This window comes from Ochotona princeps, chromosome 6 (assembly GCF_030435755.1).
Source record: "Ochotona princeps isolate mOchPri1 chromosome 6, mOchPri1.hap1, whole genome shotgun sequence".
Classification (NCBI taxonomy): domain Eukaryota; kingdom Metazoa; phylum Chordata; class Mammalia; order Lagomorpha; family Ochotonidae; genus Ochotona; species Ochotona princeps.
The window spans coordinates 47,121,571-47,241,396 of NC_080837.1; the positions used below are offsets into that span (position 1 = coordinate 47,121,571).

Here is a 119,826-nt window from a genome sequence, read left to right on the forward strand (position 1 = left end):
CATAGGCTAATGTTTGCCAATGAAATAATCTGGCAGCTTGAGTTTGCTTCAAAGTAATACAAGAGAAGACAGGTAGGAGGGATAGGTTACCATTGGGAGAAGATGGTGTGTGTGTTTAAGATTTATTTATTTTTATTGGAAAGGCAGATTTATAGAGAGAAGGAGGGGCAGAGAGAAAGATCTTTCATCCACTGATTCACTCCCCAAGTGGCTGCAATGGCTAGATCTGAGCCAACCAGAAGGCAGGAACCTCCTGAGTCTCCCACACAAGTTCAGGGTCCCAAAGCTTTGGACAATCCTCCATTGCTTTCCATGGTCATCAGTAGAAAGTGGAGTATCCAGGACACAAATTGGCATCCATGCGGGATCCCAGCGTTTGAAAGCAGAGGATTAGGCTATTGGGGTATTGTGCCCGCCCCTAATGTATTTTTCGTTGTTCAAGTTGGATGATCAGTAATAGTAGAATACTATATTTTTGTATTTGTTGAAATTATTACATAGTAATAAGTAAAATGACAGTTACGAAGGAAGACATTAGCCTATAGATGTGTGAGAGGGACCTGAAAAAAAAAAGGCATTGGGAGGAAGGGAGGGATCCCTGCCATTGAATAAAGCAAGATAGGCAGCATACCTTGGAGTCATTCAGTACTGAGGATCAATAGTCCTGCCTGAATTTGATAACCTTGGGAGTGGGTCTCTGTGCTTCCTTGAGGACACCTGAGAAGAATCTTCCCAGCTCTGCCCCAGGGGGGATATGAAGTCCAGGAATACTTTGCTGATAAAGCCCCAGGAGGCATTCTACAAATTCCACACCTGGGGAACCCTCACTCCTGCCATAGCCCAGAAGAGGGAGGAGGAGGAGGAGGAAGGAGCGGTGGGCCTCTTTAGCCATAAAATTCCAGTGTTGGTGCAGGCTGGGCCCTACAAGCCCCCACCCCACCCCCCACGCCCTGCCCTTGCCAGCTGGTATACTCTCTTCATTAGACATCACTGTCATGCTTACTGTCCATCTCTGTCTCACTTCTGAAATTCTTTTGTTAAGGGAAGATGAGGCCCTCTCACCCAGTAGTCTGTAGTAACAAAAATGTGCATGTTTTCTCACCATTGTTTCTATAATGTCTAGAAGAGTGTGTGGCATATAGAAGGTGCCCCAGGAATGCTTATTTATTCAATACTTATTAACATATTGAAACAGATAGAAAGGAAAGGCATGTTTTCTTTTTCCTTTTGTAAAAACGTTTGATTTAGGGGCTGACATGGTGATATAATCAATCAGTTATGTTCTCTACTCAATGCTGGCATCCTATATAGGTGCCAATTGGAGTTCTGACTGCTTCACTTTTGATTCACTTCCCTGTTAATGTGCATGGGAAGGTATGGCCCGAATGCTTGGATCCCTGTCCCCCATATAGGAGACCTAGATGAAGCTCCTGGCTCCTGTCCTAGCCCCATTGTTGCTGCCATTTGAGAAGTAAACCAGTGGATGGTGGATCTCTCTCAAATCCTTCTCTCTCTGCAACTCTGCTTTTCAAATAAATACAAGGTGTAGAAACAGAGAATGGTAAAGACAAAAAGAGAAAAATATCTTCCATCTGTTGGTTCACTCCTCAAATGGCTGCAATGGCTAAAGCTAAGCTGATCTGAAGCCAGGAGCCAAGAGCTTCCTCTGGGTCTCTCACAGGGGTGCAGGGTCCCAAGGCTTTGGGTCATCCTCCACTGCTTTCCTAGGCCATAAGTAGAAAGCTGCATCGGAAGTGGAACAGTTGGGGCTACAAACCAGCCCCATTATGGAATGCCAGCGCCACAGGCAGTTGCTTAACCTACTACACCACGATGCCAGGCCCCAGCTCTACTATTTTGCTTTTAAAATCTTTAAAGAGGGAAGCAGTTTTTTGACACAGTGTGTTAAACTGTCGCTTGGGTTATTTGGGTCCTACAGATGAATGCCTGGAATCCAGTCCTTCTTCTCTTTTTTATCCAGCTTCCTACTAATGCGCCTGGAAGGCGCAGGTGGTTACTTGAATAGTTTGGGTTTCTGTCATTCACATGGGAGACCCTAGTGGAGTTTTGGGCTTCTGGTTTCTGCCTTAACCAGTCCTGGTTGTTGTAGGCAAGCAGTGTAGGAGTGAATCAGCAGCTGGAATCTCTTTAATTCTGCTTTAAAGCAAAGCTGAGAGTAAGGAAACATTTCAAAAACACATTTGGAAAGACTTTCAAATGAACTAAATAACTTGGTTAAATAATAGTAGTAATTATGTTGATATTGTGGCACAGTGGTTTAAGCTGTTATTTGGTGTAGCAGCATTCCCATATTGGAGAGCCAGTTCAAGTCCCAGCTTCTCTGCTTCTCATTGTCTCTGCATCCTATCCAGCATTCCTGCTAATTCATCTTGGGAAGCAGCAGGCCAAAGTACTTGGGTTCCTGGTGCCCATGTGGAGGACCTGGATGCAGTTCTGGATCTTGCCTCTGACTTGACCTAAACCTAGCTGCTGCCAGCGTTTGAGGAGTGAGCCAACAGGTGGAGGCTCTCTCTGACTCTCCCCCTTTCTCTCTCTCTTTTTTTTTTTCCCCTTTCTCTTATCACTCTGCCTTTCCAACAAAAACATATTTTGGAAAAGAGAATATTTGCAATTGGAAAATAATAACAGCTATGGAAATTACAAAATGACTAGAACTTAAAAATTGACCATGAAATATTGCACATAAAATTCGGTGAGGTGCAGCCATAGCAGTTCTTTTGAGGTAGCAATGAGCTCATGGCTGCATTCGTTTAGGAAACATGAAAGATTTTAAATGAGTGCAGTAGACCATCAGAGAAACTGGAATTACAAGTGCCTCACTTAATTTGGAAGCAATAAATTCACCCAATTTTCCCTAAGCCTTGATTCTTCCCAACCATATAATCATTATTTTAAAAAAAAAAGATAAATAAATAAATTTAAAAAGCTTTGCTTTGAACACATCTTCACCACGTCACCTTAAGCCACCCTAAGCCTCCAATCTCGTTCAGTCCTATCATTTGAGAGCCCATTGTCTTGTGCCTGTCTTCCTGCGCTGCAATTTCATTTCCAGTCAGCCATCCAATTTGCTACTAATTCTCTATCCTACACAAGAGGCTCATGCATTGGGTGCCTCATTCCAGCCCTGCCTGGACGCCTGTGCCTTGCAGTCTGGACCCCTCCCTGGCAGCACCACGGCCTTCTCTGCTCTCTACAGCAGAGGAGGTTCTGGTGGGAGACACTAATGTTTACATAGCAACCATCATGTGCCAGACACTTAGGGGAGCAAGACACTAGTCTTAATCTAACACTTAAGGTTTTTAATCTCATTTAACCTCCTAAACCACCCTTCTAAGCAGTCATTGGTCCTTTTACAAATGAATAAATGGCATCTGGAAAGGTTACTTGATGTGTCAGGGACACACAATGGCAAAACCATAATTTGATATAACTGGATTCTAAATTTTAACTGACTTTACAGAATTTATTCTTTTATTTATTTATTTTATTTTTATTGGAAAATCAGATATACAGAGAGAAGAAACAGAGAGGAAGATGTTCTGTCTGCTGATTCACTCCCCAAGTGGCTGAAATGGACGGAGCTGAGCCAATCTGAAGCCAGGAGCCTCTTCCGGGTCTCCTACGCTGGTGCAAGGTCTCAGGCTTTGGGCCGTCCTCGACTGCCCTCCCAGGCCACAAGCAGGGAGCTGGATGGGAAGTGGGTTGCTGGGATTAGAACTGGTGCCCACATGGGCGCCCATATGGGATCCGGAGCGTTCAAGGTGAGGACTTTAGCTGCTAGGCTATCGTGCTGGGTCCTGTTGTGCCCATTTTGATAGTGAACTAGTAGATGGAAGCTACTTTTGTTTCATTTTGTTTTGTTTCATGGAAGATCTCTCTTTCTTTAACACTTTCAAATAATGAGCTTTTTTTTTTTTAATGAAGAAATTGTATTGGTGAGATTCATTGCAGCCTGATTGTTTAGAGCGTCAACAATCAGTTGCCAGGTGTCAGTAAAGGCAACATAAATTGGGTTGGTTAAGTTCCCTGAATTACCCCTCAAGGTCTTCACTTCTCCGTGAAGGAAGGCAAGAGTAGGTGGTGTGGAGCTCAATGACAACCGTAGATCTCTCCGACATGGTTCTTGTGTGCAGGCAAGGAAAACATACCATCCTCCAAAGTTACTTTCAGGTTCAGTGAGCTGTAGCCAGCTCTAAATAGTGCTAATTTTCCCAAGGCCTTGAATAGCGTTCCTAGTTCTTCCCGGCACCAACACAGTGAACCAGGCCCACACTTGCGTGCGCAAGCGCACGTCTAGGCCCCGCCCACGCGCGTCGCCGCTGGCCACACCCAGTCTCGTCTCTTCCTGGTTCCAGGTTCCTTTACTTTCCCGCCATTTCCAGGAGTTCCTGAGTAAAGGTGAGTGATTTCCGTAGATCTGAGGTATTCTCAGATCTCCGCGACCCAGCGGGTGGGAGAAGTAGCTAGAATCAGAATGTTTGCGAATTAGACGTAGCTGTTCTCTCACCACCCCTAAAAACCAGGGACGTTTTATCCTGGGGTCGGGGGTGGGGGTCAGCTTACTCTCTAACTGGTTTTCTTACATGGAGTTCACCTGTCCAATCATTGGATTAGATTATCAATGTTGCTCTCAACAAACCAGGACTTAGACAGGGCAGCGACTCAGTGGCCCTTTAAGGAACAAACCGAAAGCTGAAGCTCAGGGCGCTGGCGTGCCTTTGCGTTGGAATTTGTGTAGTAAGTTTTCATCGTAGATCTTGCTTAACTTAGGTCACTATTAGAGTGTAGTGTAAATTAGTCCCCATTTTATTTAGCAAATCTCTTCATTAACCACTTAAAAATTGTTTTAAGGGATGGGCCCGGCGGCGTGGCCTAGCGGCTAAAGTCCTCGCCTTGAACACCCCTGGATCCCATATGGGCGCCGGTTCTAATCCCGGCAGCTCCACTTCCCATCCAGCTCCCTGCTTGTGGCCTGAGAAAGCAGTTGAGGACGGCCCAATGCATTGGGACACTGCACCTGCGTGGGAAACCCAGAAGAGCTCCTGGCTCCTGGCTTCAGATTGGCTCAGCTCCAGCCGTTGTGGCTGCTTGGGGAGTGAACCATCGGATGGAAGATCTTCCTCTCTGTCTTTCCTTCTCTGTGTATATCTGGCTGTAATAAAATGAATAAATCTTTTTTTTTTTTTTAAGACTTATTTTATTTTCATTACAAAGTCAGAGAGATAGAGAGGAAGTGGAGCTGCTGGGATTAGAACCAGCGGCCATATGGGATCAAGGCAAGGACCTTAGCAACTAGGCCACACCGCCGAGCCCAAAAATGAATAAATCTTTTAAAAAAAATTGTTTTAAGGGAAAAGACTTTGGAGGAAGGAAAAAGGCCTGTTTTATTATTCCAATTTAATTTTAAAGGAACCAAAGAAATGAATATTATATATTTATCTATTTTATTATTATTATTATTATTATTTTAAAGATTTATTCATTTTATTACAGCCAGATAGACAGAGAGGAGGAGAGACAGAGAGGAAGATCTTCCATCCGATGATTCACTCCCCAACTGAGCCGCAACAGCTGGTGCGCGCCGATCCGAAGCTGAGAACCTGGAACCTCTTCCGGGTCTCCCACGCGGGTGCAGTGTCCCAATGCACTGGGCCGTCCTCGACTGCTTTCCCAGGCCACAAGCAGGGAGCTGGATGGGAAGTGGAGCTGCCGGGATTAGAACCGGCACCCATATGGGATCCCGGGGCTTTCAAGGCGAGGACTTTAGCCGCTAGGCCATGCCGCCGGACCCTTATTATTATTTTTTAAAGATTTATTTATTTTATTACAAAGTCAGATATACAGAGAGGAGAGACACAGAGGAAGATCTTCTGTCCGATGATTCACTCTCCAACTGAGCCGCAATGGGCTGGTGCGCGCTGATCCGAAGCAGGGAACCAGGAACCTCTTCTGGGTCTCCCACGCGGGTGCAGTGTCCCAATGCATTGGACTGTCCTCGACTGCTTTCCCAGGCCACAAGCAGGGAGCTGGATGGGAAGTGGAGCTTCCGGGATTAGAACCGGCGCCCATATGGGATCCCGGGGCTTTCAAGGCGAGGACTTTAGCCGGTAGGCCACGCCGCTGGGCCCTATTTATATATTTTAAAGATTTATTTATTTTCATTGGAAAGGCGGATATACAGAGAGGAGGAGAGACAGAGAGGAAGATCTTCTGTCCAATAGTTCACTCCCCAATTGAGCACAATGGCTGGAGCTGAGCCAATCTGAAGCCAGGAGCCAGGAGCTCTTCCAGGTCTCCGACGTGGGTGCAGGGTCCCAAGGCTTTGGGTCATCCTTGACTGCTCTCCCAGGCCACAAGCACGGAGCTGGATGGGAAGCAGGGCCGCAGGGATTAGAACCTGCACTCATATGGGATACTGGTGTGTGCAAGGTGAGGACTTTAACCACTATGCTATCGCGCTAGGCCCTATGTATTTTTTTAATTGAAAATTTTTTAATGGTTTCTAGGTAATTTTTTTTTTTCATGGTAGGTTTCCACAGGCACATGGGTTCCCCCTTCCACATCCTCAATCCTCTTCACGTTTTTTCTCCATATTACTACAGTAGTATAGTACTTCAGCGATAGTGGCAAGTGCAACATTCTATTTAAGTGTATCATGGCATTGTAGGTATAGACAATAGTGGAATGTCTAGTATCCTATTATCAAGATATATTTCACAGTATCATTGGGAGTCCTTTTATTGGGCAGGAGAGATGCATGTTGCAATGCATCTTCATTTTCTGGTATACTAGTCTCCATTACACAGTTTATCTATGAGAATATATGTATATAAATGTTTATCTATATATTTACATGCTCAGTGAAATAAACCAATCCCAAAAGGACAAATATTATATATTCTCTTTGACATAAGGCAACCTTCGTGTAAAATACAAGTTAGATGTATAGGTAATTTTAGTATTCAGCCATATTAAAAACTACAAGATCAGTGGGTCTGTAGCAACTGTGAAATAAATAGACACTTTATATTTGAAGGGTAAATTTTACTCTGGGGAGAGTTATAGCTTAATATGTTGCATTGGCTGAATGCATTGAAACACGAATTGTAGGTGGATATTTAGGGATAAGAGTATGTACAGATTAACTGAGGCTGTTGGTATAAGCAGGACAACTTTTTTTTTAAGATTTATTTTTATTGGAAAGGGAGATATACAGAGAGGAGGAGAGTCAGAGAGAGAGATCTTCCTTATGATGGTTCACTCCCCAAGTGCCTGCAATGGCTGGAGCTGAGGCAATCTGAAGTCAGGAGCCTCTTTCTGGTCTCCCACGTGGGTGTAGGGTCCCAGTGCTTTGGCCCTTCCTCGACTGCTTTCCCAGGCCACAAGCAGGGAGCTGGATGGGAAGTGGAGCTTCAGGGATTAGAACTGGTGCCCATATGGGATCCTGGCACGTTCAAGGCGAGGACTTTAACCTCTATACCATCGTGCCGAGCCCAACTTTTTTTCTTTTTATTTGTATAGGAAAGTCACATTTTACAGAGAAGGAGAGAAAGATCTTATACTCACTGGTTCACTCCCCAAGTGGTCACAATGGCCAGGACTGAGCCAGTCTGAAGCCAGGAGCTTCTTCCAGGTCTCCCATGTGGGCACAGGATCCCAAGGCTTTGGACCATTGTCAACTACTCTCCCAGGCCACAAGCAGGAAACTGGAAGGGAAGTGGAGCAGCCAGGACATGAACCAGCGCCCATATGGGATCCTGGTGCATGTAAGGAGAGGACTTCAGCTGCTAGGCTATTGTGCCTGGCCCTGAAAATAATTCTTTAAAAAATTATTATTATTTTTAGATTTTTTTTAAAGATTTATTTATTTTTATTACAAAGTTAGATATACAGAGAGGAGAGACAGAGAGGAAGATTTTCCGTCCGATGATTCACTCCCCAAGTGACCGCAACGGCCAGTGCACGCTGATCCGAAGCCGGGAACCAGGAACCTCTTCTGGGTCTCCCACGCGGGTGCAGTGTCCCAATGCATTGGGCTGTCCTCGACTGCTTTCCCAGGCCACAAGCAGGGAGCTGGATGGGAAGTGGAGCTTCCGGGATTAGAACCAGCGCCCATATGGGATCCCGGGGCTTTCAAGGCGAGGACTTTAGCTGGTAGGCAACGCCGCCGGGCCCATTATTTTTAAATTTTTAAAAAATATTTGTTATTTTTATTGAAAAGTCAGATATACAGAGAGGAGGAGAGACAGAAAGGAAGATCTTCTGTCTGATGATTCACACCCCAAGCGACTGCAATGGCCGATGCTGTGCCGATCCAAAGCCAGAAACCAGGAGTTCTTTTGGGTCTCCCATGCGGGTGCAGGGTCCCAATGCATTGGGCCGTCCTCAACTGCCTTCCCAGGCCACAAGCAGGGAGCTGGATGGAAAGTGGAGCTGCTGGGATTCGAACCGATGCCCACATGGGATCCCCGTGGGTTTAAGGCGAGGACTTTAGATTCTAGGCCACCATGCCACGCCCTGAAAATACATCTTTAAAACAAAATTTTTTGATAGCTTCAAATCACAGGTCTTTCACATTTAATTGCTTTGTTAGGCCAAGGTGCAGGAAAAACAAGCCAGGTTTTAGTCTTGATGGGAACAATTTTAGTGACTATACATGAAGTGGTGGCGGAACAGCCCAAAAGAATTCTGGTTCACTGCGCAAATGAGTTCCACACTGTAGGCATCCAATATAATCATCCCAGAACTATTATCCTATTCCAAGATTGGTGAACCATGAACAAATTCAATGCTAATGCTTGTCACTTCTCTTTCACCATGTTTGTAAGCCCTAGTTTTAATAAGTATAAAATATCTTGAATCCTAATTTTATTTTGTAGATTTCTCTTCCAGGTTTCTGACTTACTATGAAGTAGATTAACATTTTAAGGTATTTTTCGTCTTCCTATTTATACAAGGCAATAATTTATCACGTTAGTTGAAATTATTGACAATTGGTTTTAAAGTTTACAAATGTATTCAGAGTAAAAGCCTGCCCTTTGTTCTTAAATATGCGTGTATTTATTTTATTTTATTTTGTTTTTAATTTTGTGAGACAATTCCATAGGCTGAATATTATATTATTAAAAATAGTGTTGAGTTAAACATGATTTCGTTAAACATGAACTATAGCTATGTATTTTTTTTTTAAAGATTTATTTATTTTTATTACAAAGTCAGATATACAGAGAGGAGGAGAGACAGAGAGGAAGATCTTCCGTCCGATGATTCATTCCCCAAGTGAGCCGCAACGGTTGGTGCCGCGCCGATCCGAAGCCGGGAACCAGGAACCTCTTCCAGGTCTCCCACGCAGGTGCAGGGTCCCAAGGCATTGGGCCGTCCTCAACTGCTTTCCCAGGCCACAAGCAGGGAGCTGGATGGGAAGTGGAGCTGCCGGGATTAGAACCGGCGCCCATATGGGATCCCGGGGCTTTCAAGGCGAGGACTTTAGCCGCTAGGCCACACCGCCGGGCCCATTCACTTAGTTTTGCCTTTAAACAAATTAAATGAAATTTGATCAAATATATAGGTTATATATACCTTGTAAAATTTGTAACATAAAAGCTATTTCATGTGGGAACAAGAACTTGACAGAGAAATTAAGAGACTTGGCTTTTGATCCCAGAATTATTACTAAGTAAAACTGGAACTTCAGACAGGTAATTTAATTTTAGTGAACGTTAAGTACATATTTTGGAAAATGGTAGCACTGGACAAAATATTGATGTTCTGCGTCCGTTCCACAGCTATGATTCTGAGTTTATAGAGCAGTAGGGAAAGTGTATTTGACTGCTACCACCAATCTGTTTCCCTTAGATATAGTGTGTCCTAAGTGGCTAATAAATGGTTTTCTATGTCTGGTCCACTGCCTCCTTTAGGCTCTGCTCTTGTCATCTTAAAGGTAATTTTTAGAAAGAAAGGGTTGGGCCCATTGTGGTAGCCTAATGGCTAAAACCTTGCCTTACTTGCGCCAGGATCTCATTTGGGTGCTGGTTTGTATCCTGGCTGCTCCATTTCTCTTCCAACTCTCTGCTTGTGGCCTGGGAAGGCAGTAGAGGATGGCTCAAAGCCCTGGGACCCTGAACCCGCATGGGTGCAGCTGTTGCTCTCACTTGGGCAATAAACCAGCAGATGGAAGATCTTTCTCTCTGTACCTCTTTCTCTCTGTATATCTGCCTTTCCAATAAAAATAAAATAAAATAAAATAAAATAAAATAAAATAAAATAAAATAAAATAAAATAAATCATTAAAAGAAAGAAATGGGTTGACAACGTGGCATACATAGCAAGTTAAGCTGCCACTTGGCAATGCTAGCATCCTATATGGGCACCTGCTCAAGGCCCAGCTACTCTACTTTTATTATTTATTTATTTTTGAAGATTTATTTAGTCTTATTGCAAGGCTAGATATACAGAGAGGAGATGAGACAGAGAGGAAAATCTTCCATCCGATGGTTCGCTCCTCAAGTGGCCGCAACGGCCACAGCTAAGCCATTCTGAAACCAGGAGCCCAGAGCCTCTTCCAGGTCTCTCCCATACTGGTGCAGGGTCCCAACGTCTTGGACAGTCCTTGACTGCTTTCCCAGGCCACAAGCAGGGAGCTGGATGGGAAGTGGAGCAACCTGGACACTAACCAGCACCGTATAGAATCCTGGTGCTTGGAGATGCAGGATTAGCCAATTGAACCTTTGTACTGGGCCCAAATATTTCTATGTTTTATATAAAATGTCAACATAGTCTACAGTTTTTTTTTAAACTATAGGTATGTAGATCTCCTTACAATGATACATCCTAATACATTATCAGAACCTAGGCAAACATTGTTAAATAAATTTAGGAACAACCATGCTTCAATCATGCCCCAGGTTATTCTTACTCTTTCTTTTTCTCTGCTCTAGAATGGATTGGTTTCATTGCAACCAGTGTTTCCGGAAAGATGGGGCACATTTCTTTGTCACCAGCTGTGGTCATATTTTCTGTAAAAAGTGTATGACTCTGGGTGAGTGGCTTAATTGTTCTAATATTCATGCAAAAATGTTTTGAGCTTAGATGTAATGATTACCCACTTCTCCGTATGACTTAGGATAAAAATAACCTGATAGGCCAGTGGTGGTTGGTATACTTCGGGAACTTGATTTTGGAAATTGAAGGAGTCCATGACTAAACAATGGTGTGAAATTATTTAGCAAATATTGAATAAAACTGTTACTTGAATACCAAAAGGTATTTGTCAGTTTTGTAGTCTGTAGCCAGGAAAAGCACAAGGAATTAAGACTGATCAGGGAGGGCCTGGTTTGATGCTCAATGGCTGAATCCTCAGCTTGCAAGCTCTGGGAATCTCATATGAATGCCAGTTTGTGTCTCAGCTGCTTCACTTTCCATCCGGCAACCTGCCTGTGGCCTGGAAAAGCAGTAGAGGATGGCTCGAAGCCTTGGACTCTGCATCCACATGGGAAACCAGGAAGACGCTCCTGGCTCCTGGCTTTCGGTCTGCTCAGTAATGGCCATTGTGGCTACTTGTGGAGTGAACTAGCAGATAGAAGATCTTTCTGTCTTTCTTCTCTGTAGATCTAATCTGGCTTTCCAATAAAATATCAAGAGCCATTTCTTAAGTGATATAACCTCTAAAGTCAATTTGATTAGAGATGATAATGCCTTTGCAGTTAAAAAGGCATCTTCACTTGTACTAATCTTACATGCCTTTCACTACAATCCCAGTTGGTAACTGTTAGTAGGACCATTTAAAAATGAAGAGATTGGACCTGGCACTGTGGTCTAGTGGTTAAAGTCCTCACCTTGCAGGTGCTGGGATCCCATATGGGCACCAGTTTCTGATCCTGGCGGCCCCACTTCCCATCCAGCTCCCTGCCCCACTTCGCATCCAGCTTCCCACTTCCCATCCAGCTCCCTGGGAGGGCAGTCGAGGATGGCCCAAGGCCTTGGAACCCTGCACCCACGTGGGAGACCTGGAGGAAGTTCCTGGCTCCTGGCTTTGGATTGGCGCAGTACTGGCTGTTGCGGTCACTTGTGGAGTGAACCATCGTACGGAAGATCTTCCTCTCTGTCTCTCTTCCTTTCTATATATCTGACTTTGCAATAAAAAATAAATTAAAAAAAATGAAGATATTGGATTTGACCAACTTTTTTTTCAATGAAAATTCTTTTTTTTTCTTTATTTTTGACAATCTTTACATAGTTGATAGGGCACAAAGGGTCAAGGGCTACAGGAAAGTGGGTAAGACCATTGTTTCCACATTATTGCTTTTTTTTTTCTGTATCTGGGGTCAAGGGGGAGGTAGAGGGAGAAGCCCCCCCCCCACCCTCCCACCCATCCCAACTCCCTGATGTGGGGCATGTTCTGAGGGTTCTGAGCAGTTATTAATTGATGCCAATCTCGCCATTCCAAGCATGAGGAAACTGCTGCAGAATCCACTGGTTGACATAGTCCACCTTAGAGTTTCCGTTTGCCCAGAGTTTCCCTGCCAACATATGGTTGGGGTCATTGATTGATTTGTTCTGTCCTTTTGTCCTCTGTTGTGGTACCAGATGTCCTCTGTAGGTTCTGATGGACTGCTATATCCTCCATGTGCACCTGGATTTGCTGTCCACTGCCCTGTCTGAGCCTCTGAGGTGGCTCAGCTTTGACACTTGCACTCTATGGCAGACCGTGGAACCTGCACTTCTCTTCATGGTTGGGGCCCTGAGTCCGGCAGTTCGATTGGGGAGATCCCCGAACAAACTTTGTCTGAGGTGATTCCAGACCAGATTCTTGTGTGTACTTGCTAGTACAGGGCTCAGCACAGTCTGTCCCCCAATCAGCTTGTGGGTTGGTTCTGTTTCCAGCCCTGTCTTCCATTGGAACCAGTGGGTGTTGCAGTCCAGCCTGATTCTGCCCAGCACAGACTCGGCCCTCCCATAAACCAGTGGGAGCTGCAGCCTAGTTGGAGCCACCCACAATAACCCCCACCAGGCCCACCCCCTGTCCTGGTTCCCGTGCTTGCCAGTATGTACAGCAGACTTGTTCAGTCTGTCCCACATCCCATTCAGCTCTTCTACATGTCAATGGGCGTTGAAGCCTAGTTCAACACAACTGGTCCCACTACTCAGCCCATGTACATGCTGGTGGATGCCATTCTGGATTTGACCAACTATTTACAGCTAATAAATCTTGAGTTCAAGTTTGATTTTTTTTTCTTATGTAAATATATTTAATGGATGTGTAAATATCCAGAAGAGGAACATAGATTGCATTAATCAGGAAAGACTTCAAGAAAGAAGTGTTGTTTGAAAAGGGTTTTAAATAATCAGCTGAAGATTATTAAGGGGATGAGCAGGTGAGATTGTGCCAGTTGAAGAGAACAGTGTGTACCAAAATATATGTTACATCATCAAAACCACAGTGCAGGCTTGTTTTTCAAGCTATACATAATGGGAATCGTTGTGAAGAATAAGATAAGAAATGGTTAGTATTGAGGCTGGAGAGGCAGGTAGTGCCAGATGGTACAAGTCTGTATGTGCCAGGCTAGTGAGCCTGAACCTGAATTTTATATGATAGTGTCTTTGTTTTGTTTTCCTTAAATAAAGGAATGGTCTGTATTTGCTAGTTCTTTTGGGAATAATATGGAAGGCAGAGTGGCAAAATCTTTAGTCTCCAAGGAAGGTACCCTCAGGTTAGATAGTTTCTGGAGCAGCTCTTTCTTTTGTATGGGTCTCATGACCATTTACGTTGTCTGTTAATGTCACAAAACCATTTACTATGGTGACAGCAGTTCCTGTTGGAGTGGTTTGTGTCTGTGAAGCATTGCCATTTGATGTTTTCTCCTGACATGGCATTTATCTTAGTCAATAACCAGCACCACCACTACAATTTCATTTTGCAAGGAAAATGAGGAACTTCAGTGTTTGGCTTCTTTCAATTTGAATTAATTGGAGAATGGGAATAGGAGAGCTTTGAAGCAAGCTCCAGGACTGTTAGCTATGAGAACATGCCAGGAAAGTCTGGAAGTTGCTTATGGTCCCCAGCTTGGGCCTGTTGTCAGGAAGACAAGATAAAAAAGAGTTGTAACTTAAATTTAAGATCATTGACACTCTTGGGAATGCACTTCGGTTCTCCTGCAGGAGGTTATAGTCCCTTCTGTCCCGCAGAAGCAAAATGGGAATTTAATAGAGAAGGCGATAAGCACAGTGTGAAAGCCTTACTCCTGCTTTCCCATCCTGGTGTGGAAATACTGTTGTAGAGGACAGAGCTAAAGTCCCTTTATAGCATAAAGACAATCTAAACTCAGTGAGAGCCCTTTGCCTCTTCCCCTGATAGTCTACTTCATTGTTATCATGAACTACAGGAAAATGTCATACCTGTGAGAGAACCAAACTTTTTTTTCTTTTTCTCCTAGAAAAATGTGCTGTTTGTGGAACTGCCTGCAAGCATCTGGCTCTGTCGGATAATGTAAGTTTTTTTCTTCCTGATATAATTGATCATGTCCTATTTGTGACCAGTAGAGAGTACATATGATGGCCCACGACATGGTAGCCTAGTGGCTAAAGTCCTTGCCTTGCACATGCCGGGATCCCATATGGGGGCTGGTTCAAATCCCAGCGGTCCCACTTTGGAGATCTTCCTCTCTGTGTATCTGACTTTCCAATAAAAATAAATAAGTCTTTTTTTTTTTTTAAAGATTTATTTATTTTTATTGGAAAGTCAGATATACAGAGAGGAGGAGAGACAGAGAGGAAGATCTTCCATCCGATGATTCACTCCCCAAGTGAGCGCAAGGGTCGATGCTATGCCGATCCGAAGCCAGGATCCAGGAACTTCTTCCAGGTCTCCCACACAGGTGCAGGGTCCCAAGGCCTTGGGCCATCCTCAACTGCTTTCCCAGGCCACAAGCAGGGAGCTGGATGGGAAGTGGAGCTGCCGGGATTAGAACCGGCGCCCATATGGGATCCCAGCACATTCAAGGCGAGGACTTTAGCCGCTAGGCCACGCCGCAGGGCCCAAAATAAATAAGTCTTAAAAAAAAGAAAGTACACACAAGGTACAGATTTTTTTTAATTACTTATTTTTATTGGAAAGACACATTTACAGAGAGAAGGAGAGACAGAAAACTTCTGTGCACTGGTTTACTCCCCAAATGACCTCAATGGCCAGAGTTGAGCCAATCCAAAGCCAGGAGCCTCTTCTGGGTCTCCCACATGGGTGCAGGGTCCCAAGGCTTTGGACCGTCCTCAACTGCTTTCCCAGGCCACAAGCAGGGAGCTGGATGGGAAGCGGAGCAACCAGGACATGAGCTAGCACCCAAATGAGATGTGGGTGATTGCAGGTAGAGGATTGGCTAGTTGAGCCATAGTACCACCCTAGATTATTAATTTCTAAAAAAAATTGCAGATAGAAGTTGTGAAAAGATAGCGCCATCATTTTATTTCCTTCTACAATCAAGGATTAATTTCATTCCATTATAGATTTGCTCACTGTATGTCTTATTTTCCTTAGCTAAAACCTCAGGAGAAAATGTTCTTCCGGAGCCCTGTAGAGACAGCTTTGCAGTATTTTAATCATATCTCTCAGGTATGAGAAGAAAAAAATGAAGAAAACATGGCTTTCCAGGTTTATTCCAGTTACATCTTATTCCTTTGGACTAAGTTTTCTTTAGACTGCATTTGTACACAAAGAAATCAAACTGCTCTTTTTGCTTTCTTTCCTGATGATACACACATTGTCCTGTTCATTTTCACTGACTCAGAATATGTGATAACACTGTAGACATGACCATGTAGCTAATATTTTGCCTTGTAATTCCCAGTTTTAGTAACTAATCTTGTTTTTTTTTTTGTTAAGATTATCTGTTTGAAAGACAGCCTAGAGAGGGAGGGAGAGACAGAGAGAAAGGAGAAAGATCTTCCATCTGCTAGGTCACTCTTCACATGGCCCCAATGGCTGGAGCTGGGTCAGAGTGAAACTCTAAGCCTGGGACTCCATTCAGGTCTCCCACGTGGGTAACAAGGGCACAAGGAGTTGGGCCATTTTCTACTTCTTTTCCAGGTGCATTAATAGGGAGCTGATTTGGAAGTGGAGCAGCCAGAACTCAAATGAGTACTTACATAAGATGTCAGCACTGCAGGCTGCCCTGTAATGGTCGCACATAATTTATTTGTTAATTTTTATTGGAAAGACGGTTTTACAGAGAGAGAAGGAGAAACAGATAAAGAGAGCTGTTCCATCTGTTGGTTCACCCCCCAAATGTTCACAACGGTCTGAACTGGGTCAGTCCAAAGCCAAAAACCTGAAGCTTCCTCCAGGTCTCACACAGGGATGTAGAGGCCCAAGGACCTGGCCACCTTCTACTACTTTTCCAGGCAAATTAGTAGAGGCTGGATTTGAAGCAGAGCAACCAAGACTCCAACTGGCGTGCATCTGGGATGCTGGCATCGTGAGCAGAGTCTTAACATATGGCACTAACCCCAGTAGTAGTTTCTGACTATAAAGGATATTCTATGATAGTCTGTCAACTTTCTCTTTATGTAGGTTACAGCTTTTAAAAATTTTTTAGGTGCCAACACAGTGATGTAGCAGGCTAATTCTCTACCTGTGGCACTAGCATTCCATATGGGTGCTGGTTTGAATTTTGGCTTGTTGTTCGGCTTCCTATCCAGCTCTCTGCATGTGGCCTGAGAAACAGTGAGAATGGCTCAAATCCTTGGGGCCCTGTACCCACATGGGATACTTGGAGGAAGCTTCTGATTCCTGGTTTTAGAGTGGCTTGGCTCTGGCTGGTATGGCTGGGCAGTGAACCTGTGGATACAAGATTTCTCTATCTGTCCTTCTCTCTCTATAACTCAACTTTCCAAATAAAAACAAAATAAATCTTTAAACAGTTCTTTGAATATATAGGCTTGACCCTCCCCCCACCACAAGAAAGGGATTTGGTGGTTTAACTCACAACCTATTCCATGTGGACCTGACTTTGTTAAGGTTTTTCTTGTTTCTCATTATTATTTATCAGTAACCTTTGTAGTAGTATTTAAGACTTCATTTAGAGTGTACAACTGGGTGCCTAAATTATAGAAAATGCTTGTCTTTTCCTGATGCATCATGTGTTGGAATAACATTGATTTGGTCAGGAACAGAAGGAATATAGAAGGGAGAAAGAAGGGTGGATAACCACTTGATTTCCCAAGTTGTAGACACTTTTGTTGTTTTTTTTTGTTTATTTGTTTTTCTTTTCACTCTGTACTTCTGATGTTATTTTATCATCTAATGGGGCTTTTATCTTGACATGTTGCTTGAGACTCTTTCACTTTCCTTTTTCCTTTTTTTTTTTTCATAAAGTATATTATATTTTTTGAAAGGCAGAGAGAGGAGCTGATCCATGGGTTCACTCTCCAATTGCTTGCGGCAGCCAGAACTGGACCAGGCTGAAGCCAGGAGCCAGGAACTTTGTCATGTCTCCCATGTGGGATGCAGGGATCCAAGCACTTGAGACATCATCTGCTGCTTCCCAGGGTGTTCCTGAGTAGAAAGCTGGATCAGAAGTGGAGCCAGGACTCAAGCCCAGGTGTCCTAATCAGTAGCCCAGCTCGCTCATCACAAAGCCTGCTGCAGTACGCTTACCTCTCATTCTTGCAAGAACTAAATGTGAAGATGGCTTCTAGTCATTTTCTGCCTAGAGAAAGCCAAGTTTACTTATATTCGGTCCGGTGTCTTAACCCCTTAGTCTCAACTCTGGAGATAAATCAAGGGGAGTTAAAGTTTTGACTGCATCCTGTCTTTAACTGCCTGAACAAATCATCATATTTGAGATACCATCTTTAATATCATGAGGAGATAAAATCTGCTGGGACACACGGAGAAATCTAAACAACCTCACATGAACAAGAGAAAGATCAGACCTGTGGTTAATACCTAAACCCAGGGTTAATGATCACTGGAGAAATTATATGTAGTCTGAATCCTAACCTGCCTAATCATGGGACCAATTACACATGGTCAAATAATCAAGATAAAATAAATGGAAAGGGTCAGTTAATCATCACTTTAGTAAAGGGCCAGTTTGATGAAGTCAGCAAAGCCTGAAAATGTGTTTTCCCAATCTGTGAAGTTGAATAACTGATCCAAATAATATCTCGATTGCGTCACTCAGGCTTCTGCTGGCAACTTTCTCAAACTCTTACTGAGCCTCATGTCTCAAACAGTGACCCAATCATTGTCTAGTCTTTGGCCTGCTTTGTTTTTCATAGCGCTTATCTGTAGCATTTGTATATATGTTCTCTGACTCTCACATTGGCATATAAACTTCACTAAGACAGAAGTTTGGATGACTTTGAGTGTTGTTCTCTTTGACTAGTTATTAAGAATTTTTTTTTTTTTTGATTTATCTTATTTTTATTACAAAGTCAGATACACTGAGAGGAGGATAGATAGAGAGGAAGTGGAGCTGCCGGGATTAGAACCAGCGGCCATATGGGATCAAGGCGAGGACCTTAGCCACTAGGCCACGCTGCCGAGCCCAAGATTTATTCATTTTTTAATTTTTTTTTTATTTTTATTACAAAGTCAGATATACTGAGAGGAGGAGAGATAGAGAGGAAGTAGAGCTGCCGGGATTAGAACCAGCAGCCATATGGGATCAAGGCAAGGACCTTAGCCACTAGGCCACACTGCCAAGCCCTTAAGAATTTTTTTTTCGTTTATTTTCACCTTATTTGAAAGGCAGAGAGACAAAGAAATCTTCTGTCCACTGGTTCACTTCTCAAATGCCCACAGTATCAGGCCTAGTGTCAGGCTGAAGCTAAGAAGTGAAACTCCTTCTGGGTCTTCTACATGGGTTGCAGGACCCAACTAGTTGAGCCATTATATGCTGCCTCCCAGAATGCACATGGACAGAAAACTGGGTGGGAACTAGAGCAGCTGGGGATTCAAACCAGGTACTCTGAGGGGCCTGGTATTGTGGTGCTGCAAGTTAAACCACTGCTTGAGATGTCAGCATCCTGAATCAGAATGCCAGTGTGAGTCCTGCCTCTCTGTTTCAACTTGCTGCTAATGTTCCTTGAGGGCAGCAGATGGTGGCCTAAGTGCTTGAGCTTCTGCCATTCTCATGGCGGATCAGTGTGGTGTTTCTGCCTCCTGGTTTTGGCCTGATGCAAACTGGCTTTTGTGACTGTTTGGAAAATGAACCAGTGGATACAAGATATCTCTTTATTCTTCCTTACTCTCTTACCGATTCCCCCACTCTTTGTCATTAGTCTTTCAAATAAATAAGTAAATTCAACAACAACAGCAAACACTCTTATTTGGGATGAAGGTGTTCAAAGTAGCTCCTTCACTGCCCTGCGACACACCCACCTGTAGGTAGTTCTTAATATGGACACTTGAAACATTGTTGTGAAATGGAAAGTCATGCTCAGCATCCTTTTGTGTTTTAACCATCCTTCGACCCTAGTCTCTGTAATTAGCTGCAAGGGCATTTTTCCTTCTATGTTCTGTGTCAATAGTTGATTAAACTGCTCACTCTGAATTATGATTCACTCGCTTCTAAATAGTTTTTGTAGGGAGTTGGGGAGCTCCCACTTGGACCTACTATCTTCTATTCCTAGGTTATGTCAACTGCACGCATACCACTGCTAAGTGTCTTCCAAATGTATGCAAGTAATGATTACTTCTTTGGTAAAAGCCTTCCCTGATTTCTTTTTTTTAAAATTTTTTATTTATATTGTTGACAATCTTTACATAGTTAGTTATGGTAAAAAGGTTCAGGGGCTATAGGGAAGTGGGTAAGACTATTATGTCCATATTGTTTTCTTCTTGTATCTGAGGTAAAGGGGGATATTGAGGGAGAAGCCCTACCCAGTTTCCCACCCTCCCCAAGTCTCGGATGTGGGCATGCTCTGAGATCCTTGCTCAAGTGGTTTTAATAGTTCACCAGTTATGAATCGCTGCCATTTTTGCCACTCCCAGCTCAGTGAGGTAGTTGAAGAATCCACTGATTGTTACAGTCTTCATTTGCCCAGCTGCCAACATACAGCTGAGGTGGTTGATTGACTTGTTCTTTCTTCTGTCTTTTCTTGGCTAGGGTTCTGAGTCCAGCATTTCGATTGGGGAGATCCCCACAGAAACTTTGAGGTATTCCCAGACCAGATTCTTGTATGTTCTAGCAAGCACAGGGCCTGGCACAGTCCATCTCCACGATCGGCTGGTGGTTGCAATTGCTGGGTTGGTTCTGGTTTCAGTCCTGACTTGTACTGGAACCAATGGGTGTTGCAGTCCAGCCTGGTTCTGCCCAGCATGTACTTGACCCTCACATCAAGCAGTGGGAGCTGCAGCCTAGTCGGAGCGACCCACAATAATCCCCAACAGGCCCGCCCCCTACCCTGGTTTGCCAGTATGTGTAGCAGACCAGTCCAGTCTGTCCTACATCCCATTGGCTCTCATACTTGTCAATGGGTATTAAAGCTTAGTTCCATCTAATCAGCTCAACTATCCAGCCCTCATGGATGTTGTTGAGTGCCTCTCTGTCTAGCCACCCCAGCCCCCATCGTAGTTTTCATGCCCTTCCGTGGGAGTAGTAACCCAAGAGGGGGGAACCCACTATTACCCTCCCAGGTCTCTCTCAATCCCGGTTTATGCACTCTTCGGATGGTTCTGTGGTTTGACTTGACAGAATTAGCCCCCAGTGCCAGCTTCTGCTATCTGATGTTGTGGCTAAGCCCAAACAACCCTCACCCACTCTGATTTATGCTTTCACCAGTAGGAATAATCAGCCCAGCCTGGCTTTTCCCTGGTCTAGTCCACATGAGGTGCACAGGTGTTGTAGCCCTGCTTAGTCTGGTCTGTCCCCATCCCAGCCCATGCTCTCCAGTGGGAGTAGCTGTCCGGCGAGGGGACCAACCCCTTAATCCCCCTGCCAGCTCTGCCCTCTCCCTTCCTGGTTCTCATGAGTGCTGGTTGGGTGCTGCGGTCACGTCCAGTACAGGCAATCTCACCCTGGCATTCCATATTGTGCACTGGGTTTTGTCGCGACCAAACCTGGCCCGACCCACACTCTGTTCTGGTGTCCGGATTTGCCAGTGGATGGATGACATGTACTGATTCAGCCTGGTCTGCCCCCGACCCATGCCAAATGTATGCCAGTGGGAAACTTTCCATGGCCTGTTCTGGGCTGTTTCCTATCATGCTTCTTGCACTTACTTGCAGGGATTGTGTCCTGCCAGAGGAGTTGCCCAGGCTCCTCCATCAGAACCCCTCCCAATGCCAGATTTTGCGCATACCAGGGGTTCCATGAGCCAGCCCTACTCAGTTCACCTCCTGTCCTAGCAGGAATAGTGGCTTTTCTTGGCTGGCTTTCAACCCATTCTGGTTCTTGTTGTTGGATGTTTCAGCCCAGCCTAGCTCGTCCATACCCACATACAGCTCACACATGGCTCAGTAGGGGGTTGAGACCTAGCCTAGTCAGTCCCACATCCATCCTGGTTCTCCAGAACACCAGACGGTGTTGGAGTCTGGGCTGGCCTGGTGCATCCAATCCCAGTCCACACTAGTGCCACGGGAGACTACAACTGTTTCCTAGTTAGGACGCAGCCCCCATTCCAGCACATGCGCCCCTTGGTGGGAACCTCAACCCAGTTAGGGTGTCCCTTTAGCTCCCCAACCAGGCCTGTTCCCAGCCATAGATCACGCACATGCCAGTGGCTGCTCTGACTCAGCTTGGCTCAGTCCCTCACTTGTCCTGGCCTCTGCCTTAGACACTGTGGCTTAGCATACTTGACTCACGTAGACCATTAGGTGCAAGAGCTTAGCTCAGCATGACCTGTGCTCCATCCTGGCTTCTAGTTTCACTTGTAGGCTAAGGTTTGCTCAGTCCTGCCCAGTACATCCCGTTCCATTGCCAATTTACACATTAGCCAACTGTTGGAGCTACTTTGCCCAGCTTGTCCGACCCCCAGGTCTGGACCACATGTTCACCAGCAGGAGCTGTGACTCCCCAGGAGAGTTTCCCAAGTTCCTCCACTTGATCCACTCCCAGACTCAGTTCTCATATATGCCAATGGGTTTTAGGCCAGCGCCTGGCGCAGTCTGGCCTTCCATTTGGCCTTATGTGAGCTGGTGAATGTTGCAGCCCGGCCCACCCCACACCCTATTCAGGATGCACTTTCGGGTGCTGCTGCCTTTACCTGTGATTGATGGCAGGCTCCTTGGTCACACCTAGCTTAATCCAAAACCACCCAAACTCTTGCGCTTATCAGTGGGGCTAGACTTTCCACAGGGTGTGGCCCACACTTCCCACACAGAATCTACCACCAGATATGGTTCTCGAGTGCTACTTAATGTTATGTCCCTGCCTAATGTGACCAGTCTCCTGATCCATCATCATGTCAGGTAAAAGGATATCCTGCTGGACAAGCCCTGAGCCTTAGCTTTTGCATGAACTGGTATTCACCGCTCAGCATTGTTATGTGATTACAAGTTCATCAAAGGAAGAGTTACTGCCATTGGGAATGTTTAGGATTGACTCAGATCCCAGAAGTACAGTGGGATCAACCTGGAGCTACCTAAGCAGCGATTCAGACAACCAATACTCCACAGCTCCCCGGCCGGGCGGCCAGCAGGCAGAGCCTGGTGCCAAATGGTGCACTGGCCGCCCAGGGACAGCTCACCATGTGCACATGGTGGCTGGAGTCGGGATCCGAGCAGGACACCCCTTCCTGGGGCCCACCATCAGCCTCCCGGCTGCTGGAAGTTTAAATCCCCAGGCCCAAGGTCGCGCCCCTCCCCAATCCCATTCACCGCCCAATGAGGGCGGTGGGTGGGCCCCAGACCTACCCAGTCCTGGAGACTTCCCCCCTCGGTGTACTCACCCCGAAAGGAAGCAGCCCCCGATTCCAGGCAGGCCCAGGGACAGTTCACCACGTGCACATGGTGGCTGGAGTCGGGATCCGAGCAGGACACGCCTTCCTGGGGCCCACCCTTCCCTGATTTCTGTAGGCAGAGTTTTGCTCTGCCTTTTGTACTTCTATCCCATGTTGCTTTTAGCCCTGCACAACATGAAACTCTGGAAAAGTGACTTGTTTTACTTGTTCACAAGGCTGTCTCTCTCACCAAGCCAGGAGTCTTCAAAGGCAGAGATCGTCTTTATACCATCCAAGGTCTAATTAGGTATCTGGCACAGATCAGACGTGTAAGAAATGTTTGTTAAGTGAATGATTGCGTGTTAAGGATGGTTAAGAGGGAGTTTTCAGGATAACATCAGAGAGAGAGGCTTGCTTATATGGGTGCTAATAGGCTATGTGAAGAGTTCAGATTTCTTCAAAGGGCAGAGGAACACCACTAAAGAGTTTCACATAAGAAATAGCATTATCTGGTGTATAATCTGGCTGCTGTGTGGAGAATGTACCATGCAAGCATTAAGAGTAGGTGTAGGGCCCGGCAGCATGGCCTAGCGGCTAAAAGTCCTCGCCTTGAACGCCCCGGGATCCCATATGGGCGCCAGTTCTAATCCCGGAAGCTCCACTTCCCATCCAGCTCCCTGCTTGTGGCCTGGGAAAGCAGTTGAGGACGGCCCAAAGCCTTGGGACACTGCACCCGCGTGGGAGACCTGGAAGAGGTTCCAGGTTCCCGGCTTCGGATCGGCACGCACCGGCCCGTTGCGGCTCACTTGGGGAGTGAATCATCGGATGGAAGATCTTCCTCTCTGTCTCTCCTCTTCTGTGTATATCTGGCTGTAATAAAATGAATAAATCTTAAAAAAAAAAAAAAAGCTGCAAGAACCCCAGGGATTGCCTGGAGATTGTATAAAAAAAAAAAAAGAGTAGGTGTAGAGGGCCCGGTGTGGTGGCCTAGCGGCTAAAGTTCTTGCCTTGAACACACCAGGATCCCAAATGGGCACTGGTTCTAACCCCAGCAGCCCCGCTTCCCATCCAGCTCCCTGCTTGTGGCCTGGAAAGCAGTCAAGGACGGCTCAAAGCTTTGGGACCCTGCATGTGCGTGGGAGACCTGGAGGAAGTTCCTGGCCCCTGGCTTCGGATCGGCACAGTACTGGCTGTTGCGGTCACTTGGGAAGTGAATCATCGGACGGAAGATTTTCCTCTCTATCTCTCCTCCTCTCTGTATATATGACTTTGCAATAAAAAAAAATAAATATTAAAAAAGAAAAGAGTAGGTGTAGAGAGCATAGTTTTCAGGCCATGGGATAGCTTGGGTTGCAGTGGTGATGGTAGAAATGGAGAGGGGCGATTAAATCTGAGAGATATATTTTTAGGAAGAACTAGTAGAACTTGCTTTTAATTTGGATTAGGAGATGAGAAAAGGAGAGAAGTCAAGGAAGAGGCTGGGCCTTTTTTTCTTGAACAGCTGAGTGGGATGATTGTATCCTACATTAAGCAAGAATGAGCAGATTGTTTTGAGGGAAAATATAATTTTGGACACGGTGGGTTTTAGATCATGGTTAGAAATCCAGATGGAGAAGTCAGGAAGGCAGCTAGATTTACATTTGGGAGTCCAGGGCATAGGGCATGATTTGAAGTATGAAATTTATCAAGGTAAATGATAGTATCTAGCAGTTAGAAGGAGGAAGAGAAATTGGTAAAGAACAGCAAGCAATCAGGGAGAGAAAAACAGAGAGGGAGAGTGGGAAAGAGAGAGAGAGATTACAGCAACCTAGACAGAGCAATGTTTCAAGAAAGAAACAGTAATCAGCAAGGTCAAATCCTATTGAGAGTGAAGCAAACTGAAGACAAAGCTGTAATCGTTGGATTTGGCAATGTGAACATTGTTGGGGACCTGGCCTTGGCAATGTGAGCATTGCTCTTGACCCTTAGAAGAGCACAGTGAGTTGTCTTGAGAAAGAAACCTACACTGGAGAGCAATGATGGGTACCTGTGTACACTTAGTCTCCGTCTTCTCTCCCAAGCTTTTCTGTAACCCTCTGCAGTCTGGCTTCAGTCTGCCTAGATAAAAGTGCTCCTGCGAAGGACATCAGCACCATTCTTGTTATCAAATCCAGTGGATAACTTTTTGTTGTTCTTAACATATCTGGTTTCTCAGGACTGTCCCTCTTTCTTTTCCTTGGAACCTTCTTTCTTTTGGCCACCACAGCCAACTTCTATTTCTTTCTTGGACTCCACTTCCTTTGTCCATTTCTTAAGCAGTTATGTTTCTCAGAACTCTATCCTGGATTTTTTTGTATACCTTTATTGGTAATCTCATCTACTACTATGGTTTTAGATATTGTTGATATGAATGACTTCCAACTCTGATATTTCCATGTAACATCAGAGGAGCCTTCCATGACTACCTTATCTAAGTTAAATGCCCCCTCTATTCTCTGTCATGGGAGAGAGGGAGAGAACTGCCCCATCTGCTAATTCACTGCCCAGATGCCTACAATAGCTGGGGCAGGGCTAGGGCTGACAAGCCAGAGCCAGGAGCTTGGAACACAAGCCACTTAGCCTATGTGGATGCATAAATCCAACTACCTGAGCCCCCCTAGGATGCACATTGGCAGGAGGCTGGGATCATAAATAGAGTTGGGAGCTGAGTGGGGACACTCTGATATGAGAGGCAGGTGTCCCACAGCACATCTAAGCCACTGGGCCAAACACAGGCTCCAACAAATACTTTCTTTTTCTTTCTTTTTTTTTTTAACATATATTTTTATTGCATTTCCTTTTTTTAAAAAAAAACTAATTACATTGCATTATGTGATACATTTTTTTATGCACTGGGATTCCCCCCGCCCCTCCCAAAACCCTCCCCCCACAGTGGATTGCTCTACCTTGTTGCATTTCCATAGTTCAAATTCAGTTGACATTCTTTCATTGGAGGTATTTACCAAGCATAAAGTCCAGCATCTTATTGTCCTGGTAAGTTCAATGGTTTCTTGGTGAGACCATCTCTGGTCTGAAGGTAGAGCCGGCAGAGTATCATCCCAATCAATTAAAAGTCCCAACATAATATTTCCAACCATTTACAACATTATGGCATTAATTGACATGGTATTGATTAATAGGAAAATGCAGGTTTTCAACCACAACCTGTGACTTCTACATTGACATTTCAATTTTGGTTTACATTCAACCGTGTTCTATACACCTTAAAATGGCTTAGATTGCAAAAGAAATGAACAGGCATTTCTCAGAAGAACAGGTTCAAATGGCTAACAAACATATGAAAAGATGCTCAGGCTGTCTAACCATCAGAGAGATACAAATGAAGACCACCTTGAGGTACCACCTAACTCCAGTGAGACTGGCCTACATTCAGAACTCGAAAAACAACACCTGCTGGCGTGGATGTGGGGAAAAAGGCACCCTCCTTCACTGCTGGTGGGAGTGTAAGCTAGTACAACCACTGTGGAAATCAGTATGGAGAGTGCTTGCAAAATTGCAAATAAACCTGCCATATGACCCAGCAATCCCACTCTTAGGAATATACCCAAAAGGAGTGAAATTTGCATATGAGAAGGGGATATGTAATCCTATATTTACAGGAGCACAATCTACAATAGCGAAGTCATGGAAACAAAACAGATGTACGTCCAAGGAAGAGTGGTTAAAGAAACTGGTACATCTACTCTATGGAATATTATTCAGTTATTAGGAAGAATGATATTATTCTATTTAAAACCAGGTGGTCCCAACTAGAAGCCATCATGCTCAGTGAAACAAGTCAATCACAAAAGAACAAATACCATACATTCTCTCTCATATAAGGAAGCCAACATGGAAAGTGTAACTCCAACAGTCCAACCTATACTGTTCTTTTTCTTTTTTTAAAGTTTTATTTATTTATTTATTTTTTGATTGTTTGCTCTTATGGCTGTATTTCATGTCTTGATGTTTTTATGTCAGTTTGCTTGCTTCCAAATAATCTGTTTTTTTTTTTTAAAGATTTATTCATTTTATTACAGCCAGATATACACAGAGGAGGAGAGACAGAGAGGAAGATCTTCCGTCCGATGATTCACTCCCCAAGTGAGCCGCAACGGGCCGATGCGCGCCGAACAGAAGCCGGGAACCAGGAACCTCTTCCGGGTCTCCCACGCGGGTGCAGGGTCCCAATGCATTGGGCCGTCCTCTCCTGCTTTGCCAGGCCACAAGCAGGGAGCTGGATGGGAAATGGAGCTGCCGGGATTAGAACCGGCACCCATATGGGATCCCGGGGCTTTCAAGGCGAGGACTTTAGCCGCTAGGCCACGCCGCCGGGCCAAATAATCTCTTTTCTTTAGTAGAATTCATCAAGTGCTCATGAAGTATATGATGGCATCATCTTTCCCAAGAGACTCCTGTGTTTCCTTTTAGTTAAGCATGTGTTGCTTACTCAGTGGCACATTATTTTATCAGGGTGTTGCAATGTGTTGTTGATGCTGTTGTTGTTGTTGTTGTGCTCGATGTGGCTGTTATGAAATGATGTCAATCCAAAAAACAGTAATATTATTTCAACCCCAAACAGCCTGAATTCATGCAATAAGATATTGTGAAGTAACCAATGATATGAGGCAGATTGCTTATGATCTACATCAAAGAATTGTAAAACCTAATGTACTTGTAAGGCCCCATGATACTTGGAAGTGGGGAGGGAGAGCAGAGAAATCTTACATCACCCTAGAAGGTGTGAGGAAGATGGGAAATATAACCTATCAGGATCATAACTGGTAACTCATAGACAACAGACTCGAATTAGCATTAGACAATAGCAAAACTACAAAGGCATATGGGGGAATCAGGAGTAATCCTAACAACCTCTTAACAGGAGGTCATACGCATAGAGCAGAGGGGGACCCCAGAGTGGAGCAGGTGGACAGGAGGAGGCTTTTATCCCAATCCTGAAGACTCCCAGAGCCTCATCAAGGAACACCGAGGATTACATCCCTACTGCCAAGGAGACCACGGGGAAATGGAGTGCCTTCGGAGGCCAAGAACTCTGAGGTCAACCACCCCCATTTGAATCTACCACATGGGATGGAAGAAGCCCAAATCCTGCCTTGCAGGATCCAAGGTCATCGGAACAACAACCAGGATCCCTGAGCGGTCCGCAGAGACAGAAGAACAGTAAACTTCCTTCGGGACTAGGGAGAGGAGCTTTCTCTGGTCCTTGCCTGCTTCCAAATTTGGGTCCCCACCCTCTCTCGTAATAACCATCAGGAGCGCTCCAGAAACCCCTCAAAACAAACAAACAAACAAACAAAACTAGAATAGATAGACAGAGAACAACAAGGAAAGCTTAGAACCAGACAGGAAACGGTCAGTGGGGATGCACTTATACCTCACTGGGTGGGACACAAAGATTAGTTACTCCTAACTGGGGTATGAAAGATTTCTCTGCACACCCCTCCTAAACATGCTCACCTAAACTGTTGACATATCCTGTTAGAATTATAGAGTTAGACCAGGTTCAGCAAAATCATGCTTCAACAAATACTTTCTGAAAGAATGAATAAATAACCTTCCCTACTGAAGCTTCCCTTCAACATAGAAGAAATTTTATAAAGTGACCCTCTCCAGAAATCTCCAGACCAAAATTATCTGCCAGTTTTTAATTTCACTTCTTTGAACTAAGTCATATGTAAGATGAAGTAGTAATACTTATCCTACTTCTTGTAAAGATCCACTGAGATGTTGTTCATAAAATAATTCTGAAAAGTATTTTTTAAAATATTTATTTATTTATATTGGAAAGTCAGATTTGCAGAGTGAAAGAGAGAAAGATTTTCCATCTGCTAGTTCCCTCCCCAAGTGACGCCAGGAGCCAGGAGCCAGAAGAATCTGGGTCTCCAATGCGGGTGCAGGGCCCCAAGTCTTTGGGCCATCCTGTACTACTTTTTCAGGGCATTAGCTGGAAGCTGGATAGGAAGTAGAACAGTCGGGACATGAACCGGTGCCCATATGGGATGCCTGACACAGGTAATGAGAGGACTTAACCACTAGGCTACCACATCAAGCCCTGAAAGATTATTTTCTTTTAAGATTTATTTTTATTGGAAAGGCAGATCATATTTGTAGAAAGAAGGAGATACAAAGAGAAAGATCTTCTATCCACTGGTTTACTCCCCCAGAGGCCACAATGGCAGGAGCTGAGCTGATTCAAAGCCAGGAGCTTCTTCAGGTCTCCCATAAGATTGCAGGGTCCCAAGGCTTTGGGCCTTCTCTGCTGCTTTCTCAGGCCATAATTCCAGATACAAACCCGTGCCCTCATAGAATCCTGGCTCTTGCACGGTGAGGATTTAGCCGTTGAGCCATCATGCCAGGCCCTGAAAGCTGTGTTCTATTGAAGAATAATGTGGAAAGCTCAAAGGTTAAGAAAGATCACAAACCCACCTGAAAATCCTATTTTTTTTAAGATTTATTTATTTTTATTGGAAAGTCAGATATACACAGAGGAGGAGAGACAGAGAGGAAGATCTCCCGTCCAATGGTTCACTCCCCAGGCAGCTGCAATGGCTGGAGCTGAGCCGATCCGAAGCCAGTAGCCAGGAGCTCTTCCGGGTTTCCCACGTAGGTACAGGGTCCATAGCTTTGGACCATCCTTGACTGCTTTCCCAGGCCACAAGCACGGAGCTGGATGGGAAGTGGAGCTGCTGGGATTAGATCCGGCAACCATATGGGATCCTGGTGTGTTCAAGGTGAGGACTTTAACCGCTATGCTATCGCACTGGGCCCACCTGAAAATCCTTAAAGATCATGCAAGTAAAGATCTAGTTTTTCAATTATTTTTGGAGGAAAATATAAAATCATCTTTAAAAAAAAGCAGATTTGTTAAAATATATTTAAATTTTAAGGTTAACTTATGCACCAGTGTTATGCTATAGTAGTTAGAGCCTCTGCCTGCAATGTTGGCATCCCATATAGGGACTATTGTGTTTCCTGGCTGTTCTGCTCCGATCCAGCCCCCTGTTAATGACGTAGGAAAAACAGCAAAAGGTGGCCTTCATGTTCAAGCCCTTGCCATCCATGACATAACTAGAAATTACTAGAAAAATAACTAGAAAAAGCCCCTGGCTCCTGGCTTTGGCCTGACCCACTCCTAGCTGTTGCAGCCATTTGGGGAGTGAACCAATGGATCAAGGAGTCTTTCTCTGTCTCTGCTGTCTCTGTAACTCTTTCAAATGAGTAAATAAATCTTTTTTTAATTGACTTATTTTTTTATTTGAAAGGCAAAATGACAGAAAAACAGATGCCCATCTTCCATTTGCTAGGTCACTCCCCATATGCTTGAAACAACCAGGGATGGACTAAGTTGAAGCCAGGAACAAAGAACATCAGGTTTTCTTTCACATGGGTTTCAGGGACTCGGGTACAACAGCCATCTGCTACCTTCTGCTGTGCACATTAGCAGGAAGCTGGACCAGGAGCTGAGATGGAATTTAACCCCAGGCAATCCAATGTGTGTGGGTATCTGAAGCATCTTAGCTCACTGTGCCACATTGCTTGTTCCTTGAACTATACATACTATAAAACTCACCTTCTTAAATAAGTATGCAATTCAGTAATTTAAAAAATATATTAACAGAGGGTCTGGCACAATGGCTCAGTGGCTAACTAAATCCTTACCTTGCAAGTGCTGGGATCTCATATGGACCATGGTTTGTGGCCAGGCTGCTCCACTTTGCATTTATGACCTGAGAAGGCAGTAGAGGATGGCCCAAAATCATGGGAACCTGCTCTCACGTGGGAGACCCAAAAGAAGCTCCTGGCTCCTGGCTTTGGACTGCTGTGGCCACTTGGGGAGTGAACCAGCAGATGCAAGATCTTTCTCTCTCTCATCATTGGAAATTTGCCTTTCCAATAAAAATAAATAAATCTGTTTTAAAAATCAACAGAATTGTGTTTTCAAGCTTACCTGTGTTGTAGCATATATTAGCTATATAGGAAGAGGAGCAGCCGGGACACAAACCGGTGCCTATATGGAATCCACGTGCTTACAAGGTGAGAATTTAGCCATTGAGCCATCACATCAGGCCCTATCCTTGGATTTTAGTATAGAGTTGCTAAATGCTTGGAATGTCCTGAGATGGGACTTACTACTAGATGAGTAAGTCTTTGGGGGTGCTGTGCTCAAAAGGGATTATTGGGGCCCAGCGGTGTGGCCTAGCGGTTAAAGTCCTCGCCTTGAACGTGACCAGGATCCCATATGGGTGCCAGTTCTAATCCTGGCAGCTCCACTTTCCATCCAGCTCCCTGATTGTGGCCTGGGAAAGCAGTTGAGCACGGCTCAAAGCTTTGGGACCCTACACCCGTGTGGGAGACCTGGAAGAGGTTCCTGGTTCCCGGCTTGCACAGTACCGGCCGTTGTGGTTGCTTGGGGAGTGAATCATCGGATGGAGGATCTTCTCTGTCTCTCCTCCTCTGTGTATATCTGCCTTTCCAATAAAAATAAATAAATCTTTTAAAAAAAAGGATTATTGTAATTCTCATGTGTCTTCAGTTAATTTCCCTGAGGTTAGATTGTTAGAAAAAGAGCAAGCCTAACTCTTGTTGTTCTGGTTTTGCTATGTGATCTCTCACATGCGTTCTCATGGAGATGCCATGTGATTCAGCCAAGGAGAACTTCACCAGAGGCTAATCAACAGCCCTATCTAACTTTGGATTGTCATCCTTCAAAACTGAAGTATCCAAGCCTCTTTCTTTTTTTTTTAAGATTTATTTTGTTTTATAATTGGAAAGACAGATATACAGAAAGGAGAGAAAGAGAAAAAGATCCTCCGTCTGCTGGTTCACTCCGCAAGCGGCCATAACGGCTGCAGCTGAGTGAATCCAAAGCAAGGAGCTAGGATCCAGAAGCTTCTTCCTGGTCTCCCACATGGATACAGGATCCCAAGGCTTTGGGCCATCCTCAACTGCTTCCCAGGCCACAAGGAGGGAGCTGGATGGGAAGTGGAGCAGCTGGGACATGAACCAGCACCCATATGAGATCCCAGTGGATGCAAGGTGAGGATTTAGCCACTAGGCTATCATGCTGGGCCCTAACCAAGCCTCTTTTAAACCTCAGCTTCAAATATTTTGTTCTAGCAACAGAAAATGGACAGAAGGCTTATCCTAATAACTTTCTGAGTTCTCTCTGTGCTCCCATTACTTTGCTTCTCCTGGTATCCTTCAGTGGTTTCTCCCTTGCTGTCTCCAGCTGCTGTGCTGGATCTAAATCAGGACTGATCTTACGGTGCTGTCTTCAGTAAGTATGTTCTGTGTGTTAAATAAAATTTATAGGGCCTGGTGCCGTGGCCTAGCGGCTAAATTTCTCACCTTGCACGCACCGGGATCCATATGGGTGCTGGTTCTAATCCTGGCAGCCCCGGTTCCCATCCAGCTCCCTGCTTGTGGCCTGGGAAAGCAGTCAAGGATGGTTCAAAGCTTTGGGACCTTGCACCCATGCAAGAAGATCTGGGGTCCTGGCTTCAGATTGGTGCAGCACCCGCTGTTGCGGTCACTTGGGGAGTGACCCCAGTGATTACTTGCGGTCACTTGGGGAGTGATCATTGGATGGAAGATATTTCTTTCTGTCTCTCCTCCTCTCTGTATATATCTAAGTTTGCAATAAAAATAAATAAATCTTTTAAAAAATGTGTAGAAGCCCATTGATTTGGCCCAATATCCTAGACCAGGGCCCGACTGATCAAACGTAAATAGAGTTTTTCATACTGAAATGCTGTGCCACAAAGCTGAAACTAAGCTGTCCCTCTGATGTTTCAAGACGGCAAGAGAAAGAGATACTAGCCAAATTACACAGGACACTTGTAGCTGACCTGACAAGGAGGTCTCCTCTGCTTTCATCTTTACAAAGAGAACAACACTGACATGACCAATCCTCCTTTTGTTCTCTCGTTCTTCTTTCTTGGGCCTTTTTCTGCCTATAAACCGACCTCTTCGGTTCGTATCATAAGAACACTCACTCTGTTTTTTAGACTGAGAGATTGTCTGATTCTGGAATCATAAATATGATACCCCATAAAGAATGCTTTTGGAGACCCCCAGTGGCTGCTGAAACTGGCTGGCATCAAACCTACACATTATACTGTTTTCTCCTACACATGCATACATGCCTTGGATAAAGAGAATAACAATAAACAGGCAGCAAAATTAGCACAGCTTTCTTTTAACTTTGTCATAATTTCATGAGGGTTTTTTTTTCCATAGATATTAGAAACTTAGCATTTCATTTTATTTTCTTCCCTTAATGAGGGCTTGTATTTTTTTTTTTCCACTTAAAGGAAGTGCTTTGGACTTTCTAGCATCATGGTATAGTAAACTTAAGTAAGCCTCTTCCCACAGTGCTGGCATCCCATGTGGTTACTGGTTTGTGTCCCAGCTGCTCCACTTCCCATCCGGCTCTGCTTATGGCCTGGGAAAACAGCAGAGAATGGGACCCTGCAACTATGCAAGAGACCTGGAAGAGGCTCCTCTCTCCCAGCTTTGAATCAGTCCAGCTCTGGTTATTACTGGGAGTTAACCAGGAAATGGAAGATCAGTCTCTTGCTGTTTCTCCTTCTCTATGTAACCCTGCCTTTCAAATAAAAATTTATAAATAAATCAGCTTTGGGCCTGGCGCAGTGGCCTAACGGCTAAAGTCCTCACCTTGAACGCACCAGGATCCCATATGGGCGCCGGTTCTAATCCCGGCAGCTCCAATTCCCATCCAGTTCCCTGCTTGTGGCCTGGGAAAGCAGTTGAGGACGGCCCAGAGCACTGGGACCCTGTGCCCGTGTGGGAGACCTGGAAGAGGTTCCTGGCTCCTGGCTTCGGATCAGCATAGCACCGGCCGTTGCGGTCACATGGGGAGTGAATCATCGGACAGAAGATCTTCCTCTCTGTCTTTCCTCTTCTCTGTATATCTGACTTTGTAATAAAAGTGAAATAAATCTTTTTTTTAAAGATTTATTCATTTTATTACAAAGTCAGATAGACAGGAGGCCATGCCGCCGGGCCCCAAGTGAAATAAATCTTTAATCTTTAATCTTTAAAAAATAAATAAATAAATAAATAAATAAATCAGCTTTGCACAGTGGCAGTATCATAGCAAATGAGGTTTATCCGAGGCACAATTATTGCTAATTGAAAACTGTTTCCAATGCCCTGCTGTGACGACTCGAAACATAGTCAGCATTGGCAAGAAGAAATAAGTAAATAAATAATTAATTAAAAATAAATCCTGGGCCTGGCGTGGAAGCCTAGCAGGTAAAGTCCTTGCCTTGCACATGCCAGGATTCCATATGGGCACCGGTTCTGATCCCGGCGGCCCTGCTTTCCTTCTAGCTCCCTGCTTGTGGCCTGGGAAAGCAGTCAAGGATGGCCCAAAGCCTTGGGACCCTGCACCCGTTTGGGAGACCCAGAAGAGCTTCTGGCTTCAGATTGGCTTAGCTCCAGCCGTTGCAGCCACTTGGAGAGGTGAATCAGTGGATGGAGGATCTTCCTCTCTGTCTCTTCTCCTCTCTGTATATCTGACTTTCCAATAAAAATAAATCTTTAAAAAGAATAAATCCTAAAAAAAAAAAAGTAAAAATAAAAGCACTTTATGGCTTCTCATTGGCATATCTGAATCACCAGGATCTCTACACTAATACTTTGAGGCCATTATTAAATAACGATTACTGAAATAGAGCACTAGAGTTTGGGGCTGTGGTGCAGGGGGTTAAGCAGCCACATGCATACCTGCATTCCTATGCGAGAGTGATGTTCCTACAGTGTGCCTGGGAAGGCAATGAGTGCCAGCCCAAATACTTGGGTTCTTGCTACTCATGTGGGAGACCCAGATGCAGTTCCGGCAGCCTGGCTTCAACCTGCCCAGTCCTTGTTGGTGTAGGCAGCAAAGGGATGATCCTTTCCTTTCGCTGTTCTCTGCCTTTCAAATACAAATTAATTAGTTAAGAAAAAAAAAAGCAACAATATAATACTGTAAGAGTCCATCTGAAAATATTTTCATAGTACTTTGAGTAATGGTAACTGAAACTTTTGGAGGAATGAAACTATGGATAAGATGCTTGGGGGTGGGACGTGGGTGGTGGAGAACTGCCATGCAAAGTTAATTAAGAACTTTTCATCTTGTCTGTTGACACATGTTTTCAAAGCAAGTGGGGCTCCAAGGCTTAGATCCCCAGTACTCTTACCTGGCACTAGTCTGGGAATAAAGGAAAAGAAACTAGACCTAGTGGTTTTATATGGTGTTTAGTAAAATCCACAATACTTAACACTGACTATCATCAAGATAATATTGTTATCAAGAAGCAGCTTTTATTATCTGCTCTGTTATTGTATTAATAAAATAATTACTCCCTCTTAAAAAATGCAAGTGAGCAAAACTTCTTTCTTTGGGGGGAAAAAAGCCAACCTTTTCCTGATGATGAGAGATTTGGATGATTTCTAGCTATTTTTTCAAGTACTGAAGTGTATTACTAAGTTTTAGACTCTTCAATGAAAATATTTGAAATAGGTTAAACAAATTAGTAGCTCACATTAGCCAAAAACTGCTTGCTCTCCACTAATGTGCCTTGCTGTTGGGTGTTTTCTGGATTGATTATTCTTTTTGGAATGTCAGATCTAAGATTCGGGTGTCAGTGTTTTGGGGTATGTGGGCAAAGCAGGCCTTCTTAGACCTAATAAGCAAAGCCCCTTCCCTGCCAGTCTGGTCTCCACAGGGGGCTCTGATACCTGTGAACATGGTCTTTCAGAGTGACAAGTCTAGGAGAAAACCTGGGTTTTCCTTTAAGACTTACTTATTTTAGTGGCAGGATAACAGAGAAAGAGAGATAGAGATAAGAGATCTTCCATCTGCTGGTTCACTCCTTAAAAAGCTACAATAGCCAGAGCTGAGCCAGGTTGAAGCCAGAAACCAGGAACTCTATCCAGGTCTCTCATGTGGGTAGCAGAAATGGAAGTACTTGAACTATTGTCTACTGCTTCCCAGGCACATTAGCAAGGAGCTGGATCTGAAGTATAGTAGCTAGGAATTAAACAGGTACCCCAAAATGGAATGTAGACATCCCACGTGGCAACTTACTCTGTTCTGTGCACCTGGTGCCCTTCCTAGAATTTGGGTTTTCTTGATGATAGCTTAACACATTGTTCATAAGGATAAGATCTAGATGTTCAGCTTACTGGGTTTTAGCTGTTAATCTGTTTGTAATCTGCCCTCTGAGTGGAGGGCAGTTCCCCAACTCTGCCTTCCACTCAGGATTCTGAGTGACTTTTTTCTGTTTCTTGATTGTTTAAATTTTCTGCAATAGACGTGTTTTACTTTTATTAAAAATAGTAGCTTTGGGGTCAGCGTGGTGGCATAGCAGGCTACAAGAAACTTTTATCTATATAGGATTAGTTTTAAGTAAAAATGAAAGCATCTAAACGGTATATAAACTGCTTTTTAAGGAATATATATGCTGTTAAGTACAGTTCAATCATAAAGGGCAAAAAGTAATTCGTAAATTAGATGAGAATCAAAAGTTTATGAAAAGACTACTAAGATTGAGGGAAGGACCCCAGTCAAAAGGTTTGCAGTGAGCAGGGAGGGAGCAGATGAGACACAAATACTGCTGTGTACTCAGAAGTAGAGCCTGACAAAGCTAAAATACTTTCTAAATATTAACTTTAATCGTACTCAGCAATTTCATGATAGGCACATTAGTAGAGCAACTGATAAAATTATGTGTCCATGCCCAGAAGTAAAATCCAGGAAAAGGTCATTTCTGTCTGTAACTCTTTGTGCTTGATTGTAGCAGCACAGGTTACCTGCAAATGGCCAGCTATCTTAGAGAAAGTAAGTGGGTCACCCGATGTTCTGCACTAGCTAAGAACGTGGAAGCCAAGCGCAAACTAATTGTAGACAAAGTGGAATGCATTCTGAGCTTGAGAAGTAGTGTTTTGGGGGTCACTCTTCTTGCTCAAGATGAAAGATGACATTTTTAAAGGGCTGCTCTACTGTATCAGGATAGTCTCGTTCGTGTCCTAGAAAGCCATGTGGTGGGTGTTTGGCCTAACGATTCAGATGCCTGCATTCCATATCACAGTACCAAGGTACGGAGTCTGGCTGGAGCTCCTGACTCCCACTTCCTGCTAACGGCTTAAGAAACTGGTCTTAGCCAACCATGTAGGAGACCTGGGTTGGGTTTCTTTCCAGTCCTGGTTGTTGCAGCCATTTGGAGAATAAACCGGCAGATGGGAAATCTTTTTATTTGCCTCACAAATAAGTAAGATATTAGAAAGCCAGTGTCCTGGAGGTGAAAAGCTTCCTGGTGCTGAGCTCTTTAGTTCTGGGAAGCATGATTTAGACCCAGTGTTCCAGGGCAAAATGAATAGTGATAAATCACAACATGGTGGATGGCATCACGGTGGGAGTGCCTGAGAGGGGAATGGCTACCTGGCAAAGCCAGAGCAACTCAAGGCAGCCTGCTGTGTTCCACAGGTGTCCCTTTGTTCTCAGCAGTATCAAAGGCCCGTTTCTCCTTCGTAGGTATGGAGGTTCCAGAAGAAACAAACAGATCTCCTCATCGCCTTTCAAAAGCATAGAGTCACCAAGTTGGAAGCAGCCATGCAAGAGGCACAGCAAACAATGGCCAAGCAGCAAAAGTAGGTGACAAAACACGTCCCCAGGAAGACTGTGGCTTTTTTTCCCTGTTAGAGAAGCTGTAGTTCTTATTGCCTTGTGGTTACAAAGTTTGAAAGTTTCTCCATGTGTGTTTATGTTGGTCTTGGGCGAATCAGGCACAGAATGTTCAGTTCCCTCTGTCTTCACTGTAGTTTTCTTTTTCCTCCCCCAAGAGGCCCTGCTCACTTTCTAGCTTTCTTCTTTTATTTTTCTGAACCCAAAGCTGCTGCTTCAAGGGAAATGAGAAAGAACTGATTTGCACTGATAAAAATAAAAGACGTAATTTAAAATGTTAGCTCTGGGAGGATGTTTTGGAAATTTTAAGCTGAAAAATGATATTCTATCTAGATGGAAATGTTTAGACATTAGCAGACCAGGGGTGTGCGTGTGGAAAGGAAAGGGGTGCGTGTGCAAAGGTTTCGCTGAAGTCACACCAAGTCTTGACTTCATGCTTCTTTTATCCACTCAATTGTTCTATCAAAACCCTCCCATTGTCTTCCCCAGTCTCATTTTTGTTAGAAATACCTTGCATAGCTATGTCCCTCAGCAAGTGCTACCTACATGTAGACAGTATTAATCATCGGACTTTTTGTTTGTTTTTTTCCTGATCTCCTGAAGCTGATTTGTTGACATCTTTTGCTTAGAGAGCTGTCCGTGTTAAAAAAGGAGAATGAAGAACTGAAGAAATACCTAGCCGTTCTAAAGGTAAATAAAACTTATTTCCTCTCCTACTGGTCCCATTTACAAAAAAAAAAAAAAAGTTCATAGAAAAATGAAATTAAAAGAGAATGTACATTTTCTATGAAATTTTTGAAGGTCCTGCAGACCTGACTGTAGAATTGTGTTTCCTGACCTTTTTCACTTCATGGCACACAGAGAAACTGACATTATGCAACCACATGGTAGTGAATGCACAAGGCTACAGAAGACCTTGGGAAGTTGAAGGAAAGCAATCTAAAATTTTGCTTTAAAAAAACTCCAAAACACCTCAGGACTTCCTCTCCCTCACATTCTATTTCCTAGTCATTTCTTTCCTACTGATCCCACTCCCAGAACTATTCTCACACATTGTGATTGTGTCATTTTTCTTTCTCTCCCCAGGGACATGTGTTAATCTTTGACAAGATTCCTTTTGTGTTCTTATAAAGAAGAACTGAATTTTTATTCCCTGAAAGCTAAAAATTTCCTAAGGAAAAAAAATTTTTTTTTCTGTTGGGAATCTTAGCAACCACAGCTAGGGGGTGTCGCACCTTACCAACCTAACAAGTGAGACCAATCCATCGGTTAGGAGCCTTGACCTGCAGCTTCCTTTACTCCCATTTTTTTTACCTACAGGAATCTCCAAGTCGGTACCAAGGAAACAGGTCAGTTTTACAGCTCCCATGCTAGCTTCTCAACTCCTTGAAATTAAAAAGGAAGGAAGGAAGAAAGAAAAGTTTTATTTATTTGTTTGAAAGGCAAAGTTGGAGAGAGAGGCCTTTCCTCTGGTAGTTCACTTTCCAGATGGCCACAATGGTTGGAGCAGAGCCAAGCCAAAGCCAGGAGTCCAGAACTGCATCTGCGTTCCCTATGTGGGTGCAGCAATACAAGCATCGTCTGCTACTTTCCCAAGTGTATTAGCAAGAACCTGGATCACAAGTGGAGCAGCCAGGGATTACTGCCCGTATGGAGTACTAGCATCACAGGTGGTAGCTTAACGCATGTACCACAATGCCAGCCCTTCTTCTTTTTCACCTGAAAAAATTATTTTCATTTTCTTAGAAAGGCAGAAACACAGAAAGAAATTGAGAGTTAGAGACAGAAAAACAGAGAGAGATCTTCCATCTGCTGGTTTACACCCCAAATAACTGCAACAAATGGGGCTGGGCCAGGCTAAAGCCTGCAGCCAAGAATTGTTTGGGTCTCCCACATGGGTGGGAGGGATGCCTACTGCCTCCTTAGCTACATATTGGCAAGTCGCTGGAATCAGAAGTTAGGCCAGCACTGGATGTGGGGTGTGGGCATCCCAGATGGGATCTCAAGCAATGTGCAAAATGTCCACCCCTCAGTGTTCTCGCTCTCTTCTTCTTCCTTTTCTTTTTAAAGATGTATTTATCTATTTAAAAGTCAGTGTGACAGAGAAGAGAGAACACTTTCATCATCCCATGAACTTCCCAGAAGCCTGCAACAACCAGGGCTGGCTTAGAGAGAAATCCAGAGCCAGGAGCCAGGGACTCCATCTGGGTCTCTGGATGAAGACTTGGGCCTTCAGCCAGTGTTTCCAGATGTGTTAGTGGGAAGCTGGATTGGAGGCACCACATATCCAGGACTTGAATACGGCACTCTGATGGGTAATGTAGGCATCCTAATTGGCAGCTTAACTTGCTGCACCACACCACTCACCCCACCTTGGGGGCTTTGAGTGGGGACCACCAGTTGATGCATTTATACTTCTCTGAGAAAGACTTCTTCATGGAAAAGTACTGAAGTCTAATCTGGATCTTACTGCTCACTCTTGAATGTCATTTTATGAAATCCTACTTGTCCTTCACAATTCATCTCACATCAGTTCCTCTGGAAAGCATGTAAAATGCCTACTGTATAGCAGGTACTGTGTTAGATGCATATGTACAGCACCAGTCCTTTCTAATCAGTGATAGCAGTTGTGACCTGCCAGCTTAACAATTTTTATTATCGGTCCTGCATTGATAGATTGAAAAAAAAAAAAGATATGGTACCCAGCGCGATAGTGTAATGGTTAAAGTCCTCTCCTTGAGCACAGTGGGATCCTATATGAGCACTGGTTCTAATCCTGCGACCCCATCAGCTCCCTGCTTGTGGCCTGGGAAAACAGTCGAGGATGGCCCAAAGCCTTGGGACCCTGCACCTGTGTGGGAGACCTGGAAGAAGCTCCAGGCTCCTGGCTTCAGACTGGCTCAGCTCCAGCCATTGTGGTCATTTGGGGAGTGAACCATCAGACTGAAGATCTTCCTTTCACTCTCTCCTCCTTTCTGTTTATCTGCCTTTGCAATAAATAAATAAATAAACAAATCTTTAAAAAAAATATGGGATAGCATGTGTTATGCGCAGACGGATTAAGCAACTATTGGGGATTTCTGTATCCCACATTAAATACCTGGGCTGTAGTCCTGCTTACATCTCCAGTGCGGCTTTCGGTTAATGTGCCTGGGAGACAGCAGCTGATGGCTCAAACACTTGGGTCCCTGCTACCTACTGGAAGGCCCAGATGGAGTTCTGGACTCCTGGCTTTGGTCTGGCCCAGCTCTAACTATTATGGGCATTTGGGGAGTAAGCCAGCAGATGTAAGATGTCTTTCTCTGTTACTCTGCCTTTCAAATAAATAAAAACAGATGACTAAAAAAAAGAAGTCCTTGTCTCTGCACTCACAGAAGTTACAGCATAGTGTTCTTTCATATTTCTGTCCTTCTGGTTCATTCAAGATAACATTTAAACATGGCCTTGCGTTTACATCCCCACTAGCATGTGTCTCTCTCAAAGTGAAGAACCTTAAGAAAGCGTGTATCTATTTGAAAGGCAGAGTGACAGAGAGAGGGAGAAGCACCAAGAGAAATAGATTTTCTATCTGCTGTTTTACTTCCCAAATGGCTGCAGTTGCTGGGGTTAGTCTGGGTCAAAGTCAGAAACCATGAACTCCCTCTGGGTCCCCCACATGGGTGGCCAGGATCCAAGTTCTTGTGCCATGTTTTTGCTGCTTACCCAGGCACATCAACAGGAAACTGGATTGTTAGCAGAATAGCCAGTACTTGAGTCAGTGTTTTGTTATGGGATGCCAGCATCACAAGTGGTGGCTTAATCTTATGCTGCCCACCCCCTCAACACTGATCCTGGGAAGGACTTTATTCTAATTTTTATTGTAAACATTATTATTTGTAATCTCAGGATATAGGACAAATAGACACTGAACAAACACTTGTAGGTAGATAGATGAGTGACAGAGGGATTTGTGAAAGGATGGACAGGTGTAAAACTGAGAGTACTTGGTGAGGCACCAAGGGAATAAAAACATACTTCAAAACTTCTGTTATGGGGTTGGGCATAGTAGTGCAACAGGTTTTTGTGATAGGTTAAGCTATCACTTAAAAAAAAAATTTATTTATTTTTATTCCAAAGGCAGATATGCAGAGAGGAGAAGAGACAGAGCGGAAGATCTTCTGTCCAATGATGCACTCCCCAAGTGACTGCAACAGCCAGTGCTGCTCCAATCCGAAGTCAGGAGCCAGGAACTTCCTCCAGGTCTCCCACATGGGTGCAAGGTCCCAAGGCCTTGGGCCATCCTTGACTGCTTTCCCAGGCCACAACACGGAGCTGAATGGGAAGTGGAGCAGCTGGGATTAGAACCGGTGCCCATATGGGATCCCAGCGTGTTCAAGGCGAGTTTTAGCCTCTAGGCCACAGTGCTGGGCCCAAACTATCACTTTGGGATGCCCAGATCAGGGTAACAGTTCAAGTCCTGGCTACTCTGCTTTTGATCTCTCTTCCTGTTAGCGCACATGGGAGGCAACATGATGGCTCCAGTGCTGGGTTCCTTTCTTCCACCTGGGAGACTTGGATACAGTTCCTGATTCCTTGCCTGGCTCTGGCTGTTTGTGGGAAGTTGGGGAGGGAACCGCCAGATAGAACAGCTCCTGTTTCTCTGTCACTCTGCCTTTCAAATAGAACAAATACATCTTTTGAAAAGAAAATCTTCTATTATAGACAATAGATAAATGGAGAAGGCTTCATTTGGAAAGTTGGTGGGGGGGGGCAAAGAAGTCTCTTGTCAACTTTGTTTCCATGTGTTGAAGTGATTCCTGAAATATAGGAGGGTGAAAACATTTGTGTTTGGGGGAGAAGCCTTTATTGCTGTAACTAATGATGTGAAGTGGGAATTCACTTTTGCTCAGCAAGATTTTAATACCCGTCTCATTCTCTTTTCTTGCAGGTTGAGCACACCCCGTCCAGTGGCCATCACTTCCCCATCACAGTCAGGTAGGGAGCCGTGTTTTTGTCCAAATCGCTGTGTGAGATGAGTAAATGTCCTTTCCCCAAATGGAAGATAGTCTCTTTTTGGAGACCATAATGCCCTTCTTCTACTGTTATACCTGCCACGGAAACATGCAACCAGATAACCACCCCTACAGTGGCAAGGCAAGGCAAGGCAGAGTGTGCCGCTGGTGGCAAAGTTGCAATTCACACTTCATTCTCTTTCAGTTACTCCTCGGCCCAGTTCCCAGCAGAGTAGCCAAGTGGTCAGGTGAGTAGGCAGCCTACAGAGAAAACTGACGACTCTTGGCAGAGGCTTCACTGTGAAGGAACATGAAGCAGTGAAGCAGGCCTGTCTCAGAGTCTTAACAGCGGTTTGTTTTTGTCTCGCCTTGTGTAGTCGACCTTCCTCCGTGGAGTCCATTGCTTACAGAGTGGCTGCCTTTGGTAGCATGGGACAAGTAAGTAGTACTCACCTTTTCTGTCCAGAGTGAGGGCTTTGTGCTAAATGAAAGCAAACTCCAAGTCAAAGAATCTGAAATTTTTATTGGTTTTGTCCTAAATCATTTGATGCCATGCCACAGCCTAATTTCCTGGGGCTATGGAAATCTAAAGTACTGGCACAGACTCTAGGTGAGGGACTTGGAACAAAAGGTTGAATTAACTGTGGTGGGACTAGTCCAATATGGGTCCTTCTCCCACTCAGGGAGAAGAACATATGCTTCCATGGGTGGGTGGAGACAGGCAGCAGGGCTGAGGGAGGCTGGAGGACCAGCTGTCTTCACTGATGTTTACTATTTGTCCATTAGGGCAGAGGCCTGCAGGGAAGGAGCACTCCCAGGGACTCCTACACTGGTGAGATGGGAAAGAGGTGTCCATGGTCTGAGTGTTCCATGTGCGGGGCACCAGCAGCTTGGTTCCTAAGTACAGTGTAATCTTTTTTGAGTGTTTTCCCCCCCAGGTAGTGATTGCAGGTTTCCCAACACATATTACAAGTTATTGCTTGCTTTCTTTTCTCTTCTTTACTTCTTTCTTTCTTTCTTTTTTTTTTTTTTAAAGATTTATTCATTTTATGACAGCCAGATATACAGAGAGGAGGAGAGACAGAGAGGAAGATCTTCCGTCCGATGATTCACTCCCCAAGTGAGCCGCAACGGGCCGGTGCGCACCGATCCGAAGCCGGGAACCTGGAACCTCTTCCGGGTCTCCCACACGGGTGCAGGGTCCCAATGCATTGGGCCGTCCTCAACTGCTTTCCCAGGCCACAAGCAGGGAGCTGGATGGGAAGTGGAGCTGCCGGGATTAGAACCGGCACACATATGGGATCCCGGGGCTTTCAAGGCGAGGACTTTAGCCACTAGGCCATGCCGCCGGGCCCACTTCTTTCTTTCTTTTTAAAGGTGTAGTTACACAGAGAGGGAGAGACACACAGGGAGATTTTTTTATCTCCCCAAATGGCTGCAATGTCCCGGACTGGGCCAGACTGAAATCCAGGAGCCAGGAACTTCCCTCTGGTCTCCCAGGTGGAAACAGAGACCCAACCATTTAGAACATTCTCTGTTGCTTTCCCAGACATACATATATATATATTAAAATCTATCTATTTTTATTGGAAAGGCAGATCAGATTTATATAGAGAGAGCGAGACAAAAAGATCTTTCATCCATTGGTTCACTCCCCAGATGGCCACAACCACCAGAGCTGAGCCAATCTGAAGCCAGGAGCTTCTTCCAGGTCTCCCACGTGGGTGCAGAGTCCCAAGGCTTTGGGCTGTCCTTGACTGCTTTCCCAGACCACAAGTAGGGAACTGGAGGGGAAGTAAAGCAGTTGGGACATGAACCGGTACCCCTGTGGGATCCCGGAGCTTGCAAGTTGAGGATTTAGCCAATGAGCCATCATGCTGTGCCCCATCCATTCTAGACACATTAACAAAGAACTGAATGGAAAATAAAGCAGCTGGAGTTGAATTGGCACTAATATGGGATGCCAGTGTGACAGGCAGTTGCTTTACCTACCATGCCAAAACACCAGCCTCTAACTAGTTTCAACACAATAGAATTTTGTTCTCAAGCAGATAAGGGAAAAAATAAGAATTTGAACTTTAGGAAACTGTTGGGGAACACAAACAAACAAAACTGGCTAGGAAATACAAGCCAATTTTTCAGAGTTGACTTGATTTTTTAAATTGCCACAAGATGGCAGTAAAAGGTCTACAACGAAGGTTGGCAGAATCCTGTCAGTTTGAGGCTTCTGGTTTCTTCACTGTGTGCTAAACATAAAAATGTTCTGGTGAGGGCCTGGCGCAGTAGCCTAGCGGCTAAAGTCCTTACCTTGCACGCGCCAGGATCCGATATGGGTGCTGGTTCTAATCCCGGCAGCCCCACTTTCCATCCAGCTCCCTGCTTGTGGTCTGGGAAAGCAGTCAAGGACAGCTCAAAGCCTTGGGCTCCTGCATCTGCGTGGGAGACCCGCAAGAAGCTCCTGGCTCCTGGTTTCAGATTGGCTCAGCTCCGGCTGTTGCAGCTTCTTGGGAAGATCTTTCTGTCTCTCCTCCTCTGTATTTCTGACTTTCCAATAATAATAACAACTAAAGAAAATATTCCGGTAAAGAGATACTTTTTTAACCACTTCATTGTCTTTACTCCCTTAGAACCCTTACCATTGTTACTATTTCAAGGGCATTAGGGAGTCTCTAGAGAACTTATCAGAAGAATTTTCCTTTTCCCAAGAGGCAGATGGGAAATTCATTTTTTAAATTATTTATTTATTTATTTATTTTAAAAGTCACAGTTACACAAAGAGACGGATAAAGACAGGGGCCCGTGGTAGAATCATAGCAATGCCAAAGCTAGGAGACAGGAGCTCCAGCCCAATGTCCCACATGGATATGGGGGTCCAGCTACTTAGGCTATCTTTTTCTTTTCAAATTTTTACCTTTTTGAGCCCGGCGGCGTGGCCTAGCAGCTAAAGTCCTTGCCTTGAACGCGCCCGGATCCCATATGGGCGCTGGTTCTAATCCCAGTAGCTCCACTTCCCACTTGCCTGGGAAAGCAGTCGAGTACGGCCCAAAGCTTTGGGACCCTGCACCCACGTGGGAGACCTGGAAGAGGTTCCTGGTTCCCGGCTTCGGACTGGCACAGCACCCGCTGTTGCGGTCGCTTAGGGAGTGAATCATCGGACGGAAGATCTTCCTCTCTGTCTCTCCTCTCTGTATACCTGACTTTGTAATAAATATAAATAAATCTTTAAAAAAAATTTACCTTTTTTCTAAGATTTTATTTATTTTTATTAGAAAGGCTACCTGCTCACTTCCCAAATGGCTACAGTGGCAGGGCTGAGCCAATCAGGAGCCAGGAGCTTCTTCCAAGGTTCCCACACAGGCGCAGGATCCAGTCCCTGAACTATTGGCCACTAGTACAGAGCTGGATTGCAAATGGAGTGGCTTGGGGCTGGTTTGTTGGTTCAATTGGCAAATCTTCCACCTCCTGGCATACAGATTCCGCATGAGTGCTGATTCATTTTCCAGTGCTCCATTTTCTGTCCAGCTCCCTGCTTACGGCATGGGAAAGCAGCAGAGGATGACTCAATGCCTTATGACCCTGCACCCATGTGGGAAACCTTCTCTCTGTAAATCTGCCTTTCCAATAAAAGTCTTAAAGATATTTTATTTCAAAGGCAGAGTGACACACAGAGAGATATTCCAACTACTGGTTCGTTCTCCAAATGCCTCCAACAGCCTGTTTGGGACCTCACTGAAGCTGGGAATGTCCTTCAGGTCTCCTACATCTATGGCAGGAACATAAAGCACTTGGGCCATTATCTGCCACTTCTTTGCACATTAGCAGGAAGTAGGATTGGAAACAGATGAGCCAGGATTGACCTGGAACTCTGAAATGGGATATGAGCATCCCAAGTGCTGGCTTAACCTGCTGAGCCACACATCCACCCAAATCTTAGAACGTTTTAAAGCCCCCATGGACATCTCATACCACCGCTTTTACTTTAATATATGTATTATTTTAGGTTAGCCTGAATTTGGCTAGCCTATTGCCCCATCTGATAGTATCTCCTCAAGCAGCCAAAACAATTGCCTCAAATTGTTTTCACCAAACAATAAAAGCTTTTCCATACTTAATGAACTCCAAGCTCCAAGTCTTAATAAGCTTCAATTTTAGGTCATGTCAATGAATGACATCCTTGCAAATCAAATGTCAGTTCTCCAGCAACGACACTTCAAAAAACTCCAGTGAACACTGCACTTTTTGTGATTGCCATGATTATAGCAGCATACTAGTTTTCAATATTATCATGGAACTGGAGGGGAAATGACAATTTATTATTATTTTGACCATCATTTGGCCTTTTTTTTTTTTAACCATTTCCACATTGCTACAAGCCCTAGGCTGATATCCAGAGTTCTGAAAAGTTGATTCTGACCATGTTTGTGAATCTTCTCATTTCTTTTTCTTTTTTTTTTTTTTGTGGGTAATACCATTTATTCATTAATTACATTGTATTACGTGACACAGTTTCATAGGTACTGGGATTCTCCCCATCCCTCCCCAAACCCTCTCCCAAATCTTCTCATTTCTTACAATGAAAGGGAATTTTTGGAGACTTGGTTCCACCGTTTTTGTTGTTGTTGTTCTTTGCTAGTACCTCTGGTTAGGCAATGCAGTGAACTATCTTTAGCTCCTTTCTGGTGATCTGTGTGAAGGGGGGGTTCCAAGGACACTGGACTCCTCAAGGCTGCAGTGAGTCTTGGCCCACCAATTTAAGCAGGCGGAGGGGAAAGTAACTTTAGAAGTTGTGGAGTGATCTAGGAGCCTTTTCACTTACTGCTAGTCCCAAGCCTAGCATGGGCACCAAGAGTCTGTGAGCTCCATGTCCTTCATCCCGGCCCCCAGGACACTGGAAACTCGTCTCACAAGCTCATTTTTACGCTTTGCAGAGACCCCTTCACCGGCTTCCTCCCACAGTCTGTCTTACAGGTGAGTAATCCTGGGATCCCTTCACACCGACACTTTGCCTGCCCTGTTAGGGCCACTTCTTACTGGTCTGTACCTAATCTGCTTTGTGAAAAAAGGGAGAAGCTTAGGTAGAACTGGGCTGAAGGAACATAGTAGTTACTGAATTTGATTCTCAGCAAGGGATTTTTTGTCTCCCTCTGGAGCTTTTCCTTTACTGATGCTCTTATTCCTGATCCTTAGGCCTTCATCTGCCTCCTCTGGACAGGCGACTTTTCCTTTCAGATCATCCCTAAATGAGGATGCAGGCCCCTTCAGAGTCCTCACTCCCAACAGTGCTGGTGAGTTAAATAACATTCCCCAAGGAGGAACGTTAGCCCTTGAATGAGGATTCTCAAGGTGACAAGAAGTTGGGACTGGCCCCTCAAAAATCCCTGACTCTGGTTCGGTTCCTTAATAAAAGTTATCCAGTTTCCTTCATAGCGAAAGGAAGTTCTGGATCTTCCTCAATGGCCTGTTACCCAATAAAGTCTATTATTTAGCCAGGTTAGCCTACAGGATTAAGCTTTTTACCAAAAAAAGAGAGAGAGAGAGAGAGAAATCACTGTGTTGAACATACTTTGAGCTCATTGCGGAGGTTTCTGCCAGCAGCCCTTGATAAGGAGCCACCATTTTCCTCTTTCTGTTGCCTCTGCATCTGTGCACTTTGTCAGCACTCCATGCTAACAGAATGGGCTGTAACCCATGTGATACTGATTATTAAAAAGTCTTCTCTTAATGTCCCTTAAGAACTGCCTGACCATAAGTGCTAATGCTGAGAAATGTTGAAGCAGGTGACCTGTCACCATTCCATTGCATCCTTCAGGTCCCAGAGAGAGCAGAACCTCGCTGGAGAGCCTGGTTTCCAGCTACCAGCCCTGCAGGTGAGGCTGAGGCCTGGAACATAGGCACTCACATGGTTTAACCTGCACCTTCTATATTTCCTTCTGGTCTCAGATTCGGATGGCAGAATGCAGACTTAGTGAACATGTGTGTTCAGTTTTCCAGAATGACCTCAGTTTCAAAGATTACATTTCTCCTATCCTGCCATCTTCCTAGTTAGGAGTTTGAAGTTAAGTTACATTGTCCAGAGTAAAATAAGGGTGGACTCACGGACCCTGCCAGTGGTACCACAGCCAAGAATCTCAACTGAATGCATGTTTCCAGTGGGGTTTGTTTGAGCTAGGGAAAATCATGTGGAATTCTCCATAGATAGCTAGAATAATGTGCTTCATGGGACTATCATTCTGATCCAGGCAAAAAAGAAAAAAAAACACATACTGAGGTGAGGTTGGGAGCTGTCACGTGGGAAGCTCAGCCCCGCCTGTATCTGACTTGAGTTTGGAGGATAGGTGGGCCCTTTACTCTGCTCCAGGCTCCTGGAGACCACAAAAAGAGTTCTTTCACACTCAAGTGGATAAATCCGTTGCCCCATATTCCAGAATGTCCTTTATTTTCATCAGCAAGAAATAAGGTCCAAAACCTCAAGCACCAACACTCAGGAGAAACCATCTCTCCCTAAGGTTCTCACAAGTGGAGGGATCGACTTACAGGTAAACACAGGCTTCAGAGAGACCCAGAAATTGTTCACACAGAAACGGCCCCCAGTGATATCTGAAACAAGCTATAAAAATTCCAGGACAAAACAAAATTAAAGCTAAACTTCCTTTAGACACTTGAGGAAAATTGGGTTATCTAGCTATTGAACATTGGATATTAAAGCATTCCTAATATTGTTTTTTAGTGCAATGATAGTGATTTTTTTTTAAGATAGCCTTTGTCTTTCGTACACATATCCTGAAGTGTTTCTAGATAGGAAATTATATGATTAGCTGCAAGTTACTTGTTAAAGTTAGATGACAGTTGTTAGAGTTCTATGTTCACATCTTTGAAATTTCCATGACAAGTAGTTATTAAATGGAGTGCCAGCTCCTCTGAGGAATTAGGATTCCATCTCCATGGTAACCATCATCTCTAGGTGTGGTGGTCACTCCAGATCTTCCAAAAGCAGCTAAACAGCTTCAGTTTTTCAAATATTCAATCTTAGTGTCAAAAACAAAGTCTCACTTGACCTGCAACAAGGCTTTAGTTACCTGAGAGAGCAAATCTTAGTTTGGAAATGGGCACTGTCATATGTTAGAGAAGCAGCTGTGGGGAAGCATCAATGGTGGTTTCCATCTTGATGACGTCATATGATGTGAGAGGGACTTGTGGCTTTGGTTGTCATTGACACTCATACCTGCTTTCCTGTTCTCTGCTGCAGACACTCTACCAACAGAGGCAGATGGGAGTAGCAAGGGGCAACGAAGCATGGACCACTTCCCGGTAGACCACTTTCCAGGTCTGGCCCAGTGCTGCTGAAGGGGGCACTGTAGCATCTGTACCCATTGGGAAGTGGCCTCAAACAACAGACTCTGGCTTTGTTTCCTGGTTTTACACTCCATCTTACTCTCCCAGTCTTGACATACCTGCACACCCTGTGTTACCTTGCAGGAAACTGATCAGGTTTTAAGGTCTCAGGCTTCAGGACAATGTTTGCATCATTGCCAGAAGACATCGTGTAGCTCCCTTCATTTCCTGTAAGTTGCAGGAAAAGTTGTTATTCTTGCCATCATGCTGGAGCTGGGGTGGGGTGGAATGGGGTTAGTACACTCATCAACCGTTTCATTTGTTAGCTTTGTATTGTCCCACTGCCAGGGTTAATAAGCAACACTTCTGTCCCTTGTCTTTGTGGGTTATACTTTTTCTATTTACAGATTCTTTCTTCCATGCCTACTTACTATGACATATGTTGATTTTCCTTGGTTAAAAGAACAGTTGGAGACATGCTTTCAGCTTACTGAAATATACAGAAAATAAAATACTGCATTGTCCTGGAACCATTTTAGATGCTTTTTTACTGACTACTGCAACCCTATTGTGATTACAAGTTCTTGAACAGAGGAATGGCCAAGTGGAGTCACCTCCAGACTGTTCGGTCATTGCTGATGCCTCGGACAGTCCAATCATTATTGTTGGTGACTGAGAAGCAAACTGTCAAAAGACACTAATCTGCTACCTTTTAAAGTTATTAAATTCACCTTATTAAATTTAAATTACCTTATAAAAACATGAATGAAATTGGTTCCATTCATTCCTAAACCATAGAAGTGGCAAACTGGAGAAGAGAAAAACAATTTTATTTTTGGCCTTTTATTACTCTAGCCATCTGGGTTTTCCACTCTTGTTTTTAGATAGTTATCTGTTTGTTTATATATGAATCCAACTGATGAAAACCATTCTAAAAGAGCAGCAATTCCATGGGAAAACAATGGTACCTCTGTCTCCCAGCAGTTCCTTTAAAGAGTAGAAAAAGTCTCTTTTCTGGGCAAAAGCTGACCCAGTGGCAGAAAGAGGAAAATCCAGTGTCAGTTGAGCTGGACAGGAAATAGTGCCTGGTTTGTAAAACCAAACCTTGAACCTGTGTTCACCACCCTTTGACTAGAAGAAACATTCCCTCCCCCAACCCTTATAATTTTACATTTTAAAAGGACATCTCTCATAACTCCCACTTCAATAAATATCCAGTCAAAATTATCCTCCACACAATTATTACACTATATCACAAACTCTGTGTGGGGAGATTTACCCTGAGACAGACAGAGGAGAGGTGATTTTGGAAAGAGGTCAAAAGTGTAAGGCCAAGTGGTCCCAGTGTCAGAAATGAGAACATTCTGCTACTGTGTGATTCACTGATGAAGTAGGTGAAACTCATAAAGGTCAAATGGGGAACACAATGAGGAATTATGTGTGATGAGAGTGGCATGTAACTTGAGAGTCTTAGTTGTTTGATGCATGGAGTTACACTCAGAGAAAAGGAGTGCAAGGCGGCCTGAATGTCTAAGGGAAAGAAAGTGGGCCGGGGGATGCGCTGGAAGCCACTGTATCTGAATTCTCTACTCCTCCTTTCCAGTCCTCCTCCTGTGTACTTAGGTGAAACAAAACAAAAAACCCAGCAGATACAAGAGAAAGAAGAGCCAGTTCCCAGCCCATCATCTGCCCAGATCTTTAGTACTTGTCACCTTGAGGCTTGAGCCTGTATGTCCTCTGTGTCCTCCAGCCATCCTCCTGGGCCCATGAGCACCACAGCCCCCATCACCCACCCTGAAGAACACAGAGGTTTGTAGTTCTTTGCCACAAGGTAATTTTTTTAAAAAATTGGTTTCTTTGTTTTAAACAGTTACTAAATTGTCTCCAGCCTCCAGACCAGTCCTCCCTTGGTCCCCCACTTAGTCCTGTATGATCACATCATCCTCATCCTCATCGTCATCTTCCTCCTCCTCTTCTTCCTCACCATCTTCTGGCAAGTCTTCCTCTTCTTCTTCCTCTTCCTCTTCATCTAGACTAACTACCACCTCAGCTGGCTCAGGTAATCGAGAATCAAACCAGTCCCGTATCTGCTGGGCACTAAGCCTTGATGCCTGAATCAGTTGAGGGATATCGGTCTCTCGCAGCCGCTGGTGGGCTGCCCAGTATCTCTCTAGGGGTCGTATATCTGGTGGGGGCGGGGGGACCGGCAGAGGCGGTGTCTCCGCCCATTCACTCAGCGATCGGGTTGATGGCGGTGGGGTGCGATTGGCTGAGTCTTGAAAAGCAGGGGCCCCAGGTACTGCATTGTCCCGGAACCATTTTAGTTGCCCATGCTTCAAGGCATAACGTGTGTCTCCAAACCACTGAATGATCTCAGGACGAGGTAAACCGGTCATCTGTTCTAGTTTATGGTAATCCTCACGCCGTGCCCATTGGCACTGTAAGAAAAAGGACTTGAGGATTGCCAGCTGCTCTTTGGTTTTACGTTTTGGCTTCCGCTGGCGCTGCATATCTGGGGAGAGATGCTCCATGGCACCGACCCTACCTGGTACTGAGTGATGATGCCTTAGCCCTTGGGGCCAGGCTGGCTCCAGATGCGGGGGTAGTGCCTGTTCACTGGGTGACAATGACTGTCGCTGCAGGGGTTTAGAGGTGGCAGTGGCTCCATGAGCCAGGAGTTGGTAAGAGGAAGAAGAGGTAGAAGGAGGAGGCGGAGTCGTGCTAGATGCTGACTCCTCCTTACAGCTACTGGCAAGTAATGAGATGGGTGGAGGCTTATCCTCGGCATGGGGCTGGTGGACAGCCCTGGAGTGGTTCCAGGAGGCAGTCCCTGCACCATGTGATGGCTCAGGCCCCCTACCTGCCTGCTCCTTACACAGGCCACTGCTTTGAAGATCATGCCAAGCATCTGACCGATGGGCAAATGCCCCACTTGCCGGTGCTGACAGGGGCTCCTTGGCTTTCTGGTGACTCCGTGGCAATGGTACTATCTGAGAGGGCTCCTCCGGCTCCACTTTTAATCCTTTCACCTGAGTAGGCACGCTGGGAGTCAGAGGACCTGTTCCAAGACCAGCTTGTTCTGGATGTGGCACTGCAAGAGGAGCAACCTCCTCTGGGGGCCGCCCTGCATGGTGAGTAAAAGAGAGAAGGGATTTGAAATGGAGTTGGTCCCGATGATAGACCACTCGGGCCCGAGTCTCTTCGATCTCTTCAGATGACCAGCTGATGCCACAGCGCAGGCGCTGGGCCATGAACCATGTCTTGACCTTCTCCATCTGCAGCCCGTAACGGAGGCAGAGCAGGGCGATGTCTGCCAGGCTGGGATAGGGAAAGTAGCTGAAGGTCTGTAGCAGGTGTTCATTGCTATCCAGCTCACTGGTCTGGGCTGCCTGTGTCCACACGAGCTGCAGCTCCTCAGAGATGGGAGGCAGGCAGATGAGACCTGCTGCGGAGCTATGAAGACTGCTGGCCTCTTTATTGGGAGGCATGGTGTTTTCTGATGCGTGCCTTCCAGGGAAAGCTGTAATAGGAAGACAAGAGGCTCAGTCACTGCGGCTCCTTCATTGGCACCCTGGGCTCCACAGCTTCCAAACCCCTGGACACCAAACAACCTTCTGTGTGTGCCATGGACTGCCTTTTTAAGTGCTTCAACAAGTTCTCTTTGAATTTTCACAAACTCACAAAATTATCATGCTGTGTGACCTCCATTTTCTGTGTGAGAAATTCATAGACATTAAACCACCTCGTATCACGTGCCTAGTATTGTCACTGAAAAATCTGTCTTGAGAGGGTAAGGAGGAAAAGGCATCCTTTTAGAGTCTTTACTTGTTTATTTGTTTGATTTGTATTCATTATTGGAGAGACAAAGAGGGAGAAAGAGTCCCTTCTGCTGATTTACTCCTCAAAGGCCAAGGCTATGCTAAGTCAAAGTCAGGAGTCAGACATTCGATCCGGGTCTCCCATGAGGGAAGCAAGCTCCCAAGTGCTGGAGCACCTGCTGCCTCCCAGGGTGCAGGGAGTAGAGTTGGGACTGGAACCCAGGCTCTCAGATGTGAGCTGTAGCTGTCCCGAGCCAGGCCTAGACCGCTGGGCCGGATCCTGGCACCTAGAGCCCCTATCTTTCTAATTCAAACTCACTTCAGGAAACTCTCCCAACTGTCATATAACAATAGTCATCAAGTGAAGATTCAGCCACCTGGGCCCAGTGGCATGGCCTAACGGCCAAAGTCCTCCCCTTGAACGCGCCGGGATCCCATATGGGCGCCGGTTCTAATCCTGGCAGCTCCACTTCCCATCCAGCTCCCTGCTTGTGGCCTGGGAAAGCAGTCGAGGACAGTCCAATGCCTTGGGACCCTGCACCCTCGTGGGAGACCCGGAGGAGGTTCCTGGTTCCCGGCTTCGGATCGGCGCAGCACCAGCCATTGCGCTCACTTGGGGAGTGAATCATCGCACGGAAGACCTTCCTCTCTGTCTCCTCCTCTCTGTATATCTGACTTTGTAATGAAAATAAATAAATCTTTAAAAAAAAAAAAAGATTCAGCCACCTAAACCAAAAGCAGTCATCACAAAACTGTGACTAACCTTTTAGGCTCCTGAAAGTGGCGAGAACAGTGATGACTGTGGAGGTGGCACAGCACTGGCCTCTGTCCAGCCCTCAACCCCCTTTTTCACTTTTCTCTTCTTGGTGGTGGGGTGTTGTAAGGAGAGGAGTGACAGTCCTTCACGCCCAAGCCCACATCAGATATCTTGTGGGCTTTCCGCTTCGCAATAGGATGATGCAGGTCAGAGACCTGGTCCAGGCAGGGCTCCCTCCCCTTGGTGCTGAGCTTGTGCAGAAGGTAGCAGGAACAAAGATTAGGCCCTGCCCCCAGCCTTTGTCTCTCCCAATAGCTCAGCCTCTCTCAGGGAGCCCCCTCCTCCTCCTTCCACACAGGGCCAAGGCCTCCTGCTCTTATCTTTGCAGTCCAGCTTTCTCCTCCAAAGCAGGCAGCTAGTCCTTTTATAAACTGTAACCAGCTCCAGGAGGCTCCCAGCTGTAGTTGGCACTGCCTCTTCAGGGCTTAGAGACCATAGAGATAGCCCCTCACCACACTTCTTTTCTGAAACACTTGCTCTCGCTATTTTCAGAATACCCTCTTGCTAGTTATACCTGAGTTCCCTCTGTATGATTGAGCTACCCTTCACCTGTTACCCTTCATCTTCCAGGAATCGCAACCCTGTTCCTGGCTTTAGCCTGCTCCAGCCCCTGGCTACTGCCAGCATATGAGGAATGAACCAGTGGATGGAAGATCTCTCTGCCATTCAAATAAAAACAAAATTTTGTTTGGGCCAACTGATTCACCAGCTCACATAGGAATCTTGAGATGGCCTGTTAGTGTAGAGCATCACTAACTGCCACACACTAGTCCACATGAAAGCTATAGCTGGGGGCCTGTCTGGCAGGGCTAGGTACCTGAGTGAGTGGTGGAACAGGGGATGTGTCACACTTGGAAGGGTTAGGACACTAGCCAACACGCAAGAGAACCAGATCCGGGGGTAGATTCTCTGGGGAAGTGTGGGCCCAACCCTGTGGAAATACAAGTTCCGTTGGTTAGCTCATGAGTTGGGGTGGTGATGGGCTGAACTAGATGTGACCATTGTACCTGCCATCACTTACAGGTAAAGGAACCGACAAAAGTCTGGGCAGGTCAAGGTAGCAGCACCTGAATGTGCATCCTAACACAGGATGTGGGGTGGACTTGGCAGGTCTGAGCAAACCTTAACTCACAAGGAAGAACAGAAATCAGGATGGAGCATAGGTCATGCCAAGCTAGGCTGTTACACTGACTGGTCTACATGAGCCAGGGATAATAGGCCACAGCATCTAAGGCAAAGGCCAAGACAGGTGAGGGGCTATGCCAACCTGGGTCAGAGCAACCACTGGCATGCACACAATCTTTGGCTGGGAACAGGCCTCATTGGGGAGCTAAGAAGACACATTGGTGAGTGCAGGGACTGGAGTGGTGGGGGGGTGCTGCATTCTGGTCTGGACATGGCTACAGTCTCCCTTGGCACAAGTGTGGACTGGGACTGGATGCACCTAACTGGGCTAGACCCCAGCACCATCTGGTACTCTGGAGGACCATGGTAGATGTGGACTAGGCTAGGTCTGTGCCCCTACTCAGTCATGTGTAAGCAGTGTCTGGGTATGGATGACCTTGGCTGGGCTGAAACATCCAACAGTAAGAACTGGAATGGGTTGAAGGTTAGTCAGGAAAGACCACTGTTCCTGCCAGGACAGGAGGTGGACTAAGTAGGGCTGGCTCATGGATCCACCAGTATGCATGAAATCTGGCATTGGGAGAGGTTCTGATGGAGGAGCCTGGGCAACTTCTCTGGCAGGACACAGTCCCTGCAGGTATGCGCAAGAACCATGATAGGGAGCATCCCAGATGAGACCAGGGAAAGGCACCCACTGGCATACATTTGGCATAGGTCTGGGGCAGACCAGGCTAAACCAGTTCACATCAGCTGCTGGTGAATCTGAGTGCCAGAATAGAGTGTGGGCCGGGCCAGGTATGGTTGCAACATACCAGTGCACATTACTGGGATTGGATGCTTGCTGGGCTGGGCTATAACCCTCACCAGTGTCAGCTGGAATTAGGGGTGGGCCAGGCTACAACACCCACTGGAAAATGCCAAGGTGAAAGGGGCCATGCCAGACTGGGCCGCAGTGCCCAGCCAGCACATGTGAGAACCAGGGAGGGAGGGGACAAAGCCGGCAGGGAGAATGTGGGCTCCCCTGCTGGACTGCCACTCCCACTGGAGAGCATGAGTTGGGATGTGGGCAGACCAGACCTGGCAGGGCTACAACATCTGTGGGCCTCATGTGAGCTAGATTGGGGAAGGGCCAGATTGGGCTGACTGTTCCTACTGGTGCAAGCAAAAATCAGAGTGGGTGAGGGTTGGTTGGGCTTTGCCACATCATTAGGTGGCAGAGGCTGGCACTGGGGGCTAATTCTGTCAAGTTAAACTGTAGAACCACCTGGAGAGTACATAATCTGGGAGTGGAAGTGGCCTAGGAGGGAAATAGTGGGCTCCTCCCTCTTGGGTTACCATTGCCACTGGAGAACACGAAAACCAGGATTGGGGCAGGGGTGGCTAGACAGAACAGCACCCGCCAGTGTGTGTGTGGGCTGGATAGTAGGGCAGGTTGGGTTGCACTATGCTTCAATGCCTAATGACATGTACTAGAGCTAAATGAGATGTGGGACAGATTGAACAAGTCTGCTATACATAGTGGCAAGCATGGGAACCAGAGTAGGGGGCAGGACTGATAGGAGTTATGGGGAGTTGCCCTGACTAGGCTGCAGCTCCCACTGGTTTGCATGAGGGCAGAGTATGTAGTGGGCAGGATTGGGCTGGACTGCAACACCCACCAGTTCATGTGGAAGACAGGGCTGGAAAACAGAACTGACCCAGCAACTGCAATGACCAGCATGTGCATAGGCTGACTGGGGCGACAGACTGCCAGACCCTGTACTGGCAAGCACACACAAGAATCAGGTCTGGGGCTCGGCACGATAGCGTAGTAAAGTCCTCCCCTTGTACTCATCAGGATCCCATATGGCAGCCAGTTCTAATCCTGACGGTCATGCTTCTCAACCAGCTCCCTGCTTGTGGCCTGGGAAAGCAGTCGAGGATGGCCCAAAGCATTGGGACCCTGCACCCATGTGGGAGACCAGGAAGAGCTCCTGGCTCCTGGCTTCGGATTGGTGTAGCACCAGCTGTTGCGGTCACTTGGGGAGTGAATCATCGGATGGAAGATCTTCTCTGTCTTTCCTCCTCTCTGTATATCTGCCTTTCCAATAAAAATAAATAAATCTTAAAAAAAAAATCAGGTCTGGGATCACCTCAGACAAAGTTTCTCTGGGGATCCCTCCAACTGAACTGCTGATGTCAGAACCCCAACCGTGAAGAGACTATGTCAGCCAGTGGATTCCGAAGAGATTTCATTGCGCTTGGAGGGGTGAGATTGGCAGCAATTCAAAACTTGTACTATCAAAACTGCTTGAGCACGACCCTCAGAGTATGCCTCACATCAGGGACCTGGGATGGGTGGAAGGCTGGGTGGGGTTTTTCCCTTTATCTCTTCCCTTACCCTGGATACAAAATAATAAATAGTAATATTAAAGTGGAAACAATGGTCTTACCCACTTTCCTGTAGCCCTTGACCCTTTGTGCCCTAATCAACTTGTAAAGATTACCAAAACAAAAGAATTCAAAACAAGTTTTTAATTTAGACCAAGGACCCAGCGTGGTAGCCTAGTGGCTAAACTTGCTGCCTTACACATGCCAAGCACCCATGTGGGGGCCAGTCAAGTCCCAGCAGTCCCACTTCCCATTCAGCTCCCTGCTTGTGGCCTGGGAAAGCAGTCAAGGACAGCCCAAAGCCTGGAGACCCTGTGTCCATGTGGGAGACCAGGAAGAAGCTCGGCTCTGGATAAGCTCAGCTCTGGCCATTGCAACCACTTGAGGAGTGAATCAACGGCTTGAAGATCTTTCTGTCTCCTCCTTTCTGTATATTTGACCTTTCAATAAAAATAAATACATTTGTGCTCGCTTCGGCAGCACATATACTAAAACTGGAACGATACACAGAAGATTAGCCTAGCCCCTGCGCAAGAATGACACGCAAATTCGTGAAGCGTTCCATATTTAAAAATAAATAGATAAATAAATGCATTCAAAAATATATTTAGGGCCCGGCACGCTGGCCTAGTGACTAATGTCCTCCCCTTGAACACGCCGGGATCCCATATGGGCGCCAGTTCTAATCCTGGCAGCTCCACTTTCCCATCCAGCTCCCTGCTTGTGGCCTGGGAAAGCAGTGGAGGACAGCCCAAAGCCTTGGGACCCTGCACCTGCGTGGGAGACCTGGAGGAAGTTCCTGGCTCCTGGCTTCGGATTGGCACGGCACCGGCCATTGCGGTCACTTGGGGAGTGAATCATCGGGCAGAGGATCTTCCCCTTTGTCTCTCCTCCTCTCTGTATATATGCCTTTCCAATATAAATAAATAAATCTTATATTTAGACTGAATCTGTTATGATTTGGAGGGTGTTAAGCTTAGTGATTAAAACCCCCATGTCACCTGTGGGAGTACCTGGGTTCAAGACCTAGCACTGACTCTTGACTCTAGCCTCCTACCAGCAGACCTAGGGAGGCAGTGGTGACAGCTCAAGTGATTAGGTTCCTGCTGCACACATGGGAGACCATGATTGAGCTGTGATAGTAGCATCCTATACAGGCCCCTGCTCGTATTCTGGCTGCTCCACTTCCCATCCAGCTCCTTGGTTGTTGCCTGGGAAAGCAGAGAAGGATGACCCAAAGCCTTGGGACCCTGCACCTACGTGGGGGAGCCAGAGGAAGCTCCTGGCTTTGGACTGGCTCAGTTCCAGCCATTGCATCCATTTAGAGAGTGAACCCAAGGGTGGAAGACCTGTGTGTCTCTCCTTGCTCTGTAACTCTGCCTTTCCAATAAAAATAAATAAATCTTGGGCTGGTGCCATGGTACAACTTGCTAATCTGCCACACTGTGGCACCAGCATTCCATGATAGGCACCAGTTGGTGTGCTGACGGCTCCACTTCCCATCCAGCTCCCTGTCTATGGTCTGGAAAAGCAGTGGAGGATGACCCAAGCCCTAGGGATCCTGCATCCACCTTGGAGACCTGAAAGAGGCTCCTGGCTTCAGATCGACTCAGTTCCAGCCATTGGGGCCACTTAGGGAGTGAACCAGCAGATAGAACACCTTTTCTCTCACATCTATAAATCGACCATTCAAATAAAAATAAATAAGTCTTTTTAAATAAGTAAATGTTAAGATCAGGATTGTTCAATGTTTTTGGAGAACGCTAGTACTACCTAGTGTTGGAGGAAACATGAGTATTTATGAATTTTATACTTCCTACAATTTAGGGGCTTGGATACAATTTAGAATGGATTGTACTGCTTTATGAAAGTGCAGAGACCACTGTTGCAGGCAGAATTGCATCCTCAGAGTCTTTTTGAATGTCGTGGGACTTGCCAATGTGACAGCTCCAGCCACCTTTCTCTTCCTTGCCAGGCTCACACTGGGCACAGTGGCCAGGGCAGTACTGTTCCTGGCCAGGTACCAGTTAGCAGGCATGGCCTACCTGGCTTACCACAAAGCCCATCCTGGAGCACATGATGCCAGTATCTGACATCTGCTTAACTTTGTTCTGAAAAACACTGTAACATTTTTAATTTGCAGAAAATGCAGCAGATGTAATAAAGTGATCCCATGTGAGGATAAATGGAACTGGGAGGCTGACATAGCAATAAGCCGCTAAGAAAACATTTTACTTGATTCATGTGGTGGTATAGCCTACAGATTCTCACAGCGTTGACTTGATTGTTGGGCGTAATGGGCAGCAATGCAAAGAGTATATCTGCCATACTGTCCACATCTAGTTTCCTCTTCCATAAAACCCAAGTTATGGCAGACTTCCTGAGATAGAAGGGTAGTGTATGGTTCCTGGAAGTGGCTCTTAAGAATTGTAAGTAACGGGCCCGGCGGCACGGCCTAGCGGCTAAAGTCCTCATCTTGAAAACCCCGGGATCTCATATGGGCGCCGGTTCTAATCCTGGAAGCTCCACTTCCCATCTAGCTCCCTGCTTGTGGCCTGGGAAAGCAGTCGAGGACAGCCCAAAGCTTTGGGACCCTGCACCCGCGTGGGAGACCCGGAAGAGGTTCCTGGTTCCCAGCTTTGGTTCGGCGCGCACCGGCTATTGCGGCTCACTTGGGGAGTGAATCGTTGGACGGAAGATCTTCCTCTCTGTCTCTCCTCCTCTCTGTATATCCGGCTTTCCAATAATAATAAAAATCTTTAAAAAAAAATTGTAAGTAGGGCAGATTCTGCAGTAATTAGAACCACAATAAAGACACTGCAGTGTGTTGTATGCTCTCAGGAGGAAAGCTGCGGAAGGACTCCTAAGGCAGGGTTGGTGGGGATGAATATTTCAAATAATAACTTTGTATCTTTAAAATTTTTTTAATTTGAAAAACAGAGTGAAAGGGAGAACAGAGACCATTTCTAACTGCTCATTTACTCCCTAAATGGCTACAACAGCCAGGTCTGGGCTAAGTCTGGAGCCATGAGTTTCTTCAGGGACCCCCACATGGGTCTCAGGGCCCAAGCTCTTGGGCCATCCTCTGCTGCTTTCCCAGGCACATTAGCAAGAGGCTGGATCTGAAGTAGAACAGCTGAGACCTGAACTGGTACTTGGATGTTGGTTGCTTGTAAGCAATAGCTTAACCCACTACACCACAACACCAGCCCCAAGTAGGAATCTGTATCTTTCCCTTTGAGTATTCTTTTTATTATTATTATTCTTTTAAAAATTATTTTATTTTGATAATCTTTACATAGTTGATTAGGGCACAAAGGGTCAAGGGGTACAGGAAAGTGGGTAAAACCACTGTTTCCACATTTTTTTTTCTGTTTCTGGGGTAAGGGGGCAGATAAAGGGAGAAGCCCCACCCAGCCTCCCACCCCTTGAGTATTCTATATCCCTTGGGCAGCAGACAGTAAAATAGGTTGTTAAAATTTGTCCCAGTGTTTCCAAAATCTTAGGAAAAAGAGGATTTTGCCTCAATGTGGGTTTAGGGTTAAAGGAGGGGGCGACTGAAGTGGGAGATTAGATATGACCCTGTCTTATCTAATAAAACAGACATTTTATATAAAGATGTGAAGTACTGTGTTTGGGTGGTACGGTTTGCATGGCTTTAAGGACTTTGAGGGATCTTCAACTTAATTTTGGGATGGTGAAGAATGAGACAACAGATATGGACCCCCAAAGTTCTGATGGCTGAATCAGGTGAAGAAACTCTTCCTTCTGTCCTCCAAATTAACAGTGGCAGGGTAAGCACTTCAACAGCTGGGTGTGAATGAACAAAACAGTTGATGGGAGACTTACAAGAACTCGAGTAAGTCTAGAAGGGCTAGGGGGTGTTTATGGTTAGTACTTGGAGAATGGGGGAGACAGATGCTCACCTGAGCCAGGAGGTTGGCACACCTGACCTCCTGGGTTACCTGGTCAATACCCACAGGGCCCTGATACTAGACAGTGGGAGGCAGCCTCGTTGCCTGCTTTATTCAGCCATCCCATGTGTTGGGGCCAGTTTTGTGCTTCCAAAACTGCTAACACCTGTGGTTTTGCTGCTTCATAATGTCATCTGACATGACAAAAATCTCTGAAAACTTAATGCACTATAAACTGTTCCCATGAAAGTCAGATGCTTTGGAGACACACTGTGACAAAGACATTGACAAAATGGTTGGATCAGCACAGGGCAAGACAGGAGGAAGGGCCTGGGAAAGGAACCCTTCAAAGTCTCAGCGAGATTGATTCAAAAGTGAGCATTCAGAGCTCACTTCGCTTTAAGGAAGGCCACCCAGGAAACCAGAGCTGAGGACAGCGTTTGAGCAGACAGCACACTGGCACGACCTGGGAACAGCAACCAGGCCTTCCTTTCCCCCACAGTGGATGTGATTATTGGTCTGGACTGGGGCCTGGGCATCCCTCATTTTAAGTTTGCAAGAGTAGGGAAGGGTTGAGAAACCCCTGTGTAGTTATAATACTAGAAAGATAACTTGGAAACATCAATTGTCACACACACAGTCTCAATGCTACACCCAAGTATTGATAGGTGTCCTTTTTAAATACAACGCAGTCATCATTTTTTAATATCTTTGATTTTGGTTAGGTTTCTCGAGTATTGCTATCTACATGTGCTAATCAGGGATTGTACAAGGGCTTGCAATGCAAGGGGAGCAGATCCACAGAGTCCCAAAGCTCTCTTGATGGAACTGGGCCCATATTACCACCAAGCGGGTCTCAGCTCGTCTCCTTTCAGTTTAGAAGTCTCAGACCGGGACGCCACACCAGGAACCTCTGTTTGGTTTGGGAGCCGCCTGTTTGGTTTCCTGATTTTTTTTCCCCCTCAACCTTTCTTTCCCACGGGCCGTTTCTGTGGGTGTGCCGAGGTCGCCAGGAGGTAGTCATGGGGCTGAGGGGGGGCGAGGAGAGGGAGAAGGAAACGATCCTGTATCCTCCATTTCACAGGCAGACTAGAAGGCTCCAAACTGGGTCAGAGAACAAAAAGTTGCTGCAATTGATGAGCCCCGGGAGGTCGGCGACTCTCAGGACGTCCCAACCCGGTTTCTCCTCCCTACACCCTCCCCTTACCCTCCCCTCCCTCGTAACAGGGAACCGAAAAGTCCAGAGGAGAAAGGAGAACGAACCGGGCGATTCCACCCGAGAATTCTCCTCCTCCCTCCACCCTCTCCCCACGCCCTCCCAGTACAGAGGTAGCAAATAGGTAGCGGGGGAAGGCCTAGGGGCTGGGGATCACTCACCGCGGTCCGACCCGGGCGGCGGCTCCCAGCCTCGCACCATGGGCCGGCGGGAAAGGGAAAAATAAGGGCAGGGGCCTCCAGGTGAGAGTAGGGTAGCTCGCCCGGTCGGCCTGCTCCGAGGCCACCCGCGCGGCGGGCCAGGACACGGACTGCCCCCTGTCCCCCGAGAGCACGCCCCTCCAGCCCACCTCGGCCCGAGCGACTTGGAGGCGGGGCGCTCGGGGAGGGGCGGTGCCTGGGGGGCCCGAGGCGTGAATGGTGGACGCAGGAAGGCGGGCACCTGCGGAATGCGCTGGGTCAGCCATTGGCTGCGTTCGTCTCGCCTGAAGACTGCTATAGGCTGCGTGATCCTCGGCCGGGGTCAGCTATTGGGTGTGTATGGGGCAGGGAAGATGTACCCGCAAACGGTACCTCCTCCTTGCCCTCGACCTATCAGCGCCGGACCTTGAGAGGACACCGGACCGTGTCCCTCCCCCGAGAGACTGGGCTCTTTGCTGAGCAGTCCGGGCCGCCGAGCGTTCCGCCCCAGTCTCCTCCTGAAGGGGCTTCGCTCTGCGTCCTTCCCTGCGAGTATCGCCCGTCTCAGCCCAGCTGGCACAGCCACCGGGGACTGGTGAGGTGGATCAGGTGTTTGACCACCTGGACAGACGGAGGAGCTTAGGGCCAAACAGGAATCACAACGAGGAGGGAGGTGGCCCCAAACATGACCTGCTGGGACGTTCACCTGGCCTGCCCTCTGGTGAAGAGGACCCAGATCTCCGTCTCAGATTTGGGGGCCCATAGTTTTCACTGTTGGAAAAGAGAGGACGATGGGGAAGTGTACTGGACAGTGATGCAGTGTCCCACACTGCAGGAAGTTTCCGGCCCAAGATGTGTGTGTGTGTGTTTGTGTGTGTGTGTGTGTGTGTGTGTGAGAGAGAGAGAGAGAGAGAGAGAATTTGCCATCTTCTAAAACTTGCAAACAATACTTGCTGAAGTGACTCTTGTGTTCTCATGTTGGTCTGTAAAAAAACAATCTTGTCTACTTCCTCACTTCATTGGCAGCTTTATGTTACAATTTGCCCTAGCAACTTGGCTTTTCTTCCTGTTTTCACACCTCACAGCTCCACCTAACTCCAACTCCTCTGTTCCCTTCTTGCTTGCTCCACCCCAAGGCCTAGCTCTCCCTCTCTCAGGATTGCCAGACGCAGAAAGGTTAGAAATGTTGAATCCGGGCCTGGTGGTGTGGCCTAGTGGCTAAAGTCCTCCCCTTGAACACACCGGGATCCCATATGGGCGCCAGTTCTAATCCCGGCAGCTCTACTTCCCATCCAGCTCCCTGCTTGTGGCCTGGGAGAGCAGTATAGGACGGCCCAAAGCCTTGGGACCCTGCACCCGTGTGGGAGAACTGGAAGAAGTTCCTGGCTCCTGGCTCCGCATCGGCACAGCACCAGCCGTTGTGGTCACTTGGAGAGTGAATCATCGGGCAGAGGATCTTCCTCTCTGTCTCTGCTTCTTTCTGTATATCTGACTTTGTGATGAAAATAAATAAATCTTAAAAAGAAAGAAAGAAATGTTGAGTCCCCCAGGCTGGTGGTTGGTGGACACGGACTTCGTCCACACCCCTGACTATGCACTGGTATGTACGTGATGAGGGGAGAAAAGGATGGGAAGGTGTGAGCGGCTCTCATAATCTGAGAGACAGAATTGACTGAGAAGAATCCATGTTTGTGTGGCTGGAAGACTGGGTAGGTTTGTCTGCAGGAAGTAAGCTGGTAATTCGGTAGGTCGCAGGTGCAGTAGCCTGGGCTTGGAATTCTAAAAAGTGGACAACTCATCCCCTTCTCTGAAAGACACTCCCAAGAGCCAGGAGTGGAGAGCAGAAGTGAACTGAGGAGGAGGAGGGGGACTCCACGTTTCTTCTGTAACAAACTCCCCTGCCTTAGAGCTAAAGAATAGCCTGAATGGTGGCACCTCCACATGTGGCACTAGGATTGCGTATGGGTGCAGGTTCCTGTCCTGGCTACTCCACTTGTGATCCAGTTTCCTGATGGTGGCCTGGAAAAACAGCATTGGATGACCCATGTTGGAGGTCCTGCACCCACATGGGAGACCTAGAAGAAGCTCCTGGCTGCTAGCTTCAGAGCAGCTGTGGCTATTTGAGGAGTGAGCCAGTGGATGGAAGATCTCTGTCCTTCTCTCTGTTAACTCTACTTTTCCAATAAAAGTAAATCATACAAAAACATATAGGCTAAAGCCTCCATATATACTGGTCTAGACAAGTGGTGAATGTCTGGCCCATGGGCCATGTAAGGCCCAACACGATTTGCTCTGGCCCTGCCAAGACAATAGCAGCTAAAACTCAAAAATTCAATGAATCCATTGAATTCTTTTTTTTAAATATATATTTATTTTTACTGCAAAGTCAGATATACAGAGAGGAGGTGAGACAGAGGAAGCTCTTCCATCTGATGATTCACTTCCCAAGTGAGCGCAATGGCTGGTGCTGTGCCGATCTGAAGCCAGGTGCCAGGAACCTCCTCCGGGTCTCCCACACGGGTGCAGGGTCCCAAGGCTTTGGGCAGTCCTATACTGCTCTCCCAGGCCACAAGCAGGGAACTGGATGGGAAGTGGAGCTTCCGGGATTAGAACCGGCGCCCATATGGGATCCCGGGGTGCGTTCATTGTGAGGACTTTGTGAGAACATGTAGTGGACCGGGCGAGGAAGACAGGTCTGGGCTGACAACGAGCAGGACAGCAACTCTCTGGCCCTTCCAGAGAGTGATGTTGAAGCCTGGGAAGGCAAGTCGCCTTGCCTTTGTGTGACTCCAGTCCCGCAGGGCTGACCCAAGGCCCATTCAAGCGGTGCTCCCTTCCCAGACTCCTGCCACTGAAGGAGCCAGAGCAACATGCCAGCATGGTCACAGGTTTTTATAAAACTTGGAAAAAAAAGAAAAAGCAAAAACTGGAATTGATTGGTGTCTTTTTCCTGAACTGACCTTTCCTGGGTGTCAGTGGAGAGAGGTCATGGGGTAATTGGGGTTTGGTGAAGGAAGCTGGGTAGGCATCACATGTAGACGGGGGATTAGTAGGTATGCTATGTGTTTCCTGATAATTTCTGTGAATAAAATTTCCCCATGTGGATACAGTGTTATGAATGGAGCTGTGTGTCCCTCCCAACTTGGGGTTAAAGTTCTAACCCCCCGTAATTCAGAATGTAACTTTATGTGATGTTAAGTTAAAATGAGACCATATGACCTGTCCTTACTGGAGGCAGTCTGGACACAGACATGCCAGTGCAAAGAAGAGAGACCAGGAAAAGACAGCTGTCTGCCAGTGAAGGACAGGATGACATCAACTCTGCCAATGCTGTGGCCTTCAGTTTCTATGCTCCAGAAATGAGAAAACAAATTTAGCACTGACCCAGTCTGTAGAGCCCTGAGACATATCTCCCAGCTCCTGATAATGCATGCATCAGCCAGGATTGGGAGCCAAAAACCAAAGCTGGGAGCCCAGAACTCAATCTGGGCTGGTAGCAACTCAAGGACTTAAGCCATCCTCACCTGCTTTCTCCTAGCATGGACATTATTAGGAAGCTGGATCTGAAGTGAAGTAGGCTAGAGGAGTTGGGACTCAAACCAGGCACTGCTCTCTACAAGGAGAGTGGCCCAGCCAGGGATTTAACCTCTGAACCAAACACTGCCTGTGTTGATTTTTGTTTTTAAATTTGACAATTGATTTCGGATTTTTGTTTGTTTCATTATTATTGTTATTTTAATTGGAAAAGCAGATATACGGAGAGAAGGAGATACAGAGAGGAAGATTTTCCACCCACTGATTCACTTTTCAAGTGACTGCAATGACCCAAGCTGAGCCAATTGCAAGCCAAGGAGCTTCTTGGTCTCCCATCCAGGTGTGGGGTTCCAAGGCTATGGGGCCATCCTCTACTGCTTTCCCAGGCCACTAGCAGGGAGCAAGAAGGGCAATGGAGCAGCTGGGGTACAAACCAGCACCCATATGGGATGCCAGGGCATGCCAGGGGAGGATTTAGCCACTAAGCCAACACACTGGGCCCTGCCTGCATTGATTTATTTATGTTTTTATTTGAAAGGCGGACATCTTCCAACTGCTGATTCACTTCCCAAGTACTCAGGTACAGCTGAGTCAGAAGCCCAGCGTTTAATTCAGGTTTCCCATGAGGGTGTCAAGGATTTAGCTATCATGCTCGCTTCGGCAGCTAAAAAGGATCTAAGCCCCTGAATCGGCACTGCTCCTCTCCAGAGCGTGCACGAGCAGGAAGCTGGATTGGAAGCAGATCAGGGCTCGAATCAAGCACTCCTCCCTGCGATGCAGGTGTTCCTAGTAGCAGTTTAACCATTGTGCTACATCCTTGCCTGCCACATCTCATACCATCAGTTCACACTATATGACATTAGACATTACAAATTCAAAGGCTCCAAAATTTTACCCTATATGTATGAAAGAAGCTTGGCTGTGGTTTTATCAACTTTGATACGGAAAAATGGTAAGCATGAGAGTATGACAAGGCATGAGAGAGAATTTTCCTAAATTATCAACCAAAAAAAGTGATCATGTTAGAAGACTCACAGAAAACATAATCCCATGAAAAGATTATCAAAGAGCAAATAGAAAAAAAAAAGAGCAGAAAAATGTATAGATTTGTCATTGTCAGATTTTTAAAAGCTGCAATTTGTGGGGGTTTGGCATAGTAGCTTTGTGGCTTAAGTCCTCGCCTTGCACGTGCCAGGATCCCATATAGGCACCAGTTTGAGTCCCGGTGACCCCACTTCCCATCCAGCTCCCTGTTTATGGCCTGGGAAAGCAGTAAAGGATGGCCCAAAGCCTTGGGACCCTGCCCCTGGGTGGGAGAGGAAGAGGCTCCTGGCTCCTGACTTTGGATCAGCTCAGCTCTGGACATTGCAGTCACTTAGGAAATGAGCCAGCAGACAGAGAATCTTTCTCCCTGATTCTTCTCCCTCTGTGTGTCTGCCTATCCAGTAAAAACAATAACATCTTTTATAAAAACTGCAATTTGTGGGAGTATTGCAGTGGCATAGCATAATAATCCTCTGCCTTCTCCACTTCTTCCAGCCTGGGAAGGCACCAGAGGATGGCCCAAGAGCTTAGGTACCTGCACCCAAATGGGTGACTCAGAAGAAAACTCCTGGCTCCCAGCTCTGGGTCCATAGCTCTGGCCTTTGCAACCATTTGGGGAGTAAGCCAGCAGATGGAGGATCAATCTCTCTCTCTCTTTTTAAGATTTATTTATTTTTATTCCAAAGTCAGATATACAGAGAGGAGGAGAGAAAGGAAGATCTTTCGTCCAATGATTCACTCCCCAAGTGACAGTAATGGCTGGTGCTGCTGCTTTGATCTGAAACCAGGAGCCAGGAGTTCTTCCGGGTCTCCCACACAGGTGTAGGATCCCAAAGCTTTGGGCCGTCCTCGACTGCCTTCCAAGGCCACAAGCAGGGAACTAGATGGGAAGCGGGGATGCCGGGAATATAACCAGTGCCCATATGGGATCCCAGCACTTTCAAGGTGAGGACTTTAGCCGCTAGACCACCATGCCAGACTCTTTCTCTCTCTTTCAAGAAAAATAACGCTTTTTAAAAAAAATTGCAATGTGTCAGACCCAGCGCGATAGCATAGTGGCTAAAGTCCTCGCCTTGCATGCTCCGGAATGGTGGTTAGGGGTGCCCAGACTCTCGGCAGGAAGCCATAGCAAGAAGCCCTGCAACCTGCCCACTTACCTCTCCTTGGATGCTTGCTCCTCATGCTGGCTCTGCCCTTCAGCACGTCTGGCTTCACGGACAAGGCATACTGAACAGTGACAACATCACAACGTGGGCATTGTGATGTCATCAGGTGGTATCTGGGCATTCTCTGGTTAGGGCCTCCTGCCTAGGAGTATTGTCAGCTCCTTACTTGGTGGGTAATCAGGTTCTTTCACCATTTGGGGGATGTGGAAGTTGAATCCAAGTTGGAACTTGAGCTTTTGGAAGGCCTTCCTGCCTCTGTTATCTGCTTCTATCCCTCCCTCCTGGACTGGATGGAGCTTCTTACTCTCCCTGCCTCTCTATCCTGTGTCTTTCCCTCTGCTTCAGAGTATGCACTTTGTTCTTCCCTCCACTCTTCTTTAAAAAGATTTATCTTATTTTCTTTAGTTGGAAAGTCAGATATACAGAGAGGAAGAGAGACAGGAAGATCTTCCATCTGTTGATTCACTCCCCAAGTGGCTGCAACAGCTGGAGCTGTGCCAATTCAAATCTAGGAGCCAGGAGCTTCTCCCTGGTCTCCCATGTGGGTGTAGGATCCCAAGGACTTGAGTCATCCTCGACTGCTTTCCCAGGCCACAAGGAGGGAACGAAATGGGAATGGGGCCGCCGGGATTAGAACTGGTGCCCATATGAGATCCTGGAGAGTGCAAGGCAAGGACTTTAGCCACTAGGCCACCATGCCAGGCTCTTCCCTCCACTCTTGAAGAGCAGAACATGACTGGATGATTCCTTTAAGGAATAGTCCCTGTTCCGGCCGGCTAGGCCAGTAATGTGGACACAGCGAGAATCTGGGGATGAAGCAGGTACTGGGACACCAGTGTTGGTGGAAGCCTCCCACTCAAGCCTCTCTCTGAGGCCTGCCTTTATTGCCTCCTCTCTTGACCTTTTACCTACTTCTTGTTTCCTCTTTCCCACACACCCTCATTAGCAGAATACTGGACACAGCTGAGTTGGATTAGACCAGGTGCTTTCAGTCCCAAGCCCATTCCCTGTAGTGCTCAGCTTAACGAGTGCTAATCAACTCTTCAGCCCACAACAAGTCCCCTACAAAGTGACACCAGCAGCTGGTTCTGGGTGCCAGGGAACTGCAGAACCAGGCCCTGGTCATGGTTCCACTGCTCCAAAGGGTGCTAGGATCCTATTAGGCTGTATTAAAATATGGCTACTAATCTCTTCCATTGTCTCCTTCCCATGTAACTTCAGAACATCTGGAGGACTCCAATGGAAAAGGATTTTTAAAATTATTAGTTATTTGAAAGGCAGAATGACAGAGTGAAGGAAAAAGATCTTCCATCTGCTGGTTCACTCTCCAAATGGTTTCAATGGCCAAGACTGGATCAGGTCAAAGCCAGGAATGTGGAATTCCATCTGAATCTCTCCCATGTGGGTGCAGCAGCCTACATACTTTGGGCTTTTTTCTCCCCCAGGTGCATTAGGAAGGAGCTGGATCAGAAGCAGAGCAGTTGGGACTCAAAAACTGATGCTCATATGGGACGCTGGCACTGCAGGCAGATTAACTCACTGTGCTACATGATAGTCCCAGGAACTTTTTAGGCATTTGTCTTAGCAGCTAAGACACTACTTAAGGGACCTGGTACCCTGGCTCAACAGGCTGATCCTCCACTTTCAAAAGCCGGCATTCTACATGGGCACCAGTTCATGTCCTTGTTTTACTTCCCACCCTGCTGTCCGCTTGTGCCCTGGGAAAGCAGCAGAGGATGGCCAAAGGCCTTGGAACCCTGCACCCTCGTGGAAGACCTAGAGGAAACTCCTGACTCTTGGCTTTGGATCAGTTCAGTTTCCCATTTTGGCCATTTGGACAGTGAATCTGTCTCTCATTCTCACTATAAATCTGCCTTCCAGATTCCAAACCCTGTTGGAATGCCTACATGTCCTATTGGCGTGCCTGGTTCAGGTCCTGGCCTAGCTTCAGATTCTAGCCAATGGCATACCCTGGGAGACAGCAGTTGATGGCTCAAGTAACTGGGTTCTTAGCATCCCTGTGGGAGACCTAGTCGAGCACCCAGTTCCTGGATCCAGTCTGGTCCAACTTTGGCTGTTGTGGACATTCGGGGAGTGAATTGATGGATAGATGCTATCTCTCAAATCATAAAAATTAAAAAATGAGGGTTCAGGCAAGGAATCTTGTCTCTGGCTTCTTGCGCCCCTCCCAACCCCAAAGAACACATCTGAGTCCATTTTGATAGACTTTATGCTCATAGTTTATTTTTTTTTTTAAGATTTATTTTTATTTGGAAAGTCAGATATACAGAGAGGAGAGACAGAAAGATCTTCTGTCCGATGGTTCATTTCCCCAAGCGCTGCAACAACTGGAGTTGAGCCAATCCGAAGTCAGGAGCCAGGAACTTCTTCCAGGTCTCTCACATGGGTGCAGGATCCCAAAGCTTTGGGCTGTCCTTGACTGCTTTCCTAGACCACAGGCAGGGAGCTGGATGAGAAGCAGGTCGGCTGGGATTAGAACTGGCGCCCATATAGGATCTCAGCACGTTCAAGGAGAGGACTTTAACCACTATGCTATTGCGCTGGGCCCTAGCTTTATTTCAATTATAAGCTTCTGTATCCAGAGGGGAGGGCAGCCGCATGAGGAAGTTCAAGTGAGGCAGGATACCAGTGCAGTGAGAAGTGGCTTTTCATGGGGTCACACAGCACTTCCTGGTAAGCCACTCAATGGGTGGGCTGCTCAGTGTTGCTGGCCAGCCCAATGGTCTTCAGAAGCACCACCAGAAGTAGCAGCAAGGCTGGGATCATGTGGAAAAGTGCCAGCTCCTTGTGTTTGTACAAGGAAGGGAATGGAACCTGCAGCCGAAAATGAAATATGATGTTATCCTGTCAGAAAAAGAGCTTGGGTCTGATTGTACAGGGATCTGTCAGCCTGGGAACGGGGTGTGGTCAGGAAGCCAGGGTTTAAGCCCACCTTGGGCTGCACTAAAATTGTCTGACTCTGTTGGAGTCACTTCTCACCCCTGCACCCGTGTCTTCAATCTGCACAAGAGCCTGGCTCTACTAACCCCCAAGGACCAGCCTCTTCAGGTTTCTGATCCCATTCCGTGCCCATCCTAAGGATCCAGAGGATCTCTAAACACGGGGATCAGGGGCAACATGAGTAGTCAGATGGGAAAACTGAGGCACTGGGGTTTATTATGAAGAGAAACAATGAGTTACATTCATACACAGAAACAGGTAGAGGAAGGCTCTAGAATAGGGAGGTGTGGGAAGGTTTTTTTCTGGGGTCTTGATGGGAAGAAAGGGGGATCAAGTGAGTTCTCAGGGAGCCCAGGCAAGGATCATGGTCATTTCCTCTTACGGCACTTCCTGGCCAATCTGTTCTGACCTCAGTCTCTCCCGTTGATGTGGTTGTGTTTAGAGGAAGGTCTCTACCACAATGCCAAATATGTGACACTTAACAGGACCTCTAAACCTCTAGTGTTTTCTGGGTCACATCATGCTGAACCAGCTGGGATGCCCAGAGGCTGCATCTGTCTACAGGTACTGCCTACTGCGGCTGTAAGACTGTGGATGGAAGAAGTGCAGGAAAGGTGAACTGCCTAATCTGGCTGGGCATGCAGAGGCTGGGGCCTGGGAGATTGCTCCATCCATCAGTTCAGCCCAAGGTGAGCAAAAGCTCAGGGACATCTCACTATTCCTGTCCTGGGAGAGGAGTGCACAGCAATCACATTAAGCTGGGGTCAGGCAACCAGAAATCACTCAGAATTATTTTTGTCCTGCTTTTGCAAAACTGTCAGTAGACAGTTGTGCCTAATTTGTACAAAAGAAGCTTAGCCCAGGCCTGGGCCAACTATGGGGGAAAACCACCAGCTTCTCCCTATGTCCTGGGGCAGTGCCTGAAGACTCAGGTGTTCTTCACTAGAGCCGAGGTATAAGGGGATCATGTGGGTCTTACAGAGACCAGAACTCAGGCAACAGGATTAACCTGATGCCCTGCCTCAGGATCACCAGGGATTCCAGAGAAGGCCCAGGCACGCCCATCCAGCAGCTTAGGGCAAACCTCAGAGAACCTGCCTGATCTGTGACGGTGGGGGCAGGGGAGGGAGAGGGCACCTCAATAAGTGTGAAGGGTTGGCTAAGGCCAGGCAAGAATCCAAATATCCTCCGCAATGGCTGGTGCTTAAATAGGTTCCTAAGTTCCCTACCAGGTGGCCCCTTGCTCATCCAGCTGAGATGACGCCTGGGAACCTCGGTGCTTTGCTTTTCCCAAGCCAGTTTGGGAGACTGGGAGGCTGGGAAGACAGCATAATCAGAAACAATGGTCTTTTCCTAATGAGCGATGACACAGAACAAGGTTTTGAATTTAGTTTTTACAGGAAAATATAAAGAACACGGCTGAACACAGCAGCTCCAGCTTTCCAAGGCTGACAGATCCATACTGCTTTAGCTGCTCTGAGTTTGCCTCCTCATCTTTAACATTGGGATGATGATAATGGCTCAATTCACAGATGCGGTCGTTTGGAGACAGCACGCAAAACAAGCCCAGTGGATGCGTGTAAAGTCTAGAACGGAGCCATTACTGCTGTCAGCACTACAGAACAATACTGTACTTGATGGGCCAGGACATAACTAGCGAGCTGCAGCTCCGGCCCCTCTCTATCACCTTTCCTTGGTTTTCCCTGGGTGACTGACTAAACAGGGCATTGCTTGGTGACGTGGTGACGTGGTGACTTCACCTTGCTGTAACTTTGACCTGAAGGTGAGCCACAAAATGCACAAAGTCTGTTTTTCCTTTTCACAAGATAAGAATCATGTTTAACTAGGTATTTATTTTAGGAATGGCCTTGGGGGGGGGTCTCTACTCTTTCAGCCATCTCTCTTTGAAGGGTTAGGCTTTGGACCAGACTTGACCTACTTGACTGTGAATACCTTGGGGATAAGTGGGCATGTGTCCCGTTAGTGATGAACAAGGGGGAGAGGTTCCAGAAAGTTTCCTTTGCAAAATCAGTAACAGCAAAGGGCGTGGGACGCTGGTTACCTGGTCACTCCTTATTCATCTGTGGCATCAGGAGCCGCTTCATTTCCCTCCTCTCCCTTCTAGAAGACTGTCAAGGAGGAGCCTGAGAGAGGAAGGCAGATCAACCACACCGTCTTGGAGAAAAGGAAGTAGATTCTCCATCCCTTCTGGAGGGAGAAGGGACAGCAGACATCAACAAGGATGAAGACGGAGGCGAATGCAAGTAAGAGAAACTTGAGCTTACAGAACAAACAGCCTTTGCGTTAGAAAAAGTGATGAGGAGGGAGAGGAACGAGCAAGGTGGACAAAATAGGCTTAGAGGGGGAAGCGTGAGGGAAAAGCAGCAAGCAGCAGATGAAGGACTCCTGTGTACAAGCTCACTAGGAGAGACCTAAAGTATGAACGTGCATGAGTCAGAAAAAAAAAAAAAAAGAAAGAAAAATGCCCAGCTTTCTCACTGCCCTTGCTTGGGGGTTGTGGAGCACGCTGCCATCTTCCAGTGCCACTTCATTTGCAAGTTGCTCTGATTCTTGATGTTTTCTGTTCCTTTTACAACCACAATCTTTTATCCTTAAGGGAGACCCCAATACTGTCTCCCTTCATCTTTGCGCTTCCTAAGCATCATTTTTCCCAACAAAATGCACCTTTCCGAGGCCAGTGCCCCCCACAGCTGGAAGTGTAGGGAAGCAGGAGCAGATGGCGGAGGGTGAGCTGAGGATTGCAGCAATTCTAGAATCCCAAGGCTGTGGGGTTTGAGCGGGGGGTGACACCTCCTGGGCCCTGCCACCAACAGAACTCATCCTCCGCTCCAGCCAGACACCTGAGGCACTGTGTGTTGCCAAACTGAAGCTCGAGGCTGGAGAAAGGTGGTTTCCCGCGTATGGATCATGTCGAGCAAGGAGGAACCTCAGATCACCTGACCCAAATCTCAAGGAGGGAAGTGGAGGTCGAAGGTGTGCAGCAACTTGCTCCATACCACAGGCTACACAGGTTTCCTTCTCTTTTGAGGCAGAAATAACAGATTAGTGACTCCTTCGACAGGTCTGTAAAGTGCTTAGAGATGAAGAGAAGGCACCCCAGATGGTAATGCTGGCATTTTTTTTTTTCTTTTTTTCTGGAAGCCCCTGAGAGAAGCAACTCCTTAGGTGCCTGGTTATCTGGCTGCAAAGGAAGGCTTAGAGTTTGGCTTTTGCCTCTACTGTCACCCTCAAGATTGCCAGGAGGCTGAGCGAATTCTGTGGCAAGTCCTGGCAGGCCTGTGGAGACTGAAGCCAGGCACTGTCAGCGTGACCCGGCAACTCTGTCACAGTGGCAGGGACCAAGGAGAACGGCCAGTTTCCCGGGATTAAGCAAGGCAATTAATGGCTGATTTAAAGCTGGGGTGGACAGGATTCAAGGACCCTGAGGTGGCAGCAGCGGTAAGAGGCAACCCGCGGGTAATCCAATCACTTCCGCTAAGGCGGGCAACCCTCACATCAAATCCCTCCTCGGTTGCAAGGAGCGGGGGGGGGGGGGGGGGAGTCCCTAACCAGTGGCTGTTGGAGCCTCACCACGGAAGACAACGCCCCCATCGCCCTCATCCCATCGGACCCTTTCAGGCCTTCAATTTCTGCCCCCCTCACATCCAGCCAAGAACTCCCCACCCCAAGCCCGTCCTTCTGCCCCTCCCACGTGACTCCGCCCCCCCCACCCGCAGGTGCCTTTGAAGGTTCCCGCCGTCGGCCGCAGGCGCCTCGTTTCGGTCAGATAAAGTGGATCCAGCCCTGCGGCTCGGGCGTCCCGCCACTTCCCGGGTGCTCAGGCCCCCGCAGAGCATAGTCCCGGCCGCCGTTGTTATCCCAGAACTCGAGACCCGTAACCCGGTAGCGCAGGGCGAAGAGCAGGGAGCCCCCGATGGGCGGCGCGGGCAGGCGGAAGGCGAAGCGGTCGGCGCGCGGTGGCGGCGGGGCGGGGCCGGCGTAGGCGGCGGGCGCCTCGCGTTGGCTACGCCAGCCGTCGGCGCTCCAGCGAACGCTCACGCGCTTCTCGTAGGCCAGGTCCAGCACGCGCGCGCTCCCGGCCACGCCCAGCGGGCCCGCCTCGGCGCGTTCCAGGCAGATGCGCTGCGCCTGCAAGCGGGCGGCGAAGCCGGGCTCGCTGGCCGGATCCAGGGCTGCGCGCGCCTCCTGGAGACGGGGGACGAGGCGGGAGGAGAGAAAAAGAGAGGAAAAGGGGCGAGGTTATGGCGAGCGTGGGCCAATCGGAGGCCGGCTCCGGCGTCCTGGCCGGCCGAGGCCGTAGGAACCCACTCGCGAACCGGCGCCCGCCTCCCTCCCCTTGCCCCGAGAGACCAGCCGGCGTGCGCGCCCACCCACAGGCCTGGGGATGGAGTCGGTCCCGCAGAGGGGGCGTGTCCTCGCCGCCTACCTGGAGGCCGCGGGCGCGGGACTGGCACGGTGCGAAGTGACGGAGGGCGTCCCTCTGCAGCTGCACCTGCACGTGGCGGGGCACCCGGGGCGGCTCTCCAGGACGGAAGCGGCGCACGGCAGCCAGCTCCAGACCCAGTGCGTCGGCGAAGCGCACTCTCTTGCGCGTGTCGGGGCTACAGCTGCGGGTGACCCGGACCCCGCTGCCTCCAGCGGGCGCAGAACGGGCCCGGCGACCCCGGCTCGGCGTGTGAGCGCGGGATCGGGCCCCGAGCCGCGTCCCGCTCTCGCCCTGCTCCTCCACGGGCTCTTCTTCGAGGCTGGGCCTCTGACTGCGGTAGTAGGCGCGCTCCGTCAGCGCGGCGATGAAGCTCAGGTTGCGGGGAATGTCGGTGCGGGGGGGCCGCTCGCGCGACATGGCATCCCCGCCCCGCAGGGCCAGCCCTTGGCTTCCCCGCCCTGCCCGCCCGGGCCCCGGACGCCTCCGTAGCTCTTCGCCCTTGCGGACTCTCCTTGCAGTCACCTCTAGGAATTTCCACCTTGCGTTGCCCAGCCTCGCTTGCGTGACCACCTCTCCCCCCTCCGGCCTCCGGCTCGCAGGGTCCTGCACTATCACATCCTGCCGCCTGCTAGCGGCTGCTTTGAGCGTGCGCTCGCCGCCACGCACCACCCCCCACCTCTGTCCCGCGGCCCTCTCGGCCCTGGCCCCCACCCCCCAGCCCTCTGACAGGTGGCTCCGCGTCTGCCTTCTTCAGCTGCACCATGGGGCGGGCACTCCACCCTTTAGGGCCCGAGCCAGGCTACCTAAGTCGTTTTCTTAAAAACGTCGTCCACATTTTGGGCACAGCAGGGGTTAACCTTTCCACATCTTTCAGGGAAAAGCTTCAAATCGCCCTTTGTGTGACTTTATTAAGGGTCACTATTTAAAACAAACAAACAAACAACAACAAAAAACAGGCTCCAAGCTTGGGAAGGAGCCGGTACCTAGGAGAAAAATGGTGAGAAGTAAGCAGAGTCCTTCAAACAGAAGGTGAGATGGGAAGCCTCAAAGATTAGGTGGTCGAAACCCTACACCTGGAAAAAAGGCTTGAGGGGAGAGTTGTGGGAGGACCTAGTTTTTAGTTCCAGGCCCTGGGGCTGTTTAGGATGTGTGACCTGGAACAAGGCCTCAGTCTTGTCCTCTGTAAAATGCTTTGGTTGTGATCGCAGCACAACGTAAGAACATGGAGAGGTGGTCAGTTTTAGCAGGAAGTAGTCTGCACATCCCTGACTGAGGGAATACATACGACATTCTGGGAGATGGGATGGGGGGTTCCAGTTCTCGTGCGTGCACCCTAGCAGGATACAAAGCTGACTTATTTCCTCTTTTGTTTTTGTGTACATTAACCGGGAGAGTGATGTTTTGTTTGTTTATTTTAACTTCTTTTAACATCTCTATTAATCATATGTATCAGTTGCTGCGTGCCAGGTGCTGCTCTAAGCTGCCTAAATATTTGCTCCTGAGAAGTCAAACTGGCCAGGAGTAGGGAATGCTGGTATACCTGGCTCACAGGTGAGACCCTGACAGGCGAGACAGGAGTTACCACTGCTGCCTGACATCCCATGCTTAATAATTGGGGAGCTGGGAGTAGAACCCCAAAGGTCCCGCTCTAAAATCTGCCCATGGTTATATACTTGGTCATAGGAGATTCAAACAATTAATAATATTTAACATCTCCAGAATATTAAAGTGCAAAATTTTAGAGATGAAATCCCTGAGTTTAAAACACCAGGATAGCTAAACTGTAAAGTAGTTGGAAAAGAGGGTACCATCTTACTATGTTACAGTCCATTCCTGTTGGCATTTTTACACTTGAAATGTTGTTTAACCTTTAATTATGAAAGTGATATTGAGGGTTTTTTTAAAAAAAGATTTATTTATTTTTATGGGAAAATCAGATATACAGAGAGAAGGAGAGACAGAGGAAGATCTTCCATCCAATGATTCACTCCCCAAGTGACCACAATGGCCAGAGCTGTGCCTGTCCAAAACCAGGAGCTCGGAACTTCTTCTGGGTCTCCCACATGGGTGCAGGGTCCCAAGACTTTGGGCCGTCTTTGACTGCTTTCCCAGGCCACAAGCAGGAAGCTGGATGGATAGCAGGTCGGCTGGGATTAGAACCAGCACCCGGCGTGGTAGCCTAGTGGCTAAAGTCTTTGAACGTGCCGGGATCCCATAGGTGCCCTGATTCTAATCCTGGCAGCTCCACTTCCTATCCAGCTCCCTGCTTGTGGCCTGGGAAAGCAGTGGAGGACGGCTCAAAGCCTTGGGATGTTGCACCTGTGTGGGAGGCCTAGAAGAAGCTCCTGGTTCGTGGCTTTAATTCGACACAGCTCCAGCTGTTGAGGCCACTTGGGGAGTGAATCATCAGACAGAAGACATTCCTCTCTTATCTCTCCTTCTCTCTGTAAATCTGACTTTGCAATAAAAATATGTAAATATTAAAAAATATTTGTGGGCTGGCTTGGTGATCTAGCAAGTTAATCTTCTGCCTTTGGCACCAGCATCCCATATACGCACTGGTTCGAGTCCTAGCAGCTCCACTTTTGATTCAGCTCCCTGCCTATAGCCTAAAAAGGCAGCAAACAATGGCCCAAGTCCTTGGGCCCCTATATGCACATAGGGGACCCAAAAGAAGTTTCTGGTTCCCAGTTTCAGACCAGCCCAGTTTTGTCCATTGTGGCCGTTTGAGGAGTAACCCAGCAGATGGAAGATCTCTCTGTCTCTCCGTCTCTCTCTATGTAATTCTGACTTTCAAGTAAAACAAATCTAAATCAAAACCCTTTGTTTCTCTAGTGACCATAAAGGCAGGTAGAAATCCCAAGGTCTGGACTGAAAGGAAAAGCAAAGGGAAGCAGCAGAAAAGGAGAGGGCTTCAATGGTTTCATTGTTGCTTGTGATCGGTGCTCTCTGCATAGCACAAGCAGATCTTAAGGAATTTTCAGTTCCAAGGAGCTCAAGCACAGGCCCACTCAGGATGCCTATGCCTGTGGGGCCTCTGCATGGATCAGCTGTGAATTTTCATGTCCTATATAAATACACAGACGTGTATAAGACATATAGCAACATCGCTGTGACATTGCATGTAAAACTGCTGCTTGTGGCACCAATTTGAGTCCCATTTTCTCCATTTCCCATCCAGTCCTCTGCTATGGCCTGGGAAAACTGAAGGCTGGCCCAAATCCTTTAGACCCTGCACTGCCATGGCAGACGTGGAAGAAGCTCCTGGTTCCCAGCTTCAGGCTGGACCAGCTCTGGCTGCTGTAGCCATTTGGGGGAGTGAACCAATAGAGGGAAGAGGTCTGTCTTCCTCCCTTTCAAATAAATAAATAAAATACACATACATACACACACCCTGGAAAGATAAACATACACCTTAACATTGTCAGCCTGCAGGGAAGGAGGTAGACTTGAGCATATCTGTATTCTTGACATTGAGAACTCGTATCTTGCTACATATGCTTTATTGTTTGATTTTTCTCATAACGTGAATGAACTTGTGTGTTGGGCAGAACAAAGAAAAAAATAGGGAAAGAAAAATCTGATTACAAAAGGAGACGATGAAGAGAAAGTGCCTGCAGAAGCCGTTGGCAGTTGGTGTCCAGGCTTCTGGAAACTCAAGCTCACAGCGAGTGAGCCCTGGATTAAAAGCTCTGGAGAAAGAGGGGAGTGGAAGGGCCTGGGGTCTTGGGGTGCCTGCTAGTCCCATCAGGGTTAGGCACCTGGCAGGCAAAGCCCTTGCCTTCCAGGCACACAATGCTGGCCGCAAAAGTGCTGCAAATGCTGAATTTGCTCTCCGTTGGTCCCTGGCCTTGCAGTCCTTTCTGTCCAGCCTTCCCACGGGTCTCTCCTCGTCTCTAGCCATGGCCCTATCCAGGCCTGCGTCCCAGCCCCGCCCCTCTCTCTGGACGCATCTCTGGGCCTCATCATCAGCCGGCGCCGGGCCCTCCTTCCTGCCTCCCTCCCCCTTTCTTCTCCCTCCTTCCTTCCCTCCCTTCCTCCCTCTCTCCCTCCCTCCCAGCTCCTGCACCAGGAAACAGACCAGATCCCCGGCTGCCGCGGCCTGACCTGTGAGATCCCAAACCTGGCAGGCAGGCGGGCGGGGTTGGAGACAGGCCAAGGGTGGGGGTAAGGGAGCCGGACCCTGGGGCTGCTGTGGGGTGGGAGTGGTGGGTAGCCGGGAGCAGAGATGGTGTCGGCAGGGAGCCCTTGGCCCTGGGTTTCCCGGGAGGACAGTCATTAAACATGGATTCGTCCACACAGCTGGCAGAACTGTGGGGACCAGAGGCCCAGTCCCAGGAGCTGCAACACCTGCCAGACTTAGGTGCCAGGCTGTCCCTGTGGGGTTCTGATCTCTCTCTGCCCTTTCTAGGGCTCCAGGCTGGCCGGGAGGATGAAAGGCCCCCACTGGGGGCTCCTTGCCACCGGTGCTGGGTCCTAAGTGCTGCCATCCAGGCTGGGTGAGTGTCCCTTTCCGCCCCCTGGCCCCGGGGCTGCCCTTTAGCTTCTGCTGCGTCCCTCCCCAGCCCCTGCCTCCTCTCCTTCCATCTTGTGCCTCTGCCAACATCTCCACCTCTTGCTGCTGGGGGAGGTCCTAAGCCCCTTCTCAAGCCAGAAAGGTTTGTACGGGTGCTTGGGGGTGGGGCATTGCATGCGTGTCGTAGAGCTGGCGTTGTCTTTTGAAAGGAATTGAAAGCATGTCTTAAAGTAAAATGTGCTTGTTTTTACATTCGGTGTGGCCCTTTAGGAATTCACAGGCTAGCTGCCCCTGGGGTTCTGGCCCCTGCTCCTGGTGACTTCATCCCCTCACCCTCATCCCTCTCCATCCAGTGATTTCTGAGCATTTTCCTCCTTCCCCAGTACCCATCCTGGTCTCCCTGAGTTATCCAAGCCCAAGATGCCCCTAGGTCCCTGTCTGCATGTTGTTGCTATTCATGCCAGTCTTTCATTCTTCCCTCTTCCAGCTGCCCGGATGGCGACCCCAGCCTCAGCCCCAGACACACGGGCTCTCGTGGCTGACTTTGTAGGCTACAAGCTGAGGCAGAAGGGTTATGTCTGTGGGGCTGGCCCCGGAGAGGGCCCAGCAGCTAACCCGCTGCATCAAGCCATGAGGGCAGCTGGAGATGAGTTTGAGACCCGCTTCAGGCAGAACTTCTCCGATCTGGCCGCCCAGTTGCATGTGACCCCGGGCTCAGCCCAGCAGAGCTTCACCCAGGTCTGCGACGAACTCTTCCAAAGGGGTCCCAACTGGGGCCGTGTGGTGGCCTTCTTTGCCTTCGGGGCCGCGCTGTGCGCCGAAAGTGTCAACAAGGAGATGGAGCCCCTGGTGGGACAAGTGCAGGAATGGATGGTGGCCTACCTGGAGACACAACTGGCCGACTGGATCCACAGCAGCGGGGGCTGGGTAAGGGACTTCTCAAATGCGGGCTGTGTGCATTCCTCCTCGGCAAAGCTGTTCTGGAGGAGGGGAAAGGGGTGCCGGGAAGGAGGCATGGGGGCTGAGTCTCCACATGGGGGTGGGAGCAGACCAAGAGATGCCCTCACTGTGGGCATCATGCCAGGTTCTCCCTTCTGGGGCTGCTGTGCAGAAATCACTGGGCAGTGGAGGGGAGGGGTTGGGAATGAAGGCTCAGTGTCCCAAGCAGAGAACGGAACACACAGTACCCAAGGAGTACCTGTGGGGAGGTGGTGTCTGGAAACTTTCCCACTTGTGTCCGTGGGAGGTGGGGGGAGGGTCAGGGACAGATGGTCAGGCAAGCTTTGGACTGAGATGCCACATGTGGGCAGAATTTGCCACCAAGGAAAGATCAGGGTTGGCTGGAGACAGAGAGGGTAAATGAGGTGGGTGCTTGCGGCTGGGGCAGGGCTAGGGGGTGCCCTTGAGTGGAGCAAAAGGCCTTGCAGGTGGTAGAGCTTTGGCTGGAGGAGAGAAGCTGGGTGTGGGATAGTGCTGGAAGTGGCTGGAACTGGAACTCTTCCTCTCCTCTTCTCTCCACTCTTTCCTCTCCTGATACCCCTTTTCTCCTTCTTTCTCTCCTACTTCTCTTCTCTTCCACAGGCGGAGTTCACAGCTCTATACGGGGATCGGGCCCTGGAGGAGGCGCGGCGTCTGCGGGAGGGCACCTGGGCATCAGTGAGGACAGTGCTGACAGGGGCCGTGGCCCTGGGGGCCCTGGTAACCGTAGGGGCCTTTTTTGCTAGCAAATGAGTGTCCAGGGCCAGGCAGAGCCAGGTGTGGCTGTAGGCCAAGAGAGCAGGAACAGGATGGAGAAATGCCCTAGGAGGAAGTGGGGGGTGAATGCTGGATAGGCGTAGGCTGGAGCGGGATGATGTGTGAGGGAGCCGAGTGGGCCGAGCAGGCAGACTGAAGAGGGAACTGGAGGCTTTGGGGGAAGGTCTGAGGATGATCAGGGGCCAGCAGGTGGAGTCATTTCAAGGTGTGAGAAGTAGGGGGATTAGGGGTGTACACATATAGCTACCTGGAGCTTGGCTTGCAGCCCTGAGCAAAGTGGTCTTGTGTAAGGAGCTGTGACTCTATTGGATGAGTGGCATTTGGGGAACATAGAAGGCACATATTGCCCCTTTGGGATGGAACCTTGGGGGAGTTTCAGGTGTCCGGGAGGGATGGTTGGGCTCCTGGGTTGCTTGGATATGTGTGTGCATGTGCACGTAAGGGGCTGCTTGTGTCATCTGCTGCTGGTGGGATTCTTCAAGGAGGAAACATTCCCTCTGGCAAGAACAGAGGCCAGGGAACAGTTCTCAGCTCCTCCTCCCCTGGTTTGATGCCTCAAGACCAAGGGAGAAGAAACACTGTATCCTCCGGGGTGGGCTCTGGCCGTTCTGCACAAAGTCCTCTGTCAAGCTTGGGAGGAAAGAGCAGTTCTGTGGCTGGCCTTGTTCTCACATTCATTGTCTCCCTTTGTTTGTGCACAGTGCACTTGCTGCTGCCTCCTGGGTGCCCCCCTGGCAGGGCAGGGCTAAGGAGCCTGGGGGGCGGGAGGGTTTCCATGGCTGGAAATATCCACTACTGTCCCCTCCCACTGAGCGTACTTACAGTGGTTCCCTAACTCTGGGACCTCCACATCCAAATTTAAACTCCAAATTGAAACTCTGATGTTTCCTTTTTTAAAGGTATGGGCATACATACAGTCAATCTGTATGTGGTCTCATCTGGGGCTGCTGATGTCTTTGAGGGGACCATGCCAGCTCTGAAACCCTGGGCACAAGGGTGTTGGGGGGCTCCATGACTGGCCTGTTCTGTGTGGTGGGCTCTGTTGCTACTGCTTGATCAGGACCAGGTGCATGGGTTTTAGAATCCCCTAGATTCTAGGTGGGTTCCAGCTCCCCTAGAATCCACGGGAGCATTTGTTTTCTGGAAGCCGCGCTATTTGCATGGGTGTAACTTGGAAGCTCAGAGTTTGAGGATGCTCGCTTTAGAAGCCAAGGTCGTCCTCCAGATTCAGAGTTTAGGGTGGGTGGTTTTTGTTTTTGTTTTTTGTTTTTGGGGAAGAAATGATTCACTCCAGATGCATGCCCTGAGCCAGACCTCACTTCTGCACTTTCCGTGGTGCTACGATTGCTGCTCTCCAATGTTGATTCTAGATCCAGTGTATCAGTCCCCTGCCTGTCATGACCCTGAGCACTGATCAGCCTAGCTAGACTGTGGTGAGAGTCTCACTGGGTCCTAGAATGTGGCAACATAGTTGCGCTCACTAGAACATGGGAGCCAGTTGACCTCAGGGGTTTAGTCCAGACCTTTGCTTTGGTGAGAGGAGTGCACTTTCTCATGGTCTTTACAGGGGAAGTGATAGACTGCACATGCCACTTGATTGGAGGTGGGTACGCTGCTCTCAAGCTTAGAGCTGGTCTGTGGTGAGCAGCTGGGGTGGGGGTGGGGGGGTCTCTGACTTGCTCAGGACAGACTAGGCCAGTGGTTTTCAAACTGCTCTGCAGAGCCCCGAAGTGTCCTAGGGATTGCCTCAGGAGTCCTTTTGGGGAGAAGAAGGGGGCACAGGGCTGAGCAGGCTGTGCAATTTGCCCTCTAACAGAACAGCTCCCCTTGTAGCTGTCTTACATATCGGGGTTCAGGGTAAGATTTTATTTGCATTAAGGGGTTTGCTGCTGGGGAAAAAAAGTTGGAAAACCACTGGCTAGCTAGAGGATGGGTTCCAGATCTGGAGCCTGAGTTCCCCTAGGTTTGGGGCAGACCCCACCCTCTACCACAGACACCTATCCTGTCAGCAAACAGGAGTGGCAGGTTATCCAACATGCCCTGCTCCAAGGAGAGGCTGTTCTCTGGAAGGGTAAAGGGATGGGTCTGGATTCCCAGAAGCAGAGGCTAGGTGGGATGACAGTGGGCAGTTTGGACCTGTCCTGCCCGTCTCAATGTGAAGGCAATGAAAACCCCAAGACTCTTCTGTCAGGGAAAACTAGGGACTCTTCTAGAGCCATATAGTTCCTTGGGATTAACTCTTGGCCAAGAAGGCTGAGTATGGCTCCCAATTTTTAAATCCATTTCTTCTTTTTTTTTTTAAGAAGGGAAATAAAAGCAATGATCATTTTTCAGAGATTAAGAAGTGGGAGAGGGTGTTTCTTGCTCTCCAGAGCCCAAAGGGACAAATGGGGACTTTGCCTAGGCCAAGGGAGGAGAGGAGGTAGGGCGACTGGGTCCTGCGAGTCATTAATCTCACTCCCCACTTACTCTAGGGCATACATACACTATTTTACTTTTTTAAATCATGAAACGGCAGGAGAACAGATTTGGTTAGTTTAGAAGAAGAGAAAAAAAGCTCTATAAATATAAATATATATTCCTGTATTTTTATTTAATAATTTATAAATACCAAGTTCATTTGACTTTTATTTTTGTGTAATATGTAATGGTCGTATTGAAAATGAATAAAGAAATACATACATACAGACATGAATAAAGCCCAGAAGTTTACTGAGAAAAAAGAACTGAACAGGGTTTGTGAACTTCTTGGCCTCGGATCAGAGCATTATTTAAACCCAATCATCTTCTCATGACCTAGTAAAGGGCAAGAATTAGAGTAATTGGGATTTGGAAAAGGATTGAGAAAACTAAAAAAAAGAAAGAGATTGACGTTGAGCTCCTCTCCTCACCCCATCCCTCACTCCTGGCCTGAACAAAAGCCCAAACGAAACCCCTGTGTATCCCAACCCACACAGGTTTCAGGAGGGGGTGTGTGTGTATGTGCCCACGTGCATGTGGTGTACAAACCAAACTTGCCACAAGTCTGTGTGTGATAGGGGTCCGCAGTTGTAGTTCAGCCTCCAAAATGTGTGGAATATACAGTTCTTGCTGCTCTCCTGTTGCCCACTACAGACTTAACATAGATCTGGCAAAAATGGAGTCCTTCCTACCTCTCCTGGCCTTCTAAGACATTGGTTTCAGCCGTTTTCATGCAAACTGCTGAATCGGATGGGATCTCCAGGAATATTCAGTCCCTGCCTGTGGACTCTAGGACTATGTGAAAATCATGTCTGACAGGTACCGTGATCCTAATTTTAAACGAAGAAACAATCTAGTACAATAGATTGATATATCTGGACTTATATGTTAAGTTGTAAAAAAATTGAATTATTTAGAGAAATCTCCCTATAGAAAAATCTATAGAACAAGATGTGTGAAAATCAGAATGGTTTGGTGAACATGGTCTGGGGAAGGGGGATCAGATGTCACCACTACAGGAAGACTATTTTAATGATTCATTGACGTTTGCTTATTTTCAGGAAGCATTTGCATTAGCTTGTACCAAAGACAAAACGGAATGACAGTAAAGGAAAAATTGGAATGTTATGGAGTAAGATGACAGTAAAAGGAAAATTAATGCCCCAAAAGACATTCTATGAGTAGGGTTCCCAGATGCCAAAGCTAAGCCGTACATTCAGCTCTGAGCTTCTTGGCAGCTCAAGGAGCATTGAGTGTGCCATGAGATCCACGTGCTCTTGGGATTTCTAAAAGCCTGACAGTTCCTTGAGAGGGGTGCACAGTATGGTGGCTTTTCTGAGAAGATACGGAGCGGTGTGATGGACACTGCTGACAAAGCCCAGGGTTTTGCAGGCTGTACTGGAGAAACCCAGCAGGGATGCAGAAGGCCCCAGGCGTGTTCTGCCAGGTTCTTCACCACAGAGCTCACACACGCTTCTCTGTGGTATCCTACCTGGTTTAGTGCGCAGCTGAGCTTTTTTTTTTTTTAAAGTTTTATTTATTTTTTATTGGAAAGGTAGATGTACAAACAGAGAAGGTCTTCCATTCACTGATTTACTCTCCAAATGACTGCAACAACCAGAGCTGAGCCGATCCAAAGCCAGGAGCCAGGAGCCTCTTTACAACATCTGAGCAGTTGGGGATTTGGCTCCCTCTGACAGTTCCACACCAATGCTGTTTCTCCAGAGGTGCTTTCCATAAAAGTTGGGCAACTTGCAGTTACAATTTCTAGCAAATGGATGCATTGTAACCATCTTTTTTTTTTTTAACTTATTGACTGCCTGGCCCAGCAGCTTGGCCTAGCAGCTAAAGTCCTCGCCTTGAAAGCCCCGGGATCCCATATGGGCGCCGGTTCTAATCCCGGCAGCTCCACTTCCCATCCAGCTCCCTGCTTGTGGCCTGGGAAAGCAGTCGAGGACGGCCCAATACTTTGAGACCCTGCACCTGTGTAGGAGACCCGGAAGAGGTTCCAGGTTCCCGGCTTCGGATCGGTGCGCATCGGCCCGTTGCGGCTCACTTGGGGAGTGAATCATCGGACAGAAGATCTTCCTCTCTGTCTCTCCTCCTCTCTGTATATCTGGCTGTCATAAAATGAATAAATCTTTAAAAAAAAAAAAAAAACTTATTGACTGCCTTTGAAAACTAAGGCTGCACAGGAAAGATTATTTAAAAAAAAGGATTTACAGGGCCCGGCGGCGTGGTCTAGCGGCTAAAGTCCTCGCCTTGAAAGCCCCGGGATCCCATATGGGCACCGGTTCTAATCCCGGCAGCTCCACTTCCCATCCAGCTCCCTGCTTGTGGCCTGGGAAAGCAGTTGAGGACGGCCCAATGCATTGGGACCCTGCACCCGCGTGGGAGACCCGGAAGAGGCTCCTGGTTCCCGGCTTCGGATCGGCGCGGCACCAACCGTTGCGGCTCACTTGGGGAGTGAAACATCGGATGGAAGATCTTCCTCTCTGTCTCTCCTCCTCTGTGTATATCTGGCTGTAATAAAAATGAATAAATCTTAAAAAAAAAAAAAAAGGATTTACAGAAAGCATAATATAATGGAATGCCATGTATTTGTTCAGTAAGTCATTCATTCATGAGCAAATATTCAAGCATCTTCTCTGGGCTTAGTGCAGTATATAGATGGACTTGTGTGTATGTGTATTCCAATTTAAAATTGATTTGTCACATTCATTTCTAAGGTGACATTTAAAAATATTTTTTTATTTGAAAGGCAAAACGACAGAGAATTTCCATCTGCTAGTTCATTCCCCCTTTTTTTTTTTTGTTTGCTAGTTCATTCGTAAACATCTGTGACTATGTGGTAGGGCTGGCAGAAGCCAGGAGCCGGGAACTGCCTGGGTCTCCCTTGTGGGGGTTAGGGATCCAACCACGTGGGCCAATATCTGCTGTCTCCCAGGTCCATTAGCAAGATGCTGGATTAGAAGGGAAGGGGTTTATTCCGGGCATCCAGCATATGGGATGCAAGTATCTTATGGGGGGGCTTAAACAGCCATGCCACAACACCTACCTCTTCAGGTTGTTTTGAGTAAAACCATGAAAAAAATTGGAATACATATTGACAATAGAAAAATATTTCTTTGTATTTTATTAGGTGAAAAAACCCCATATTAGGAAATAATATATGCAATGTGATCCCATTTTGCTAAAATAGACATTTCTGTGTGCCTCTATAAATATTTGTAATTGAAAATTTCAGGAAGGCTATATGCCAAAATATCATCAATGTATTTCTGGGTGTATATTTTAGGAGAGATTTTATTTTTTTGTTGTTGTCTGTATTTTATGATTTTTTGGGGGGATAATGGACAAAGATTTTGGGTATAGTATGTTGAAATAAGTTTTTCTCAGGTATAAAGTTTTTTAAAAGATAATCAAACAGAATGGCAATTAAGTGATACGGCTGAGACTTCTTCACATTTACATAGCAACACTCCTCCTGCAACCCCTCATCCCTGCAGTGCAGGGGCACCGAGGGGGCTCAGGAAAGCTGGGCCGCACTGTAGTTGAAGATCATTGGGAGCTGCTGTAAAACACAGGTAAGTAAACAGGACTCCAAAGTTCTGCTTTGGTGCTGTCCCGCGAAACTGTCCAGTAAGTCAGTTTGTAGCTTCACATTTTCTAATAACCTCATTAAAAACAGCAAAAAAGAATAAGGAAAGCTAATTTTATATTGTGCTGTTTTGAGGGACAGAGAAATAAACAGAAAAAGAAATCTCTCCAGTGCCAGTTCACTTCCCAAATGTTTGTAATGGCTGGGATTGGGCCAGGCAAACACAACCCAGATGTCCCGCGTGAGTGGTAGGAAGTGCCCCTTGACGGAGGCCATACCTGCTGCCTTGCAGGGTCTGTACTGGCAGAAAGTTGGAGTCCAAAGGGTTGGGATTTGAACCCAGACATTTGGCCGTGGGACACAGGTTGAACTATTTTTTTCAAGATTTATTTATTTTTATTGAAAATCAGATATATCTTCCTCTCTGAACTATTTTTTTTAATATTTATTTTTGTTGGGCCCAGCGGCGTGGCCTAGTGGCTAAAGTCCTCGCCTTGAAAGCCCCGGGATCCCATATGGGCGCTGGTTCTAATCCCGGCAGCTCCACTTCCCATCCAGCTCCCTGCTTGTGGCCTGGGAAAGCAGTTGAGGACGGCCCAAAGCCTTGGGACCCTGCACCAACGTGGGAGACCTGGAAGAGGCTCCTGGTTCCCGGCATCGGATCAGCGCGTACCGGCCCGTTGCGGCTCACTTGGGGAGTGAATCATTGGATGGAAGATCTTCCTCTCTGTCTCTCCTCCTCTGTGTATATCTGGCTGTAATAAAAATGAATAAATCTTTAAAAAAAAAATTTATTTTTGTTATGAAGTCAGATATACAGAGAAGGAGAGACAGAAAGGAAGATCCTCTGTCCAATAGTTTACTCCCCAAGTGGCTGCAACGGCTGGAGCTGAGCCAATCTGAAGCCAGGAGCCTGGAGCGCAGAGCTTCTTCCAGGTCTCCCACGCGGGTGCAGGGTCCCAAGGCTTTGGGCCGTCCTCAACTGCTTTCCCAGGCCACAAGCAGGGAGCTGGATGGGAAATGGAGCTGCCGGGATTAGAACTGGCACCCATATGGGATCTCTGCACGTTCATAGAGAGGACTTTAACCGCAACACTATCGCGCTGGGCCCTCTCTGAACTGTTCTTAATCACTAAAGACCCATTCCCAAATTTAAGTTAACATGATTGCATTTAGTCCATTGTATAAAAGACTTCCCATTTCAAGATGTCATTAATATTAAACAATTATTGAAAGAGTTTTAAAAATTCTCTTTCCCATTCTGAGTCTTAATAGTTTCTTGTATATTTTATGATTTTAAGCACATCTCATATTGGACTAGTCACATTTCTAGTACTCAACATTTTTTATTTTAAAAGATTTATTTTTTGGGCCTAGCAGCTCAAGTTCTCACCTTGCATGCCCTGGGATCCCATATGGGTGCTGATTCTAATCCCTGCAGCCTCCATTTCACATCCAGCTATCTGCTTGTGGCCTGGGAAAACAGTCGAGGATGGCCCAAAGCCTTGGGATCTTGCACCCACGTGGGAGACCCAGAAGAGGCTCCTGGCTCCTGGTTTCAGATCGGCTCAGCTCTGGCTGTTGCGGCCGTTTGGGGAGAGAATCATTGGACAGAAGATCTTCCTCTCTGTCTCTCCTCCTCTCTGTATATCTGACTTCGCAATAAAAATAAAATAAATCTTTAAAGTGGCAACAACAGCCAGAGCTGAGCCAATCCAAAGCCAGGAGCCCAAAGCTTCTTCCAGGTCTCCCATGCGGGTGCAGGTTCCCAAAGCTTTGGGCTGTCCTTGACTGCTTTCCCAGGCCACAAGCAGGGAGCTGGATGGGAAGCAAGGCCGTCAGGATTAGAACCGATATCCATGGGGGATCCCAGCATGTGTAAGGCAAGGACTTTAGCCACTAGGCCACCGCGCCAGGCCCGCTCAACATTTGTTTTAAGATTTGCTTATTTTATTAGAAAGGCAGAACAGATTTATAGAGAGACACAGAGAGAAAGAGCTTCTATCTGCTGGTTCACTCCCCAAATGGCCATGATGGCCAGAGTTAAGCTGATCTAAAGCCAGGAGTTTCTTCCAGGTCTCCCATGCAGGTATAGGGTCCTAAGGCTTTGGGACGTCCTCCACTGCTTTCCCAGGCCACAAGCAGGGAGCTGGATGGGAAGCAGAGCAGTCGGGACATGAACAGTGTGCATTTGGAATGCCAGCTCTTTTAAGGTGAGAATTTAGTCATTGAGCCATCGTGCTGGGCCCGCGCTCAACATTTGTAATCTGTAACTACCATACTAAGTGGTGTGGTTTGGGTTCAGAGAACTACTGTAGGCTGTAACAATTTCAAAGCAAGAGTTAAAAAGCGGGATGAACCAACCAGGAGTCCAGGTATTTATGCAGCCTAGTGAGAAAAACGTCCCTCTGGCCAGAATTGGAGATGCTGCCACCAATTCTGCGTAATTTTTCCTTTCTCAACAATGCATAGCACTTTCAGGTTTTCTAAATCTCCGCTGGTTCTCAACTTACAGTTGTAACTGTGAATCTCAGATCATTCCATACTAATTTTTTCTTAGGAAGAAAAAATCATTCTCAGCTGTAAGTGCTGCAGTGCACTAGGTCTGAAACTGGGATACCCGCAGCATGTGTGCAGGTAACAGCTCAGTCTTGACTGTCCCACTTCTGATCCAGCCTCCTGCTGGCACAGCCCCGCCCCCACGGGAAAGGCCCCCGTGCAGTCCCAGGCACCTGGGTTTGGCCTCCTCCGCAGCTGGCCCACACCTGTGGCGTGGGCGGGGTGACTTTCTGGAGGCGAATCAGCTGATGGAAGTACTCTTGGGTGAAAAAGGAAATTTTTAAAGGTTCATCCCCTGAGGGAGTTTTCTCTTTCCTATTCTCTGCCTAAGGGAAGATATTAAATGAGATTATTCAGTTACCATTTATGGAGCACAGAATGATAGGGTTTAGGGAATCCAATATATTGATAGCTCTGTCTTTTACCATTCGCTAGGCAGGATCTGACTTTAAAAGTCATTAAAATATCTTCTCAGCTAGGTTTATTTTTTGATAAAGCAATCATGACTAGTATGGAAGGTTTGGACATTGGAATGACTTTTTAAATACTACCCAGGAAGAACTATTACTAACACTTTGGCTTTTTTTTTTTTTTTTTAAGATTTATTTATTTTTATTACAAAGTCAGATATACGGAGAGGAGGAGAGACAGAGAGGAAGCTCTTCCATCCGATGATTCACTCCCCAAGTGAGCTCAACAGCCGGTGCTGCGCCGATCTGAAGCCAGGATCCTGGAACCTTCTCTAGGTCTCCCACGAGGGTGCAGGGTCCCAAAGCTTTGGGCTGTCCTCTAGCTTTCCCAGGCCACAAGCAGGGAGCTGGATGGGAAGCAGTGCCACCGGAATTAGAACCGGCGCCCATATGGGATCCCGGGGCGTTCAAGGGGAGGACTTCAGCCGCAAGGCCAAGCTGCTGGGCCCATGGCATGTTTTTTTTTTTCCAGTCTTTTAGGTGTGCTTTGATTTTATGGTCGATACTGTATATATAATTCTGTATGCTGCCAAGTCTGCCTTACATTACGTTTCCAACATTTTTCTTTGTTTTTAAAACATTTTTTCCTTAAGGTTTTTATTATTATTATTATTGGAAAGACAGATCTACAGAGGGAAGGAGAAACAGAGTGATCTTTCATCCTGGGTCAGGAGTGATGCCCTAGTGGCTAAAGTCCTCGCCTTGAACATGCTAGGATCCCATATACACGCTGGTTCTAATCCTGGCAGCCCTACGTCCCATTCAGCTCCCTGCTTGTGGCCTGGGATAGCAGTGGAGGACATCCCAAAGCCTTGGGACCCTGCACCCGCGTGGGAGACCTGGAAGAAGCTCTGCGCACCTGGCTTCAGATTGGCTCAGCTCTGGCTGTTGTTGCCACTTGGGGAGTGAATCAACGGATGGAAGCTCTTTCTCTCTGTCTCTCCTCTTCTCTGTATATCTGTCTTTCCAATAAAAATAACTAAATCTTAAAAAAAAAATCTTCCATCCCCTCGTTCACTCACTAAATGGCTACAATGGCCAGAGTTGAGCCTATCTGAAGCCAGGAGCTAGTAACTTATTCTAGGTCCCCATGTGGGTGCAGGGTCTCAAGGCTTTGGGTATCCTTCACTGCTTTCCTAGGGTGCAAACAGGGAGCTGGGTTGGAAGAGGAGCTGCTGGGACATGAACTGGCACCCATATGGAATCCTGGCACTTGTAAGCAAGTATTAGCTAATTGCGCCGTTGTACTGGGCCTATCTTTTAAAATATGTTGAAGGCAAAACTATGATATAATTGCAACTGTATTTTTTAAAAGATTTATTTATTTTTATTGCAAAGTCAGATATACAGAGAGGAGGAGAGACAGAGAGGAAGCTCTTCCATCCGATGATTCATTCCCCAAGTGAGCTCAACGGCCAGTGCTGTGCCGATCCAAAGCCAGGAGGCAGGAACTTCTTCCAGGTCTCCCACGTGGGTGCAGGGTCCTAAGGCTTTGGGACGTCCTTCCCATGCCACAAGCAGGGAGCTGGATGGGAAGTAGTGCTGCCGGGAATAGAATTGGTGTGCATATGAGATCCTGACTTGAGCCGCTAGGCCACAGCACTGGGCCCAACTTTACAGTATTTGAAAGTCCAGTTGTACATTTAAGTTGTTCACATTTCTTCTTTGTAAAATATATATATGTGTGTGTATGTGTCACATAAGCAGAGGCCATAAGCAGAGAGTTGGATTGGAACTAGAGCAGCTGGGACTAGAACCAGTGCCCATATGGGATGCCAGCAAGATGGGCTCAGTACCGGCCCCTGAACAAAAATCTTTAATCACAAGTAGATATTCACTTTTTAGACAAATTTTTAATTTTATTTTTTAAAGATTTATTTATTTGTTTATTTATTTATTTATATTGGAAAGGCAGGTGTACAGAGAGGAGGGACAGAAAAAGAAAGACCTTCCATCTGCTGGTTCTCTCCCCTAGTGGCTGCAATGGCCGGAGCTGATACGATGTGAAGTGAGGAGGTAGGAGCTTCTTCCAGGTCTCCCATATAGGTACAGAGTCCCAAGGCTTTGAGCCATCCTCAACTGCTTTTCCAAGCCACAAACAGGACTGGATGGGAAGTGGAGCTGATGGGATACAAACCAGTTCCCATATGGTATCCAGGCAGATGCAAGGTGAGGATTTAGCCACCAGGCTATTGTGATGGGGCCTATTTATTTATTTTTAAATAAATGTATATTTATTTGAAAGGCAATGCAGAGCGACAGGCAGGGTGAGACAGAGAGAGAGAAATCTTCCATCTGCTGGTTTTTCCACAAATGGCCACAAACAGACGAGCTGGGACAGACTAAAGTCAGAGACCAGAAATTCCATCTGGGTTTCCCACACTGGTGGCAGAGGCTCAAGCGCTTGGGCCATCTTCTGCCTTCCCAGGCTCATTGGCAGGAAGCTGGATTGGAAAAGAGTAGCCAGGACAAAAACTGTGGCACTTGGTCACTTGACCTGTTGTGCCACAATGCCAGCTCCTCTATCACCTATTTAAAATAGTTATAAGAAATAGGATCAGGGCCTTGCAATGGATCAATTGGCTAATTCCCTACCTCCAAGCATTTGTATCCTGTTTGTTTGCTCGTTTGTGTCCCAGCTGCTCCACTTCCCATCCAGCTCCCTGGTTGTAGCCTGGGAAAGCAGCGGAGGATGGCCCTAAGCCTTGGGACCCTGCATCCATGTGGCAGACCTCGAAGATGTTCCTGGCTCCTGGCTTCAGATTAGCTCAGCTCTGACTGTTGTGGCCATACGGGGAGTGAGCCAGCAGATGGAAGACCTTTCTTTTTCTCTCCTTTTCTCTGTAGATCTGTCTTTCCAATGAAAACAAGTTTGTTTTTTTTTTGAAAAAAAAAAAAAAAAAAAACCAGATTGGATCTCAGTAATCAACATTTTGAAAGCTTTTGGTAAATATTACCCCCACCCCCCAAAATAGATTGTATTGATTTTTGTTGCTGTTTTCTCCATGTAGCCCAGAATTTCCTTTTTAGAAATCATATACACATAGTTGTTCTCAAGTTTTTTAGACAACTTTACATTGTATTTCTTTGGCCTAGGTTATTTTTGTGTGGTTACTATAAACTTTTGAATAGTTCACAATCTTTGGATATAGTTACAGTCTGATAAAAAATTTTTTCTTATCAGTATCATATCTACATACTTTGTGCAATTTTGATGTGTGAAAGTAGACCTCAGTTTTGATCTAACAGCTGCCTTGATTCCCTGTATACTTGTAATTAGCTTGATGGCTGGGCACATTACTTCATTAAATTCCTTTCTTTATCTCCCCTAAAAAAAGGTTTTGGTTTTGGAAATACTTACCTCATAAAAGTATTGGGAGAATTCAGTGAGAGATTATGAATGGTGCCTGTTACAAAATTGAGTACTCACCCAAAGCTGGATTCAAGAACATTTTCCTTTCTTTCTTTCTTTCTTTTGAAATTTCATTACATTTTATGACACAGTTTCATAGGCTCTGGGATTCCCCCAACCCTTCCCCATGCCCTCCCCTTAAAGACATTTTTAAAAATCACAGTTTCTTTAGTTGCTTTGATGGATTTAGACACCAACAAAACATTCAAATACTGGTTAAGACCCGTATACAAGGGATCTGAATCATACACTCTATTTATTTACTTTTACCTTATTTACTTGCAATGCAGAGTTCCTGAGAGACAAAGACAGAGAGGGTGCATCTGCTGGTTCATCTCCCAGTGGCCAGAAGAGCCAGGGCTGGGCAGGGCTGAAGCCAGGATCCAGAAACTCCCAACTGGTTCTCTCACATGGGTCCAGCTGCCCAAGCACTTGGGCCATCTTCTGCTGCTTCCCTAGGCACATCAGCAGGGAACTGGATTGGAAGTGGAGCAGCTGGGATTCAAAACCATCATATACATGGGATGTTGGCATTGCAAGAGGCAGTTAAACCATACCACACCACACCAGCACCACAGATCTAAATTATTTAGTGTTTACTTTCAATACTCAACTTTAGTTCTCTGATGAATGTGCTGGAAAAAATTTCATCAGCTACGTCTCTGCTCCAAGTTCCCCGGTATCTAAGGTAAAGAAATGTGAGAAAAAGTGTGGGTGATGGGAAGAAGTAGGCTTGGTAATAGGATCTCTTATTCAGATTTCCTTGCCTCAATTGAGTGAATTATTTAAAAAAAAATTTTTTATTTTTCATTTTGTTTTTAACTGTGTGAATTTAATCTGTTGGTTTGGCTCATGTAAATCTGGCTTTCAAACGTGGTTTGCTTTGGCTCAGAAATCTCTTGCTAGTTTAGTACTGCCACTCCTTTAGTAAGTGTAGGCTCCTCACTAAAATGTTCCAATCCCACCTTCCAGGCCTAGGCCATTTGTGTATCCTGGGGCAGCTGGGTGTGGTGGGAACCTGGAGGGAATTTCTTTAGGGTAGATGGAGAATTTGGGGGATGGAAAGTGGCAACATGACGCTGTGTGCCAGGCACACTACCATAAGGTGGAGACGCGAGTATAAACAGGGTCCAGCGCCTCCTCAGCAAGCAGGCTTTCACAACGTAGCTAGAAACAAGCCCCTTCAGCTCACAACTGAAATGTCCTCTGCTTGTCTTGACCCGGAAAGGAAGGCTTGGCAGCTGATTCTGGTTGGCAGTGTGGTGGAAGGGGGACTGACTGCATGTCCACGGGCAGACTAGGTGGAGGCAGGCACGCTGGAATGAGTGTGCGAACAGCATTCACAAAACAGGGTCTGGGGTGCCTTGGGCCACATCGAAGCTTTTTCTTTTAAGATTTATTTATTTTTATTGGAAAGTCAGATATACAGACAGGAGGAGAGATAGGAAGATCTTCACTCCATTGATTCATTCCCCAAGCGGCAAGAGCTGAGCCAATCCGAAGCCAGGAGCCTCTTCCGGGTCTCCCACGAAGGTGCAGGATCCTAAGGCTTTAGGCCGTCCTGGACTGCTTTCCCAGGCCTCAAGCAGGGAGCTGGATGGAAAGCGGGGCTGCCGGGATTAGAACCAGCGTCTAGACGGGATCCTGGCGCATGCAAGGCCAGGACTTTGGCCGCTAGGCTACCGCATTGGGCTCCACATTGAAGTTGTGAAACTACCTGGGCCAGCAAAGGTAAGCCACTCTGATGGCGGAGCAGATTAGAGGAGTAATCCTGGACGTCAAGGGAGCCCTTAGGAACCTGACAGTTGAGGCAAGGGAAGAAACAAGTCAAGCAGGTATGCAAGCCCTATGTGACTGGTGGCTGTGGAGTCAGATGTCTTCCCTAGTTTCTGGTTCAGTAGATCTTGGGAGAGTGTTATTAGCAAATAACCTCCATTCCCGCAGTAACATCTTTCCTGGTGTGTTTCTGGTCCAGGCATCGGTTTCCAGAAGTTGCCACAGGGTAGAGCCCCTCTCTCAACAGCTCCCCAGAGGGCCAGCAGTATCAAGATGGCGGCCCCCTTAGGGCACGCGTCATGTGACCTCGGGTTTCCCTAGCTGGAAGCCCAGCAGTATGTTGAGGGCAAAGTTCATCTGTCACGGAACGGGTGTCTGCCCTTCGAATCTCGCGAGCCAACCGGTATTTGAGAGTGGGCCAATGCGGTAAGGCGACGAAACGATTGGTCCTTTCCAAGGGCCAATCAGGGGGCGTCCCGTGTTCGTGAGCCCGCCCATAGGCGGAGGAGAAGCAGGAATGTCGTCACAGCCTAATAGTATTGTTACCTAGAACTCCAGAGGAGGTGGGATGTACGTTGATTGACAGACATTTTACCTGCCACGATTTGAAGGTTTGGCGCAGGATCCCGCCTTAGAGGTGGGGTCTTATTTGATTGTCAAATCATCTTCTCCAATGGGGCCCTAGCCCGTGATGACGGGCAGGATACTTGACTAATGAATCCTCGGCGTGGCCGGCGCAGCTCTCCAATCGCCGGGCGGCGGGCCCCAGTCTGAGCGGCGATGGCGGCGGCGGCGGCGGCGGCAGCAGCAGCGGGGGCTGCGGGCGGTCGGGGCTCCGGGCCGGGGCGGCGGCGCCATCTTGTGCCCGGGGCCGGTGGGGAGGCCGGGGAGGGGGCCCCGGGGGGCGCAGGGGACTACGGGAACGGCCTGGAGTCTGAGGAACTGGAGCCTGGGGAGCTGCTGCCAGAACCCGAGCCTGAAGAGGAGCCACCCCGGCCCCGCGCACCCCCGGGAACTCCGGGCCCTGGACCTGGCTCGGGAGCCCCCGGCAGCCAGGAGGAGGAGGAGGAGCCGGGACTGGTCGAGGGTGACCCGGGGGACAGCGCCATTGAGGACCCGGTGAGGGAAGGAGAGCGAAGGCGAGCAGGCCGGCGGGCTCCGGGTCACGGAAGGCCCGGCGTTCCGGCGAGCGGGAGGCAGGCGCGGGTGGGGGTGGGGTTGGGCGGGGAGTAACGTGGCCGGGGCCGGCCGCGGGGACGCGGCCTCGACCGTCTCCGAGGACCCGGCCTGGACGATTCCGCCCGAGTCACGCGTGCCTAGCCTGCTAGAGAAGGTAGTTGGGTTTTCTTCACCGCGATCCTTGCGTGAGGCGAAGGCAATGGCCGGAGCCACGCGCCGTAGCGCCGGGCGGGCGAGCGAGCGAGAAGCAGGCACGGCGCCTGCGGTGGCTCCTCTCAAGGTCTTGTGCACACCTTCCCCGCCCGTGGTAGGAGCTGGAAGCGATCAAAGCCCGAGTCAGGGAGATGGAGGAGGAAGCCGAGAAGCTGAAGGAGCTGCAGAACGAGGTCGAGAAGCAGATGAATATGAGTCCACCTCCAGGCAATGGTGAGTCGGCTGGCGATCCCACGTGCAGCCCGCGGTCCCTAAGTGGGAAGCGCGGAGATGGGGACTGGGGGAAACCCTGGGAAGTGACTCGTTCGAGCCGGTCCTGGGCGGGTGTTGGCGTGCGAGGCCATTGTGGTTCCTTGACTTTTGTGGGTAGGGGGGAAGCACTATGTGTCGGTGGTGGTCTTCTGTCTCCCTTTGTCCCAGTCGTGAATGTGCTGTTCTTTGTTCATAGCCTGCTTCTACCTTTCTTGAGGTTTCCAGCTGGCTGTTTGACCTTCAGCTCTGGCTTTGCAGTTAGCCCTGCCGCGAGAAACTGCTGGGCGGCCAGGGATCTTGGGCTTCTAAATAGATAAGTCCAGCCTCTCCATCCCGGCCGAGTTGATTTGTTTGCGGTGCAAGGCACTTCCATGGAAGAAGCTATTCATTCAGTATAGACTGAGTAGGGTAGGGGACTCCTGGACTAAGGCTCTGTTTCTGAATTGATTGGATTTTTAGTGAGCATCTACTGTGTATTTGATGGATACAGCAGGAAACAGAGCAGGCCCAAACCCTTGCCTTTGGCTGATAGGTGACGGTAGTGGTGGTAGAGTGCAGCGGTTAGTCCGTTAAGGATACACTTTTTAGGCTTTTTCACTTTTTCCTAACAGCTGGCCCAGTGATCATGTCTATTGAGGAGAGGATGGAAGCTGACGCCAGATCCATCTATGTTGGCAATGTATGTAGTGGGACCCTGATTGCTTGGGGGATCATTCCTATCTGAGGGTGGTATTTAGTCCGGAAAGGAAAGCTTGCATGGTAGGGGATGGTGTGGGGGTGTGGGAGGAGATTAGGGAGGGTGGGGTAGGTGGTGAATGGAACCTTCAGCAAAGGCTGTGGGCTTGAAAAGAAACCATTAATTTCTTGACCAGATTTTGTGTACCTTAGGGTGTGTGACCCGGATCCCTATGAGGCAGGGGGCCTGTAGAGCAGGCAGGTGTTTTCCCAGCACCTGTGAAGTGTGTCCCCTTTCCTCAGGTGGACTATGGCGCAACAGCAGAAGAGCTGGAAGCTCACTTTCATGGCTGCGGTTCAGTCAACCGCGTGACCATACTCTGTGACAAGTTCAGTGGCCATCCTAAAGGGTGAGTAGGGAGAAGATGAGATCGCCACAGGTGAGAAATGAAAGGATTGGGGGTGTGGCCTTCGTGTGAACCTCAGCTTGGGACACAAGCATCCATTTCACTCCTGGCTTCCCAGCTTTGCTCCAGCTTCCTGCCCATGTGCCTGGGAAGTTGATGGGAAGTGCCCCAAGTCCTTGGTTTGGCCTGACTCGGCCCTGGCCACTATGGCTGGAGAGTGAAGCACTGCCTTTCAAATATATAAATCTTGATGGGAAGCAGGGTACCTGTTTGAATGGCAGGAAATTTACTCTATTCAATATAGAGTTTGATGTACTGTTTTCTAAATATGGTCTGTGGCTTAAAAACCAGATAAGAGCTGTCATTCTGATAAGGGATGCTGGCATCCCCGTGGTGCTTAACCCACTTGGCCACAATATCTACCTGGAAGCAGATGCTCTTTGTTTTCTGAGTTGCAGCCTGAATGCTGGGGAATCGGCATTCAGGCTGTACGTACCAGCTGGGGGGAAGTGAAGGCCAGGTATGGGTAGCACCTCAAAAACTAAGAGGAGGAGCAGCTTCTTCTTGGCCCTAGTGTGAAAATGCAGGCCTTGCTTGACCTGTTTCCCCAAGAGTGAGAAATTTTACGAAAATCTTGCAGTTAAGAAATTGACCAGTAATTTAAAATGGAAGTACAGTGTGTACAAACAAAGCATGCCTGAAGGATGGGTTTGACCTGGCAGCGGTTGCAACCAGGAGAGGTAAACCGACGGTTCTCTTCTCAGGTTTGCGGTTCTCTTCTCAGGTTTGCGTATATAGAGTTCTCAGACAAAGAGTCTGTGAGGACTTCTCTGGCCTTAGACGAGTCCTTGTTTAGAGGAAGACAAATCAAGGTGAGCGCTGTGCCCTTGCTTCCCCCCAGCTCTGGGCAAAGCATCGCGGTGACTCAGGCTGTCTGTTCTGCCCGCCTGAACTCACAGGTGATCCCCAAACGAACCAACAGACCAGGCATCAGCACCACAGACCGGGGCTTCCCGCGGGCCCGCTACCGTGCCAGGACCACCAACTACAACAGCTCCCGCTCTAGATTCTACAGTGGTTTTAACAGCAGGCCCCGGGGTCGCATCTACAGGTCAGGATAGATGGGCTGCTCCTCTGCTCCCCGCCTCCCACCAGCCCTGCGCTCTTCCTTCTCCCGGTCTGAGGAGCCTACTCCTCCCCCTCCCCCTTGATCTCCTGCCTGCACAGGGTGAGGAAAGTAGTTGCAGGCCCGACCGGGAGGCAAATGTCATCTTTTCTGGAGCAGGAGTTGACTGATAAGGCCTGGGTCTCTTCACATTGTTCCCAGAGATGCTTCCTCCTCCAGCCTTTTGTTCCTTGTTTTTTTGTTTTTTTTTTTCCTCCCTCTTGCCAGTTGGTGGCAGTGCAAGTGTTTATACAGAAGAGCATGACCCCAGGGCAGTAGCAGTCCAGTGAAGGAGGTTGCTACTTTCCCCAGAATTAGGGAGGGAGCCAAGCTTGAGCCTCCTTTGGACAAACATCAGAGGCCCTTGATCTCCCTGTAGGCTGGCTGGTGGCTGGTGGCTGGTGGCCACGGGGGAGGCTTTTACCATATTTACTCTGTAATTGAGCTGCTCTTTTTGCCGGGTTAGCTTTCTCACAAGGCCTAGCATAGCACCCAGGTTGCTTTGTTTTGTTGGCATCTGTGTGTATGGGTCAGGGCCTAGGGTTTGAGAGCTGTTGGAGAACAGGAAACTGGATGAGCAGCCAGGCCTTTTCTTTGCTCCTCTATCTTGGAGGCACTTCTGTGTTACCTCTGTTGGCCAAGTACTCAACTCCAGCCCCATCCCCACCCCCACTCTCCAGGTGTGTCTTTGGAGGATTGTGGGGTTAGTTTTAGGGTACTCAAGCTGCTTTCCCCCTTCCCTTCTCAGCAGCTGGGGCAAGGGCCCATGGGGAGGGACTTGTACTGAATTGGCTAGTGGTCGTGTTAACACCTGACTCTCCTTCTTTCTTCCAGGGGCCGGGCTAGAGCGACATCATGGTATTCCCCTTACTAAAAAAAGTGTGTATTAGGAGGAGAGAGAGGAAAAAAAGAGGAAAGAAGGAAAAAAAAAAGAATTAAAAAAAAAAAAAGAAAAACAGAAGATGACCTTGATGGAAAAAAATATAAAAAAAAAAAGATATACTGTGGAAGGGGGGAAAAAAATCCCATAACTAACTGCTGAGGAGGGGCCTGCTCTGGGGAGTAGGGGAGGCCCAGGGAGTGGGGCAGGGGGCTGCTCGCTCCCTCTGGGGATTCGCCATGGACATGTGTCAACTGCGCAAGCTGCTCCCCGCGTTCCCCTGCCCCCCTCCACCCCCTTGGGGGCTGCTCAAGGGTAGGTGGCGTGGGTGGCAGGAGGGTTTTTTTCACCCAGGGCTCTGGAAGGACACCACACTGTTCTGCTTGTCACCTTCCCTCCGTCTTCTCCCTGCCCCGCCCGCCTGCTCCTGTCCTGCCAGCTCTGCCACCCACCCACCCTGCCCCTCTCTCCAGCTCCCTGCCCCTGCAGATTGCCTGGTGATCTGTTTTGTTTCCTTTTGTGTTTCTTTTTCTGTTGAGTGTCTTTCTTTGCAGGTTTCTGTAGCCGGAAGATCTCCGTTCCGCTCCCAGCGGCTCCAGTGTAAATTCCCCCTTTCCCCTGGGGGAAATGCACTACCTTGTTTTGGGGGTTTGGGGTGTTTTTGTTTTATTATGTTTTTGTTTTTTTGTTTTTTTTTAATCTTTGCCTTTTTTTTCCCTTTTATTTGGAGGGAATGGGAGGAAGTGGGAACAGGGAGGTGGGAGGTGAATTTTGTTTATTTTTTTAGCTCCTTTCCAAGGGGTGGGAATTTTTTTTAATATGTGTCATGAATAAAGTTGTTTTGAAAATAAAAATTGTTCGGCCTTTTGGGTGTGAAGATTATTTATGTTCTGTTGGCTTAGATCGCAGATGGCTTGTGAATTCTGCTTTGTGGAGGTACTGGGAGGGGAAATTCCCACTTCTAAGTTCAGTAGGAGTTTAGTTACATCATGCAAGAACATTATGTGTTTAATTGAGGACGATGGGTTTTCTGTGGAGTGATAGCCAGGTAGAATAAACAGCATTTCTGCATGTTCTGATAAAGTGTATGCAAGTGAGCCATGTGTAGCAGTAGAATAAGGGTCCTGGGTAACATCTTTCTCATGTCAAGGCGTGTGATGCTGACAAGATCTGAGGCTTTGTTGGCTTCTGCTTTGCAAGGACCACTTCAATGTTACAAACTTTTGATCATCGCATTGATTACACCTTCACAATTCAACTTTTATTGCTTTGGGCTGTAAGTTACTTAGCCATGTAGTAACCTAGCTTAATTTTTAAAGATCTGTTTATGGGAAAGGCAGAGACAGATATTGCATCTGCTATCTTACTCCCCAAGTAGCCACAATGGCTGCAGCTGAGAGCCAGTCCAAAGCCAGGAGCTTCTGGGTCTCCCATGCGGGTGCAGGGTCCCAAGGCTTTGGGCTGTCTACTTTCCCAGGCCGCAGACAGGGAGCTGGCTGGGAAGATCAGCAGGGATGTGAACTGAACTGGTGCTCATATAGGATCTTGGAATGTGCAAGATGATGATTTAGCCACTGGGCCACCTTAGTGGGGCTAGCTAGTTTTTTTTTTTGCCAAGACGAATTTAGGGAAAGTTGGTCAGTGGGTTATGTATAATCCATAGGCTAAATATTACATAGGACTAGTACAAATTTAAAATAGTTGAAAATGTTACATACTGTTATCGTTAGATTCATCTTCCTCAAAAATTCCTTAGCATGTTTTTTTTTAAAGATTTATTTACTTTTCTTATGAAGTCAGATATACAGAGGAGGAGAGACAGAGAGGAAGATCTTCTGTCCAATGATTCACTCCCCAAGTGAGCGCCATGCCCAGTACTGTGCCAATCCGAAGCCGGGAACCAGGAACCTCTTCCAGGTCTCCCATGTGGGTGCAGGGTCTCAAAGCTTTGGGCCGTCCTCGACTGCTTTCCCAGGCCACAAGCAGGGATCTGGATGGGAAGCGGGCGCTGCTGGGATTAGAACTGGCACTCAAACGTTCACCAGCTGATACAAGGCCAAATGGAAGGCCAGACTATGTCGGACACTGGCCTAACACCCACTGGTATGTATGAGAACTGAGTCTGGCAGTGGGTCAAGTGGAGGAACTTGGGAAACTCCTCTGGTGGGTCATAGCTCCCGCTGGTGAACACATGGTCTAGGTCTGGTGGTCGCACAAGCTGGGCAAAGTAGCTCCAATGACTGGCTAATGTGTGGGTCGATATGGAACAGGGTGGACTGGGCAGGGCTGAGCAAACCTTGGCTCACAAGCAAGAATAGAAATCAGGATGGAGCACAAGTCTTGCCGCGCTAGGCTCTTGCACCTACTGGTCTGGATGAGCCAGGGACACTAGGCCACAGCTTCTAAGCAAAGGCCAAGACAGGTGAGGGGCTATGCCAAGCTGAGTCAGAGCAACCACTGGCATGCACACAATCTTTAGCTGGGAACAGGCCAGGTTGGGGGAGCTAAGGGGACACCCTAGCTGGGTTGGGGTTCTCACTGAGGAGTGCAGGGGTTGGAGTTGGGGGGCTCTGTTCTGATCTGGATATGGCTGCAGTCTTCCTCGGCACACGTGTGGACTGGGACTGGATGCACCTAACTGGGCTAGACCCCAGCACCATCTAGTGCTCTGGAGGACCATGGTAAATGTAGGATGGACTGGGCTGGAACTCTACCCCTGCTGAGCCATGTGTGAGCTCTGTTTGGGTCTGGGCGAGCCTTGGCTGGGCTGAAACATCCAACAGTAAGAACTGGAATGGGTTGAAGGTTAGTCAGGAAAGACCACTGTTCCTGCTAGGACAGGAGGTGGACTGAGTAGGGCTGGCTCATGGATCCACCAGTATGCATGAAATTTGGCATTGGGAGAGGTTCTGATGGAGGAGCCTGGGCAACTTCTCTGGCAGGACACAGTCCCTGCAGGTATGCGCAAGAAGCATGATAAAGAACAGTCCAGATCAGGCCAGGGAAAGGTACCCACTGGCATACATTTGGCATAGGTCTGGGGCAGACCTGGCTGAACCAGTTCACATCAGCCGCTGGCAAATTTGAGCACCAGTACAGTGAGGGTCGGGCCAGGTATGGTCACAGGACATACCAATGCACATTACAGCTGGAATAGGGTACACGCTGGGCTGGATAATAAGGCAGGTTGGGTTGCACTAAACTTCAATGCCCATTGACATGTAGAAGAGCTGAATGGGAAGTGGGACAGACTGCATAAGTCTGCTGTACATACTGGCAAGCACGGGAACCAGGACAGGGGGCGGGCCTGGTGGGGGTTATTGTGGTTTGCTCCGACTAGGCTGCAGCTTCCACTAGTTTATGTGAGGGCCGAGTGTGCAATGGGCAGAATCAGGCTGAACTGCAACACCCATTGGTTTGTGTGGAAGACAGGGCTGGAAACAGAACTGACATAGCAATTGCAACCACCAGCTGATTGGGGCAAAGGTTTGTGCCAGGCTCTGTACTTGCAAGTACATACAAGAATCTAGTCTGGGATCACCTCAGACAGAGTTTGTTTCGGGATCTCCCCAATTGAACTGCTGGACTCAGGCTCAGAACCCATGGTCTGCCAGGGAGTGCAAGTGCCAGAGCTGAGCCTCCTCAGAGGCTCAGACGGAGCAGTGGAGAGCATAACCAGCTGCACATGGAGGATATGGCAGTCTATCGGAACCTGCAGAGGATACCTGGCACACCAACAGAGGACAGAACTAATCAATCAACTACTCCAGCCATATGTTGGCAGTGAAAAACTGGGCATACGGAGACTCTAAGATGGACTATGTCAATCAGTGGATTCTGCAGCAACTTCATTGTGCTTGGAATGGTGAGATTGGCAGCAATTCATAACTGTTGAACTATCAAAACCACTTGAGCAAGACCCTCAGAGCACGCCCCACATTGGGGACCTGGGATGGGTGGGAGGCTGTGTGGGACTTTTCCCTTTAAAAACATGGAAATAATAGTCTTATCCACTTTCCTGTAGCCCTTGAACCTTTGTGCCCTAATTAACCATGTAAAGATCGTCAAAAAAAAAAAAAAAAAGAACCAGCGCTCATATGGGATCCCAGCCAGTGCAAGGTGAGGACATTAGCCTCTAGACTGCTGCTCCGAGCCTGCAGGGTATTTTTTTAACGATTTCCTCTGATTTGGTTGTTCTTTCATTTAGAAATTTTAAGTAGGGCCCAGTGTGATAGCCTAGCTGCTAAAGTCCTCGCCTTGCACACGCCAGGATCCCATATGGGCACCGGTTCTAATCCCAGCAACCCCCTTTCTCATCCAGCTCCCTGCTTGCTTGTGGCCTGAGAAAGCAGTGAGGACAGCCTAAAGTGTTGGGGCCCTGCACCCGTGTGGGAGACCTGCAGGAAGTTCCAGGCTCCTGGCTTTGGATCTGCACAGCTCTGGCCGTTGTGGCCACTTTGGGAATGAACCATTGGATGGAAGATCTTCCTCTCTGTCTCTCTTCTCTGCATATCTGACTTTCCAATGAAAATAAATAAATCTTTTAACAAATAAATTTTAAGGAATTGGCTCTATTATATCCATGGAGCTTGAACTTGCTTCAAGTTGCAGTTCTAAATTGTATGTGTTAACTACCAATGTATTTTTAAAGTTTTATTTAATATATACATGGAGGGATTTTTCTATCTGCTGGTTTACTCCCCCAGATGATTGCAACTGCTTGAGATGGGCTGATCTGAAGCCAGGAGCTTCTTCCTGATGTGCCACATGGGTGCAGGGGCCCATGCACTCCGCTGCTTTCCCAGGGTATTAACAGGGAGCTGAATAAAAGTGGAGTTGCTGGAGCCAAAGTCCATATTGAATGCTAGCTGTTCCGGTCTACAAAGCCAAGGCTCCTGTACTGACTCATAGTATACTATCTCCTATGGTGTGATTAGTTAGGTATTTTGAGAAATATTGTTTTTTTCTTAGCCTGATACAACTAGAATATCATGTGATCTCAATATGGAGACTGATTACCAAAAGGCTTGGTAAACTCTTGAGCATTAATTTGAAAGATCCAAGTGTCTGAATGCTGATAGACTCTCATTTGTCCGCTAGGGGGTGATACATTGCTAGCTTTAAGAAGATCTAGCATTGTGGCATAGCCAGTAAGAGCTGCCACCTACACACTGACATGCCCTTTGGATGCTAGTCCAGGCTGCTCCATGTAGAATGGAGGATAGCCCAAGTACTTGAGCCCTTTCGTTCCTGGTTTCTCTGGTGTGTAGTCCTGACTACAGTGGTCATCTGGGGATGAATTAATTGGATAAAAGATTTCTCTTTGAAATACATTAAGTCTTTTTTTTCAAAAGATTTTATTAATTTTTACTGGAAAGGCAGATTTTCATAGAGAAACAGAGACAGAAATATTCCACCTGCTGTTTCAGTCCCCCAGTGACCACAACAGCTGGAACTGAACCAATCCGAAGCCAGGAGCCAGGAGCTTCTTCCAGGTCGCCCATGCAAATGCAGGATCCCAAAGCTTTGGGCCGTCCTTGACTGCTTTCCCAGGCCACAAGCAGGGAGCTGGATGGGAAACGGGGCTGCTGGGATTAGAGCCAGTACCCATATGGGATCCCAGCACATTCAAGGCGAGGACTTTAGTCACTAGGCCACTGTGCTGGGACCCCTCCCCATTTCTTCTTTGATTGCTTGAGCAACAACTCCCCAGCTGTTTAACTGTCAGCAAACTGTTTCTCCCTGATGTTAACCAGAAAGCACATGGTACAGTCACAAGAGTGGAGCTGAAGCCTTCCTGTCCCCATTTGATCCTGATGATATTGTCTGGCTGCATCCCACCGCTGATCTGATGGAATGTGCATTCCAGTCCAGTAACCACATGTGCGTGCTGCTCCTATCCCAGCTTCTCCATTAAAATCGTGCACATCCTTCAGCACAGGAGCCAAGCACTCCAGCCACGCAGTCTTCCTGGACTCTGGAAGAAGCATTTGTCAGTCAGGTCACAGTGTTCCTTTGTCTGATTAGCACTTCCTTCGTGGTTTGAGATAAATATCCCTCCATCCCTTGTCTTGGCACTAGACTGCATGCTGTGAGGTCATGCATCCTACTTTGGTGTCAGCCTCTCAATGCCTGTCAGTAAGTCCTCCAAAGCCATTCATGCCACCGGGGAGTTGCCTTCCTCATCCTGCTGGATAAGGCAGACACCATAGCTGGATAAGGTAGACGCCATAGCGGTGTCCCCTTTACTTCTTGCCCTTGTGAGGGTCAGACTAACTTCCTTCCTTCCTTCCTTCCTTCCTTCCTTCCTTCCTTCCTTCCTTCCTTCCTTCCTTCTCTTATTTTTCTATTTCTTTATTTCTTGATTTTTATTGGAAAGGCAAATTGAGACAAGGAGAGACGAGAAAGATCTTCCATCCACTGGTTCACTTCCCAAGTAGCTGCAATGGCTGGAGCTGAGTTGACCTGAAGTCAGGAGACAGGTCTCCCACATCAGGGCAGGGTCCCAAGGATTTGGCCCGTGCCCCACTGTTTTCCCAGGCCACAAACAGAGAGCTGGATGGGAAGTGGAGCAGCTGGGACACAAGCCAGTGCCCAATAAGATCCTGGCAGATGCAAGACAAGGATTTAGACTCTGAGCCATCATGCCAGGCCCAGTGACTAAATTAAAAAAGAAAGAGAGAAAGAGAGAGAGAGAGAAAGAGAGAGAGAGAGAAACAATGAAATAAATAAAGTCTGATTGCTGATTGTCTTGAGTAAGTATCTGTGAGTCAGAATCTCAGGGGACTTTGGGGTAACAAAATAAACAAGACAACACAATGTGGATTTTTTTTTTCACGGTCTCAGCCTGATGTTAGCAATAGAGAAGAGAAGCCATTGCTGGATTTTAACAATAATTACAGCTTTTCTTGCTGTGTAAAAGCAGAGTTGAAAAGAGTAGTCCTAGGGCCTAGCAGCTAAAGTCCTCGCCTTGAACGCGCCAGGATCCCATATGGGCGCCGGTTCTAATCCTGGCAGCTCTACTTCCCATCCAGCTCCCCGCTTGTGGCCTGGGAAAGCAGTCGAGGACGGCCCAATACTTTGAGACCCTGCACCTGTGTAGGAGACCTGGAAGAGGTTCCTGGTTTCTGGCTTCGGATCAGCGTAGCACCGGCCGTTGCGGCTCACTTGGGGAGTGAAACATCGGATGGAAGATCTTCCTCTCTGTCTCTCCTCCTCTCTGTATATCTGACTTTCCAATAAAAATAAGTAAGTCTTAATAAAAAAAAAAGAGTAGTCCTTGGGACTGGTGCTGTGGCATACTAATTTAAGCCCCTGTTTGCCGCTATAGCATTCCATGTAGGTGCTGCTTTGTGTCCCAGCCTTTCCACTTCCCATCCAGCTCCCTACACATGGCCTGGGAAAGCAAAAGCGGATAGCCCAAGTCCTTGGATACCTCACCAACTTCAGAGACCCAGAAGAATCTCCTGGTTTCCGGCTTGGAATGGCACAGCTCTGGCTGTTGTAGCCATCTGAGGAGTGAACCAGCAAATGGAAGATGTTTCTCTCTGTCTCACCTTCTCTATGTAAATCTGCCTTTCTGGGCCCTGTGGTAATAGAGTAGCGATTAAAATCCTCGCCTTGAACCTGCTGGGATCCAGTATGTTCACCGGTTCTAATCCCAGCCGCCCAGCTTTTCTTCCAGCATCCTGCCTGTGTCCTGGGAATGCGGTAAAGGACGGCTCAAAGCCTTGGGACCCTGTACTCGCGTGGGAGACCCAGAAGAGGGCTCTGGGCTCCCAGCTGCGGATCAGCTCAGCTCCAGCTGTTGTGGTCTCTTTTTTTTTTTTTTTTTTTTTTTTTTTTTTAAGATTTATTTTATTTTTATTACAAAGTCGGATATACTGAGAGGAGGAGAGATAGAGAGGAAGTGGAGCTGCTGGGATTAGAACCAGCAGCCATATGGGATCAAGGCGAGGACCTTAGCCACTAGGCCATGCTGCCAAGCCCTGTTGTGGTCTCTTGGGGAGTGAACCATCGGACGGAGGATCTTCCTCTCTGTCTCTCCTCCTCTCTGTATATCTGCATTTCCAATAAAATTAAATAATACATCTTTAAAAATCTGCTTTTCCAATAAAAATAAATGCCATTAGGAAACAATACATAAAATAAAAATAACTATTTTTTTAATTATAAAGACACTAGCCCTGGTAATCATGATCAAAAAAAACATTTTTAAGATTGATTTACTTTTATTACAAAGTCAGATATACACAGAGGAGGAGAGACAGAGAGGAAGATCTTCTGTCCGATGTTTCACTCCCCAAGTGAGCCGCAACGGCCGGTGCTACGCTGATCCGAAGCCAGAAACCAGGAACCTCTTCCAGGTCTCCCACGCAGGTGCAGGGTCTCAAAGTATTGGGCCGTCCTCGACTGCTTTCCCAGGCCACAAGCGGGGAGCTGGATGGGAAGTAGAGCTGCTGGGGTTAGAACCAGCGCCCATATGGGATCCTGGCGCGTTCAAGGTGAGGACTGTAGCCGCTAGGCCACGCCGCCGGGCCCCCATGATCAAAATTTAAAACACCTGCCAATCCTGTTGCTTGCTGTATCTCTTCCCCCCGGTGCTTGCTGATAACCATTTATTCTACTCTCATCTACTGGGGATGGAGTGTGGGGGTTATCACAGATGTTAGAACTTACTACAGTGAAAAGAAGTCCTTTGGTAATTAAAGAATGGTAATTTTATTTACTAAAGAAATGTGTGGGTCTGATGTGGTAGCCTAGCAGCTAATGTCCTTGCCTTGCAAGTGCCCGGATTCCATATGGATGCCGGTTCTAATCCCAGTGGCCCCACTTCCCATCCAGCTCCCTGTCTGTGGCCTGGGAAAGCAGTCGAGGATGACCCAAAGTCTTGGGACCCTGCACTGGTGTGTGGCAGACCAGGGAGAAACTCCTTTCACTTGGCTTTGGATTGGCTTATTTCTGGCTGTTGCAGCCATTTTGGGAGTGAACCAGTGGATGGAAGATCTTCCTTCTTTCTAAATAAGGCTTTTTATTGGAAAGGCAGATTTATAGAGAGGAGAGACAGAAGGAAAGAGAGAGAGAGATCTTCTATCTGCTGATTCACTCAAATGGCCACAACAGCTGGAGCTGAGCTGATCTGCTGCCAGGAGTCAGGGTTCACCATGTGATGTCGACCTCCCTTGTGAGCACTGGTTTGAGTCCAGGCTGCTCCACTTCTAATCCGGCTCCCTGCTAATGTGCCTGGCAAGGCAGCAAACAATAGTCCAAATGTGTATGTCCCTGCATCCACGTGGGAGACCTAGAAGAAGCTTCTGGTAAGTTCTGGCTTTGAACTGCCCCAGCCTTGGCCATTGTGACCATCCCAGGGAGTGAACAAGCCGACCTAGGTCTCTCGCTCTTCCTCCTCTTTCTAACTCTGCCTTTTAAATAAATAAACAATAAATCTTAAAAAAAAAAAGTAGTAGCAACTGTTAGTGTTTCAAACCCTAGCATCTTCCTCCTCATTCATATCGCTAGTATTAGATGAACTTTTTTTTTTAAGATTTATTTATTTTTATTGGAAAGTCAGATAAACAGAGAGAAGGAGAGATAAAGATCTTCCGTCTGCTGATTCATTTCCCCAAGAGGCTGCATGGCTGGCGCTGAGTTGATGCGAAGCCAGGAGCTTCTTCTGGGCCTTTCACACAAGGTCCCAAGGCTTTGGGCCATCCTCAACTGCTTTTCCAGGCTACAAGCAGGGAGCTGGATGGGAAGTGGGGCTGCCGGGACACATACTGGTACCCATATGGGATCCTGGCACGTGCAAGGGTGAGGACTTTAGCCACTAGGCTGCTGCACTGGGCCCTTAGATGGATATTTAGCTGATGCCCTAAGCATCCAGGATGGTACTGATCTATAAATTGGTCACAAGGAGCACCTGGCGAAAGAACACACACAAGCATTAGTCTGAAGTTTTTGGGCAACTGCCACTGATCTTTCAAAGCTTAACAAGACTTAATTCCTTGTCCTCAAAGAGCTTACTGTTTAGGTAGGAAGCTCAAGACACACTCAGGATCCAGTATCTTGTGTACTCCTCACAGCAATTTTTGTAGGAAGACGTTGGGGAAGAGATTTGCCCAGAGTAGTATAGCCAGGTCAAGGCCAGTGGGAAAGATGGGTCCAAGCACTAGCCTCCCACTGTCCCTTTCCAGCCGAGATCCCAGTCCTTGCCCCCAAGGGGAGGGCCCGATTGTGATGAGCTGGAAACGTGACCCCAGCACATCACTGAAGAGCTCTGGATCTGATCCTAGCTCTGTCACTTGTTACCTCTGCGAACTGGGGCAAGTCGACAGCACTGTCACATTTGCAAAATTGGAGCTGGCTGGGGTTGGAGGTAGGCATAGCCTATAACCCCCAACTGGCCACCAGCTCTCTGAAAACCAGACTTTAGTAAGGGATACTCCAAGATGGAATCCTTCAGAGTTCATCCAGCCAGGATAAGCCTTGATAAGATTCGTGTGCAGTTTTTTCCTGGATCAGGCAGGCTTTTGGGTCTGGACTGTTGAATGCCTCGTTCTGCTTCTTACACCCTGTGAGCTTCCCCTGCAACCTGTCCTACTGCTTCTCTGAGATTCTTGTTCATTAGGGTCTGTTTTTGGTGCTTGAATCCAAAATCTGAGAGGCTGCTAACACCCACCTGGCAACATTGTTAAGGATTAGGTGGTAAACGCACCAAGCGCCTAGCCCAGTGCTGGCAGCATAGCCCAGAGTCAGTACCCATGGCACGAAGCGGGGAGCTGCCCTTAGGTTAAGGTGAGAGACGGAGGGAGGGCAATTGCTCCCAGGTTGTATTCCACTCAGAGAAACCTTCCAAGAGCCCAAAGGACAACAGAAGGGAGGGCAGTTCAGGCTATGATATGCTTGTTTATTCAAAATGTCTTTATTGAAAGAGAATGATAGAGCAAGAAAGAATGCGGTCTGGGGAGGATGAAGCCCAGACCTGGCGGTGACAGCATGGATCTCTCTCCCTGACCCCTGACCCTTGCCCCAGAAATTAACACAAAGCAGCAGGGAGGACACTGAGTGGGGACAGCCCATTTGAACTCTCCCTTCACCACTGGTGAGAGGCGGTTTGGCCCTGCCTTGTTCAGTCATCCTGATCTTGCCAAGAGGTGGGTAGGGCCCCAGGCTTCTTTCCTGTAGGGGTCAGCCTCTCGCCAGGGCGCAAGGAGGTTGCTCAGAGAGTGGGGTTGGGTGTGGCAAGCAGTGGGACGTGGTCGCAGCGGTTAGGAGGCGGCTGCCGCAGCAGGGAGGGCCGGCGGCACAGTTCCCCATCCCGCAGCACCTCGGGCAGCAGCTTGCGCTTGGTCTCTGGCAGCAGCATGATGCTAAGGATGCAGAGGAGAGCGCAGGCGGCCAGCACCACATGCTGCAGGAACGCCCCGTGGCCCATGTGCAGGCGCTGGGCTGGCCCGCTGAGCCCACCTAGCGCTCCCAGAGCCATGATCAGACCCAGGCCACGACCCCTGGGGAGAGAAGGAAGAGGGTAGGAGGCCCTTAGCCTGGAGCTGTGGTTTTGGCCTTTCTTCGGCCCCCTCCCTCCCTGCCTTCATCCTTTGGGGCCCATCCTCCCTGAGGCCTGGCCCTGCCCTGCTCTCACCGCACAGTGGTGGGGACAACTTCGGCAGTCAGGAGAATGCTGAGGATGGCGGCTGCTTGGGAGGAGAATAGCCCCAGCACGGAGAAGGTGGTAACGGCAGCCTCATTGAGATCTGTAGGACCGAGAGGGGGTGATTGGGCAGAGGTGGGCAGGCCGAGCCTGACCCACTCCTCACTGTCACCTTCTTGACTCTCTGGGACTCCATGGCTCCAGGTAACCGGGTTCTGGGCAGTCATGGAGTGACTGGAGGCTTACGGGAGATAGAAGTTGGGTCTGCGCCTTATCTTGGGTGGCCCATGCTGGGAGCAGTGGCTGAGTCTGTTGGGGTTCCCTGGGGGTCTCCCCCTGTTTGTGAGAGGAAAAAGGAGGTGCTCACAGTCCCACAAGCCCAGCAGAACCAAGGATGCGATGCCAGTCAGGGTCATGGCGAGAAGCAGAATGCCCCGGCGGCCAAACCGGTCCACAGTGACTCCCAGGAAGACACAGGCCAGGGCTGCTGTGCCACTGGCCAGCAGGGAGCCCAGGTAGAAGTCCGACGGGCTCCCTCCGCCTCCCACTGGCTGGTAGCAGTGGCGAATGGCATGCGCAATGAAGCTGCGGAAGGGGGTGGGGAAGCAGAGAATGATGTCTGAGATCTACCCCCCACCTTGCCATTCCACCCCTCTGCAGCCTTCCACACCCTTTCCACAGGGCTCTGTGGGGGCCCCCCCATGCAGTCAGCTCCCAACCCTCCACTGGCCTGGCTCACTTGGTGAAGCCCAGGATCAGCAGGTTTTTCCAGATGTTGCGGTAGTTGAGGAGGGAAGCGAGGGAGAAGGAGGACGTTGCAGGGAGAGGACAGGTGTTTTCCAGGTCTTCGAGGGAGACAGAGAGCAGTTGTCTGTTAGAAGAGACAGGGGCGCACCCAGGCTCCTCCCTCCTCAGTGGCGGGATCCTGGCAGCAGGCAGCACCACCCCCACACACCAAGACCGTCACCGTGTGTGTGCACCCCTGGAGCACCACCTGCAGGCACTCCAGGCTCCTACCTTGCAGGGCTTCTTGGGCCTCCTCCCCCAGCATCTGCCCGTGAGGCCGGTTCCGCTCGGCCAGGATCCTCAGCACCGACTGAGCCTCCTCAATCTGCCGTTTCACTATCAGCCACCGTGCGGACTCCAGAAACAGACCCGGCCAGCTGGAGGACAAGGCAGTGGGCGCACCATGAGGCCTCTCCTCTCCCCATCCAGGCACACGGGACACTCCCACCTTGGGGAGGGGGGCAGGCAGAGGCAGCTGGAGAAGGGGAAGGGGGTCTCTGGGCAAGAGCAAGGCTGGAGATGGGACTGGCTAGATGACCTGTACAAGGTGATACTGACCCATAGAACAGGAAGAGGATGCAGGGAGCCGTGATCATTCGCTGCAGAAACCGCCAGTCCTTAGAGACAAGGGCCAGGCCCAGGAACAGGAAGTGCCCTCCCACCCCCACCAACTCCCCTGCCAGAGCCACCCGAAGCCTCTGAGTCGGGTCGCACAGCTCCAGGCCTGGAGACACAGCAGGGATGGAGGGAGGAGAGGGGCCAGGGAAGACAGGCATGAGAGAAGAGGGGAGGGAGGAGGACAGAGAGCAAGGTCAGACCCTCAAGGGAGGCTGCAGCCATCCCCTCCCACAGACTTAACCTCTGGGTGGCTAGGAACAGATGTAGAGAGAGACTGTTTAGTCTTCTCCCCTCTCTTTCAAGCCTTGGAGGACCTAGGGCTGCAGTCCCTGGCAAAGGTGTTTAGCAGCCCTGGCATTTTCAGGCCCTGCTACATGAGGTCTTCTATTTGACCTTCACGTTTAGCCTTGTTCAAGGTTATGTGGCTAGTTGGGAATGGCATTTTGCAAATGTGATGCTGCTCCTTGACCCAAGGGAAGGCTCTCAAGATCATGGTGGGGAGACAGGTGGGAAAGCAGCTGGATGCTCCAAAGGCCCCTGGGGGTGGGGAACAAAATCAGCTGGAACTGAGAGAAGCCAAGGGTGCAGTGGGAATCTGGGGTCCTGGGGAATACACACAGGCGGCTGTGGGACCCAAACAGGGACCCATGGCCGGGTGCCACTTACGCATCAGGTATACGCCAAGGTCAACACCAGCCAGCAGGAAGCCCAGGAGGAAGCGGAGTGCCATGACCCCTGTGGAGGAGCCTGCGGCAGCCCCACCCACTCCACAGGGACCCACCAGTCCCAGAGTCAGCAGAACAATTCCACGGCGGCCAAACCTAGAGAGGCGGGAGAGCTTCTGATCACCCAGGGTGCTCCAGGGAGAAGGAGCAGCAGTTTCAGGGGCCTAACTGTCCACCGCAAAGCTGGAGGCATGAGGATGAGGCTCTGGGAGCCATGTGTTGGCTTCAGGGATGGGGATCCTGGGTGGGTGGTGTCTGGCCAGTGGGCACTGGGATGTGGCTGTGGTTCTGTGTGTACAGGGTAACTAACCATTGGCTGTTGGTCATTAGCTGGGCTGTGAGATTGCTCGTCAGAGTGGATGAGATGTTGCTTAGGGGATTTGGGATCATGACACTGTGAGGCTAGAGCTACTGAGAAGTGGGGCTGGAGGTCCTCTTGCTCAGATGGGAGTCACTGCTCTGTGGGGTGGGAGCTGCTGGTCACTGGCCATTTGTCTCTGGGGGATAACGAAGACACAGCTATTGATCTTGAAGGGACTGAGTTGAAGGGTTAAGGACACTGTTTTACAGAGATGGAACAAGTCTATAGATCCTTCAGATTGGCCCTGGAGGAGGGGAAAGAGTGGCCAGTGGCCAACAGATAAAACTGCTGGTCTATGGTAATGGGTGGTCTGTTAGCCCAAGGGTAGGTCTGCTTGTGGCTCAGTGGAGTCCTCAGAAATGGCACAACTGACCTTTGGGGATGGAGCCATTGGTTTGTGGGGTGAGGCCCTTATCTAGTCCAAGCGCATGGGGTTCTTGGTCAGTGGGGTGAATCTTTGAATCCTCAGACATGATCATTGAGGATGGGGTGACAGACCAGGGAAGATAAGATGAATGACGGTGGTTATGACTGTGAGTCAGTGAGGTCCTGGCTAGCCAGCCTTGGGGGTAAGACCATTGCTGTGTAGAGACATAGTTTTGTGACCACTGACCATTGGAAAGGAGGCAGTGATTCTTGGGAATGATCCCACTGACCCACAGGTGTCATTGACCCTCAGTTTTCTATGAGGATGGGCTAAGACTGCTGGTTTTAAGCGTCTGAATTATTACTCATCTTTAAGAATGAGGCCATTGTTCCATGGAGGAATGCAGGTAGACAATTGATCTGTGGGTTTAGGGTCAGGCCCTCCTGGGGACATGTGCCTGTTGGCAGTGGGAATGGGCATTGATTTCTGGGTGCTGAACGACTCCACACAGGGATCTCTTTGATCCGTGGAAGTTGAGCTATTAAACCATTTGGCTAGAACTCTAGATGATTGGGGATGAATGTAAGAATCCATGCAGATGGTCAATGCAGTGGAATGCTCTGGCGTCCAGAACCAGAGTGGATGGAAGTTTTCATCCGTGAGGAGTTATTGGATGGGAAGGATGGGCTGTTGATGCCTGCAGATGAGGCTACAGATCTTGGAAATTCTGATGTGAAGGGAGGCTGCTGTGGGGCGCCTCAGTCCAAGGGCGTGGAGTCACTGCAGGGCAGGCAAGGCACTGTTGGGAGGAGGGTGACTGTCCCTTAGGTATTACTGACTGCAGTCGGTCAGAGGCGGGATGATTCATAAAGCTGAACTCGTGGTACACAGAGAGAGCAGGTGTCACTATGAAGGAGGCCACTGAATGGGAGCCAACAGTCTCCTGTAGGCTGTTAGTAGGTTGGATGGGTCTGTTCCTTTAAGGATGGTAAGAGAGAGGGTGTAGGTGAGAAGAGCAACTGGAAGGAGAGACTTTTTGATCGGGGAGAGAGGAGTTTGGGTCAGTAGGGATGGAAACCAGCAGCCAGCCCAAGTGGGGTCATTTCCTTCTGTGGACGAGGTGGGGGAGGTGTAGTTCTTGTTGGCATTTGAGATTGAGGCCCCATGGGTCATGAAACAGGTGTCCAGAGTGTAGTGGATGGACCTTCAGGTGCCCAGGGGCCAGTTTCCCCAGGGAACCTCTCCTGCCGCCAGCCCTGCCCCTTGTCAGCCCTCACCTGTCTGCTGGGTAACCCAGGAACAGGTAGCCGGAGGCAAAGCCCAGGATGAAGAGGATCTGCTCCAGGATCACCTGCCAGCCCAGGTCGCACACCAGATCCCACTGGGGATGGGAAAAGGGTGCAGCCGGCGTGAGCCCCCCACCTGCTTGGTGGCACTCAGCCCGCCCTGGATCCCGCGGCCAGGTGACCTCACCTGCCCAATGGCGTTGGTGGTGAGCACCGGCAGGCCGTTATAATCCCAGTCTTTGAGGCAGTGGTTGAAGTCGGGTGGCGCGAAGCCGCTACAGGCAGGGTCTGTACTAGTGGCGACGCGGCTGGCGACGCTGGCTGCTAACCCCGCGCCGGTGACACCGACGCCGCTGGCGTTGGGGGGCTGCTCCCAGCCAGTGGCGTTGGGGGGAAAGCCACCGTAGTGGCAATGCAGCGGGGGCGCCAGCGTGAAGATGGGGTCCGAGGCCATCCCCAGCGCCACGAAGAGCACTGGCAGGCAGCAGAGGCCGAGCTGCAGCTGCTGGCCGCCGCCCAGCGCCCCGACCTGGGCCAGCAGCGCCTCAAAACTGAGAGGGCCTGGGGGAACGGCCAGCGACAGGCTGCTGCCCAGACCGCCGCCGCCCGCCGCGCCCTCCCCCTCCCGTTCGCGCTGGCGCTCACCCTGCAGCTGCTCGGCTGGCACCGCATCTCCCAGGGTCCCGACCTGTCGGGGCGGGAGAGGGTGGGCAGGAGGCTGGAGCACAGAAAACCGCAGAGCAAGAGGAGGGGACGGTGGGGGAACGAGGGCTCGGGGTGATGGCGGAGGCGGGGCGTGGAAGGAGGGATCCAGGCTGGGGTTGGGGGCGGAGGGCGTGCGGGGTGCGGGCACTCACCCCGTTGGTGCTGGGAGTAATCTCTACAGTGCTGTCGATTTTGCTGCCGCCCCCGCCATTCGGCTCGGGGGTCCCGGTAGCCACCCGGGGAGCCAGCTTGCCAACCGCAGGGGCCCTGCCGGCCCGAGTCTAAAGGATGCACTGTCCGCTGGCCCAGTCGGGTGTCGAGGCCGGCGCGGTGCTGAGAGCCTGCAGGGAACCCACTCCGCAGCTCCGCAACAGCGGGCGCCTCCTCAATCTCCCCAGCTCTGCGATGCTCTCCCCTCCCCTTCCTCCCGACTCTCCTCCCCTTCCCACGTCAGCAAAACCTTGGGTCCAGACTCTTCGTCAGAGAGGGTGTGTTTGTGTGTTTGTGTCCCTGGGCCCAGGTCAGGGAGGGGCTGGGGGCTCTGTTGTGGGTCCCCCAGGTCTGCAGGCCATTGCGCAATGGTAAAAAGGAGGAAAAAAAAAAAAACCCACAAAAACAAACAAGCAAACAAAACCCCCAAATCTAAAGAAAAACAGTTAGCCCAGGCAGTTAATACCAGATGTCCCTTGCTTTACAGAGTTCTTATCATTCATTCACTCCTGTGTTCATCCACTCATTTCTTCATGAAATTTCCTTTTCAATTTTTTTAAAGACACATTTATTTTTGAAAGTCAGGATTGCATAGAAAGAGATCTTGCATCTGCTTGGTGCACTCCCCAGATGGCTGCAATGGCCAGTGCTGGGCCCGGCAGAAGCCAGGAGCCAGAAGTTTCATCTGCATCTCCCACATAGGTGGCAGGGGCCCAGAATATTAGAGCCATGTTCTCCTGCTTTCCCTAGGTGCATCAGCAGGGAGTTGGACCAGAAGTGGAGCAGCTGGAACAACATCTGACACCCATAAAGGATGCTGGCATCGTAGGTGGGGGCTTCACCCGTGATGCCACAATGCTGGCTCCTTTATTGGAGAAATTGTTCACTGTGTCCCAGGCCTTGTGCTAGATAGGCTTTGGTGGAATAACAGGGTGGACATGGCTAGCTTGGAGATTACTGGGGGACATCTGCATTTCTGGGCAGCTTTAGTTTCAGGCTTCTGCAGAGACCCCTTCTCTGGGTCCCAATCTCAGGTGACCTTTCATCGGCTCTCAGTGGCACTTGGGACTACTGACTACCCCTTCCCTGAGCCCCGCCTTGGCTGTGAGATGCCATGCCATCCTGGTTTCCGTTCTCCTCCCTTTCTTCACCTGGGCCCAGTCCTTGTTGTACCCAACGTCTGCAGCCCTCAGAGGATTGCTCCTGGGATGCCCTCCTCTCACCGTACACTTTTATCACCACCTTGGAATTATG

General features: G+C 48.2%; 5 protein-coding genes and 2 non-coding genes across 14 annotated transcripts; 4 read left to right on the top strand and 3 right to left on the bottom strand.

Annotated features, from left to right (window-relative positions):
• Positions 1–4,332: 4,332 nt before the first annotated feature.
• RNF212B (ring finger protein 212B) lies at positions 4,333–47,971 on the top strand. Its single transcript, XM_058665362.1, has 13 exons — positions 4,333–4,419; positions 10,959–11,059; positions 14,454–14,506; positions 15,551–15,625; positions 37,481–37,596; positions 38,260–38,320; positions 38,951–38,979; positions 42,558–42,604; positions 42,827–42,869; positions 42,999–43,059; positions 43,408–43,453; positions 47,550–47,589; positions 47,809–47,971. Exons 2-13 carry the CDS (start codon positions 10,960–10,962, stop codon positions 47,951–47,953), a joined length of 816 nt encoding a protein of 271 aa, XP_058521345.1. The 5' UTR covers positions 4,333–4,419; position 10,959; the 3' UTR covers positions 47,954–47,971.
• Positions 34,032–34,167, top strand: LOC118759248 (U4 spliceosomal RNA). Its single transcript, XR_009245654.1, has one exon. It is a non-coding gene; the product is annotated as a U4 spliceosomal RNA (small nuclear RNA).
• A 2,796-nt stretch (positions 47,972–50,767) lies between the features above and the next one.
• Positions 50,768–69,252, bottom strand: HOMEZ (homeobox and leucine zipper encoding). Of its 3 annotated transcripts, XM_058666219.1 has the most exons (3): positions 69,124–69,179; positions 54,535–54,706; positions 50,768–53,473 (listed from the first exon to the last, which is right to left on the bottom strand). In XM_058666219.1, exon 3 carries the CDS (start codon positions 53,439–53,441, stop codon positions 51,873–51,875), a length of 1,569 nt encoding a protein of 522 aa, XP_058522202.1. In that variant the 5' UTR covers positions 53,442–53,473; positions 54,535–54,706; positions 69,124–69,179; the 3' UTR covers positions 50,768–51,872. The 3 variants fall into 3 exon arrangements, with proteins under 3 accessions (XP_058522202.1, XP_012782334.2, XP_004584749.2); XM_012926880.2 differs by lacking the exon at positions 54,535–54,706 and having other exon boundaries at positions 69,128–69,252; XM_004584692.3 differs by lacking the exons at positions 54,535–54,706; positions 69,124–69,179 and adding an exon at positions 63,375–63,597.
• Positions 58,548–58,654, top strand: LOC118759278 (U6 spliceosomal RNA). Its single transcript, XR_004996082.2, has one exon. It is a non-coding gene; the product is annotated as a U6 spliceosomal RNA (small nuclear RNA).
• A 6,582-nt stretch (positions 69,253–75,834) lies between the features above and the next one.
• PPP1R3E (protein phosphatase 1 regulatory subunit 3E) lies at positions 75,835–76,961 on the bottom strand. Its single transcript, XM_004584693.2, has 2 exons — positions 76,545–76,961; positions 75,835–76,303 (listed from the first exon to the last, which is right to left on the bottom strand). The coding sequence occupies exons 1-2, from the start codon at positions 76,959–76,961 to the stop codon at positions 75,881–75,883; spliced, it is 840 nt and encodes a 279-aa protein (XP_004584750.2). The 3' UTR covers positions 75,835–75,880.
• Positions 76,962–80,497: 3,536 nt separating this feature from the next.
• PABPN1 (poly(A) binding protein nuclear 1) lies at positions 80,498–102,731 on the top strand. Of its 4 annotated transcripts, XM_058666223.1 has the most exons (9): positions 80,536–80,653; positions 80,956–81,043; positions 81,548–81,987; positions 98,584–98,698; positions 99,349–99,416; positions 99,716–99,822; positions 100,604–100,691; positions 100,779–100,930; positions 101,819–102,731. In XM_058666223.1, exons 3-9 carry the CDS (start codon positions 81,556–81,558, stop codon positions 101,856–101,858), a joined length of 1,002 nt encoding a protein of 333 aa, XP_058522206.1. In that variant the 5' UTR covers positions 80,536–80,653; positions 80,956–81,043; positions 81,548–81,555; the 3' UTR covers positions 101,859–102,731. The 4 variants fall into 4 exon arrangements, with proteins under 4 accessions (XP_058522205.1, XP_012782307.1, XP_058522206.1 ...); XM_004584695.2 differs by lacking the exons at positions 80,536–80,653; positions 80,956–81,043; positions 81,548–81,987 and adding an exon at positions 97,666–98,212; XM_058666222.1 differs by lacking the exons at positions 98,584–98,698; positions 99,349–99,416; positions 99,716–99,822; ... (1 more) ...; positions 100,779–100,930; positions 101,819–102,731 and adding an exon at positions 82,642–83,724 and having other exon boundaries at positions 80,498–80,711.
• Positions 102,732–112,756: 10,025 nt separating this feature from the next.
• Positions 112,757–118,837, bottom strand: SLC22A17 (solute carrier family 22 member 17). 3 transcript variants are annotated; one of them, XM_058666224.1, is made up of 10 exons: positions 118,515–118,837; positions 117,845–118,345; positions 117,649–117,752; positions 115,585–115,739; positions 114,859–115,024; positions 114,532–114,677; positions 114,254–114,359; positions 113,882–114,099; positions 113,506–113,617; positions 112,757–113,371 (listed from the first exon to the last, which is right to left on the bottom strand). In XM_058666224.1, exons 2-10 carry the CDS (start codon positions 118,109–118,111, stop codon positions 113,083–113,085), a joined length of 1,563 nt encoding a protein of 520 aa, XP_058522207.1. In that variant the 5' UTR covers positions 118,112–118,345; positions 118,515–118,837; the 3' UTR covers positions 112,757–113,082. The 3 variants fall into 3 exon arrangements, with proteins under 3 accessions (XP_058522207.1, XP_004584967.2, XP_058522208.1); XM_004584910.4 differs by lacking the exon at positions 118,515–118,837 and having other exon boundaries at positions 117,845–118,350; XM_058666225.1 differs by lacking the exons at positions 117,649–117,752; positions 117,845–118,345; positions 118,515–118,837 and having other exon boundaries at positions 114,859–114,899; positions 115,585–115,722.
• Between the last annotated feature and the right edge of the window lie 989 nt (positions 118,838–119,826).

What these genes read in the sequence shown, in the direction of transcription:
- SLC22A17 (XM_058666224.1), bottom strand. Translation starts at nt 118,111, where the DNA reads ATGGCCTCGGACCCCATCTTCACGCTGGCGCCCCCGCTGCATTGCCAC. An exon ending in CTGGGTTACCCAGCAGACAG is followed by an intron (nt 115,740 to 117,648) that starts GTGAGGGCTGAC and finishes CCGCCTCTCTAG; the next exon opens with GTTTGGCCGCCGTGGAATTG. An exon ending in CCTTGGCGTATACCTGATGC is followed by an intron (nt 115,025 to 115,584) that starts GTAAGTGGCACC and finishes CTGTGTCTCCAG; the next exon opens with GCCTGGAGCTGTGCGACCCG.
- PPP1R3E (XM_004584693.2), bottom strand. Translation starts at nt 76,961, where the DNA reads ATGTCGCGCGAGCGGCCCCCCCGCACCGACATTCCCCGCAACCTGAGC. An exon ending in CCCGCGCCCGCGGCCTCCAG is followed by an intron (nt 76,304 to 76,544) that starts GTAGGCGGCGAG and finishes CCCCGTCTCCAG; the next exon opens with GAGGCGCGCGCAGCCCTGGA.
- PABPN1 (XM_058666223.1), top strand. Translation starts at nt 81,556, where the DNA reads ATGGCGACCCCAGCCTCAGCCCCAGACACACGGGCTCTCGTGGCTGAC. An exon ending in GAGTCCACCTCCAGGCAATG is followed by an intron (nt 98,699 to 99,348) that starts GTGAGTCGGCTG and finishes TTTTCCTAACAG; the next exon opens with CTGGCCCAGTGATCATGTCT. An exon ending in GATCCATCTATGTTGGCAAT is followed by an intron (nt 99,417 to 99,715) that starts GTATGTAGTGGG and finishes CCCTTTCCTCAG; the next exon opens with GTGGACTATGGCGCAACAGC.
- HOMEZ (XM_012926880.2), bottom strand. Translation starts at nt 69,239, where the DNA reads ATGACATCACAATGCCCACGTTGTGATGTTGTCACTGTTCAGTATGCC. An exon ending in GAGCAAGCATCCAAGGAGAG is followed by an intron (nt 53,474 to 69,127) that starts GTAAGTGGGCAG and finishes TTCCTATTACAG; the next exon opens with CTTTCCCTGGAAGGCACGCA.
- RNF212B (XM_058665362.1), top strand. Translation starts at nt 10,960, where the DNA reads ATGGATTGGTTTCATTGCAACCAGTGTTTCCGGAAAGATGGGGCACAT. An exon ending in TAAAAAGTGTATGACTCTGG is followed by an intron (nt 11,060 to 14,453) that starts GTGAGTGGCTTA and finishes TTTTTCTCCTAG; the next exon opens with AAAAATGTGCTGTTTGTGGA. An exon ending in AGTCGGTACCAAGGAAACAG is followed by an intron (nt 38,980 to 42,557) that starts GTCAGTTTTACA and finishes CTTTTCTTGCAG; the next exon opens with GTTGAGCACACCCCGTCCAG.